Source organism: Sycon ciliatum, chromosome 1 (assembly GCF_964019385.1).
Source record: "Sycon ciliatum chromosome 1, ocSycCili1.1, whole genome shotgun sequence".
NCBI classification, from domain to species: Eukaryota; Metazoa; Porifera; class Calcarea; order Leucosolenida; family Sycettidae; genus Sycon; species Sycon ciliatum.
The window spans coordinates 46,815,757-46,957,106 of NC_088643.1; the positions used below are offsets into that span (position 1 = coordinate 46,815,757).

General features: G+C 48.0%; 8 protein-coding genes, 2 long non-coding RNA genes and 1 other non-coding gene across 13 annotated transcripts in view; 6 read left to right on the plus strand and 5 right to left on the minus strand.

Annotated features, from left to right (window-relative positions):
- The first annotated feature begins 7,269 nt into the window (after positions 1-7,269).
- On the plus strand, positions 7,270-18,819 carry LOC135829174 (uncharacterized). Its single transcript, XM_065341581.1, has 10 exons — positions 7,270-8,914; positions 9,933-10,067; positions 10,529-10,770; positions 11,233-11,285; positions 12,044-12,153; positions 12,619-12,726; positions 13,681-13,734; positions 15,901-15,962; positions 17,479-17,519; positions 18,106-18,819. The coding sequence occupies exons 1-10, from the start codon at positions 7,847-7,849 to the stop codon at positions 18,123-18,125; spliced, it is 1,893 nt and encodes a 630-aa protein (XP_065197653.1). The 5' UTR covers positions 7,270-7,846; the 3' UTR covers positions 18,126-18,819.
- Positions 18,820-20,955: 2,136 nt separating this feature from the next.
- Positions 20,956-31,781, plus strand: LOC135829182 (uncharacterized). 2 transcript variants are annotated; one of them, XM_065341592.1, is made up of 5 exons: positions 20,956-21,561; positions 25,672-25,812; positions 26,119-26,172; positions 29,362-30,488; positions 31,035-31,780. In XM_065341592.1, exons 1-5 carry the CDS (start codon positions 21,340-21,342, stop codon positions 31,096-31,098), a joined length of 1,608 nt encoding a protein of 535 aa, XP_065197664.1. In that variant the 5' UTR covers positions 20,956-21,339; the 3' UTR covers positions 31,099-31,780. The 2 variants fall into 2 exon arrangements, with proteins under 2 accessions (XP_065197664.1, XP_065197660.1); XM_065341588.1 differs by lacking the exon at positions 20,956-21,561 and adding an exon at positions 21,617-22,271 and having other exon boundaries at positions 31,035-31,781.
- Positions 31,782-34,395: 2,614 nt separating this feature from the next.
- LOC135829193 (uncharacterized) lies at positions 34,396-56,694 on the plus strand. Its single transcript, XM_065341602.1, has 24 exons — positions 34,396-35,356; positions 36,572-36,707; positions 37,501-37,558; positions 38,291-38,353; positions 38,947-39,051; positions 41,150-41,240; positions 41,547-41,651; positions 42,441-42,520; positions 43,025-43,063; positions 43,517-43,613; positions 44,295-44,376; positions 45,528-45,660; positions 46,298-46,395; positions 46,619-46,677; positions 47,769-47,878; positions 48,891-48,929; positions 49,580-49,659; positions 50,553-50,672; positions 51,283-51,329; positions 51,932-52,069; positions 52,464-52,619; positions 53,073-53,390; positions 54,186-54,545; positions 55,534-56,694. The coding sequence occupies exons 1-24, from the start codon at positions 35,194-35,196 to the stop codon at positions 55,893-55,895; spliced, it is 3,039 nt and encodes a 1,012-aa protein (XP_065197674.1). The 5' UTR covers positions 34,396-35,193; the 3' UTR covers positions 55,896-56,694.
- On the minus strand, positions 47,061-47,142 carry Trnas-gcu (transfer RNA serine (anticodon GCU)). The gene has a single exon. It is a non-coding gene; the product is annotated as a tRNA-Ser (tRNA).
- A 497-nt stretch (positions 56,695-57,191) lies between the features above and the next one.
- Positions 57,192-59,435, minus strand: LOC135829203 (uncharacterized). Its single transcript, XR_010555792.1, has 3 exons — positions 59,065-59,435; positions 58,323-58,426; positions 57,192-57,663 (listed from the first exon to the last, which is right to left on the minus strand). It is a non-coding gene; the product is annotated as an uncharacterized LOC135829203 (long non-coding RNA).
- A 2,213-nt stretch (positions 59,436-61,648) lies between these two features.
- On the plus strand, positions 61,649-70,522 carry LOC135829211 (uncharacterized). Its single transcript, XM_065341618.1, has 3 exons — positions 61,649-61,901; positions 68,761-69,159; positions 69,984-70,522. Exons 1-3 carry the CDS (start codon positions 61,848-61,850, stop codon positions 70,050-70,052), a joined length of 522 nt encoding a protein of 173 aa, XP_065197690.1. The 5' UTR covers positions 61,649-61,847; the 3' UTR covers positions 70,053-70,522.
- Positions 70,523-75,841: 5,319 nt separating this feature from the next.
- LOC135829220 (DNA-directed RNA polymerase II subunit RPB1-like) lies at positions 75,842-83,990 on the plus strand. The gene is made up of 6 exons (XM_065341627.1): positions 75,842-76,342; positions 76,904-77,574; positions 77,923-78,086; positions 79,755-79,861; positions 81,816-81,914; positions 83,173-83,990. Exons 1-6 carry the CDS (start codon positions 76,265-76,267, stop codon positions 83,290-83,292), a joined length of 1,239 nt encoding a protein of 412 aa, XP_065197699.1. The 5' UTR covers positions 75,842-76,264; the 3' UTR covers positions 83,293-83,990.
- Positions 83,991-87,522: 3,532 nt separating this feature from the next.
- Positions 87,523-91,313, minus strand: LOC135829236 (uncharacterized). Its single transcript, XR_010555793.1, has 2 exons — positions 90,350-91,313; positions 87,523-88,566 (listed from the first exon to the last, which is right to left on the minus strand). It is a non-coding gene; the product is annotated as an uncharacterized LOC135829236 (long non-coding RNA).
- A 722-nt stretch (positions 91,314-92,035) lies between these two features.
- LOC135829230 (ornithine transcarbamylase, mitochondrial-like) lies at positions 92,036-103,331 on the minus strand. Its single transcript, XM_065341636.1, has 11 exons — positions 103,176-103,331; positions 102,881-103,007; positions 98,720-98,801; positions 98,140-98,227; positions 97,550-97,645; positions 97,099-97,156; positions 96,688-96,822; positions 96,220-96,273; positions 95,168-95,317; positions 93,033-93,170; positions 92,036-92,519 (listed from the first exon to the last, which is right to left on the minus strand). The coding sequence occupies exons 1-11, from the start codon at positions 103,310-103,312 to the stop codon at positions 92,460-92,462; spliced, it is 1,125 nt and encodes a 374-aa protein (XP_065197708.1). The 5' UTR covers positions 103,313-103,331; the 3' UTR covers positions 92,036-92,459.
- A 15,175-nt stretch (positions 103,332-118,506) lies between these two features.
- LOC135829243 (mucin-2-like) lies at positions 118,507-136,107 on the plus strand. Its single transcript, XM_065341650.1, has 11 exons — positions 118,507-118,708; positions 120,512-120,649; positions 123,243-123,374; positions 124,133-124,273; positions 126,971-128,365; positions 129,650-129,775; positions 131,763-131,801; positions 132,128-132,218; positions 133,135-133,192; positions 134,452-134,520; positions 135,925-136,107. The coding sequence occupies exons 1-11, from the start codon at positions 118,630-118,632 to the stop codon at positions 136,003-136,005; spliced, it is 2,349 nt and encodes a 782-aa protein (XP_065197722.1). The 5' UTR covers positions 118,507-118,629; the 3' UTR covers positions 136,006-136,107.
- A 1,620-nt stretch (positions 136,108-137,727) lies between these two features.
- LOC135829373 (chromobox protein homolog 3-like) overlaps positions 137,728-141,350 on the minus strand; it is a 6,028-nt gene continuing 2,405 nt past the window's right edge. The window contains exons 2-3 of one of the 2 annotated variants that reach the window (XM_065341786.1): positions 140,351-140,469; positions 137,728-138,954 (exon numbers count right to left, since the gene is read on the minus strand). In XM_065341786.1, coding sequence (XP_065197858.1) covers positions 138,947-138,954; positions 140,351-140,469 — 127 coding nt within the window. In that variant the 3' untranslated portion in view covers positions 137,728-138,946. The remainder of the gene's footprint in view (positions 138,955-140,350; positions 140,470-141,350) is intronic. The other variant, XM_065341780.1, reaches the window with a different exon arrangement.

The following is a 141,350-nucleotide window of genomic DNA, read 5'->3' on the forward strand; positions in this document are numbered from 1 at the left end:
TAGAAAAAAGTATGCCCTTGTAAACTGGACCTTTTTTTTTTTCGATTGTGGAAGAGAACAAAAACCCGCATTTCTTCAAATGAAAGGGTAGAATGTGTGTGCACACGAATTGGCACACCTGGTGGATGGGAACAGCTTATCACAACAAAATTCTACATCATTGCCTACTCCTCGGAATGATATTGTTAATGCAATGAAATCCTGTGCCCTCTGATCTGGCCCGAGACAAACAATCTTCTTTTGCAAGTGCAGCCTTGCGAGAATACTTGCCTTTCAATAGCGCATACATAGCATACAATTTGGATGTACGGCTCTGAAAACGCAAACAGGTCCAGACTTCACCTATTAGAACTCTACATGGCATACAGTGCTGGCAACTGAAATCCGACCCCCTGGGCGGCGCACCAGCCAGGGGGTCGGATTTCAGTTGCCAGCTCTGTACATGTATATGATTGTACTCGTATAATGTAACCTAACACTGGTTAAAAACCAGTATTAGATAAACCTTGTTATAGTTCACGCAATTGTTAGATTGACAGCATGAAACAAGGTGGAGGACACTGTGTTCGGAAACAGTGACGTTACTACAACCTTCCGCGGTTGGTCCGCAGGGACCGGGGCTCTGCCAACCGCGGAAGGTTGTACAGGTCCTCCCTCGTTAGTAGATAATCTCTGGGCCATCGAAAAAGTTATCTTATAACGAGACTTATCTTGTAGCAGGACTTGCAGCTAAAGGTGAAATAGGCACCACTTCGTACTTACCGGGGCTACCCTCGATACAACATAAATCATCGATGCTTCAACTCCACCATAACTCTTCCTTGGATGCAAAGGATCGTCCATATTCACGAATACATAGACATCATACATTTCCTCGTTCTGCTTTATCCTACATGTTTTGGCCTTGGTCCTGCATGGTTAATATTATCTTATACTGAGGGTTTGGCACTCCAGGGACCTGGGCAAAGGGTCGTTATAACGGATTTTATGTACTAACAGATTATGTTGTAACCGGACCTGTAAACAGTTGTATAGACCACGTTTTGCCAGGGGATTTCAGATTTCTATTTACTAACGGGGTTTATGTACTAACCGGACTCGTTATAATGAGGGAGGACCTGTAGTAAGGTCACTGTTTCCGAACACAGTGTCCTCCACCTTGTTTCATGCTGTCAATCTAACAATTGTATGATTGTACTAGTACATGGGCACTACTTCAACATTACACTTCTCAGGTTCAGCATGTGTACCGCGGACTGGCAAGCTGGAGTCTGCTATTCTTGTAATATGCCCATCCAGGCATTTAAAATTATTACAGTTGCAGATCCAGGAGATGTGCACACCCCACTCGCATGCATCATGAGCACAGGCTCAACAGTCTGAGGGCATAGTACTAATCACACCAATGGCGTTATAATTTACAGCAGCAGAAAAACCATGTAGGATGCACCTGAGAAAAATCAAGTTTGTATAGCTAGTAAGAGGCCAGTGGCAACAGCAGCAGCAACATGGCATGCAGGCGGCATGGCAATCAAAATCTCTGCGCTAGTAAGGCCCATGCGCTATGAGTATGAATTCTTGCGAGAGCAGTCAGCGTTGAGGAGCTAGCTAGCAGTGGTTATGGCAATCGCAATCACCTAGAAATACTGTGTGCACTGGGGTGCTGCTGATGCAGCGCTTGCTTTCGTGCATCATGTGGCAATTCTCTCAAGGACAGTCAAGGTGTAGCACGCTCTCCATACAGTGCAGTATGGCAGGCGCAGGTACTAGGTAGGTGAAGGAGAAGGGGATCGAGAACACATTACGAGTCTCAATGTTCAATCCTTTCCTGAACAAAGTACATGGTTGTACGAGGTGGCAGTCACGCCGCCGAGGTAGGTGGCAGTTGGCCGAATACCACTACTACTACTTTTACAGTGCTGGCAACTGAAATCCGACCCGGCTGAGCGATGCGTTCACATTCTAGCGGTCTCTATTTCCTAGTTTTACTATCCCGTGTTGGGTCTTTGCAATGTGAGCGCACCGCACCGCTCAGGGGTTGGATTTCAGTTGCCAGCACTGTAGTATCGCATGTATCTGACCAGCAAGCATAACATAGCCTTAGTACAAGGCGGCGTATCCCATACACTGGCCAATCAAGTGTGAGCGCTTAGTTTTAGATGCATTGATGGAGAAGGTCGTGTGCACGCTTCTTTAGCTAGACTGATATCAGTATCTTATGCAATAGCTTAGGATAGGATCAGGGGCCATTTTCGTCCGTACAAACCCTTGCATCCAGGGTCAACCCTGGAGATGGTTCAAACTGACAATCAGACATACCATACCTGCCCCGGCAAGGCTGTACGCTTCAAGTGATAATTCAACGCAGCACACTCAGAAGTTACTAGAACTGTGCGGCATCGTACTGCAGCAGAGACGCCACCCACACAAGGGGCCACAGGTTCAGTACATCATAAAATTGTCGAACCCCTCCACAGGCGCATCCATCCAGGCATAGGGACGACCTTCGTTCGGCGGCGCTTCACTCTCCGCTCTTCCGTCTACTGAGTCATAGTCGGATGCTTGTCCTGATCCCATGGTCATAGCTAAGAATGTGTCCGACGTGGACAGGGGAATGTTCCTTGACTCAGCCAGAGAGCCCATCGGCTTCACTCCGGCTACTTTCGGCCATCTATTCTCCAACTCCTCGCGCACTGTCGGTGAAACTCCGTCCAAGCTTGACCTACTCACGCTTTTCCGCAGGCGATGTCCCAAGCTGGGGCCAGCAGGAAGCCCACCGGCGGGTGCTGTTTGAACGCTTCGCCTTGGTGGCAACCATTCGGATTGTTTCGAACCAGCAGCGGCGATAGCTTCTGCTCTCTGTTGCCTGCGCGATATCGCTCGGCGGCGTGTTGGCTGCACCCTTCCTCCGCCTCGCAGAATGAAACGCTTGAAGCGCTGCCAGATGGTATCTTGGCGCGGCGACAACACGGGAGGAGTGTGGAAGGTGGCCGTTGGCTCTCGGTAGTCCATTACTCCAGCACCGGCTGTGCTACCCACTGCCGGTCTCCCCATGGCGCTACCAGTACCTGGTTACTGCAATAGTTGACCGCGTTATTGCGCCTAGGAGCCTAGGAGGCCAACACTGACGATGGGAGAAAGACGCGCAGCCTCAACCCTTTCTGGCCTGCCTCACGACAAGGTCGCTTTCAAGGCTGACTTGCAAAAGCCTTGTTTCTTGTGAAATCCGAATAAACAGGTGTTCGTGTGCGTGAGTGCCAGTACGGACATCACGCATACATATACATGGGCATAGACTCGTGTAATAGTGTTGGTTACAAAATGGCCGAGTTGCTTGCAGTGCACGGTCTACATGACGATTGTACTGTACTGTGACTCTGCCGCGCGCCGTGAGTCAGTGACGACAATGCAGTTGCATCGGACACATACAAAGGGTCTAGGGCCAGCATGCAGTAGGCTTAGGCCAGGCTAGGGACTCCTCCTCTGCCCTCACATCACACAGATGCTAGGTAGATCTACTACTACTAGGTGCCAACTCAGTCCTAGATCCTAGGCTAGATGAGCAAGACTTGCTTCGGGTTACCAGCGTCAATGATATCGATGGACAGTATGTCTCGCCCGCGGGACACGTGAAACCTCTGCGATTCTTGAAGGCAGCGACAAGTCCTTACCCAAGACGGCACGAATCCAGACGCAGGGCTAGGGGTCTGGACTGTGCGTTGTATGCAGCATGCAGTCAACCTGGCACACGTGGGAGTAGGATTTGTCGCAGCTGGAGGCTGGCCATGGCGTATTGCTGAGGATAGAACAACCTTCAACGGTTCATAGGAGTGTCAGGATTGAATACTCTGCGAGTTGATATTATCGACATGCAGAGAGATGTTCAATGCACCGCACTCCAACTAAGGAGAGAAAGGCTCTGACAGACAGACAGGCTGTGTAGGCTAGGTGTCACCTACACAGTCCTACACTCAAACTGTCTCACTATGACTGGATCCATGGACGAAGCATGCATAGTTTCCACTCACAGGCACAAGACCACAGTGATTCTGTTGCTCTTGTTTGCATGCACTGTTGCAACTGCCACCACCGGTACGTCTCCAATCCGGAACATGCAGACAAAGCAGAGTGGTTGCTCTTACTTGTCAAACCGGTCTGGCAGCGCTAGTGTCTGCAAGGACAGAACGACAGCACCACTGGCACTAGGAGTTGACAGGTCTGGTGCAAAGGGCGTCCACCCGATGCCAACAGTGTTGACAGGTGTTGTTGTTGTTGATGATGCCTAGAATGGCAAGTCAGTGAGCCGGGTGCCTCATCTGATACTACGCTTCTCGTACAAGTCTAAACTTAGAGTCAGAGCCAGACATACAGTCGTGTAAATGGAGAAGAGTCGCTGATGTCAGTACAGCAGATCCACGACTCGTAATGCGGTTAGCTCTGCACTGCAGCTAGGTTGTATACCATTACCAGGTACAGTCCACAGCGTTGCGGTTCCAACCGTAACACAAACAAAGGATGGCGGATGGCATTGCTCGTTGGCACAGCGAAACATTGTGACTACAAACTGTCCGTGCCGCGACCCATGTCCACTGACTGTTGTACTGTGTAGTGTCTGCACCAGGATTGGGAAGTACCGATACATGTACTCCCGGATCCTCAGCACCCTGCATCTGCGTGCTTTGGTCCTTTGGAGGATAATTTTAGGACACGGGTCACCAGGGCTCAAGCTGACCCCGTCGCACACCGACATGTATGACCAGCTGCCTTCCCTTCCGTCTGGCCTACACGTGGAGGTTACGTCGCGGTTTCGCCAAGAGGCTCACGATATTTCATGGTTTTATCCGCTATCCAGGTTGCAAGAGGCCTTCTCCCTTTCTGCTTTGCTGAAGTAGTGAAGACCAGCGATGTGTCTTATCGTCAATGGTACCATAACTAGGGGAGCCATACATGTAACCGAGAGTCACTCTGCACACAGCGCGAGTTACACATGTGGTAGCTCAAGAGAGTGCTAGAAACACTCATGGTGGTTGTAGAGCCGTATAATAATATACTCGTTGCGATCGAGAGAATATTATATTATAAAATAATTGCTGTGACCCTGAGTTTCACACACAAGTGATCGTCACACAAAATTGACCACAATGCTCAAAATTCATGATCTCTAATATACAGAAGGCTGCTGCAACAGCGTAATGTGTGAGTGACTTCGAGCGAGTGAATACCGGCATGTGCAAAAATGGTGTACCGACGTGTTTGAGCTGGGTGAGATGAAATAGGATAAAACAATAACGCAAGGTAAGGTGAAACTTGAAAATGAGGGAGAAACTATGGATTGGGCCAGCACCACAAGCACCAAAACATGCACACCCGGCATGCAGGGCCAGGGATGTCAGCATCTCTTCTTCGAGTTTTATGCAGGGCCAGGGATGTCAGCATCTCTTCTTCGAGTTTTATGCAGGGCCAGGGATGTCAGCATCTCTTCTTCGAGTTTTATGCAGGGCCAGGGATGTCAGCATCTCTTCTTCGAGTTTTATGCAGGGCCAGGGGTGTCAGCATCTCTTCTTCGAGTTTTATGCAGGGCCAGGGATGTCAGCATCTCTTCTTCGAGTTTTAGTTCATGTGACGCATTATGGTGAGAATTTCGAGAGATGATTTTCGTGCCTGTACTGGGCGACAAGCTCAGGCCTCTTGCTAATGTTCACGCTCTTGCTTGCTTGCATGATCGCCAACTAATTACTTCTCTCTCAGACATCATAATCGGCACTGACAAGTGACAGCACTTTGTAGTGTTTTAGTTAGGCTGGTGCCTGGGTGACCATGGTGACCATGGACCAACGAATGCTGTGCTCGTTGTTCTTGCACTTTTTCCAGATACACTTGGAAACCTCCATGGCGTTCCCCATTTGTCCGTGTCTCGTCAACGTCAAATGGGTAGCGTGTCTATTCTTGAACAGTGGCCCCGTAAGGCCGAGGTACGTACATTCTTTCCGTTTGTCGTTGCGGGTTATTTGGATAGTTGCCTTGTAGACTGACGATACATGGGATGTGGAAGTGACCATTGGGAACTGCGTGTGTTTTGGCTGCACGGTTGCATCGTCTATCCTTGGTCTGATGGTCGTCGTTTTGACTCCTTCGTTTGACTGAATTGTGCACTGAGTCTGTACCCGTAGGACTTAGGGTTACCATTGCGGACATGTTCGGCATGCAGCTGTAGCTGACCTTGGGTGTGAGGCATCATGCTGATGAATATCTTGTGTAGTCGTGATCTGGAGGGAATTGTGTGTCGGAGACACCAAACAAGTGCCCAATGCTCCTCCCTATATAGTTTGCACCGATCTGTCGCCCCCCCCCCCCGCCCCCCCCCCCCCCCAGGCCCCCTCCGAGACAGTTATCGGCCTCTACGATTCCCTCCCTTCATGTCTCTTCACAGAATCACAGCTTGAGCTCAATTCTTCCTTACTCGCACTCGAGGTTGAGCTACTGCACTCCCGATTCTGTGATATGTACAATGACATAATTATTATGTAGGTTCCTGATCAGGAGACTCAGGACACTGCCACTACTACTAGCGACAATAACCCAATTCCCTGTGTACCAGAGGTGTCCCCTAGTGATATCGCGATGCCAGTTATAAGGGGCCTTCTTGCTGCATGTTTTCTCCTCATCAGCAGCCATGGTAGCCTGAAGATGATGAACCTCTCTGAGTTGCAACTACAGCGTAGTACTAGTAGTGGAACTACCTTGTAATTCCCAGTCGGTTCTTGTCTCAGTCTATGGCATTTACGCCCAGCGACAGGCGACGCCGCCCCGGTAACGCATTGAGCACTGTTCCAGCGCAGCTGCTGCTACGCTTTCTGAATGCTCCCGAACCGTAGACCTTGGTGGTGGTGGGAGCCTGGGATCGGGAGGCTTCGGGGCTGAGGTCAGTGAGGATGAAACCAAGCCTGAACTTCTGAAGCGCAAAATCATCAGCTCAGATCATTCTCTTGAGAGATCTGTATAGACTAGACTCCAGAGATCTATTAATTTTTTGAACCCCAAATGGGAGTTTCTGGCTCTTCTTCTGTCGGAAAAGAAGGCGAAAATAGATCGTGGTAACCATGTAACCATGCCATCCATGCATGGCACTACACTGGCTAGGGCCAGTAGGGGCACTCACAAGGCTATGTATTATGACCAGGGAGTAGTAAATACTACTCCCTGATTATGACTGACTGTGTAGATCTACGCACCTGTCATTCAAAACTACACTGCAAGTGCAACTGACTTGTTCGGAATCGTAGTCGTAAATCATGGTAAATCATACTAAATGCTGTTCTTCTGACCGCCTATCGCCGAATCTGGTCTGCTTTTGAGTTTTGTCCAACTAAGTTACTTTAGCACTAGCAGTGACCGTGTGTGAGCAGCGCAGTTTGACCCCAGCCTAATGTCCTTCTGTTGCTACTAGAGCCCGGGAAGAGATACCCAGAATAACTGTGGGCCTGGAGAACCCGGTTGAAAGAAATGCTTGGTGGTTGTCGGGAGTAGATCCATGGCCATGGCACAGAGCGCACTTATCGTGTGATCGTAAAATTTATTCTCGAAATGGATGCGAGCACCTTGGATACAGCACATGGACCGAGAACATTGGCTGATTGGAGCGCGAGAGAGCCTGCAGATATTCGTGGCCGAGCATCAGTGGCGCACACCATGATCTGACTCCCCAAGTCGCAGTAATCAGTAACGCTACAACCTTAGTCCTAGAGGCACACTGCGATCCGCTAGCAACGCGCTGTCAGAACTCGGAAGGCGATACTGTATACTTAGGTTCGTGAGTGTCCCTGGCTGTGTGCGCGAGTCGAGAAACATGTCCACACCACAAGTACGCACTGCTCGCACTCGACTAGGCAAGCTGCTCGATAGCAATGAGGACGCACACCGCGAAGAGCTAGCGCAACTGACGCACGGTCGCTACAACATCAGAGCGGCATTGGACCGCAGCAGGCATGCTGTGGACGCACAGAGCGCGACGGTGCAAGCCTGTTCGTCTGGTCCGCGCTGGACGTCTCTGGATCGGGCGCGTGAACTGAAACTGACAAGCAGTAGCGCCTTGCCACCGCTCGCACCCAACCAACAGATCACAACAACAACATCAGCTGATGAAGAGCCAGCGCTGGCCACTGGCAGTGCCTCGTTTCTGGAATACGGTTACATGCATGGTGCACTGCAGCCGGCTATGAGCACATCGATTGATGTAAACCGCATCGCAGCCGAATACGCATACCACCAGCCGGAATTACACACATGCGGGCTGGAGATTGGCCGTGAGCAGGCGGAGAGGAAGCCCCGCACTGTTTACCTCCGGGACGACGGCACGTTGACACCACGCGCTGGAGTGAGGAAAGCCACTAAACAAGGAAAGAAGAAGACGAAACGAAAAGAATTGACTGCTGGATCTGCGGCAAGCCACCCCACTACAGGACATAACAGATTAGAAGAAAGTCCACGAAAATCGACTAAGTCACCAGTGACAGCGGCAGTGACCACATTGAACTCGAAGATGATAGCTGGTGCACATAGCTCTGACTTGCGAGAAATTGAACCACATTCATATCTTCCTACACCTAGTTCAGAAACAACAACTGCAAACGAACTGGCGCAAAGAGGCTCACCCGAAAGTGCCAGGCCAACTTCGCAAAGCACTGGACAATCATATGACACAACCACACACTCACTGGATGCAATGACCCCGGCACTGCCTGCAGGCTATGCTGATGTCCTCCTGGATCTCAATTGTAAGCTAGATAAGCTGGACATTGGTGATGTGGGACGTGCTGGTGCAGGCCTTGTGCCCGTATCGCAGGTGGATCACTACAGGGCTGTGCGGGCACGGCACGAAGAACTTGCCAAAGTCAGCTGGCGGTGCGATGACAAGGTGAGAGAGATCATCAGCGTAGAGACTACCGGTATGTGAATGACACTATTGCACAGGTGTTGTTGTATGGAGTGGCAAACCGGTGTTTCTGTTGCCACTCTATTCAAAACACCTCAACTGATCACATAGTCACATACTGTAGAACCGGAACATTTCAGTGGAGATTGATTTTCGGTGACTTCGGTACAGGTAATTTTTACCTAAAATAAAACGCGACCTTAAATTCAACCATGCCATGCCACACAGTGTGCAAAATGCATTTTTCGATCTGGAAAACTAGCTTAGGAATGTACTCAGCTGGTTCTTGTTCGCATAGCTTCCCCTTTTATTGATCTTCGCATCTCTTGAGCCACACAAGTTGTGTGGAATGTTGCTTTGCGTTCTGGAATCGTGGTTTGACCGTATTGTCCAATGGTCTTGCCAGTATCGTCATCGACATGCATGAACATCCGCCAACGTCCTTCACAGCTGAGACTTTCAGCTCGTGCTTGTCTTGGTTGCGCTCGCCTTCCCCTCCTTATGTTATTTCTTTAACTTAGAACCTTCCAAGTTGGAAGGCTGTTGGAGTGCGCATTCAAGATGTGCTAGAGCTGTTAGCCAGTTAGTTGTAGAACGTCAGTGTCGTGCAATGTTATCGTATGAGCTGATTGTTTAGTAACTGGTGGTGTTAGTGGACAGTATAGCGTAACTTGTAGTTCCTTGGTCTTTCTCTTTTGTATAAAACTAGTTTACCAAACTTTTCACGGTACCGAACCGTTGATGGCGGGAAATACCGAAAATATTGCACCACCAAAAATTCCCGGTTTTACAGTGGCCTCTCTCCAACAGTGTGAGGTGTGATACCGCCAAGATACCGAGCCCTTGTTGACCTGATGCATTCACTCAATCCTTCAGACCTGGTATGCCGGACTTCACTTTGACTACAATTTTCATCCTGGGTCTTGTTCTTCTCACTCTTCTATAACATTAGTAGCAGAGAAGATTCCTGCAATTTCACTCTCTCCTATCCCACTTGCAGGATTGGAGAAGGATAGCTGAAGACAGCAAGGACGAGGATTTGTTTAAGAAGCTCCTCCAAGCACGCCAATGTTGGGATGAAATTCTAGCTGCCATGAAACTGGAGGACCTGGTTGTCACGCTAGAAATGATCAAGGTAACGGGAAAGGGTCTACTTCATGCATTTGGAATGTGTTTAAAATCAGGATCTGTTCCCTTTTTGATGTGTGATATTTCCTTCAAGACTTCCTTGATCTGCATGCACTTCCCACCAGAGATTCCCACAGACATCTTACGACAAGTTGAAAATGATAAAACAGAGGCATCCCAGCGGAGTGATGATAGGCCGCGGGCTTTGTCATTGCAATACAAACGATCATCAACATCAGAAGAAGGGTTATAACCGGCAGCAGCTACCGTCATTCTATACAATGACGGAATTCCAGTTCAACAACGTTGCTGCCAAAATGAATCGATGAGCAGCGTAGAGGCGATGGACCAGTCATTGGTAAGGGCCACGAACAATGGTAGGAATACAGTGTACACATCTTGGATGTTCGAATGGATTTAACAATACTATTCTCCTTGCCATGTGACACTTATCGAAACTGCCAATAGGAACAGTACGAGGACTATCTTGGTGATCTGTTTGAAGCAACGGTGGACGCGCCCAGACCACTGCCGTACAAGCAGCTAAAGGAACAGTACGACTCAACTCTACCAGATGATGTCGTGACCAGCGAGGAGGCAACATCGCAGCCCAAACCTGTAGATGCTGCCGATATAACCCTGGAATCAGTTGCCCGTAACATTGAGGAGCTCGAGAAGAAGGCTGGCGTTGTTGTGAAGGCACTGAAGTCGTAAGTCGGAAAGCATTGACTTAGGCCTAGCCTTCACTTTACTGTTGATTTTTTTGAGCCTAGGGTGATGCCCTTACAATTCGGCATTCCCAACCCGAACATGCTGAAGTGAACCGTCAAGAAATCTGGATGATCTGGGTGTAGGAGATCTGTAGGTGATCCGCTATTGTGATATCCACTGCCTAATGATTTCATGCCACTGCATCCGCCCTTTACACTTCAGCCCACACCTCTCTAGCTAGTGCATGTCTAGTATCCCTGCATTACCGGCACATAATAGAGCTACACTTTCCTTTTCCTGTTTGCTGTTATTGCTTCTTATTGATGCCTGAGGATTGTTGTTGCTTGCCGGGATCTCCAAGTATATGACAGCTTCACCTTCGGCTTCAGTTCGGTGTTGGTGATTTTGATGATGCCGTGTTGCTGTGCTTCGTGTGTTGTGCATGTACATGTACACTGTAGGGTGGAAGTGGAGTATCAGCAGGCCAGAGACATGCACAGTTACGTAGATGCTGGTGAGTGCATCTGTAGATCCATGCTGTCACGTATGACTAGACTATGGGTCGTACTGCGAATGCGTGAGAAAGCATGGCATTTTACTCACATGTCAAAGTGATCCGATCCGGAACGGTGAAACATTGGAACTTCAGGCGCCGCCTCACTTTCATCGAGCACCACGGAAATATGACCCATCATCTTGGTCCCACACAATGCCCCCCCCTCCCCTTTATACACACAACAGTCTCACATAGAAAATATATCAGACTAGTAGCTGAGACTGCCTTCAAAAAGAAACTGCTTACGTCAATGCATATGCTGGTCATTTTTCTGAAGTTTCATTGTACAAAAATAGTTGTTTACACACTGGTTCACAGGGCTTAGGGGTCAATCAGCCTGGTCTTACCTCTCCAGATCACCTTTTTTCTTCTTTTTTTTGTTCCAACCCGTGGAAGCCCAGAGTAAGGTAAAGGCACATTGGACTTTTGATTGCTTTTGGGAGTGATTATGTGAGTTGGTCGACACTCTGTCATGGGCACACCAGATTAGAGGCAACACGTGTGACAAAGCCAGTCACATGTCAAGGATACTCCCCCCCCCCCCCCCCCTGGTTGTTTATGCTATGGCTAGGTTCTTTGTTAGTGCTAGTCTCTGATGCAACATGTGTGTACATTTGTATCACTCTGTGTATGTGCCATCATACGAGTGATGGTCAACTGACTCAAGTCTACACCCTCACCTTTGTTCCGTGCTACATCATGTGTGTCCTTTCTAGTGGGCAAGTGGGCACAGAGGTGGCGTGGCATTGTCCAGGGCCGGAAGGCACTCCGCGATGCAACCAGCGGTGCTGAATGGGTTCTGGAAGTGGACAGTCTGCAACGAAAGGTGAGTCACTGGTCAAAAGCACGACATGCCTTTGGCTTTGGAACTACAGTCAAACCTCTTTAGGACGAACATCAAGGGACCGATGATATTTGTTTGCAATAACGGGAGTTCTTCTTATCCATGTGTTTTACCCAGTGAATACACAGGGTTTCATCTAATACAGTTACGAATACTAGTTCTTCTTAGGCAAACATTTGTCTTATCAGTGTTCTTCCTAACGAGGTTTCACTGTACTGTGCCAGTGACAGTATGCGTACCTTTGTTCATTGTGATGATCCAATGGGTGCTCTCATTCTCAATAAAAGTGTGTGTGCTCTGGCTCACAGTGATTACATGGCACCGGCTGTAAAAAAGAGAAACAAAAGAAACCTCAAACTGATTCTTTGTGAAACTGGATATGATTCGTGAGAGCCTCCTGTATCTGTTTTGCCTCTTCTTGGGGTTCTGCAATCATTGTGTCCAAAGATTCTAGATGCAATAGTGACGAAGAACGCAATCGAGCAACAGCAGCGGCGGTTGCTGATGCGAAGTGACGAGTTCTACTCACTGCAGACGCAGGTGACAGAGTCCAAGGTAAGGATTTGACATGCAGTGCTGCCGGGCGCCGAAGAACGTAGTGCCGAAGAACGACCAGGCTAGAATTTCACCAAGCACAGCATACCAATGTACACACGGTGACTCAACTGTGCATATACCATAGTACATGAACATATGAGCGGCCTAGGCTACGAGGCTGACCCCCAGTTCTTCAGTCCCTACAGTGACTGTAGCCCTCTTCTCTCAGACTTGTTATGGTCGCAGCAAATTCTTCACTTTGTTGATCTATTGTGGCTTTTCTTCCATCAGTGGCCCTGACTATTCCAGTATGGTCATAAGTTCATGGAATCCAACACAGCAGCATTGGGAAAGAAAAAGTCTGTATAGACTCGGATGGAGAGCCAAGGAGTAATTTATAATAAAGAAAGGACCAAGGAACTATCAGTTATGCTATAATGTCCACTAACACCACCAGTTACTTGACGATCAGCTCATGCGATAACATGCTCCGAGCATCTTCCCCTCCTATTTTATCCTATAACTTAGAATCTTCCAAGTTAGAAGGCTGTTTGAGTGCGCACCCAAGACGTGCTAGAGCTGATAGCCAGTTAGTTTTAGAACGTCAGTACCGTCGGTCAGTTTTGTGCACTGTTATCGCATGAGCTGATTGTCAAGTTACTGGTGGTGTTAGTGGACATTATAGCATAACTTGTAGTTCCTTTGCCCTTTTCTGTACTATTAAGTCTGTAGGTTCTGTGACACAAAGCACGTTCTAGCTCCTGACCATCTTTATACAGAGTCTCGGCCGGAGAACTACATGCATGGAGTTGTTGTGTGCTTGATACTTCGAAGTAGGTTTTTATCAGCGAAGTCCATGGTGGTGGCGGTGGGTATAATAATGCAATTATTCTCGCAAATTTTAATGGTGCTTTGCATGAACGTGGCTCTAGTACAGAGCCCAAGGATTTTTTTCTGCTGGTTGTGTTGTAGGCTGAGTGTGAGCGTGTCAGGAGGAGAATAGACATGGTGGATCGCTTGTGCAAGGTACTGTACTTCAGATTTTCTCTGGTATAATACTCAGGCCGCGGTCACACATGAAACCTTTGCACCGCTTTTGCAGAGGCGAAAAGCGTAGCTGCCGCAGCCGCTTTCGCGGAACACACGATACAGCGGTCACACATACATGTAGACTACTGTGCTCCTCAACGCTCCGCTTTGGCGGAGGGAATGCAAATGCAGCACGTCCTATACTATGAAATTAAAGATGTTATTGTCCGAGTTGAAGCGACCTTCGCTTGTACAAGTAGAGCTATCGTGGATCGCTGACAGGCTGCTGAATGTCTCCTGTCCAGTACACTCGTGGATTTGGGGCACATTCGCTGGCGGCCCAGTACGGGTGTATTTGAATATTAGTTTAGTTTACGTCAATATCAAATTCAAATAGTTGTATAACACGGGTGTCGTTGCCTCCTCCATGATCCATCATCGACCCCAGCGACTGCGTGGATGCCTGCAGTTGCAGTGAGGGTGTGGCAGAGTACTCTACTAGTACTACTCCCTGGTTGCAGTGTTGCATACTCTGGTGTGCGCATTGCTTGGAGAGAGAAGGAGAGAGTTGGAGATCGTCCGCGATCGGGGCCAATGAGTTGGGAGAGGGATTCCCTCACCAACTATCCACTCATAACGATGCAGTATCGTTTGCAATATCTCCAGAGCGTACAGTTCACTGGCAAAGAAGAACAATAATTATGAAAACTGAATACCAAACGGCAACCAAACAACACCAGAACTCAGTGCAGAAGTAGCACACCAAACTCCAAAGCCATCACCATGCAGGTTCCGCCAAAGCGAATCCACGAAAGCGGAGGTTCCGCTCGCATTTTTTGGCGTAGCGAAATCCAAACTTTCCGCCAAAGCGCAACTTACGCCTCCGCTGTTGCCGAGGCAACGGTGGAAGCGTAAGTCACGCTTTGGCGGAACCGCCAAAAATAGTGCATGTGTGACCGCGGCCTAAGCCTCTGGAATAGCTGCCGGAAAGCAAACCAGCCGTTATCTGACACTAAGTTGTTTGCAAGAATTGTCAGAGATGGCAGATATTGTTGGGTCATTCTCTGGCAATCATGAACAGATCTTTGCTTGGCCTGAGAGGGTGACAGATTAATGCACATGTAAAGCAAGTTGTCCTCAAAGCTCACTTCTGGCACAACACAGTTAAAGAAAAGGTGGGGGGGGGGGGGGTACATGGTTTGTATTGGTGAAGTTAATTAACTGAGAAGATGGATGGATTGGGAGAGAATGAATGGGAGCATTGGGAGGGGTGGATGGATGGATGGATTGGGGGGGGGGGGGGGCATGGATGGATTGGGAGGGGGTGGATGGATTGGGAGGGGGTGGATGGATTGGGAGGGGGTGGATGGATTGGGAGGGGGTGGATGGATTGGGAGGGGGTGGATGGATTGGGAGGGGGTGGATGGATGGATGGATTGGGAGGGGGTGGATGGATGGATTGGGAGGGGAGATCGATGTCTCGGATAGGGAGGGGGATGGATGGATGGATTGGGAGGGGGTGAATGGATGGATTGGGAGGGGCAGGATGAATGGATTGGGAGGGGGTGGATGGATGGATTTGGCCTCGGAGAAAGTGGATGGATGGATTTGGCCTCGGAGAAAGTGGATGAATGGATTGGGAGGGGATGGATGGATGCCGGATTTGGAGAAAGTGGATGGATGGATTGGTAAGGGGGCATTATTTCAATGTACATGAGTGGTGAGTGAGAGTTACCCCTGTCTATCTGCACCAGATAACATCCATTTCTCATGGTCTTCAATCACCAGTAACGTATCTACTGCAACTTGAATGCCATGGCCAGTGTTAATTGCATGGCAGTCGGTCGCATGTATTCTTAGAAAGTTAAAATCCCCATCACACTAGTATGTCCAATTGGGAAGGAAGCGTCAGCCGTTGAATCAAAGCAGAATAACTGTGATGCACACACACATCATATTATAATTATGATATGTGTGTGCACGTATACGTGCTCGTGTGTGTATGTGTGCTTGTGTGTGTGTGTGTGTGTGTGTGTGTGTGTGTGTGTGTGTGTGTGTGTGTGTGTGTGTGTGCACGTGCATGCATATACCGTGACGAGTGCATGGCCATCTGCACGAATGTGTCAGTCTATTCTGGTTTGGTCTGAATGCATGTGAATGCAGGGACAGGAAAATGTTCTGGCCCAGGTTCTGCACAGGTACAATCGTCCATCATCAGAGAAAGAGTAAGTTTGTAGAAGGGCTTGAAAGTGCTACATTATGTAGCTAGAGTAAGGAGAGGGAGAACTTAACCGTGAGTAAACACAAAGCCTGTGTGTCATACAGTGTGTGCCTTGCAATGGATAACATCATGAAACTGCAGCAATGTGTAGAACCACTGTATAGTGATCTGTGACTTGTTAGCATTCACTACCACTTTTTACTAAGTTCTTAGACTTATCATCTGAGCACTCCCTGAGAGGGGGCCTGTGGTCACAGGCCCGTCGCACCGACTTTGGAGGTGGGGCGGCCATGGAAGGGGGGTCGGGGGGTTCTCCCCCAGGAAAATTTCAAAAATTGAAGCCAATTGCAAGCATTTCCAGGTATTTGGTGCCATTTCAGTGTACGGTAACTACAATGAAAGTCTTTTTGATTCTGCAACAAACGAAGAAGACGCTACGATCGGGGACAAACATTACCCTCCCCGGGAAAAAATTCAAAAATTGAAGCCAATTGCAAGCATTTCCAGGCATTTGGTGCCATTTCAGTGTAACTGCAATGAAAGACTTTTTTCTGCAACAAACCACGATTGGGGACAAGGATTTGTCACGTTTGCGCTAAGCTGCGATCATGCATTGTGCTTTGTTGTAATGTGCTAAAAAAAAAAAAAAAAAAAAAAAAAACCGGCCGAAAAGTGGGGCGGCCTCAGCCGATCCAGCCGCCCCGGCTGTGACGGCCTTGGGTCAAATGCATTTTACAGTGGCTATTGTATTGCAACAGCCACGTCCCCACTATTTAGTGGCTGAATGATGACTACTCTACCATACTCGTAGTGTGTTCGCACTGTCTGCAAGTAGTGGCATGAGTAGCAGTTGATGCCCGGTTTCCCAGCCAATCTGGTGTATGACACAGTTTCTAATGTTATTCGACTCGGCAAGCTGACAAGAATTTAAACCGCGTTTCTATATTTGTTCAGAAAGTGGTGGACATCACGCAACTGCATTTGCTGCATCTAAGGAGTGAATAGCAGCTAAATAGAGCGGTTGTCCGGCAGTTGACAAACCCCCTTTTATTTCTATATTTACAGCAGAAATCCACTCACACCATCCAAGCAGCACTTCATGCATGCAGCTCATGCCTGCCTGGGTGTATTGGTTTACAACTTTACATGCTCCCCAAGAAGGTTCGATAGAGCCAAAAAAAGGGGTTCGCTACAAAGGGTCCATTTTTTATGAGTTTAAGCAGGCACATGGGCAATCATTCCTTCCCTGTAATGGCTATATCACAGACTTTGCTGCATGCACGATAGTTAGAAGTGTAGTTGACTGTAATTTACATTGAATGGAGGTTTCCCTTGCAGAGTGCACTACAGGTATTTTGATGCAGGTACACTTACCTGAGTGTTAATTGCCAATACTGGTAATGCTCAGCACAGAGGGAGTGGTAAACTGGACTATTCTGTTGTATGTGTATGTGTGCATATGTGTGTGTGTGTGTTTGTGTTTGTTGTTGATGCCTGATCTGTGTCACCCCTTTCCCCAGCTTGATCATGTCTCACATTTCAAAGATGGCTACGGTACCAGGTGAGTGATTTGCTCACTACATTAAATGCCGTGCTTCATGCGGCATGCCTGGTTATGTCCGTATGTGGAGCACTCAACGTTTTAATCATGCAGCACATGTATGTGATATGGAGTTTCAAGTTTGCACTGACACACAGGTGGAGGAGGATGAGAATGACGATAACCCACATGGACGAAGTAGTTTATCTAGTGGTTGTTGTGGGAGCTTACCATTTATGAGGCAAAAGTGGCAGTCATAGAGGTAAATTTGAGGGTTGCGGCTGGGATTCTCAAGCCCGCTCTTCATTACTCCGAAAAGGCAGGGAGGTTTTGCACAATAGCCAATCATTATTACATGTAAATGTTTGTGCCCTTCTGTATGTCTGTACATGTATGTGTGTGTGTGTGTGCCGGTGTGTGTGTGTTTGTGTGTGTGTGTGTGTGTGTGTGTGTGTGTGTGTTTGTGTGTGTGTGTGTGTGTCCGTCCTTCTGTTTGTAGTCTACCGCTTGGTTGTCTCTGTTTATTCTTTCCATCCATTCACCTAGTCATCTTTTGTTCTTCCTTCGAGCTCTCCTCAACGTTTGGTGTTTCTAAATATTCCCACAGAGAAAACGTCTGTTACCTGAATGGAAGCTGCCGGAGTGGAGTCAATCAACAAATCAAGGAAATCGGCTATCAAGACGACCAGTGAAGACATATCGCACAGTCAGACACGCCTAAGAAACCCAGTGTCACCATGCAGCTGCTAGAGGCTAGAGCTAAGACTAAGAGCGCGGGCTGAAGCACATACGACACACAATGGCCATGCAACGTTGCACGTACCAGCGAGCCAAGACACAACAAGCATGATGCATTGCGTCCGTGTCCAGCATTAACTCACACTCAAAACTGGCATCCGTGTTTTCTATCTGATGGCAGGTACCTTCAAGGATTCAGACTGGCACTTGAAATATGCTCGGAAAGACTTCATTATTGACCACATTGAATAGAGAAAACCTATCATTATTATGCAGTATTTTACGGAAAGTACAACTGGCTTCTCAAAGAATGAGCCCTGGCGTACAGTCATGCGCTACTGGGTGTTGCGTGACATAACAACATCAGTCTGTGATCAACATCACGCCAATACTAGTAGTACAGGAACACATTGGATTGCCGACTAGCACACTAGCAGCTGTCCTGTACATGTATACAAATGATTGTAGTATAGCCAGTGTAGGCCATTACTTCGTATGTGAACCAATGATTTCTTGATGCATGGCGTGTAGCAGAACTTTGATTCTTGTTCTCGTGCCATATCATAAGTGCTTCACTGACTCACACTTGCAGTGTACCTGTACATGACTTGTACATTCATGTAGTACTCATTGCTTACACCCGGCATGTACATCTACAATGCACACACAGGTCCACAGTACAGACCAGTGAGAGTATCACGGGGTGAAACTGTCTCTGCTCAGTCAGAGTTTCATGCACGTAAACCATGGTAAACGCAGGGCCTAGGGACTAGGGCTGTCCCCGGGAAAATTGCGATTCCGCGGCGGCGTTTTTTCCGCATTTTTGCGATTTTTTAAAAGACCGCGTTTTCCGTGATTTTCCCGCGTTTTTTAAACTTTTTTGTTGCACTACACGTACACACAGTGCACTGTTCGGTCAGCAACGTCTCATCGTGGCGGCTTTTTACTCAAATAATTATGACGAGTGCTTACACCAGAGACTTGTAACTGATTGATTTCACTACATACTCACTGAAAATTGCCGCACATCAATATTATTCACCGCATATTTACCGCATATTTACCGCAAATTCACCGCAAATTATGCCATATTATGCCGCGTTTTTCCCCGCGTTTTTTGCGATTTTCTCCGCAATTTTCCCCGGGGACAGGACTAGGGTATCACCATCACTTATTAGGAGACTGGATGTGGTAGCTACCGGTACATGTAACGTTATTTATTTATTTATTTCACCTTCCCGTGGCCAGAGAATATAGGCCAATATGGAGGGAGGGGGCGGTAGCCAACCATGGCAGTAAACAAAAACAAAGCAAAAATAAATAAAATATTTACGTTTAATATGCCGGAGTAGCTACAGGCGCTGTATATCACCCCCAGCCTTAGTAGCCATGGCAACACTGATAGTATGAGCCTCATGTCATGAGCTCATGTAATCCGGCTACTGCCAGTACTGGTGCACGTGGATAGCGTCACCATGGTGATCACACACCGTACTCGCGTGATTAGTGCCCCGGGCCAGGGGCACTAAATTTCTAAGTCCATCATACTTCATCGGCCTCATTTCCTCTGTGCTGCGCTGATGAGTCCACAAAGGACAAAACAGTTCTGTCCGCAGATTGAGTAAGCCCATCATCACGATCACACATGTATATGTACAAAAGTCATGTACTATTCAAGAGGGCACTATTTTTCCAATTCTCGTCATCCAGATAAAAGCAAGGGAAGGCAAAGTAAAACAGAGCCTAAGTTCACGACTCAACAGAAAAGGCAACAAGAACTGCGATTTTGATCCTGAACCCCCCAGCGCAAGGACATGAACAAGAACATTAGCGAAACAACACCAAACTTGCCTCCCGGGGGGGGCACTATTCAAGAGAGGGTTTTTTTCATTGGCTCTCAGAGACAGGGGGGGGGGGGGGGGGGCAGGACTGGTACATGACTGTACAATCATGTAGATCCACTAGTACTTGAAGTATCATAGTACAGGTTTTTTTTTATTTTTATTTTTTTATTTTATTATTTTTATTATTGGGAACACAGCCCTACAAAGAGACATGTGGAGACAAACACAAGACAAGACACAGGGGATGTAGGGACGACGTGCCGATGTACAGGGAGCAACTCGACCGACCAGGGGTCTCGGCGTTAGCGTTGCAACCTGGCATCGAAAAAAAAGGGGGGGGGTGCATGGTCAGGTAGCAAAAATAATAATTTGGTGCGAGAAAGGGGCGGTAGTACTCTTGCCACTCTTTGTAGTTTGGTCTTGGATCTTGGTGTCACCATGGTCATTGGTCACTGTAGATTCGCAGCATGTGCGCATGTGCTGTCTGCTCTCGACCTAGACCAGGGCAGAGGGCCGAAGACGGACAGTCGGTGCACCGACCACATTCATTCTCCACTTGTCCTGTCCCATTCTGTCTTTCAGATCCCGACTCGGATCGACAGCAACCTGGATTTCTCGGAGTTGCCAGCAGTTGGTCACAGCTGGCCCGCAGCCTCGACTTTCTGCTCGTTATCATGACTCAAGAATGCACCACTAGGCACTAACACGGCCAACACCGCCAGTACAGTAAAAAATAACGCGGAGTTAAAACTGTATCGACTCGAAACCGCCGTACTACCCTGCAAAGATAAGACGCAGCGCAGATAAGTTAGGAGGGTCGCAGATCTGATCGAGATGTGCAATACAACAGGTCTTTAGCTCTCCCATCGACGGCTAGGCTGTAGTGTAGATAAGATAGTCTCCTACCATGACAGTATGACTTTGAGTGCCTGCACATAAAAATGCAACAGCAGAGGAAGAACACAGTCACTTGCAGCTTTGAATGATAAGTCGGAAAAGTTCCGAGAAATTGCGCCGACATGGACACGGAATAGTTGATGTTTTCAGCTTTATTCGTAGATAGTAGTATTCCAACCAGGATTAGCAGTAGAAATTTCAAGTAAGTTCTGTAGATGCAGATGGTGTCCTTAGTTGCAAATCCGTCAGGTCACATTCGTTCTTTTAGATTGGACAGTACAGGACAACATAAGTCATAACCAGGATAACAGCCCCAGGTGCTAGAGAAATCGACACGAGTCCACACTTGACCCGCGCAGTTCATGGTGTTGCAGCGCAGAGGGTGGCATGGTCGGCAGGCAGTACAGTGGGGGCAGCACGGAACAGCTACTGCACGGAGTCTGTTCACAGCGGTGACAAGTGTAAACTTCCCGCTGGCGTGTTGTGACCTTGGTGTCCCTCTTGAATCCTGGTTTGATACCCCGGATCCGCGTGCACCCGTACTCCGCCGCTGGGCTGAGCATTGGAAATCAGCACGCGAGAAGGTGAGAAATGTCAGGGGCACGGTGTTTTATTGTGGGTGTGGGTCAGGGAGAGATTTTGAAGTTGTAGTAAGTTGTGCTTGTGGACGTCGTTAGTCCGGTGGAATAGGATAATGGCAGGGTCGGAGGGAGTGTGTGATGCGTGCTCGCGCACGGTTCCTGCTAGTGCTACTACTACTACTACTAGTCGTGCCGCTGAGGGAATGTTTTCTAGCCAGCCACCGGATCATTTGGAGATCAGTTTTCTGCGATCTCTGGTGTCCGAGCTGCTGCACATCGACGAGAAAAGTTTGAATAGCAGCCTCCGACTGCTGACAGCTGCTCACAGAAAACAAAATCAACTGGCCAGCCGTCCGTCTCCGATAACAGAGGTGCGCGATGCCGGCAGTGCTGAGAACAGTCCAACTCCAGTCTGCCATCAAAGCGATGAGATCAGTTCGGCGAAAACTAACACCATCACCACCACCTCAAAAGCACCCGGAATTGGAGATGCCAAAGGCCGTACTTCAGATGGGAGCAGCAGCAGCAGCGTCGGCGGCGACTGTCGAATCCGTGGTGTCGATTCACGTGCCGTCGTCAGTAGCGGTCATATCCCAGACGACCAGATCATAGCCGCGTCTTCTTCTTTGGATTCCGCCATCGTCTGCAATCAGATGACATTGAGTGTGTTCAGAGAGATCTGCGCGAAGTCTCAGGACGCGTATCTGCAACAGGTAAGGGGTTGTTAGTCGAGCAAAGCAGGATTGTGAAAGAAATGAGCAAACTACGTCCTGCAGACCCGCCCAATTAATTATTTTTAAAGTGTCTTTTTCTGTCATGCCCCATGGTGTTTATCCAACCCCTTCAACGTTCGATGTTGACGTCTCTTGCGCTGAACAGGGCGGCACTAGTGCATTGATAGTTGTGTACATGTATTTCGATTGATTGGTGGCTCAAGACGAGCGATGGCAGAACGACCACGTACCGATATTATGTATGTGTATTAGGTCTACCCAGTGACCACGTGTAACCACTGGTAACTGTGTGCTGCCACTGACCGTCTCACTCAGTCTCACCCACTCTGACAGTCTGAGTGTGTACATGTATCATTGTATGGGCTTTCTGTAGACTGTAGTGTAGGAACAACCATGATGACTGATGTAGCCAAAGTAATTAGTTGTATGACTATGTCTATGATGACATTGCACTGCATGCAGTCTAGTACAATCATGTCCACAGAGTTTATTGAATATTGTAGTACTTGTAGTTTGTACACAAGGACACTGGACTCTTGAAGCGAGTTACACTTACAGAACAAGGAGTGGTACCAACATACATGCACTTCAAAAATTCAGACTCCAGCAGAAGAGCTTGACAGAGGATCTGTACTGTAGCCTAGGAGTATCTGGGAATTGTTGAGGACACTTGAAGTTGAAGCTGACAGTGGGAACTCGGAAGTAGCAAATTATCACAATATGAGGATTGACCCCCCCCCCCCCCCCCCCCCGCATACAGAGGTGTTGCGAGCATGTTCTTTTCAGACCAATAAGCCTCTCACTTGCCAGTGCAGTGCAAAGGAGGAGTTGCACGCCATTTGTGAAAGCTGCAAGTCTGAGAAATCTTTGGCTACATATGGGGGGGGGGGGGGGGGGGTAATCAAAAAGAGGTGCAGTACACTGGTTGACGGAGCATTTGTAATTCACGTGTCTCTGGCTATATCTATTTCAACAGTAGAGACGTCAAGTCACAATTAAATGTAATCATGTGTGAGAGCAAACTATTAAAAAGGAGTTTTTTCTTGTCTTGTCTTTGAGACTTTCAAGTCCCAAGAGGATTAGTCGGTCGCCCTTGGTTCTTCGCCACATCTCTTGGAAGGACACGTGCGGTGTGTGACTATGGTTTGACACACCGCACAGTACTCTGTAGACGAACAGCACAGACCATGTTGTTTCAATCAAGCTAGCCAAGCATACCTGGTTTGCATAACCAAAAGCATTAAAGATACACGTATGTGACACCCCCAGATCTGTTGCATAACTCTGTTCCTCACTGGTCAAAGTGTTACCAGATGATAGTAAATCTCCCCAATCTGTTGTGTGAATACTTTAGCCTAGGCTCGGATGACCTGAACCTTAACTCCCAATCAGGACGTATTCTTTCCATCGAGCATGTTGGGCAATAGTATCAGCTATTGCAATTCAATGAGTTTGTCGTGAATGGTGTTACAGTCAAACCCGTGTTAGGACGAATACCCAGAAACCGGTTGCAATTCTTCACCACAACAGCAGGTCCTCTTATCCGCCAAGGGCTATGCACAGCGAATACTGTAATTTCATAAATTGTTGGTGTACGTTTATTTTCGGTACTTTCGGTGCATCTGTTTCGTACCTAAAATTTCAATAAACCAGACAAACACTAACACACATAATCCAATGGGGAACTGCTTCTCTGTACCGAAAATTTCTGTCCACCTAACCTGGCCTTTTCCCCTCATACCGAAAATATTGAGCACCTAATATTTCTGAAATTAGAGTGCTCAAGAGAACTGTCCATAAGAGTTATGAGTCTTGACTACAATGTACATGTGTGTGTTCTCCATTAGCGAAAGTTCGTTATCAGTAGAAAAGTTCTTCCTAAAGGGATTGTAATATCACTCTGTATTATCTCAAATTGGAGACACTGGTGTAAGGAGGATTGTGTGGATGGTTGGATATCCTACTGATGACAATATTGCAAAGGATGGATCAAGAGAAGAAATCTCCACCTGAAGTAAATCCCTGGCTGTTTCCATCTTTTTATTTTATTTTACTACAAAGCACTGGCCAGCAACATAAAAGGGGAGGTAGACAAAATTGGACAAGCGAACATTGACAACACAGAGGAGCCTGGCATGCGTGCCGATGAGGTAGGTCAACCTCCCCCGACCTAGTGGTCTCGGGTTCAACAGTTGGTCTACGCATCAGGAAGGAGAAATGGACAGAGAAAGGGAGAATGAGCATGAGGAGCTTCCCAGGAGAGGAAGAGTGAGAGAGAGAGAGAGAGAAACAGAAAATGATAATAATAGAGACAACCGGTTATTTTCAGTGCTGGTGGACGTCAGTGGCCCATAGCCAATTGGTCTGGCGGAGGTGATGGTAGGCCTTGGTCTTGAATGTCGGCAATTTCTTGAGAGTTGGGCGTTCGGCGAGGATTGGGGCAGGCAGTGTGTTCCAGCTCTCCAGGACAAAGTATGGGAAGGAGCGGCGGATGAACTCTGGACTGGAGGCTGGCAGAGGAGTTGCGAGTTGGAAAGAGTGGCCACCGAGGGACTGGCGTTGCCGGCGCGTCCGGGGTGTAGCGTTAACTCTTGCTGCGGGAGATACCATGTTGGTAAGCAGAGCTGGACCTGGTATGCATTGCAGCTTATACAGGTAGCACAGCCCGTAAACATGCCTTCGGATTGGCAGGCTGGGGAGCAATGAGGGGCCAATAACCTTCATGGCTCGACGCTGGACCAGGTCCAGCTGATGGAGGTGACAATGTGCCGCACTTGCCCAGACGAGAGGGGCGTACTCCATTATAGGCCGTACAAATCCTTTGTACACAGTTAGGCGCCCTGCACTGTCCAGGATCCGAGATGCCTTTCGGAGCAGGCCGAGTCGCTGGTTGGCTCTAACGGCAAGGGAACGGATGTGGGCCCGGAAGGAGAGAGTACTGTCAAATAACACTCCTAGAAGCTTGAGCTGGGGGCTCTCAGGCACCTGCATGCCATCAAATGTGAGCTGTGGGACATCCAGGGATGGTCTGTGGCGGTCAAGGAGTATTGCCTGAGATTTTGATGGCTCGAACTTTATCTTCCATTGGGCACCCCAAGTCTGCAGGCGGTCAATAGATGCTTGGAGGCTATTGCAAGCAGCAGCGATGGTATCTGGGTTTCTGATTAGGGCATAGAGTGTTGTATCGTCTGCATAGACAGCTAGACTGGAGCCTGGGGCCAAACACTGTTCTGCATCGTTTACATATAACAGGAAAAGAGGATATAACTACTTGCTTGCCAAAGCACACTGGCAGCTGACAAACAATATCGTCTATGTATGATTCCAATATGCTGCGTTGCATGTGTTTTGTCCGCTATATTAATTATGTGTTTGCTAGCGCTCACCTCTACCTGTCGACGGCCTCGACTTTTCCATCTGGACTGATCACGACCCGCTCATACTACCAGCGGTCACAGTGAACAGCAGTAGAACTCCAAGCCCTGGTGTTTTCCCACGTCCGCTGCCTTCTTTGCAACGAGTAAGTTCTGTCATGATTTGTTAGAAACTTAGAATCCGAAAGTGTTTGATAGGTTTTAGGCGAACTTTGCTTAGGAGAATGAGTGACATTCACACTCATGGAAGATATTCCGAATCTGGTGGTACTTCACAACTCGTCCACTGTGGGGATTTTTGAAAGATGAATTTCTAGACATCAAAGAGAACTGATTTTCTCTATACACTGTGGTGCAATTTTTCTTCAAGTTCTGATACAGCGTAAGTACATTATTTTCTTGTTTGTTGACTCGTGCATACACTTTTGTTTCTTCTTTGCTTGCGTATCCAGCAACATCGCGTTGGCTCGCCTCGAAAAGACATGGAGGTTGTCTCTTCTTTGAAGGTAAGACATTAATTTTGCGGAGGAATCTAGTGTGTTTGGAAATGCTGTGGATGGTGGCAGTGTTCCCGGTGCATGTACTCGTGTATATGCTACACATTGCTGTGGCCGGGGAAGGAGAGGGGGGGGGGGGGGGGCAATGTTTTGAGTGCTGTGTTTGCCTCTGTTCACAGTGTGTTACACAACAACTTACACGTTTTTGGTTCCATGTTTGCAGGGGAAGCAGGTAATTAACATAGGCAGCTGCACACTACTTACTCAGAGCCTTTCTACGATGATCACACTCTGACATATTTCCAGTGTATCTCCTTGACTGGGTTTCTACTCTAGGTAAGCTAGTTGATAAAAAATAACATTATAATTATTGTAACCAAACCTTCTGCACTAGCAGACAGGACTGGTACATCAGCCCCCCTGCACATGACATCACAAGATGTTTGGATGGTGCATTGAGGCAGTGCAGGTGTCACATGTCGGTGTACACTGTTCTTATGATTATCATTGCAAGACATCCATACACTGTCAGTATTGCGAGTAAAATCTGAAAGTATGCCTACGTTGCATAGCAGCAAGTCCGGCTTCAGGTGCCCCCCCCCCCCCCCCCCCACCCCAGCCCCGTACTATTGTTATACATGTACATGTATTCACGGGGCAAGTTTTCACTACTCAGTACTTGAACCAGCACCTTACTCCTGAGCCAAATGCTTGGAGGCCTAGTGGCAGTGCTGCTTGTACTCACTAGTGTGGAGCCAGTTGTTGGGGAAAACCAGCCCTGAGAGGGCATGCGTATACAGCTTATCAGCGTATTTCCGATCATACATGTACATGTACATGACGAGTGTACAGGGCGCAAACCTGGCTCACTTGATTGGATTTCATTGAGCAGCAGCAGCAGTGTGCACGTGTCACACATACAGTACTGTCGGTTGCGGGAGAACTGCCCCCTCCCCCCCCCCCCCCCCCCGGGCAGCCTCCTATGGCCTAGCCTAGACCGTTCTTATTTTCATGTATTAATGCAGTCCACCGTATTATCTCTATTACAAGCGCAGTCTCTTGTAGAAGCCCAGTCTCTATTTTAAGTGTACCAACAAGCACAAAACTGCAAGTCCTGGTACCTGCTGGGAAACTTTGTGCTACTGATATACATGTAATGAATAATAAGCAATGTGCATGTACCAGGTGGTTGAAAGATTATAAGCCCAGTCTCTTGTAGAAGCCCGGGGTCCGGACTGGTTGAAAAAATATAAGCGCTGGGCTTAAAATGGAGATAATACGGTATGCGCATTTGAGTCACCGTGTATACATTGGTATGCTCTGCTTGATGAAATTCTAGCCTGGTCGTTCTTCGGCGCTCCGTTCCTCCGCGCTCCGTTCTTCCGCGCTCCGTTCTTCCGCGCTCGACAGTACTGTACTTTTACAACTAGGGGTCAAGCGGATGTACCTTTAGCTAACGAACGGGTAATTTTCTTAACGGGCGGATTAACGGGTTCCCTTTAGCAGCCATGTTTTATTTTTGCGCCAGTTTCACATAAATCATGATAGTAATTAATCTGTTCTCAGGTTGCATTTTGACATCACCAAGAGTACATACCAGCGGCACTGGTTATGTACTCTTGATATCACATTATGATTCGCAAATTGATTTGTGTCTCATAGTTGTAGAGGTACTAGTAGATATACTGGGTGCGAAAATGCAACACCAATGCAGACATCCAGCGTGGAGTTGTAAATAATTGACTGCCGCCTGGAATGCTCAGCCCCAGCAGTGTTGTTTCGTACTGATTAGATCATCGAAATCCCAACGGGTACCCTTTGACTAACGGTACCGGAGATTAACGGGCGGGTACCAGGGTACCTGGAACACCCCTTTGACCCCTATTTACAACCCTGAATATGTTAGGCATTGGTCCAAAATGTAGATGACGTCAACAGTAGATTATAATCAGGATGTGGAGGAGGATTGAGGTGTTACACTCTGTACGTTGTTGTGAGTGATGGTATGTCAAAGTGAAGCTGGAAGAAGATGACTGCTATTTCAGACGGTGGCTGGTGTAATGGGATCTGGGGTGTGATGTATGATCAAGCTGCGCCTCCTGTCTGAAACCGGACCACTAGCATGCACTATGACCTTCTACATTTAGCTCCATTTATGGACCATGATATTGACACTGATACAGTGATAGCCTGTGTTCAGTGTTCACTCACACCATGTAGATCTACCAGCACACTGAGCACACTCACCTGCCCACGGTCAGTAGACTACGACAAAATCAGGTCGCGCCTTGCCCTGCCGGAACTAACTTGCGGAAGCATGTGACGGCGTGGCACTGACTGCATGCGCGCGATCGAATGTTTCGACCACCGGTCAAAGTCAAAGTATCGCAAACCAACTAGGGTGTTCAGCGATGCCTGCTTCTTGACACCGTGGAATAGAAGGGATGGAAACATCACTATCCGCCAAACCAGAAGGGGAAAAAAATGATGGGACAGCTTGGGACTGGTTGGTTACTTCAACGTTCAACGCAGTGAACACAACGAAGTGTGTCTCAGCTCCGACCGTAGTAACGTCCGTTGACCTTGTGGACAGAGCCAGAGCCCCTTTTTTATTTTTATAGTTTTGCTGTCGGCCTAACCTGAGCTTTCCGCAGCGGAGTTTTTCGCGGGCTGCGAGCATGGACGCACATGGACAGCTGAACGTTCTGTTCACCGCTACTACTGTGAGTGAGAAAGCTAGCGACCTGTGGCCCAGTGTGGGCCAGTGTGGTTCTTGAGACGTAACCAGTTACTTGTTCGTTGTACATATCGAGTCTTGGAGATTGAAGGAGATGTCACGTTGCTTGGCGGGCTGTCCTCTCTTGAGTAGTAGCAACCGCTTCGCGTGGGTGTGCAGTGTACTAACGTTAGTACTGTGTCCACATGTCATTACACAAATCCTGTTTTCATCCTTGCTGTCTATCAATCGAGTGTCATGAAACCGTGATGAATCGATTCGCTAATTCCCCCCAGCACTAGGTAGTGGAGCTTGGGGTTTTTTTGTCGCCCCAACTTGCCCAACCAATGCACTATGTAAAATCGAGAGTTCGTTTTGCAGAATTTAATGCATGGGAGTTCGTTCAATCTCTAGGCTAACGTTTTCATAATAATATATTATTGTTTGCATGGGCTTGCGGATATCTGTTCTGGATGCTGCAGTGGTCGGAATACCCGCACCTGCCAGTGGACAAGGACAGTGTTGCGGGGGTGTGCCATGCTGTGCAAATCAAGGACCGGCTGGTCGTTGCCACGACGGTCAAGTGCGAGCAGCTGGAGAAGGTTGCTGGAGGCAGCAGTTCTGCAGACACGGACAGCGGCAGCGCAGAGGCATCACGTCGCAATGGCAGTAGTAGTGGCGGTGGCGACAGCCAGCTGTACACACGGCGCACCGTGTACCGTGCCGCCCTGTTCGTAACGGACCCGTCGCTGCGTCGCTGGCACCCGGTGGCTGCCCCGCAGGTCAACACGTCGCACACCGTGGATGGACTGTGCGTGGAGCGCATGCAGTCCAAGCTGCTGCTGGTGGTGAGACCGTGTGTGAAATCAGATGGTCCGACGTGTGTTTGGTCAATAGACAATGAAGGAGCGGAGATGACGTTGCGCTCCACCTGGACACCATTCTGCGTGGTACCTGCTGGCCATCGGTGCGGTACATTCGCGCTGATCGGCAACTTCCTTGTGGCCGCTGGAGGGAAGCTTGGTGGCGGCGACTCTGCAACCCAGCGTAGCGTATCTGCTTACGATTTCTCACGGAATGACTGGGTGCACTGGCCCAGTTTGCCCGTACCCATGTACGCTGCAGCACCGGTGGTGTTCAACGAGAATCAGTTAGTACTGTGTGGCGGTGTGCAGGGCTATGGATCAGATCGGCCCACGGACAATGAGAGCGACCACCCGGAGATGGGCCGTCACGAGGCGCTGTCCCTGAGCGTGACTGGCGACACGCCAGGCAAGGAGTGGACAATGTTCTGCTACATGAAGACGCCATGCCTGGCGCCGTCGGCAGCCAACATCTACGGAATGCTGGTGGCACACAACGGCGGTGATCCGCGCAACAGCGACGTGTCCTGGTGGGATGGCGTCAACGGAGAATGGCGCCGCGTCTCAACCCTGCCGGAAGCCTGCGTCGACTCGGCCATCATTGAGTTCTATGGCAACCTGGTCATTATTGGTGGCGAGCAGCAGGTGACAGCTACGCATGCCGCCAGCAGCAATGGCAAGAACGGTGTGGCTGACGGTCAGGAACGGATTTTCTCCACCAAAGTCTCGGCTGTGAAGATCATACGGTACGGATCATGGAACTGTGTTTGCAACTTGTGTGTTGATTCGATATAGACTGTAGGAAGAAGTGTCAACCACCACCGATCTGCTCCTGACAATTGTTGTCAGGATTCGTTTTGCGCCGTTTGCGAGGAATTGCCTCTTGCTGTTCACTTTCGAATACATGTACTACCAATGAGGAAGAGATAGTAAGGGTGCATGCACCTGAATGATATGTTTAAATTTGGGGAAACACCAACATTGCTATTCAAGCAGGATGATCTCTTTCTACCATAGGTCGCACTGTGTTGATTTCTAAGGCTAAATCATAATAGGTGACTGGAGGAGTGGGGTGGGTGGCATAGGAATCATGCCAGCAGCAATGGACATTGCAAAGTGCAGTCGTCGTGTGTACTCTGAGTAGAGTGCATTTGAAGAAAAGTAACTATTGATCTGTCCTCATACTAGTGCAGTACAATTGCCACCTACCAACTAAATTGATGTGGGCAATGCACAACAGGATGTAAATGTATATAACGTTATGTGATTTTTACCTGCCCTTCATGTAACAGGCGAAACACCGATGCGCTCTGCAGCCAACGCAAGCGAAGCGTTCAACATCTTGTGGAGGCATAAGCGCTGCATCTCGGCAAGTGACCCATTGGCTAAATTGCACGCGTGTGTGTATATGTGTATGTGTGTGTGTGTGTGTGTGTGTGTGTGTGTGTGTATGTGCGTACCATCGTGTGCATTCCTGTCCTAGTGCTTTGCAGCCACACATATTACTTGGAAAGTTTGTGACATGACGCCACATGTTTGACATTAGTAAAGTAGGGTCATAGCGTCATGCACTATCCAAGGTTAGTGCACACATGTTCTATCAATAGTAGCGAATGCATGCTCATTTTGCATTGCATGCTCTCCAAGTAACCTGTTCAGTATTTATACTATACGCCCAAAGCAGCCCTACCACATGAAGACTTTATTGTTTCCTTTTTTTTAGGTCAGCCATTCGCCTGAGTGTTTTATCAGTGCGGCCTATGAGCCCTGTTTGAGTTTCGGTTCAGTTAGAGTGCATTTAGGCAGTGATCAAATGTCACTTAGGCAAACAAACAGTATCATTATCCCAGTACTCACCACTGCATTGTTTAGGCTTCAATCCTTTTCCCATTGCCTATATTACCAGGGCTATAAGGTAGTCATGGAATAGGAAAATGAACTGAAATGTACATGTTTGCCACGTGTCCTTTTTTTCTTTCAACTGCCTTGAGCCAGAGCTTTTAAAAAAAAATATCCCTTCTTGAGAAGAATTCTTGTAGATGGTGCAGTGCATGAACTGTGTGTGTGTTGGAGAGGAAGGGGGGGGGGGGGGAGTAGATATGCTCGCATCCCTTGTGTGTACATGTATGTATCTGTGTATAATCGCGTGCGCTTGGCGCGGGTTTTGGCAGTACATTGCAAAGCCGTTACCGTCAATTGGGAGCTATTTTACATGTACATCAGTAACATGTAATTCCATTTTTCTAAAGTCCTAGCATGCTCTGCAATGTTTTGTGACTTGAGAAACTGTGTGCCATGAAGCCCTGCAATCAGGGGATGGTTTGGAAATTGCCAAAGATCCCCCCCCCCCCCGCCCACCCCCACAATCATGAGTTGTCGTGCACATATACATAGAGTAACTTACTAAGTTAGTTACTATACCGTACAACAACATACAATGTAGACATAGACATACGTGTAACGCGTTACGTCACATGACTAGTATAGTAAAGACACATTACAGTGAACCCTGTCTCAGACGACCGCTCAAGAGGCCTTCAACATCATGGTCTCTTCATCCAGGGTCATTTGGCTGGAAGTGCATGTAACACCTCTTTCAGTATCCTGCTTGCAGTGGTCTTCTTGGACCTTATCTGAGTGGTATCTGAGTGGTGGCCGCCTTGACAGGTTTTACTCTACATGTAGTGCTTGGAGTTGTAGAATTCTAGTAACATGATGTAGCACATGCATGTACGCCTGCCATGCCTGTACTGTACTGTGTCATCTGTGTGTCACTCAGCTCACTGAGTCATGTCATCCGACTGTCAGTGGTGTAGTTTGGCATCCATCATTGGCATCAATGCGACTGATTGACAACCACTAATGACTGGTGAAACTGTCCCAGAAATTCCAACAGCCTGGGCGCTGCCTAGATCTCTGGCCTTGCATATTCTAACGTATCATGGGTTGAAGTACTTCCTACACAAGTCATGTGGTTGTATTATTTTTGACGAAGACACTGACACTGGCATTGCACTTTTGATATGTGTACATGATTGTGCTTGTTGTACATGTATGAGTTTTATTTACCACTATTGATTGCTGGAAGAGTTGAAAGAATGGCCGGCTTGCAATGTATTCCTTTTCCTGGGCATAAATTAAAGGGGAAGTATACCCTAAAATCAAATTTTCACCAGTTGTAGTCTTCTGGGTGCTGAGTCGAATGGTCTTGGTCCGAGGAAGCTGCGACGCTCCCTTCCTACTTGAATCCCAATCGAACTCGCGCACTTCCACCGAAACTGGGTGACTGCGCCCTACTAGATGGGGATTTGTATGCAAAATGTCACTAAAAGCGCCATTTCGTTCTTATAAAAGCACGGATGACCGCGATTGGCCCATATGTTGTAGTCTTTTGGACGCTGAGTCGACTGGTTTTGGTCCGAAAAGGCTGCGATGCAGCGTTCCTCCTTTATTCCCAATCGAACATGGTTGAACAAGCGGTCACGTGCTCCTGGGTGCCCAAATCACCTGGTCACCGCGCCAGCAGGTGACAACTTTCACACCAAGGTTCAACTCGAGTTCAACTCGAGTGACAGGACTGCACCCAAAAAAGGTCAAACAGGCTAGTAAGTTGTACCCTGCAGGCACGGTGACCAGCTGACTGGTGTACGCAGGAGCACGTGACCGCTTGTTCAACCATGTTCGATTGGGAATAAAGGAGGAACGGTGCATCGCAGCCTTTTCGGACCAAAACCAGTCGACTCAGCGTCCAAAAGACTACAACATATGGGCCAATCGCGGTCATCCGTGCTTTTATAAGAACGAAATGGCGCTTTTAGTGACATTTTGCATACAAATCCCCATCTAGTAGGGCGCAGTCACCCAGTTTCGGTGGAAGTGCGCGAGTTCGATTGGGATTCAAGTAGGAAGGGAGCGTCGCAGCTTCCTCGGACCAAGACCATTCGACTCAGCACCCAGAAGACTACAACTGGTGAAAATTTGATTTTAGGGTATACTTCCCCTTTAACGCCCTGCGACCCTAGGCCCTGCCATGCCTGCATGCCTGTATAACCATGACAACCAGCCTGGCCTACTTCCTGTCCACATGTTCTACACCACTCCACTGAGTCTGTCACATGGCCTTTTTCTGATCTAGCAGTTTCTACTACATAATCGTTGTAGTAGAAGGACAAAAAAAGTTAGTTTAGCTTTAGGTGATGTAGATCTACACGTATTACCGGTCTACATAACCCCCTGGGGGGTTATGTACTCTTGGTATGACTGATTTCACTTCTCGCCAGTTCTCGGCATACTCGGGTCGGATCGGCAAACCGCTGACCGACAGTACAGAAAAAGTCAAGTGATAAACCATTGTAAACTGGTGACAGAGTGACTGCATGCGAGTAGCACTGTAAAGCGAACTTTCCGACTACTAAATTTAGTTCCTTGCCAGAGAAGGGTTGGAGTAACACGTACTAACACCAGTAACGTATCTGGGCGTAGACTTGTCGCTCGATTCACACCTAATCACACGAGCTTTTCGCGTTGAGCATGAGTAGATCTATGTACGAGTAGCGAGTCCAAGGGTGAGAGCGATCAATCGAGAAGGCGGTTGGCATAAGAATGCGTGGTTTACTTTTTCCATTGTCCCCCCTGACAATCTACGAACCGGACAGCGGACGCTCTAGACGCATCATCATCATGCATCATGGACCTGACGCAAGAGATGGCAGGATAGCCAAGCCTAGCCAAGCATACGCGTGTGGCCTGTGGATATGTCGAGAGATTGGAGAGTTGGAACGCAAAGCGCTGTCGACTGTCCAAAAGCTGGTTACACCCGTCAGCGTATTTGAACTATTTCTCCCCGTGCAGTCCTTGATCCAGCCATTCCAGGGGGTAGATCGTCCACTGCCAGTAGATCTACCCAGTAGATGTGTGTTTGACGACGTGCGGTGTTTTCCGTCAAGTAGGTCTACGTGTAATGCGGGTGGACAGTGTAGCCTACCGCGGATGGACCGCTGAGGGAGCTCTCCGACTAGTTTTAGTTTAGCATCGGACAGGAAAGCTACCACAATCCACGCTAAACTTGTATTAACCTACAACCCTGGTGCAGCGTGTGCCTGCCAACTACTGACAGGTTGTTGTAATCACCTAAACGTCTTTGAGTGTGGGAACAAGGACGGACATTATCAGTGTCCGCTGTGCGCTCATCGACAAGCATTCTACGGAACTGGCTTTCCGAATTCCTGGAGAGTCCGAGACCGCTGTAAGTAGGAGAGGGACAGCCAGTGACGATAAGAAGGCTGGCCTGGGAGCTTGCAAGTCAGTGTATTTGGACACCTCGAAACATCTCTCCTGAAGAAATTTCTGTGTTGGCAAATAATTCTGTGACATTGTTTCTGAGGGAAAATCTACCACAAAGAAGTGAATCTCGTCTCTCAGCCTTGCGCCGTAATTCGGCATCGCAGCGCAATGGACTGGACCCTGTTGCTGGGCGGTCGCCTGTCGCGCTCCACGTGCACGACAGTCCTGTTCACAGCGGTGGTAGTAGCAGCATCCTTGCTTTGTGTCTCAGCGAAAGGACCCGTCCTGGAATGGGCTAAGGAGCGAGAGGAATGCACCGCCAGCCAGACTGGTAAGACCCCAATCAATGACTGCTGTAGTGCTGACGATGCTGCATGCTACATGCTGCGTGTAACTATTGTTCCCCAGCGCGTTCCCCAGCGCAGCCTTCATGCGTTGCCCTACTTACAAGTACATTTGGGTACATGTACTACTATTGTGATGGCTTACTACAGTAACAGCTAGCGGGCACCAAAGAACATCCATTTCATGCAGGCTAGATGGTCACCAAAACGTGCCACGGCGGGAAGGAAAGATTTAGGGGACGAAGGTACTGCAAATCTTGAAAAGAAGAACAACACTAGCCTGCAACAGCGCCGGGTCTTCAGCGCCGGGTCTTCAGCGCCGGGTTACTATCTGAAGCTCTGGTTCCCTTGAATGAATCAAATCAAAGATTCCTGCACAAGGATCATACATGTACAGTGTTGCTCAATGGAATCCAATCGCATCACTCAAGTTTGCGCCTTGCATCATTTTGCAGCCCGGTGTTCGCAGGTCTAGGGCTGCGCAAAGCCCGGCGCGTACTTGAGCGACGTGACTGGATTTCATTGAGCAACACTGTAGTTACAGGCGGAGGGTCACGATATTCAGGAATCCTACTTATCATCGGCGAGTGCTATTTTTGTTGCCAACATGATTTGCAGGGAGCTGCCTGGAAGGTGCCCCGCGGACCCGATGGCTTGCAGGGATTGTGCCGTGAACAGTACAATGTCATGTATAAGTACAGTGGAGGCCTGTGCTGGGCGACGGCGACCACTGCAATAGGAGGCCACCTGTGTTTTGAGACCCAGTTATTTCAGGCACCGCACCATGACTCATGAGTTCTAACACACATGCCGATCTGTACATGCTGACAATCAGACATGTACAGAAAGATCACCTGTGTTTTGTAAAAGACCGTCTGTCATTTTGTGCACTGGACCCGCCATGACTTGTTCTTGACACACATGCTGACCTGTGCAGAAAGGCCACCTGTTTTTGAGACCAGTCATTTTGGGCATTGGGCCATACATGTATGTTCTATATGCTGACATCCTGTGACGAAAGACCATCTGTCTAGAAGGGCCAGTTTTGCTCTGCACTGCAGGGGGTGGCCGCTTGCACAGGTTTACCTTGACTGCATAGTGCATATAGCATGTAGAACTCTCTGAGTTGCGAATCGGCTGACGGCGTGTGTGTACATGAATTACATTTGTTTCCTTTTAACCGCTCTCTGTGACCTGGACAGATGGTGTTGGGTCGGTGAGAGTATGGTCTTTCAAGAAGATGACGAAGAATGCTGAGCAGTTCAGGGTGCTGAGGAATGCAGAATTGAACTTCTCAAATATCATCTTCAGCGACGACAGCATCATTGTTGGAGCAAGGTATACTCACACTCACTAGACAAACATAGTACAGTTCTGCTCAATGAAATCCAGTCACAGCCTCACTCAAGTAAGTGCCGGGTGTTGCACAGCCATAGACCTGCAAACCCTAGGCTGCGAAATGGTGCAAGGCGCAAACTTGAGTGACGTGACTGGATTTCATTGAGCAGCACTGTAGAGGAATGCTGTCAGTGTGTGCCATTATGCAAGTATGGAAAAGAGAGCTAAAGGGTGCAGCTCTGTCTGGGAATGTGAAGAGAGTCTGCTACATGCATCCATGTGTGGCCATCACGTGTGCCTATGCTCCGAGCATTTGTCCATCATTCACTTTGTGTCGGCAATGATGCCAGTGAAGCGGCTTCTATCCCGTCCACTCGGATAGAGTAACCCACACTAGCATCTAGTTTATCACTGGTTTATCTTCCGTAACCGGAGACAGGGAGTACGTATCAATCATCATAGGATGTATACCCTGCTGCCGTCAATCTTTGCTACCCTGTATCATCACTAATTCACTGCATGGCAGTGAGTCCGCAGTCACCCGGGTCGGCTGGGGGAGGGGGGGGGGGGGGGGGTGGTACGTGTGTACATGTGCATGCGGTGTGCGTGCATGTATGTGTTTGTATGTGTATATGTGTGTGTGTGTGTGTGTGTGTGTATGTGTGTGTGTGTGTGTGTGTGTGTGTGTGTGTGTGTGTGTGTGTGTGTGTGTGTGTGTGTGTGTGTGTGTGTGTGTGTGTGTGTGTGGTACATGGTGTGTCACGGTTGCTATTCTCTGCATCTTTCACTGCAGTGACTTCATTCTTCACATTGACGTGAACTACCCGTTGTTTTTCCGAATACGACAAGCTGTAAGTTCATGGTGTACGAGTATACTTCTGGTCAGTGCACAGCGTCAGTTTGAAACAGGATAGAATTTCCCTGACTCTATGCTATCTGTGCACGTCCCAAGGACCTTTGATTTGTAAATGCGAGGCCCGCTGCGTTGCATGTTAAATTGTTAATGCCGGTTAGCTGGGCTGAGTGGATACCCTAGAACACTGCTGATACCATCAACAAAGAACATGTGCAATGAAACTCATTTTTCCCCGTATGCAGAACATACTGGCTTTTGAAGCAGGTAGCTGTTTCTCCAACTGACTTCTTGTAGGATAAAGCAGAGCCAATCTGAGGACTGCGTTGACCTGATCTCTACCCGTACAAGTCTTACCCAGCACATTGCTCACATTGCTCACGTGACATCCACATACATGCAGAGTAAAACTCGGTTAAGACAAACTTTCTTTCAGGTCCTGAGCGGGAGAATGAGGTCCTGACTCGAGCGGACGGGTAATATCTTTCACGTACGAGTATACATGTATATCGATGTACCACGCAGCTACCGGCAAGAATCTTCGTGTGCAGTGTATCTCTGGACACACAGATTCTTGCCGGTAGCTGCATGGTACATCAATATATACTCGTAGATGTACTCAACTGCTCTAATGCTCTAATGCTCTGCTGCTCTGTTTGCAATGCTAGCTATAGCATCATGTGGTGACTCGCATTTTCGCATCCTTTCTATGTCTTCGTGTGACTGCCAGATCCATATACCTCCTTCGCAGCACCAGCGACAAGTATGCCTGAGGAATGGTATGAGTGAGACGGTGAGTGACCGCTGTGCTAGCGCGACGCAATGTAACTTTAATACTTCGAAGTACTCGTTGTCTATGCTGCCAGTCTGCAGTTGGCTTAACACAGAATTGGTGGGCAGACATGCATACAGTGGAGGAAGTGCAACCTGACAAGTCTCCGTGTGTATACTGGATGCAGATTGAAGCAGAGCTGCATGTGCTGTGTGTGCTGCTCAACTGAAACATTTCCCAACTCTCTTTTTTACGGTTTTACTGACATTGTCACGAAGAGGAGAGATTTGCCAGCCGGATTTATGAGAGGTACATTTTTCAAAAACAGAACATACTCATTTGCCGTCTGTTCTGCACTGGTTAAGGCTGGTGCGAAACTAGTTCAAAAGACACCGGACTAGGTGGACAAGGGTGTAGCACTTCTATTATCACACATGATCTGATGACTTGTTCGGTCATCATACTCATTCAACACTGTGGGTGCGTCATTATGTGTGTGTGTGTGTGTGTGTGTGTGTGTGTGTGTGTGTGTGTGTGTGCGTGTGCGTGTGTGTGTGTGCGTGTGTGTGTGTATGTGTGTTTCTGGGTTTCTTTTTCTGCTGTAATGCGGTTAGGAGTGTCGCAATCACAACCAAGTGTTGGGCTTCTCGCCTGTGAACAACACCCGCTATCTGGAGTGTGGTACTGGTGCAGTCAAGCCCTACTGCAACTGGAGAAAAGTAAGATGTTACTTATTGAAAATAGGTGCCTCCCTGTGGTCAGCCCCGGGTTGAGAGGTGGCTGATACTCTCTTCAGCCTTGCCCGAAAGTATTTCCTGCGGGGGGCCAATTGACACCTACTTATCATCTACTTATCATTAGTGGGGTGGTCAGTCTGTCAACTCAAAATTGCTTGCCGTACGTTGGATGTGGCTTGGAAGGCGAAAAAAACCTCTAATAGCTGCTAATGGTAATGCCAGCAAACATGGCGTCTTGATAACACAAAGAGGTAACTGTTATCTTCTTCCAAGACGGAAGTGTTTGCTAGGTGTTATTATGGAGCTGAAAATGTTAATAAGCCCCTTGTCTGTAATACGCCCTACAACTTGAAAAGTCTGAAAAGGTTTGACCGCACAGTTTGGCCTATTTAGCTCGGAGCTGTACTGATGAGGCATTTATGGCTGAAACAGCTCGCTGTCTACAGCATTGGGTATTACGCCCCTCGGCGTTCGTCTTGTTGAGCACTCCCAATAGGCTGCTCTAGTGCTGCTGCATCACGCAATGACCGCTACCTTTTGTAGCTAGAGCACTCTGGCGCTAGAGCGAAGAGCTATCTTAATGTCTGTGGTGCCTCCTTTGCACCATGGCTGGTAGCTCGGCCTATTTAGCTCGTAGCTGTACTGATGAGGCCTTTATGGCCGAAACAACTTGCTGTCTACAGCATTGGGCAGTTTATTCCCGTAGCTATGCAGAAGACGTTACTTCAGTAACGTCTGGCGCTAGCCAGGGTCCACACAGCTTTAATTTGGTGTTTGTTTGTTTGTTTGTTTGTTTGTTTGTGTCACGCCTGGCGTTATCCCGTATCTGTCCCGTACCGTTTCGCACAGCTGGCCATTTGCTGGCTCCCGTATCTGTCCCGTACCGTACCGTACCATCAAACACAGCTGGCTACAAACAGCTGGCCACAATATTATGTACATGTATACGACTCCCTGTGTGTTGCAACTGTGCTTGAAGGGGACGGTTGCACTTTTTGTAGCTCCGCTTTATCTGAGTTTTCAGTCGTTCCTCTTACTAGTCTTGCGAAGGGGGTGGCTCTGGGTCCACCAGAGTTGCCCCTGGCGTATTTCTGAATTTGCTGGGGCGAGGATTCCGCGACGCGGTCGCCAAGGCAGTGTCTTTTCAGTCACGACCGTTGTCGTCCTCGTCTCTCCATTCGCGGTGGTGTAGCTGACCCCCGAATGGTTTCAAACTGCGAAGCTCGGAGGAGTACAGTGGTGGCAGAGGCATGAGCTGTGAGTGGAGACGGTTACTGGAGATGGATGGTGATGCAGGGAGAAGAGTTACGCTGCCTGACGCCGCGTGGGAAATTGTTTGAACCTGCAATTTCAGTTCGAGCGCGGTGGACTTCTAGACGATGTGTCCTCATGGCTGTTTTTCAACGCTTGGCCTATCGCTGATATCCCTGCGTGGGATGTTCTTCCAGGGGAGTCCAGGTGGGACTTCGGGTGCCCACTCTCCATCACCTGGTTGATTGTTTCGGAACTGCAAAAATAATTATTGTTTCCTATTTTGTGCGCATCTCTTGTCATCTCTCTTTTCTATACGTCGCACACCAGATGTACTACTATCGCCGTCTTTCTCTTGCTTTCTCTTCCTGCTTGCTGTTTTTTTGTTTCTGGTGCCACTGTCCCTCATCATACCCATGCTTGGGTGGTGGGCGGCGTGACCCGTTAGGGTAGCTGCCAATACAGTACGACTCCCTGATGTATAGAGAGACTTTCTGGAAAGAAATAGGGAGACTAGGAGGAAATGGAATTAGAATGGATGTTAGTTGCCGAATAGGTGATAGGATGCGTCAGCAAAAACATAGTTTGGAAGAGAGATCCCGTCGTCTCCAAAATAGGCGTGAACGGGCGAGTCAGCGCCGGTCACAGGAAATGTCGGCAGAGTGATCCCGTCGACTCCAGAACGCGCGTGCTCGGCAGAGTCAGCGCCTTCCCAGGAAACATTTCCATCAGTTCCCACAACGATGAGCTTAGTAACAAAGCATAGCGTAGGGCCCTGAGGTTCCAAGCTCTCTCGTATATTATGTGTTTGTGTTTGTGCATGATGCAGGTTAGCAATGGTGACATCATCAACTACCCTACGCCAGCAGCAGAGAAGGTGTGCCCGTACTTGCCGCGTGTCAGCAGTGCCATGCTCATTGGTAAGCATCTGCTTCAACTATATGTACACTGCCGGGCTGGGATGGATGGCTATGGGAAATACAGTGATTCTTCATAAATGTCCAAAATTGGTCTCAACCAAACCATGCCTACAGTACTGCATTACATAGGCAGTGACTGGTGTGTTTTGTTATGAGCTGTTAGGCTTGGAGCTGTGAACTGGTCTGGCTGCTCATTTCTAAACTGCTCCACCATTGCTGTTTTGTAGTGTTTGGGCTCGCCTACTACTCTGCTTGGGTTGCCATGTGTCTGCATGTGTGATGGCCTGTGATGTTGTGGTGTTTCAGGCAACGACACCGTGTTTGCTGGAACGTTCAGTGTCCTGGAAGAGGCTATGATCACGAGATCCTTCCCATCACTATCTACACTACAGGATACACTGTGGCTAGATGGTGAGTTGTGTGTTCGGTAGCTCTTTCTCTCCATGTGTGTTGGGGGGGGGGGGGGGGCGTGTGTGTGTGTGTGTGTGTGTGTGTGTGTGTGTGTGTGTGTGTGTGTGTGTGTGTGTGTGTGTGTGTGTGTGTGTGTGTGTGTGTGTGAGTATGTGTGATCCTTTTTCTGCACCTTATCTTCACTCACTTACTGTGGTGTGGTGAGCCCATAAGCGGGATCATTTCCAAGTCCACACCAAGTTTGGGGATTTAAGGGGGTGTTAGCCGTTGGGCGGTTCTATAGCCAATTGAGTCAGCTTTCCAAGATTCCTTTTGAGTCTCTTTCTCCTCTCCTGGGAGACCCACGTGACCAGTTTTGGCAATGAGCAAGTAGAAGTACAAGTGTGTGTGTGTGTGTGTGTGTGTGTGTGTGCGTGTGCGTGTGCGTGTGCGTGTGTGTCTATGTGTGTATGTCGGTACGCGTGAGTGCTTCTGAATGTATATGAACGTGTGAGTGTGGTCGTGCACTGTACCGCTGCGTAGCTAGCTGATGACTGGTGGCCTCTGACCGTGATACTGAGCAACAAGAAACACTATGCATGTTTGAGTGTTTTCAGTATGCTACAACCCAGCCTAAAACCCTGATGGTGTTCCAAGAAAATAATGTCACATACTGTGCCCACATATATGTTTTATGGGTTGTCGAGTCCTTCCCTGGGTGCACGCTTGAGCATGATTCCACGCGTTGTCTATGTGTGACATAGCTTGCTGGTGTACCTGTGTTATGCTCTGCTCCTGTTCTCTATGTAGATCCACAGTTTATCGACTCATTTGAACATGGTGACTTTGTCTACATGGTACTGCGTGAGGTTGCACATGAAGTGACATCAGTAAGTGTTTGTGCAGTATGATATTCAGCTGCTTCATACTATGTAGGACCCGACTGAGCAGTGAATACAATTTACGAATCGGAAGCTGTGTAGACTTACTCTATCCTGAACTCAATCTCCGAACATTTCGCCGTTTCAACCGTCTTAGATCCCGTCGGCACAGCTCAGTCTGGCTAGACTGCATAAGCTGATTGCAATGAGGTCTACATTATAATGGGCAAGAACGCATAATTAGAGTGCTCTAACTGCGAGAAATTTACCAAGCTGATTAAAAGGCGGATAACTTTGACGCTAACCATAAAGAATGCTCGCCTAGTCATGTATGTTGGCAGTGCCAGCTTCTGGCCTTTGTAGACCTGTTGTAATCATCTTTGGTGGTTTGGAGAGCTTCAATGTACATGTATGTTTACTTCCGAGGAGGTTCTGGAACTTGTCTATCTCCATGACGATAAAGTTGATTTGATTTGAGTATTACTGTTTTGATGGTCTTCATGTGCGGTGCAGGAGTCCAAGGTGGTATCACGTATTGTACGCTTTTGCAAGGTGAGGTTGACTGACTCTTTTAGGTGACATTTGGCCAATAATATTCCTACCTGCCTGCCTGCCTGCCTGCCTGCCTGCCTGCCTGCCTGCCTGCCTGCCTGCCTGCCTGCCTGCCTGCCTGCCTGCCTGCCTGCCTGCCTGCTTACCTACCTACCTTTGACTTTCTTGCTCCATGTCTGATAGACCGTGGTGATAGTTGTGTGATAACATTACAGTAAGAGTATGGCGCATTGCATAGTGTAGCCGCTGAGACGTGCATACCGTGCTGAAATGACACACTGCACATGCATTACTATATGTGCGTGCATGTTGTCACATAATGTTGCGTGATGCATGTTTCACCGTGTGCAATCCACATAACAGTGATGCATTACTGATCGACTCAATGTTTGTATTGGTGTGTATGCCGGCGGATGTGCATGCTTGTTTCCCTGTGATCGGTCTCCAATGCAGAGAGATCCAGGAGTTGGCGAAGTGTTCCGTTCATTCCTCAAGCTGCGAATGGTGTGCAGAAACGGTGACCCGGACACATTCACGTTTGACCTTGTCAGTGAGTTACTAAAACAGTCATATCTAACTGCAAAATATCATGAGATCTTACATGCACAAGTACATGCAACGTGAACTTGCAAAGGACGACATGTGCTACTGTACAACTCTATGGCATAGTCAACGTACCGGAACAGTGGTCCTGCTTGTAACTCTTATGCCATTATAGTCACTGTACAGGCTAAAGAGCCAGTACTTGAATCCTAATTCCTGTTACCAGGGTACGTGTACATTCCTTTGCAATAAATAAAGCGGCCAGGATTCAGTTTTCTTACCCGATCCCCATCAAGTACAGAATACTGTTGCGACAGTCGATCAACACCAGGTCTTGTCTACTCTGAAGTGCATGCTTGCATGGTTTCCAAAGCAGCCGATGGGCGACGGTAGTCCAGCTCAGGTAGTAGTGTATCGTGACCTGGCCCCTTGCTATCTTCTCCCTTGATTGCTTTGGTATTCAATGCGATGGCGACACACTGTGGAGTGTCTGAAATTTGATTTTCCTTGTAAAAATACTATAAATATTTTGTGTGTGTGTGTGTGTGTGTGTGTGTGTGTGTGTGTGTGTGTCTCTCTCTCTCTCTCTCTCTCTCTCTCTCTCTCTCTCTCTCTCTTCTCTTCTCTCTCTCTCTCTCTCTCTCTCTCTCTCTTCTCTTCTCTTCACTTCTTTCTTCTCCATCTGTAGCAAAGGTTGTTCTCGCCATGGGTAGTATCAACAATCCTGACGAACGTGAGATGCTACTGTATGCAACATTCCACCTTCCACCGTAAGATACCAACACACAAACACTTGAAATGTGATGAAGCACGTACCTACTGCCTGATGCTGCATAATTGTTTTAATGGTTTGCCTACTTCACAAGCATACTGCAAGATACCATTGACCCTCCTTCCCCACTATAATCTCTCCTTCTCCTCCTCTTCGTCCTCCTCTTCCCCTTCCCTCTCCTCCTCCTCCTGCTCCTCCTCTTCCTTCTCCTGCTCCTCCTACTCCTGCTCCTCCTCATCCTCCTCTTCCTTCTCATCATCCTCCCCCTCCTCTTCCTCTTCCTCCTCCTTCTTCTCCTCTTCCTCCTCCTCCTTCTCCTCCTCCTCTTCCTCCTCCTCCTCCTCTTCCTCCTCCTCCTCCTCCTCCTCCCCTCCCCTGCCCATTGACCTACTATACTTGTATCCACATGACAGTACAGGTGCTGCACTGTGCATGCAGTGGTAGGTACACTGACTGTGCATGCAGTGGTAGCTGCACTGTACATGCAGTGGTAGCTGCACTGTACATGCAGTGGTAGCTGCACTGTGCATGCAGTGGTAGCTGCACTGTACATGCAGTGGTAGGTACACTGTGCATACAGGTGCACTGTGCATGCACTGGTAGATGAAAAACACACTGGGGTTCTATTTTTTATCTTTTCTTCTAGCCTGGACTGTGACATTCCTAAATTTTGGTGGCTTTCCAGCCTGGATGTTCTTCGGTTGCCCGTTCTTGGGCACCCAATGGGGTTACTGTACGCTGCTACACCATGGTGTTGAACTGATACATGCACTATCTGTGTAAGCTGTACTGCACACAGTTGAGCGCAACACATGCCAGTGCAGGCCGGTAATCCACTACATGCACCATCCAGCATTGTGTAGTACTAGTAGTAGAGCTTTTGTACTTGAGTGAGCATGAGACTGACTCTGAATGTCCATGCATACCATGCAGCCATCCATGCATACCATGCATACCATGCTGTGGTGCGGTACATTGTACTGGACCTCACAGCCCTGATCTAGTTCTCGCGTCCTCCTACAATACAAAACCGACTGAGGGGGGGGGGGGGGGGGCAGCAAAAGGTGGGAGAGGATCAATCATAGCTTGCAGCATCTCTCTTTGTAACTGCATTGCCATGATCTCTGTGTTGTTGTTGCTTGCATCTAGGGGAGCTCCCCAGGGATCCGCAGTCTGCGCGTATCCATTGAGAGATATCGTGGAGAAGTTCAACACATCACCGTTCATCTACAACCAAGGAAACAACATCTGGCTGGAGAGGGAAAGAGAGCCGGATATTGAGGTATGACTGCCAACTGAGTGCACCAAGAAGGGATTCTTTTCTGGATATGCCATATCACTTTGAAGTTGTTGAAAACATACAGTCATGTAGATGCAATGTTTTTTTTTAATAATGTGAAACATTTCTTAGGGTGCATAAGCTCCACTGCAGCCACTTCGTAACAAGGAAAACCCTACGCCATCACCAAAGCTACTGGTCTCTTTGCTGCAAATTTCTTCATCTCAATCGTAAGATATAGAAGTGTGCAGCAAAGAGACAGTTTGCTTTGGTCACGGACTGATGGTGTACTGTAAGGTATCCCATGTTTTTGTTGTTTTTGTTGGAGTGGGCATATCAATCCGTCCTAGCCAATTCCCTAGCGTCTATCTACTCATGCCTCGTCTATTCGGTCGGTCAGGGACCAGGCTCCGCTCATAACTCTGAATCACATTCTCTTGATGGGTGAATATAGCAGCATTATGCTATCCTATCAGCCGCCAGATGTATAGAAGAGGTGCCCATTACATGGAAATGCACGTGCCACTCTGGTCCGGTATATGCATCGTGCTAAAAATCTTATGAGAGGCCACGATTAGCAATGATCACTATTGTGTCGGTGTGTCTCTGATTTCGCTGATTATATTCTTTTCACTGTTAGCAATGCCGCAAGACATCGATGACACCCGACAGCCAGACATACTTGTATCTTAAGGAGCAGCTCAGTGGCAATGCTATCATCATGCTGGAAAGAATTGGGTGAGATACGACAGTCAGTCAGGTTGTATGTAGTTCATGCCGGAGAGTTCCCATCTTTTTGACTTTTGTATCCTCAATGATTAATGCAAGTGCTCTTTATTTCGTTTTATTGCTACAAATGCTAGCGCATGCCGGATAGAGCAATCCTGTGTGGAACTGTTTTGAAGTGTTTTCCATTATTCTTTCTTTCCTTTCCTTTGGTTTTGTTTTTCTTTGTTTGTAGCCTAACCAGTCTGGCCATTCTTGACGCCGATCCCTATGACGTGCTCTTCTTGGGCACAGGTAGGTACTCAGTGACAGTGGTATTCGGTGCATGTTCAAACATGTCCTGTGTATGCTGTCACCCTGTCTGATCAAGACGGCATGAAACCAGGAGGGGGTGTGAAGCTCGAACGTGCAGCTGTTCTCGCAAGAATCCTGGACTACATCTTTTTGAGTGGTGCAGGTTTAGTAGGCTCCTGCTACACACTAAACCACTTTCAATTCCCACCACGTATCTGCACCAACTATGATGTAATCCAGCAATTTCGTCGTGACAGACACCCATGCAGAAAAAACCAGAAGCTGCACACCACACGTCCCCACACAGTCTTTGTTTCGTGTGGTGTGACATGTTCGTCCAAGGGTTGCCAAGCTGATCAAAAGTGAATCAAAAAAGTTGCAAACGACGAAGATGGGATTCGAACCCACGCGGGCAGAGCCCAATGGATTAGCAGTCCATCGCCTTAACCACTCGGCCACCTCGTCCTACATGTTGTTGCATGATAGCTTTGACAAGTTCTGGCATGTCAACTCCAAATTTGGTACACACATGCTTCTACACTGACCTACATGTTATTATTATCATTATTATTATTTTCACTAGTTTGAGGGAAAGACACAAACGGGAAAAGTCTGAAGTAAAAATTGACTGTCACCACCAGGACTCGAACCAGGGACCCTCGCTTGTAGCTAGCGATGCTCTAACCACTGCGCTATGGTGTAGTCGTCATCCCAGCATTATGCAACTGTTGATAGTGTTGCTGTGTGTTGCTGTGTGTTGCTGTGCTGCCGCTTTTACTTATACTGTAGTGTTTTAAAACTAGTCACGCGATTTTGCCTTCTTGCATGATAACTTGCATCGTGATCAGTGTGTGTGTGTGTGTGTGTGTGTGTGTGTGTGTGTGTGTGTGTGTGTATGTGTGTATGTGTATGTGTCTGTCTGTCTGTCTGTCTGTCTGTCTGTCGGTCTGTCTGTCTGTCTGTCTGTCTGTCTGTCTGTCTGTCTGTCTGTCTGTCTGTCTGTGCATGCGTGGTGGTTGTGGATGTGCTTGTGTGTGTGTGTGTGTGTGTGTGTGTGTCTGTCTGTTTGTGATCTTGTTCAACTCCATAAGATTCTGGAGAGGTACTTAAGGCCACCCGTGTGCTCTCTACTGACAAGGCTGCTAAGTACCGGTATCAGGCACCACGTTACCGCACATTGGTCATTGACCGAATCAAAGTGGTACGTAACTTCAAGCTATATGTACATGTACCATCTACGTGTACATGTACACCAAACATGCATGCTTGTTGTGATCACATGCAGTTGTGTGTGTGCGTGCATGTGTATGTATGTGTGTGTGTGTGTGTGTGTGTGTGTGTGTGTGTGTGTGTGTGTGTGTGTGTGTGTGTGTGTGTGTGTATGTGTATGTGCGCTCGCGCATTCATGCATGTGTGTGGACACACGTGTACACGTATTAGCACGAGTACATGCGCTTTGGCACCTTTGTGTGTGCATGTGAGTAACAGTTAGTAACGTTATATGATAATGAGTACAGTTGTACTAAGCAGAGAACAAACACTGCCTGGTAACCATGCATATGCACTTGTGACCTATTTTAGTATTCAGAGAGGCCTGCTGCTGGGAATAGAATGTTCAGCAACTCTGCTCTCGGTAGGTGTATCCATTCTTATCACACAGCACTCCTCACTACAACCCATCTAACTGGACACATACACTGAGTAGCGTACTCAATCTCTCAATCTCTGCACACTACAACACACACACACACACACACACACACACACACACACACACACACACACACACACACACACACACACACACACACACACACACACACACACACACGTATAGTATCAACTACTACAGTACTGTCGGGCGCCGAAGAACGGACCACCGAAGAACAAACAGGCTAGAATTTCATCAAGCACAGCATACCAATGTATACACAGTGACTCAGCTGCGGATTGACTTTAGTACATGGAAATAAGAACGGTCTAGGCTAGAAGGCTGACCTCCGTCCCAGTTCTTCGGTCACCCACAGTACTGTAGGGCAGTTCTGCACCTTGTATTCCACTCCATCGTATTTCACTCCATCGTGCATGGTTTATCTCATGGTAAGATTTGGAGATTTGCTCTGCAACATTGCGCAGCGCGAGTGACGGTAGACCGGTTAACATTAGAATGTGCTGATTCCAGCCACTGTGTGCTACTCTTCTGTACTGTGCAGGCCAATTCCAGCGTTAACAAGCTTTTGACTTCAGCAAAGGTAAGAGTGACATCGAGTACGTTGCACTGCGGATGTTGGAGTCCTGGATGGATTGCATGGTGAACACTGAACAGCCATGACTGGCTCATTTTCTCCCTTTCTTCAGCGGCTTACCCGTTACTGATAACTTTACACTTGAACACAAATTGTCGTGATGCAGTGCCTGAGCTTGCGTTACTTATATTAGTTGTTATACTAGGTGACCACCTACACAGTCCTATTACGGTGCAGCCATATGATGAATAAGTTATTTTTAAAGTCTGCACAGCAAGGGTACCACCAGTCACATCCACACAATTTTAAATTTGTGTTGGAAATCAAAAGTTAAAACCAGTTTGGGAAGCTTTGCTTGCAAAGTTCCGATACTTTATTCCATGCCACCTTCAGTCGGAGTCTTACAACGTGTTGACCAAATGTGGAAACATGTGCTGGCCTGGATGGGAAATGGGCAAATAGCAGTAAGTCCCTGAACAGTTTGTTAGCCAAGCAATGACAAGAAAGAGGGCGTGTCACAATTATGGGTGAGGCGCAACGACAAGATCTTAAACCAGGTGTGTTCGTGTGTGTGTGTGTGTGTGTGTGTGTGTGCGTGTGTGTACTTGCACTGTGCTGCTTTCTATCCGTCATGCCGCCAATCGGTCGATGTGCAGTTGACCCTGATTGCGATGACCAACGACGACTTTGTCCGTTTGCCCATCGTAGGCTGCTATTGGCACGCGACCTCGTGTTTGTAAGTGATCATTAGTGCAGGACATGAGTACTTCACCCGCAACCATGCTACTACACCTTCGTCTAGGGGCATGGCGCCAGTTTCCCAGCTCCAACCTTACCTCTCTCATGTTCTTGTACCGCCTAGCTCTGGATTCAGTTACCGTATTTTTCGGAATATAAGCCGCACTGGAGTATAAGCCGCACCCAGATGTCTTGTCACAAAATACAGACAGCTACCCTGTATATCACTGTTCATTTGACCATCGCAGTATAAGCAGCGCCGACTTTTTTTGGTGAATTACTGGTGTTTAAAGTGCGGCTTGCACTCGGGAAAATACGTTGCTCGTACACGTTAGCGCCATAATATAAATTGTCCTTCTCTTCAGAATCATAGAAGTCAAAGAAGTGGCGCTGCGAGTGAGCCTGCTATGTCCGGTGCATTGTGACACGCACAGTTCTCAAGTGTCAAAATGACCGCTTGCGTACATGCAGAAACACTAGCGACTGCTGTATGTCGAAAACAGCACTAGCGACTGCTGTTTGTCGAAAAAAAGTTGAAAAAACCCAGTCTTCTGACCGTGGCGTATCAGGCATCACAAGGGCATGTGGTCTTCCTCAGCTTTCCATGACGGTGGAGCGCAAAGGTCCAGGCTGCATCTTCAAACACGTTGCAAAAGCTGTATCGCATCCACCAAAAAGAATCATATGCAGTGCCCGAATCAGTGAGACGGTGTGCAGTGCAGCACTCAGGGAAGATGAGACTTGTTGGTTATGTGTGTGTGTGTGTGTGTGTGTGTGTGTGTGTGTGTGTGTGTGTGTGTGTGTGTGTGTGTGTGTGTGCGTGTGTGTGTGTGTGCGTGTGTATGTGTATGTGTTGCATGCGTGTGTGTATAATCTGGATATGTTGTATAGCTCCTGTGTGCAGACCAGAGACCCGTACTGCGGTTGGTGTCCTGACCCTTTTCATGACAGCGGCGGTACATGCATTCCAAGGCTAACCTGCAATGCTCGCAAGTCTAACGGGTCGATCGGGTCAGTTAGACTAGTCCATGTGCAGTTTATGCTGACCATCAGTATGCAGTGTGCTGTCCATGAAGTACATTAGTGTTGTACATTTTTGTTTTTTGTTTTTTTTGTTCTTTTTTACTATTGACACATGTACTTAGAAACCACACCAACCTTGTACCCAGTTACATGTTCTGTGTGCATGCAATGCAGAGATGAATGCAGAGATGAATGCAGATCCTGGAAAGTACGGTACTGGTTTTCACAGCCTTTTCCTGTATGACTTCATCATGCCGCTTCAATCAAAAGACAATCGGGTCAACTGAACTATGAAAACTGTGAAGAGACGTTACGGATGTACAAGTGTGGTTCTAACAAGCCATCCTGCCCAAACCATTAATGTGCACCGTGAAGCAGTGATACTGGCATTCCTTGAAGCTGGTCCCTACGAGCCGTGCAGACATAGTATACGCATTATAATACATCCCCTTCATTCTTTTTTACCATGTATGTGTGCGTGTGTGTGTGTGTGTGTGTGTGTGTGTGTGTGTGTGTGTGTGTGTGTTTGTGTGAGTAGTAAGCCTTGCTGATGTTCACCATCGTGTTGTGTTCTCTATTTGTTTGCTTTTGTGTCTAGGTACTTTCAGGACGTTGAACATGGAAACACAGATATCTGCGGTCCAGGTCAGTCTTAGTCCGGCCGGTCCAGGTCAGTCTTAGTCCGGCCGGTCCAGGTCAGTCTTAGTCCGGCCGGTCCAGGTCAGTCTTAGTCCGGCCGGTCCAGGTCAGTCTTAGTCCGGCCGGTCCAGGTCAGTCTTAGTCCGGCCGGTCCAGGTCAGTCTTAGTCCGGCCGGTCCAGGTCAGTCTTAGTCCGGCCGGTCCAGGTCAGTCTTAGTCCGGCTGGTCCAGGTCAGTCTTAGTCCGGCCGGTCCAAGTCAGTCTTAGTCCGGCCGGTCCAGGTCAGTCTTAGTCCGGCCGGTCCAGGTCAGTCTTAGTCCGGCCGGTCCAGGTCAGTCTTAGTCCGGCCGTTCGACCTAGCTGCATGCTACTTGGGTATACACTGTGTTCTTGTCCAAGCATGTGTTCTTGTCCAAGCATGTTTTCTTGTCCAAGCATGTGTTCTTGTGACTGCTTACTATCAGAGAAAAATTACCTTTCAACAGCTCACTGCATTGTGTGCATTAATACACAATCTACAACTCCAGCAACATATCCTTTCTCCATGTAATCGGATATCTGGGTATGTACTTGTTCTGTGTGTTTCTTCTTTCGTTCATCATGTGCAGTTGTTACCATCAAAAACGAAAACAAAGAGTCGATATTTTTTGTCAACGTAAACGAAGAGATCAACATCACCCTGCACGTCCGACATGCCAGCTCTGTCATTTGGCGGAGAGGTGTACTGGACGATCTACACACCCTGTGTAAGCTCCACAGTTTTCTCTGTGCAAATCCTAGAAACACTGGGGAGGTTCTTCTTTACATGATAAGCACGCAACCGTGATCATGATGACGATTTTGCTACCTGCACTCTTGGGCTTCATGTATCGCAAAGAAAAAAGCGTTTCTGTCTTTGGAAACTTCCCGTTCCAAATGATGACCCCTGTTCCTACATTCAGCGGCCACCAGTGGTGTACGGATGGACCCTGATCATGTGCTTTGTTGACTAGCATTAGACAACAAACATTAAATGTACTCTATGTTTGTTCCAGGTGGGTGTGGGACGGGGGGGGGGGGGGGGTAATTTTGCCCCAGACCTTAGCATCATACATTGTTGTATGTACGTGTTCCCTGTCAATTCCTGTGTCTTTTTACCAGCCAACAAGAGGCGCTTTACTCGCACCCACAAGCCGAGCGAGAATATAGCAACATTGACGATTTCACCAGCTGTTCTGAAAGATAAGGGTCCGTACACAGTCGTGGCCAAGAACAACATATCTCAAGCCACGGAGACTATCGAACTAGCTGTGGTCTGTAAGTTAGCTAAGTCCGCCGAGGTTTAGACCCATGCCAATACTAAGTGTATAGGATATTCACCATGAGCTAGCTGATATTCACTAGTTAGCAATGTTGTTATTAATCAATCCGCTCCCCCATCGTCTGCTGTTGATGTTCAGGCCGTACTGGATCACGGCAGACCGCAGTACACGCATGTCTGTCATGATGTAGCCTTGGGGTGATGCGTTACGCAAGGTCATGCTTTAGAGCAAGACGGATACTTATGGGTAACAAGTACGTCGAAAACATGCGTTTGTGAGCATGTGCACACTTCAAGCCAGTCACTCATGTGCCAGTTCTCATCAGTGGATACTGTTCACATTTTAGTTTTGTGTACATGTGTGCACATGTGCGTTCTGATAGAAAATGACATGACTTGTAATAACGTTATGTACATTTGTATCCTGTGTGTTTGATACATCACTCCAGCTAAGGCGCAGATCATCAGCCATCCGAAGGACCTTCTCGTCGCTCCCGGCAGTCCGGCCATGTTTGAGTGTCGCCTGAAGAAGCGCACCGGCACCGATAGTATAATCTTGCACTGGCTGTACTGCCGCGACGTCGGCTCCAAGCCGTGTCGGCCGGACAGCATGACCAGGGTGAACGCCGGCTCCAACATCATCATCACCAACGCTAACTCGCTGGTCATACTCAACGCTCAGTCGGCCAATGTCGGCCAGTACCGCTGCGAGGTCAGAAAGGACAACACAAATGTTCTCTCCGACATTGCCAGACTGGATATTAAAAGTACGTGGAATGATAATTGTGTCTTCGACTTGATGGTGCTGAGACTGATTTCAAGACTATTTTAACTAGGGCTGAAACGATTATACCAATTACTCGGTAAGCGATCGATAATTCCTTAACAATCAACTAATCGTTATGTTATAGATTACTCGTTAGGGGCTTTGAGTCCAAAAAGTACTGAAATCCCCGCTTTTTGTGAAATTTGCATCAGTTTCTGCTGTGAATATGCAGTTGCCAGGGGTATGGTTCATGTTCTGAGGTTCAATTGACTTCAAAACTGCTGTGCTTTGAAGGTACCCTTTCAGAAATGCAGATATTTGGGTACTACGAAGACATAGCTTGTGGAAACAGAGTAATTTTGCACAAAATGTTGACACTTTTTGCTAACGATTATAATCGATTAATCGATCGGTAACCTAAAGAGTAATCGATAGGTGAAAATCCGCGATCGTTTCAGCCCTAATTTTAACTGATTCAATTGATTCTAAACTATATGTATGACCAGCTGAAGTAATGTGAAGCAAAGCCTTAGTGACAGGACAGTGTTGAAACACTGCTGTGAAAAAACTGCTGCTTATGGCATGTTTGCAACCTTCAGTGCGGATCAAAGAGTTGCACTTACCGTACGTGTCGTTTTCACATGCAAGACATTGGAGTCATTAAATTGTCGTGCCGAAAGTCAAATCAAAGCCGGTTCACACATCCAGAAAACATGTACATGTAATTATGTACTTCGAAGTAATCATTATTTTAAAACAAACTTTGATGTTGATTGGCTTGCCTGGTTTTTGGCAGAGTATCACAAAATGGTGGAAGGCTCAATGGAGATTTTCGTGCCAATGATTCAGGAAGCTTGTAATGCTTCTCTTAAGCTGCACTGCGCCAACACAGGCTGCAGCCCGGCTGACGACAGCAACAGCAGCAGCAGCAGCAGCGAGGCACGCAAGCGGCGCGTCTGGAAGTACAACAACCGTGAGATGGAGAGCGAGAGCAGCAGCGTGCGCACGTCCCGATCGCGGTGCCGCTCGGCCATTCACCTCAGCACGCCCATCATGGCAGGAACGTACACATGTCAACTGGATGCGGCCACCACCACTACTTGTCAGACACAGGCACCACCGTCCAGCACCGCCGTCACCTCGTTCTATGTTATGCGTAAGTAGTGTAAATTTATAGTAAAGAAAAAAGGACCGAGAAACTACAAGTTACGCTTGTAGTTTCTTGGTCCTTTTTCTTTACTATAAATTTATCCTTGGCTCTCCATGCAAGTCCATTCTTGTAAGTAGTGTAGGTAGAAATTTCGAGGAAACCCTTCATTACTGAAGTAAGCTTTCACTACAAAATGAGACCAGCTACTTTTGAAGTCAGGTGGCCATCGCAGGTCTCCAGCCCTCGCTTGAACACACAGTTGTAGAGTTCAACCAGTGCGTGCCTTGGAAAAAAATATATAGTACTGGATACCACTGGCTATTCAGAAATCCGAGTTTGTATGTTGTGCGAGCAGTACGTTCCAACTTCGATCCGATCTCAAAACCAGAGGGTTGCAGAGAAGACATGGCTTCCACACAGTAGTTTGTCATATGGCCGTATTCGTACAATGGAGCCCACAGAATCTTGCTAGACCTATATCTGATCTAGGTCTAGCAAGATTCTGTGTTTCCAGGTGTTTGATATGAATCCCCGGGAGTAGGAACAAGTACACTAGATATTCTACATGCACAGTGTATATGTACTAGCATTTAGCAGGGAGGGGAACATTGCTGTGTAAGTTGTATCTAAGTGGATCATGTGACATCATACTAGACTGCATGATTGAGGGAGCAATATCAAGGTAAACAAGTCATGGCAAATGCATGTGCTGTCAGTCATATCATTACAGTGACAACTCTAATATTTTGGTTCCAATATTGTGTAGGTCCTCACACTCTAAAATCAAGTTGGGCTGGCGGTTTATTTTAGCAGAAAGGTGGCACATGCGCCGGTACTGAGCGGGCAGGGTTACTGCTGCAAGTCACACCAACATGCAACATGATGGACCTACCCACCAGATCCAATTATTCATCTCCCCTCGTACATGTGCTGTCAAAGTAGATTTTTAAATCGACCTCCAAACTGATTTGAGCCATCTTATTTCCTGATACAGATGATGCAAGCCTTTCCGCGAGACAGCTGAGACTCGTAATCCATTGTGAGCCTCAAGAGGAAAGCTACCGCCACACCATCTCATGTCCTGCAAAGAAGACTGCCGACAAAGCATCCAAGGCGAAATGGGCAGAGGCCTTGCCACCACCACCGCCAATGACACCCAACAGTACGGAGTCAACACCGACACAGGATGAAGCGAGTCCTGCCGCGTCGGTGATGAGCTCTGCGTACACCGTGACCAAGTCCGGTGACCTCCGCATTACGCAGTGTGCTACAATGCCAGACAGAACGGAACTCCTGTGCTGGATGAACGAAGAGGAGAAGTACTCGATCACACTGGAGACGACCATGATCGACTAGCGATGCCGGTACTCATTTTGACTTGTGACGAAAAAGAACTGGAAATGAGACACCCATGAAATCTACATCCTTTTAATCAGAGAAAATTTAATTATTCTTCTGCTCTATAGCTCTATATAGTAATGCAGGGCGCCGGGGAATGAACATGGTATATAGTAATGCAGGGCGCCGGGGAATGAACATGGTAGGGTTTCACCTACTAGTGTGTACCCAGTCACTCAACTACACATAGACCATGGTGCATTGGGGAATATGAACGGCTTAGGCGGCGGGGATTTTGATGATGGCCCGGCCCCATAGTTATCGCCTACGATCCTGCCCCCCCCCCCCCCCCTCCACTCCGGCTGTTCTTTGGCCATGACTCTGTTCTCCGGCACCCGGCAGCACTGTGATCCACCGCAAGCACACAAACTGTTCTAATTATTTTTTATCTGAAACGACATACATGTACTGTATAACTATGCCTCGTGCACTGTGCAGTTATTTGCTGCGTCATCTGCCGCGTAGTGGAACATTGACTAGGGCTGTCTGCATGGCACCTCACTCTTTCTCTCTCTAGCATGCCAGTCTTTTCTCGTGCAGCTTTAGTTGGTACAACAATTGATGGCTATTTCTGCTTTAGGGAGTTTAGATCATCGGGAAAACATGTCACATGTGTAGTACTTCGTAATAATAATCTATGTTACCACTGTGCACTGTGCACTGTGTGGCATGCATTACACATAACTATTGCTACTTGTACTTGTATAATTATCAATACAAGGAGTACCGTGATCATGCTTACAATCATGTACATGTATGTACTCGTGCCACTACTGACATGGCGTGCATGCTTCCATTTTCATGGAGCTCTAGTCGAGCAGCAGCAGCAGCTTTGATTTTAAATAGTAATCATGGATACTCTGCACATGAGTCATGTTCGTGCCTTGGCCCTTGATCTTACCTTCACTGACTTTGAGGTACCGGTACGGCGGTAGTACTGTACAGACAGTCAAAGACCATCAACATTAAATAATTATTTGTTCTCTCCATGGTGGTTGTGTGGCTTCCCACATTCACCATGTTCACTCTGCTCGTTAACCTGATAATGTATCGGATGTCACAATCATGATTGTCTAATGATAAACAAGAAGTAGAAAGGATGAATACGTAGCAACTCCGAGTTTCACGCATGAGACGATCATCAGGCAACAGTCTGGATGCTGGTTTATAGGCACACATCGTATTACGTATTACGCAATTTACGGTAAAAGGTGTGAAACACAGCAGTGCATGCACTACATCCTACAAGTAGCGTGATTGATACTTCAACTTTTCAAGTGATAAGCATACTACGGTAGTAGCAGCTTGTTGCCTGCCACTTGATCACGGGATGCTTGTTGGATGTTCGAAGTAAATAATTGCGAAGGTACGACTCGCACCGGTATCTATTTTCGTAGCGGCACTTTGAGGCAAGTAATTTGCTTCTTTTGTCGAGGGATACTAACGTTAGTAGTAACTAGTAATAGGTCGCCACAACGAGCTTCGGGACCTCCTGGCCGGCGTACTGCAGGAGGTACTGCCCGATGTGGAGATTGAGCCAGGTTTGCTCCCCATACACGGTGAGGACATCTCTGCCGCCTCGGCTAAGCGTCAGCCAGAAGCACGCCTGGACATACGGGCTAGGGCCCAGTAGGGTTTCTGGTCGCGGCAGCAGGACGCCTTTTTTGATTAAAGGGTCACTGATCTTGGGCCGACCTTGCTGTCTCGTCCGGAAATCCTTAGCCACCTGAGAACACACGAGAGAATGAAGAAGGCGGCGTATGGTGCCAGAGTCAACCAGGTGGAGAGAGCATCATTCACCCCACTGCCACTGGTGTTTTCGACCTCGGGTGTGGCGGGCAAGGAAACCAATGTACTTGAAATTAAAATGTCTGAAGTCGCTAGCTGCAATGGTTTCAGACAATAACAAAGATTTGGTATATTCTGCCGTGATGGGTGAGTTACGCACCCGGGTTTCGTTTTGCCTGCTGCGATAGGCAGTCAAATTTTTCCGCGAGGCGTAGAATAGATGTACAGATTCAAACATACCGGATACATCAACAAGCAAACGCCAATCACCATGTCCCGAGCTAGAGCGTGCGGAGCTGAAACTGAGCACGCGGGCATGAAGGTACAACACTTAAATAATTAAAAGCAAGACACCTATAGGGGTGGCGGTCGGGGACGTGGTGGATTCAGAACGAAACTTCAGCCATGCGCTCGAGGGCTTGCCCGAGAGCGCACGGAGCTGAAACTTATCACAATACGTCTTATCTGGGCGAAGTAGGATGACGGGATCCGGGAGGGCATGCAGTATCCAATGGGTGGTTGGTCTACAGCGCAAAGCAGCTGCCTACAACTACAAGGCTATAGCAAAAAATCAAAAGGTGCATTCAAACATATCACCTGCTTGTTGCCATCCGACGGCCAATCAGCATCGACTTGTAGATCTACATGATACATTGTGTAGTGTCGGTCAAGACTCGGAAGTGACCACAGAGAATAGAAAACTGCAGACACAAGAGAAGGCCAGAATGACGCTGCATGTACATGTATGTGAACATGTACCCAGTACATGTACCGGTACATGTATGTCAATGTCTCCATCACTGGCATCCATGTTTTCCCTCAGCAAATGAGAGGCGATCATGGCCGTGGAGGTGTGCACAGCGGTAAGACGTCCAGACCAGAATTATCCTGATTCTTTCTTCACACACATCATACATGTATTGTACATGATTGTACATGCAATTGTTAGATTGACACTGACAGCAAGGTTCAGCTAATACTGGTTTTTAACCAGTGTTTATAGGTTATAATTGTACATGTACATGATTGTATGTAGTGATGTACACATTGCACACATTGTACACATTTTTGTACATGTATGTCACTGGGTCACATACCCCACAAACAGTAACACTGACTGTGCCCCAGGCAAGCCCCCCCCCCCCCCCCCCCCAATGACCTGCATACCATGCATACTCCTGCATGCACTCCTCCTTGTCCTACAAAATATGCAGAGAGTACAGGCAGTAGTCGATCAGTAGGCATATGCCTCATAGTCATACAGTACATGTACATGCATACCGGTAGTCCGGGAAAGTTTTGATTGTTTTTACTGGTAGTTTTACGAGAAACCACGAACCTCGAAAACAGAACGCTGCATGATTAGAGGTGGCTGCAGCCGCAACTGTGGTGGTGAAACTGGAGCAACGAGGCAACTACAGTAGACTACACCTAAACGCCACTAGAGTATGCACTGCATGGGAAGGGAATGCTGGTGGCCATAGCCTAGGGTCCTGGCTGCAAAATTAATAGCGCTCTATGACAGACTATGTCCAAGCAAGGGCAGAGCGTTGCTTTGCCTCTGTATCTGCCAGGACTGGCCCTAGATAAGCTAAGCATCACACATAATGCGTAGACTCAAGTAGAAGTGTCTGTGAATGTACATGTGTGTGGATGACTCTCGCGCTTGAAGAGATCTAGTACTACTTGAGAAACGGCCTGTGCAGGTGGAATGGCATTGATCAGAGCTAGAGCCTACTAGTAGTAGAGGGCTCGGCATTTTTATACCACCCGTGGCCCAGTACTAGATCTACCAGTACCAGTGCAGTAATGCAGTAATGCAGTAATGCAGTAATGCCAGTATGCTATTTTAAAATTGGTAGCATACATGATACACTGATCCGCGCGCTAGCGCTGTGTAATGAAGGACGACCCTCAGCTCACGTACGTCGAGGCGTCGACCGAGTCAGGTCCGTGTGCTGGTGTCCAACACAGGCAACAGCTGTACAGGGAGCCTTACAACGATAGATCTACGACTCCCGGCCTGGTGAACAAGACTTAGTACATGTACAAGACTAGTAGTAGTATAACAGCAAGCGTTGGTAACAGCAGTTGAGTCATAACGTAGATCTACGTGTTACCCAGCAGGCCAGGCTAGTTTCGGGGGATAACCACTGATAACGGTACAGTACAGTAGATCTACAGTGTAGTGGGTTTGAACTTTGAACCGAGCGTACAGTCCACTCCTCCACACGCAACACAACGAAACAGCTAGCCTGCGCCTCGCGCTCGATCTCAATGATTGTAAAGAAGTGATACTACAAATCAGCCGAATCGAAGCGGCCGGCCTCAACCCTCTCATTCTCAACAGCTACGCCACCGCGCTGCGCACAGACCAGCTGTAAGGGGTAGGGTGTCCTTGAAGTTGAACCCCACTATGGGCACTTCAAGTTCACTGGCCTTCAGCTATGCGCACTTCACTGGCCTTCAGCCCTCATTCTTGAACTTCGCTCTTCACTCAAAACTGTCCTTCTTCGATCTCGGACCTCGTTTCACTGCACGCGAGGAATGTTCAGAAAACGCAGCTACTGCGCGCTAGTCTCGTGTTGCACTGCACTGCAGTCTAGCACAAACCGCCTAGCTTCAAGGTCTGTTGAGCTCTTCACTAAGTACTAGTAGACCTACTATAGCCTCCTTCGAAAATCGACGAAACCATCCCAGAACACATCACACTCTATGCCACATCACATCCACGTGACCCGACTTTGCCCTGGACTCAACCCACTCCGTAGATCTACCGCACCCGTAAGGGCCGTATGTACTTCTTCCTTCAAGAATGATCAAACTGTTACTTCGAAGCCTCCCCTACTTCTGACCAAGGGTTGGCCTCGAGCAGCGTTTGTCCGCAGCATCATCTCTCAACCTGCCCTCCGTTCACACGATGCACCCTGCACTGGGCATGGGGAGGGGGGTTATTATGCGTTATGCCATGTACTAGTAATGCCCCCTATACTAGCCCTATTCACCATGTTCACCGGTGACCATGGTGACGTAGATCTACATGTAAGTGCATGTAGGGCTAGGAGGGGGGGGGGGGGGGCACTTCTGAGTTCTGGGCAACAATAGGCTACAATAGGCTGTATCAATATTATTGTAGGATGGCTGTAGATCATGGTAGATCATGTCTGGGCTAGCCAGGCCAGGCACAGCACATGCACCATGGTGTACTGCGGTGTAGCCCTTTTTACTCAACTAATCATTATTTTATATTACTTCTCATTGTTCTCAAGTGAGTCTGCATAGCTGAGTGCAGTTGGATTATGTTATGACTTACGTCATTACGAGATCATTATCGGGCCATAGTACTATCTGTGGACAGCAACTGTTTCACTCTGTTAGTGTTACTGTTACTAAGTGTTAGAGCTCCTCAGCACAGCCTATATAGTAATAGTACTAATAGTAATACAGTCGTCCCTCTCTAATCCGGCACTTTATAATCCAGCACCCTCGATAAACCGGCACAATTTTCAGTAGCCAAATGTCCTCTTCATGCACATTGCAGCAGTAGATCAGATTTGTTAATCCAGCACCCTCCCTAATCCAGCAGATTTTCGTGGCACAAATGGTGCCGGATTATAGAGGGACCACTGTACCTTCCACCAGCATCTCGAGTAAAACAATGTAAAACGTGTGGTAGATCTACAGTACGTACAATAATATTGTATAATCTGGGGACCGCCGGTAGGTCTACATGGTCTACGCGGTATGGTCGAAATAGCGCGAGTTCGAACATCTCGAGTCGAGGGCCGGCTGGAATATCGATATAGCCTAGGGCCCGTAGTAGGGGACGTGTGGCGGCGCTACGGCTAGAAATCGTGCAAGTGCTGTGGCTAGTAGTATACGTAGTAAACATGGTAAAAAGGCGGCGAAGTAGATGCTGCAGTATGCTCAGAAATAGAAGGAGAAGTGGGCCAGTTCTGCACTCGAGCCGCTGTACTTGGTAGAAAGAGTTTACTTGCTTCGTACTTGCAGTTGAAAGTGCATAGTGTTCCGTCCTCCTCTTCCCATTCTCTAACAACTATCTTCCGATCTTATCGGGCTTGACTTTTACTTTGGTGAACGCTCGCTCTTCCTCCCGCAATCATGGTGGACAAGAAGTTCGAAGGAATCCAGCTGGTGGCTCGCATCCTGGCCATAGTAAGTGAAACACGTGTTGCCTGCTACACGTGGATACTCCTCGCGTGGTCGCTGCCGCTTGTTTGTTTTCTCGCTTTCCGCTGTGACGAGAAGTGGCCCTGCTATGCTCCATGTGTCACTTGGTTGTGAGTGATTTTGTATTGTGTGGTGAAGACTCCCCGCCTGAAAATGCGTTACTATACTAGAACGTAACAGTCATGTAACGACTGTGTCGACTGTGTCGTTACACTGGTCATGTAGTTGTTTGCTTGGCGGTTGTGTACGCAACGTGTCGACGGTTGATTATTATTAATTTCGTTATTGCTTTCATTAGCTTCGGCGTGGGTCGAGATCGTCAAAGACAGGAGGAGGAAGTTCAAACTAGAAGTGCCAGTGGGCTTTTTTCCCGCTTCAACTGTTGAAGTCAAGAACGTAGTTGGCCAAAGGCTCTGTTATTGTGACTGGTCAGAATTTGTTTGTTGGATGACGAGGATTTTAAAATGTGGGAGAAGGCACTGCTAAGTTACATTTGGTTGGACGACTGGGGGAGTGCCCCAGCAAGGAAACGTTGGGTTTTTGTTTTCCTGTCTTCGATCAGGTTTGGCAACCATCAACTGCCCTGGATTGGGCTCACGATGAGTGTTGGAAGAGTTATCATATCAATAATGATTGTTGTTTTGGGCAAAACAAGATCATTCTATTGAAGTGGCATAGAGGATCCGTGTACGTAGCGGAACAAGCAGTGAACTAACTAGTCGTCCACTCCAGTTCAGTGCTCTGTTGTCGTAGGATACCGCTACCCATAATCAATGTAGGCAAATGTTTCATGGCATGGGTGTGCACGTTGGCGCGCGTGTTTTTGCCGTCGCTTACTACAGTGTGCTGCACATTTATCTAGCCTTCTGAAAGTGAAAGCTTCGTAGTAGACCTACAAGACTTAGTACAGCACTTGCCTTGGTTGAGAGCAAGGGTGGAAAGGTTGGAGGTGCTCTACGTGCGAGAGCAAACTGGGGCAGGTGGTATGCACAGGTCATTCAAGGCGGAACCACTGCGAAGTGCAAACGGTTCCATAGCCGCATACTCGGCATAGGCATAGAACTGCTCTCATGTATGGGTGTATCATCAGCCTGTACTATGCAGTATGCGTGCATCTTCGCTCTTGTTCACGGGTGTGTGATAATGGATGCAAGTACTTTACTAAAATAGTAGCTACTGTAGATGAGTTCATGAGGGTGTAGTCAACGAGCAGTTTTGCTGCACTGCAGGTCATAGTAACAATGTTATTGTTTGTGTCCAGCAGGAATAGGGACCGACTGGAGCACATGACGGTTTGGTATTTTGTTTTGTTTTGTGTATGTCCAATGCCCAATGGTGTAGAAACTAACGGAGTTCATCCAATCACATTCTCAGGTGCATGATCCTAGTAACAAATTCTTGGAATGCACCATCTTCAACCACTGCCATGTAGGAAGGATGTATAGCACTGAAAGAACTAGTCTCAGAGTATACTACGAGTACAGTACCTAAGTTACTTTTATGCACTGTGCAGCCACAGCGCTTGACTAGTGCTCTACAAAGTGAAGTGCAGTGCTGTGCAGTTGAAGTAGGACAGTAATTGCCCATCAATCCTCTTTCTAAAGGGTGATTGTCCACGTGTAGGGCCATCTTGTCCAAAATTGATGGGACCAACAGCTAATTCAGGTTCAAGGGGTACATTAAGGGTTAGTGCACTAGTACTATGCTGGTCTGCAAGGGTACAGTTGCACATGCATTGGGGTCAGTGGACTGCATCAGTGGGTGACTAGTACTAGTAGTACATGACTGTATGTGTACTACATGCTCTAGTCTAGTCTAGTCTAGGGCAGTAATGCATTAATGTTGTACTGCATGTAACTGTTGAGTGTTATTACAGCCCTTCCTCTCTAATCCCGTACGTAACGTTGTGAAATGGCATTTTCTGCTGGATAAACAAGGGCGCTGGATTATCAAATCCCGCCAGCCAACGCGATCCACCTATCTAACATGTGTATCTGTGTCATACGTCAAAACCCAGCCTGTGTTTCTGTCAGTACAAGTACAAGTACTTTGTGGGAATACATGCCTGTACAGCCCATACTCCATAGGTATGATAACTATTCTCAACTGTGTGTTACATGCGTAGGATGCTTCCTGCTACAAGTACTGGAAGTAGTTAGTTAGTTCATGCATGTCATATACTGACCAAACTGGCATAGCTGTGCGGTATGCGATGTAGGACTGCTGGAATATAAAATCGAATTATGTACAGTTTGAGCAATTTGTTCTAGAAAATTGGTGTTGGAGCTGGAATTCAAGTGCTGGATTAAAACGTAGAAAATGAACTGAAAAAATCCGTTTGGAGAGGGACGACTGTACGTGGTGTAGCACTGTGATACTGGGTCATACTGTAGTCATAGAACTGGGTGTAGGCGATTTACCAGGTGATGTTAGATTTGTGTGTGTGTGTGTGTGTGTGTGTATGTGTGTGTGTGTGTGTGTGTGTGCGTGCGTGCGCGCGTGTATGTGTGTGTGCACGTGTATGTGTGTGTGTATGCCTGTGCATGTGCACATGGGTTGGTGTAATACTGCTGTCATGTCACATTGCACAAGCTCTATACAAAGGGCCCACCAATGCCACGGTCCATGCACATGGGTGTGTGCATGCTGGTCTAATAAAGCTAAGTGCATGGGTGCTGGCCTTTCTTTTGTTATGCATGCTGCAACATTCCAAAAGCACTGATGTTGTGGTGCTGCTGCTAAACTGTACTGCACTGTTCATGTATTACACTACATTCCAGGGTGTACTGTGCCCTATGAAGTCACGTGCGTTAGACACACTATTAGCTTGCCCCAATGAGGCTATATCAGACTGATTGAGTGGATGAGGGTGACCTGGTCACCTGGACATGAAAATGGAAAAACACAGTTCAATGGTGATGTCATAAAAATGACATCACCAATTCTATGTGAAGCATCTTCAGAAGGAGAATACTTTTGTGAGTACAAGAAATCTCTGCTGCCTCTGCTGATGTGAATGTAGATACTTCGAAGTAAAAATATTCGGGGGAATCTTAGGAAATACACAAATTTAGGTACTGAATGTGGGCCAAAAGACCATTACTTCTCAGGCTAGCTGACATCTTGGATAGAGAAGTACACCAATTATTTTCTCTTAGCCGGACCTCAACGTTACGGGCACCTCGGTCTACGGGGCACCCTTGGGTGTGGAAATATTTCTACTCTTTGCCAAGTTATGTTCGAACAGCGACGTCGCATGCCAGATCTCTGGCCCTTCCCCATCAAAATTGTATGAGATTCAGAGCTAGGGGCACTTCCAAGTTATGGCCAGTGCCCGGTCCCAGACTGCCCGGATACGAGAGATAGGAGTGTAGTCGCCTTTTCCGGGAACCTGTGTATCAGTGTTTCTGTGTATGTTGCGCAACGGGTTAGTTACTGTGCAAGACTTTTCATGGCTTCTTTCTGTTGCGAGTGTGGTTCTTTAGTTTTATTTTGTAGTGTTTTAGTCTCGACTTTGTTGCATTGTTTTGGGTTGCACGTGCAGTCTTCTCTGCACCATGGAGCGCTTACATCATTGTCACGTGCACAGCATTGTTTTGCGTGCATGCTCATATGCTGCCATGATGTTTGTCTTTTTATTTAGTTATCAGTTTTGCCTCGTCGTGTCCGGTCTTCTTATCTGTCCGCCTCCGTCTTGTCAAGGAATTATGTAGAACTTTAAAGTCTTTTAGTTCAGTTGCGTTGGTGTGTGCGGCGAGTCGGATTGGTGGGGAGGCTGGGGCCCTGACGCCTGGAGAACATGTGCTGGTGCACAAAAGTATATGTTGAAATTCAAGGAATGAAAGAGAAACCATTGAAGCACTGAAATAAAGCTCGCAGTTCGAAATTTGCTTTTACAATGCATGACTTTGTATAATAATTTCTGCGGACAGCAGCTGCCCCCCCCCCTCCCCCCCCCCCCCCCCCTCCCCGCTATTGTGGCTCCATTGCTGTTGGAACGAGAGAGCTTGGAAGCTCAGGGCCCTACGCTATGCTTTTTTGCCTTGATGACCTAGACAAAAAAAAGCATAGGGATGTTATAAATTCTTTAAAAAAATCCTTTTTTAAAGACATAACCTGGGATTCGAACCCGCACTATCGCGCGCCCTGCATGCATCCCCCGATACACTTCGCATACATACTAATTCTTCCAAGTTGTTTCTCATTGTGATCTTGCATTTTAAAGCCGTATTTGAATATGCATTGTGGCCAGCCATCTTTGATGGCACGGTACGGTAGGGGATAGGAACGGGACAGGTACTATCGAGGGTAATACGACACCGTCTCCCGTACCGTACAGTACCATCAAACACAGCTGGCCACATACAGGTGCCCGCAATATTCAAATAGGGCTTTCAAACGCAAGATAATAACATGAAGCAACTTGGAAGAATGGGTATGAATGCGAAGTGTATGGGGGAATGCATGTAGGGCGATAGTGCGGGTTCGAATCCCAGGATATGCCAGAAAAAAAATAGGAGAATTCAAAAAATTATAACATCCTATGCTTTTTTTGCCGTCAGATACGGATAGCGCCAGGCGTGACACAAACAAACACACAAACAAACACCAAATTAAAGCTGTGTGGACCCTGGCTAGCGCCAGACGTTACTGAAGTAACGTCTTCTGCATAGCTACGGGAATTAAAGTACTACTTCTAAGTACATTGTAGTGAAGAATGTGTCTGCTTCAAACGTTGGAGCTCGTGCTTCCTGCCAACTGATTGACACTTTCTTCATTAATTACCGCCGATATTGCAACATCTTAGTACATTGTAGTATTTTGACAATTATACAGGTAAACGTTGTGGTGGTGGCCTTACAACACAGGGACATCCGTTCACTAGCACGCCGGTACAAATGTATTGTTGGGTGATAGTGATGGTTGCTGCTTTTAGCCCTTTCAATGGTGGCTGTCTCTACCCTCTTGCACTGGGTCAGAAATGGAGATCTCTGCTAAGTCGCCAATCTAGAACCATTTCCTAATCTACAAGTATGTGTACTTGCTCGCGACATATACCTGCTGAGACTGTCCGTATATAGAGTAAACTGAAATAAAGTAAAATTTTGTAATAATGTCATTGTTACCCTCCCCTCCACCTCCACCTAACGAGCACACATGCATGCTGAATTGTGCATTAACCTCCCCAGAGTAGATCCAAATTCTTCAAGTCGATGATAACTGACAGCGCAAGAACCATGTGAACCCTTCTCTAATTATGAATTTTCACGTCGAGAATGTATTGTTATTTTCAGACAACATTTACACAGCAGCTACAAGCCACAACTAGCACATGACATGCAATTAAAAGGTCCATAGTGAGAATGACCTACTGCAGCAGAGTACTGAGCTTCCACTTTGTTTAATTAAAGGGGAAGTGCATCGATTTTTCGAGTATGGTCCAGAAGAAAGACAATTTGATATCGGTTCGAATGGCATACCTCTCGCTTCCATACGATAAGCCAAACTTGCCAAATCGCCAATTGTATACTCACGTTGCCATAGCGACCAGCGCAGTGATGACGTACGAAAGGCTTAGCTCCACCACAGAGGTCGATCACTGCAGAATTTGGTCATTTTCAATTGGTTTATTGTATTCACGAAGTGAAAGAAGGGCTGTGTTCAATGCTGTTAGTGCAGTGAACTGTTTGTTAGTAGTCCTCTCGGTTGTGTACTGGGACGTGACACCGACAGGAGAAAGCTGGAGTGCGGACACACCAGCAGACAAGCGAGAATAGTGTCGAACCAAATGCTGAAATCTTGGTTGGGACAAATCAGACGTTCAGCATTTCCCCCAACCAAGGACCATGCCGTTTGCTCTTTCCACTTCCTGAAGATGAATGTGATTCTTCCTGGCGACTCTCCTATCTCTCGTAACATCTTCTGAAGCCAGGTGAGACGACGGGTGGTGGAGATTGACGAATGAAATAATGTCGTAGGTTTGAAAATTTGCTGAAAATGTCTCAGGAGAGATGGCGAATTCCAAGCATCTTGTCCTGGAGGAAACCATTTCCTAGGCACAGTCAGCCTAGGGAAATGCATGAGAAGGGTGATAAATAGTTCACGGCACTAACAGCATTGAACACAGCACTTCTTTCACATCGTGAATACAATAAGACAATTGAAAATGACCAATTTCTGCAGTGATCAACCTTCTCTGTGGAGGAGCTTAGCCTTTCATACGTCATCACTGCTCTGGTCGCTATGGCAATGTGAGCATACAATTGGCGATTTGGCAAATTTGGCGTATCGTATGGAAGCGAGAGATATGCCATTCGAACCGATATCAAATTGTCTTTCTTCTGGACCCTACTCGAAAAATCGATGCACTTCCCCTTTAATATGAGTCACTTTTCACACCGCGCTTTTATGCATGCTCGGTATATCGTCGTATGCGGCATTATGCGCAGAGGTTGCATGATACCATTTATTGCATGGATGGAAATTCGCATACCTGGACTGGTGTAGATTCTAAACTAACTTGTGTGATTTGGCCTGCAGGGCCTGCAGTGTGCATCATAAGGTTTTCTGTTCTACTTGAACTTCTGTCTTGCCGGCTTGTCCATCATGTCCATGCGAAAGACTGAGTACAGTCTTGCCTTGTCCATGCGAAAGACTGAGTACAGACTTATTCGGAGTAGACGGAACCAAGCTTATGCTGAGCGAAAGACTTCGTACTTGAAGTATCATCTACATGTTATGTAGAGTCCTGGCTGATTATGCAAGGTAGCTGTGGATGCGTGCGGCATACTAGTACCTGGTAAATATTCTCGTTTGCTTGCTGCTTGTTTCTGTTTACTTGCAGGTCAGTGGAATCATTGTTCTGGCCATTATTGTGGACAAACTTAAAGTGACAGTCCCCACCATATCTGGTGTCTCAGCTGATGTATGTTTCTATCAGGCATCTGGTACTGAAACGTGCGACTTTGGCATTGGCATGGGTGCCGTATCCTTGGTCGTCGGCCTGATCCTTTCCGTCGTCAACGTCCTGGCCCTAGTGCTTCCCGGCCCTCTGGCTCTGATTGTGCTGCCAGGTGGACGTCGCCGCACCTTGGCCCTCATTGATCTTGGCTTGTCACTGGTCATTGCTGCAGTCTGGTTTGCATGCGCCATCTATACCACCGTCGAGTATGCCGACTTGTCCGTCACAGCAGATGAGCCAAATGCTGGTGTGTTCTTTACGTGGCTATCGTTTGCCCTCTGGGTAAGAGCATACATAGTACAGACCAACCGTATTTGTAGCATAGTACAGACCATACAGCATTGGTAGCATAGTACGGACAGTACCAGCATTGGTATGGGAGATAGATTGAGACATTGAAAGTCATCCTGCTAGACAGCTTTATTTCTATTCTAGGTATTCAGCTGTGGACAGTGGGGGCAGTGGGTGGTTGAGGATTGCTTTGCTCAGTCTTGGCACTACTGACATACACTATGCAAGTGCTCTGGCAGTATTACGAGTCGTACACTCCAGCAGGTATGCAAACACAGCCAAACAATGTCCTAATATTACCAACATGAGAACGGGGACGGGGAAGGGTTCTTTGGAGTGGCGGTACCGGTTACTTTGTTAGTAGAGTTGACCTTAGGAGCCCTTAACATGCGGTTGGCAGAATATCCACCATTTCAAGCGGCAAAATCACTCCTTCAGTGTGATTCTCATGCCTACATGCCGGCAGGGCCGGCTAGGAGTAGAGTCCATGACCGCTTGACTCACACTTCATGTACTACATGCAGTAACTTTGCGTGACTGTGCGTATTTCTTTCTGCACGTGTTTGTGCGCACGCGCGCGTGTGTGCGTGTATGTGGTGTGTGTGCGTATGTGTGTGTGTGTGTGTGTGTGTGTGTGTGTGTGTGTGTGTGTGTGTGTGTGTGTGTGTGTGTGTGTGTGTGTGTGTGTGTGTGTGTGTGTGTGTGGTGTGGTATGTGTGTGTGTGTGTGGTGTGGTGTGGTATGTGTGTGTGGTGTGGTGTGTGCGTACATATGCGTGCATGTTCTGTCTCCTTGGAACCTGGATACTACTCTAGCTCGTGGCTGGACTGTTGGCAATCGCTGTTTACAAGAAGTCGGACACGATTCTTCCTGGTGACAACTAGTGCACACGAAGAGTGCGTGAATCGGTACTCTTCATTGCCTTCCGATTGTCTTTATTGTTCCTTTCTCTCTATTCTAGCCTCTTCTTTACTTGTTCCAATTGTATAGCCTGTAACTTTGCTCAGTGGGTGACTGACCAGACAGCTCTGCTCATACATGTATATCTAGGTTGTGTGCAGCTGTGCTTTTCTACTTTTTCAATGAGTTCTCTCACACCTCCCCCCCCCCCCCCCCCCCTCACACCCTTGGCTAGCTTTGTGGATATGCCGCAGCATCTACAAATGTCCTCATTCCAGCAGCTCAGACCGCTTCTGTCCATCACAAGAGGTGCATGTTCTTTTTCTAATCAACTGCTGCAGTAGGTAAAGCTAACTAGGATCTGTGATTTTTTTTTGAAGTGTTAGAGTTTGATGAATCCTTGGAGGATCATTGGGAGTTTTTATTCCTCATAACAATGATGTGTCAGGCGAAATCTCTGTGATTTGTGTTAGCCCAGTGAGGATCACCAGTCGTGTCCATCATACATGGCAAGACTGTGGAGTGTGGTCACGGCTGTATATAACAGTTACATGTACCAGATACTGGCCTTCATGGACCCGAAATACCGTAAACTGTCTTGTTTAAAAGCCGCCCTTGAATAGAAGCCGCCCTCGAATAGAAGCCGCAATTTTGGGCCCATCAAATCACACATAAGCCTGGTTTTAGTGTTGACATGCATAGAAATACCTGTCTTGTATAGAAGCCTGTCCCATATAGAACTAGAAGCCTGCAAAATTTCACCAAGAAAGTCATAGAAGCCGCGGCTTTTATGCACGACTTTACGGTATGTGTAGGGTGCCGCGTGACTAGCAGCAGTGTATGCCCTGCTCGGCCATAATAGAGGTGGCAAAACTATCAGCAGCCCCCAGCTTTTGGTTGTTTCAACTTGTTTCCACTGGTATGGAAATGAATGTATGTAGCTGCAAACTGGATTGAAAGCCGAAACGGTCATTCTGGCCAAACTAGCTTATTTTATGGTGAGAAATGTGCCCCTGTTGTAGCATTTACACCTTTGACCCCAGTGAAAATGACTACACGTTCTTCAAAATATGGCAGTCTGGGGGCATCTATACAACCCTGGCGTAATTATTTTTAGCCGTGATCGTGGTGATGGTTGTGTGCTCTGGTAGCAGGATCCGTTGTGTGTGTGTGTGGGGGGGGGGGGGGGGGGTGCGTGTGTGTGGTGTGCGTATGCGTGTTCATGTGGCAGTGGCATTGAAAGATGGGCAAAATTGATGGCTAGTGCCAGAAGACAAGCCACTAATGTACATGTACAATGTCATGTAAGTCTCGACGATTTGGATTGAGGTTGTCCTCTCTCCGGTGAGAAGTGAGAAGGCAGTATTGCCTGTGCCCTGAGCGAATTGAAATAAAAGAATAGAACAGGTGGTCAGGTGGTCAGGTGACCTCCAGGTAAACTTCACTGTGCGAGTACTGTATCTAGTGTATGGTCTACTCTAAAAGCCCGTCATAAGGCCCCCAGGTGCGGGAAACGTTAGTGAAGGTCAAGAGCATGGGCGCCCGGGCGTCAATTTGGGCCCGGACGTTACTGTAAAACGGGTAACGTTTGCTACAATAAATGTTTGCGTTTTACAAATTGAGACTGGTTTGCGCTGTTTTTCTGCCGGCAGAATCCACCGGACCCTAGTCCCTACACTACAGCGGCAGCAACACGACAACGTGAACAACAACTGCGGCGGCAACACGACGACATCTACAACACAACAAAAAAAGAAGAAAAACCTACATCCTACCAACCCCTAGAGTAAAGAGCCTGGGTTTTCCCAATACGGTTCAAAATTAATGGTCGCAAGACCGGGACTCTGCCAACCGGGTTATGGTTGTAATCAGGAGCACTATGCGTCCTCGCCTTGTACAGCATGCTGTCAAAATCAAAAAACATGTCTACTCCCTGGTTAAAACTACCAAGCAAGGCTTCTTTATAATTATTATAGTACAAGTCATGTACATGTACTTAGTAACTAGTACGTATCTAATATTGACTGAGTACGAGGTCAATATAGGAAATAAAAGCCGAGTAAAAGACCGAGGCGAAGCTGAGGTCTTTTACGAGGTCTTTTATTTCCTATACTGACCAAGTACGAAGTCAATATTAGATGTATCACGACTAACCAAAGCATGTGTTCAATCGCAAAAAAGGTGTCAAAATTAATATAAGCGGTCAATATAGCCCTACAACTTACAAGGAGTGAAATATGCAGGAATATTTGATTGCTTAGGTATGGCAAAAATCTATGGGAGTCAATAGTCAGGGAGTGATAATGCATTAACGTACATGTAGTAGACTAACATGTTTTTCGATTTTGACAGCATGTTACAAGGCGAGGACGCGTAGTGCTCCTGACTACAACCATAAACCGGTTGGCAGAGTAACATGCTGTCAAAATCGAAAAACATGTTAAAGGGGAAGTTAAGGCAAAAATTAAAATTTCACCAGTTGTAGTCTTCGGGGTGCTGAGTCGAATGGTCTTGGTCCGAGGAAGCTGAGACGCTCCCTTCCTACTTGAATCCCAATCGAACTCGCGCACTTCCACCGAAACTGGGTGACTGCGCCCTACAAGATGGAGATTTGTATGCAAAATGTCACTAAAAGCGCCATTTCGTTCTTATAAAAGCACGGATGACCGCGATTGGCCCATATGTTGTAGTCTTTTTGACGCTGAGTCGACTGGTTTTGGTCCGAAAAGGCTGCGATGTAGCGTTCCTCCTTTATTCCCAATCGAACATGGTTGAACAAGCGGTCACGTGCTCCTGCGTACACCAGTCACCTGGTCACCGTGCCTGCAGGGTACAACTTACTAGCCTGTTTGACCTTTTTTGGATGCACTCCTGTCACTCGAGTTGAACCTTGGTGTGAAATTTGTCGCCTGCTGGCGTGGTGACCAGGTGATTTGGGCACCCAGGAGCACGTGACCGCTTGTTCAGCCATGTTCGATTGGGAATAAAGGAGGAACGCTGCATCGCAGCCTTTTCGGACCAAAACCAGTCGACTCAGCGTCCAAAAGACTACAACATATGGGCCAATCGCGGTCATCCGTGCTTTTATAAGAACGAAATGGCGCTTTTAGTGACATTTTGCATACAAATCCCCATCTCGTAGGGCGCAGTCACCCAGTTTCGGTGGAAGTGCGCGAGTTCGATTGGGATTCAAGTAGGAAGGGAGCGTCTCAGCTTCCTCGGACCAAGACCATTCGACTCAGCACCCCGAAGACTACAACTGGTGAAATTTTAATTTTTGCCTTAACTTCCCCTTTAAGGGGGGACACCACCATTCGCGGCCCAAATCAGACCGCATACAATTGAAATAGGCATATCATGAAAATGGATTGGCAGATTGCCTTCAAATTTTCTATGTTCAATCACTATATACTGCTCCACAATGTAGGCACCGAAAAGAGAATTTACAGTTCATCCCAGTAATGCTTGATGGGCTACACAAATTCTTCACGGGTGCGCACAAACAGCAATTTTTTTGGACAACTTTGCAGCAAGATGTATCAACATAGACAGTTCCAAAATGCAGCAAAACCCAGTCCATATGCCTATGCAGGGAATGAACTACAATGAACTCTATCTGACAGGTATTACTACCCCAAATGCAGAGACAAAACAGGACGAGCCGCAAAACGCGTAAAATAGAAGGCACTGTGGGAGCTCAAAATCCAATGTAAAAGGTCCTATGATCACCATTGTAGTTCAATCCCTGCGCAACAAGTCACTGATTCCAAAAATGTATGGGTTGATAGGTCTAAAATAAACACACTAGCCGCAATCATGTCCAAGAAGGCAGAAAAAGGCCAAAAAGCACAAACATTTAGGTGTCCTTTTCATAGATTCTAAGACTATTGTTCCAACTAAAACCCACCAGCGTCATATGTGACACCCTCAGCTTCCACAATCTGCTCCTCAATTCCCTTCCTGCACCTCCTCCTTTGTTTCCTTTGCTGTTTTTCCTCCTGCTTCATCTTCTTCTCAGCCTTGGCCACTCTAATACTATCCAACATGAGCTGGCGTTCTGCAAAAACGCCAGGTGCGGTTGCAGAGAGGGATATGGCCCGACTTCCACTTCTCATACTTGTCAGCTGTGACTTCACTATGCGCCTGGCGAGCTTTCCACAAGCTGAAGCCATGGCAGTACTTGGAAGCTAGATGCACATCAAGGACCTTCCCGACTTGCCAGTCAATTGCAGTAAACGCACCGGGTAGGGAGGAAAACCCGCGCTTCATTCACGTACCATCATAGGTGACAGCAGTTATATGCTTAGGCCTGTCCATTGTCTTGTTCATCTGCTGCTTCGTTCATGCTGATTTGCGCAACTGACCTTGCCGCCTTGCACAATGCTCGCTGGTGCCGCTGGAATGCAGATAGCTGAACAGGTGGGGCAAATTCATGAGGCCGCAAAAAATTTGCCAGCCAACATGGCCAATTCCCAGCGTGCGCAATGCCAGAACACTGCGGCGATTGCACTCATAAAACTGTCCTGACTTCTCCACCACTGGCAGGCTGGTGCCTGCTGAACACTGGCTCTTCATTGCAGCATGTGATTCTGACAGTGGATGCAAGGCCAGAACGTGCAGTTTCAGCAATGGTCAGCTCACCTCCACAGTATTTTGCACGAGCAAGCAGAGAAAATCAAATTTCGTAAACAATTCAAGTCCAGTGGCGTCTGAATCACAACTTTCAGCGATTGGGCCATGACAGTCTTCAGAGAACGAGGAATCACTTGAGGGAGCAACTGTCTGAGTTCGAGGCCAGCGCACATCCATCAAAGCTCTCCTCCGAATCCGACTCACTATCGCTCAGTTGAATCCATTAATTTTTTATTATGATCACTGTATTCTTATTTTTGGAACGCCATCGTACAACTTGCGCTTCGAGGCGGACTCTGGCACTGCTTCAGCTTCATAAACTCCCTCAGCAGCTTCCTGGACAGGTGCTGCGTGCAGTGAGAATCTTCTCTTTGCAGGACGCTTGCACGACCTGCTCTTCTTGTTCTCCATTGACATTGTGCATCGCGCTCGAAACTGCAACAGCGAAGAAGTCCTTTGGGAAAGAATTTTTTGCACTTTTTTTGCACGTGGCACGGGTCACTGCTGCCATGGCAAGAAAATTTGGAAGTAAAAGCGCTTCAAAACTCCCAAACTCCACGGCCACAATCTTGACAGCTCGTTTAGTGCACGAGCATCGCGATGTGTACAATTTTTTTCAACTTTTTAGTGTACGAACATCGATGTGTACAAATTTTTCAAATATTTTCAAATTTCAAACGGTCATATGACTGCAACGGTTGGTCCGAATCGCTTCAAATTTGGAATACTGACACCTCAGGGCATATGCTTTGATTTCCAATAGCAAAAAGGTGACAAATCGAAAGTTGATTTTTTGACCCCTGGAAGGTGGTGTCCCACCTTAACTACCAAGCAAGGCTTCTGTACATGTATATACCATGTAGTAGACTAGTAGTCTAGTACTAGTACCGTACTACAACAATTACTAGTAGTAGTATTGGATTTTGGACCAATGAACTCTATACTATAGATAGTATAGTATAGGGGGCGAACCTCATAATAATACGGGGCTGCACTTGTGCACTTTACAGTCACCATGGTTACGTCAGGCCGATCCGTCCTGCCTTGGGCCCTTTGGGGTTTCCCCTTCCCACTTCGTTTCGTACATTCTTTTTGTTTGTGACAGTTCAAAATCGAATAGTCATCATCAGTCAAAATCATCCATATGCGTCGCGTTTTCTAGTTTGCATTCAATAGACTTGGCAATTGGCCAGTTGGCTTGTTGGAGCTGTGTTCATTCATTTTCTTGACATCCCTTACCCAGAGAGATCTACCCGTAATTGTTCGGAATTCGAGTTATGAGCTCACTTGCTTGCGCTCCACTTCACGTCTTCAGGTCACAAGCAATGCCCAAAGATTCACTGTTGCACTTATGCTTTCCTCGGTATGTCATGGTATGTAGTCCTACCTTGTAGAGGAGCGTTTTGAGCAGCAATAGCTGTAGCTCTGTATTTGCCCCTTGTTTGAGCTAGGCACTTTGTCATTCTCAGCGACAACGCCGTTTGTGTATAGTGGCCTAAATCCCCCGCTGCTTGGATCAACGAAGACGATAGTTTGTGAAAAGTAAAAGCGACTCTACTTCGTCATGTCTTACAAGCCCTTCACTGGATCCTCGTGGTCTACTCTTTCGTCAGACTACGATAGTGCACCTCAGCCTGAGTGGGTAAGATATTGTGAACATTACATTCTACAATCAGTCACACCATGTGCACTACACTACAGAGTACAGTGAAAATGATTGTACAGTCATGTCATACGGTCGTCCAGGACTTTGGAACTAAGTATTAGTTACTTGGTTCATCACACAGAACGACAACGGGCAAGGCTAGTTTGCTTCTGCTCTGAGTTTCATGCTTATTCAATTATCGGGCAACATGATGATGCTATTGGCCATGCCGGTATTTATGCCAGGCAGTGAGCAGGTATTGAGCAGGTAGTGAGCACGTGTTGAGCACTCTCAGCACACTGGGTGCATCATCCGGTGAACTTGGTTCACCTCTAACTGTGAGCACGTGTGGTGATAAGGCATTACTAATGGGGTCACTGGCGGTTCGGGGAGGGTGCGAGTATCACTGTCAGGAGGTAGCAATCACAAAGATGGGCCCTGGCATTATACATGCTCGGGGCCTGGTAAAATTCTGTCTTCCTATGGCTATGCTGCTGTGTGATGGCGCTCCATTTCTCCTGTGTGCCTTCTGTTATTTGTTGTATGATATATGCATAGTCAACCAGTCAACCCGGTAGGTCACAGCCATCTGACGCATCGGCATCGGGTGCAGCAACATCATCGTCATTCTCGTTCTCGTACTCGGCGAATTCAAACCAGTATCAATCTCAGTCAAGAGACTACCCTGCAAATTCCCAGCACCATAACCAGCCTCTATCTAGCTATGGTGCACCATCATACCCATCATATCCATCATCATCCACTGCACACCGCTCTTCACCCTTATCATCATCCTCACCCACCGGGCCTGCTGGTGTGGAGCGGTCGTATTCTGATGTGCCAGCGTACGCTCCGCCAGTTCATCGTCGGCGCTCCGAGTCACCGGTAGAACAGCGCTACGAAGCAGACTACTCGTACTCGGCCATGTCCTCATCCCGTAGCTCGTCTACTGCTGCCTCGGCAACCTCTGGCTACTCGCGGTCAGCTCCGACTTATCAGCCTGCATCACCGAGCTCTCCCATGCCTCGCTACGATGCAGCAGCAGCAGCACATGCATCTGGTGGGCAAACTGGCGCTGGATCCTCTCTGTCCTACACTCCTGCACAGCCACCACCCACCTCTCCTACCCCGAAAACACCAGCTGCCGCAACAACATCCTCTGCGGACATGGCTGCAACGTTGAAAATTCAGCAGCGATTGCAGGCAATTTCGGATAAAACACCGCGAGGGTAAGCTTAGTAGTGTACAGCGGAAAGAAGTGCCAGTGTATGAATGCATTTTAAACGTATGTTGAAAGACGACCAGGGTATCCCTGCAGATATCTGTAACACAGCCAGCTTTGTGTAGTACCAGTGAGTTGTGTAGATATCGTCGTGAAAAAGAATCATTCTTGTCGTAAATCCAAGTCATGACAGCTACACACTGCCAGTCTGCACACTCTGCAGAGGTGTTTGCGTTTGACGTCATGCCCTGGGCCGTGTCAAAGTGAAATAGCAGCGTTGGCCCAATCCCGCTGCCGTGTTGGGTTTCATTATGAGTGTGTTTCTTCTTGTTGTCCATCTGTTCGTGCCGATCAGATCATCTGGCCTGCCATCTGTAACTCAAGAGGTGATTGCACAACTGGCATCATGCCTGGCTGATGAGACTGTGTTCGAGATTTTCCGTGAAATCGAAGAAATCCAACTGATCACGGAGCGCAACCTCTTGAATGAGCGCATGCGTGTACTAAACCAGCACAAAAGTGAGTGACTCAATGTACCTGAGTATCCATGTACGTGACTGTATTGATTGATGATGACATACCATAAAAGCCCGTAATAAGGCCCTGGGCGGAAGCGTTAGTGAAGGTCCGGAACATGGGCGTCAATTTGGACCTGGGCGCAAATGTGGGCCCGGGCGTTATTTCGGATAAGTGAAACCACACTTATTTTCACATCATGCCGTACTACTGCATGTACGTATACGGTTAGCACAGTGCACTGTACACTAAGTTATACTACAGTACCGTGCATATACATGTACATGGAGCTGTGCACGTACTGCACTACTGTGTAATGGACCTGAGCTTTCGCCCATGGACGTTTACACGGAGGTGGGCTAGAAAACGGGACAAGACTGTTGACACCGGGCACCTGGGCGTGTACATGGGTAGTGGGCGTTATACTGGGTGGGCGCTAATTACGGGCTTTTACGGTACTCCAGCGGTGCTGCTGCTGCTGCTGGACTAGCGGTGGTGGTGGTGATGAGTTGGAATTGTGATGTTTGAAAATGTAATAGTGTGAGGATCCATGTTAGCCGTGGAAATTCCCCTGGTATTTGTCATTTGCACATTGCAAACTTTTTTATCCCGTAGAATGTCGTCAGTAACATGTGCTCCTGACCTAGGCATGCACAATAGCTGACACTGATAGACACTGCGGAGTACTACTTCTCTGAACTACTAGTATTCAGCAATGCGAGTTACTCTGCTTTGTCTCCTCACATTCTTCTCAAGTAATTCTTGCTAAGCAGCCTGGGTAACTTTCCTTTCTTTGTCTCACCCAAGATCTGGACTAGAGTAGATGGATGGGAGGATGGAGTGATACCGGTAACTGTTATTAGTAGCGTGTGTATGTGTGTGTGCGTGAGTGTGTACATGTATGTACATGTGAGCTGAATTTCTCTCCCCTCTCCTGGGACGGCCACGCGACCGATTTCTGACACTAGGGAGGTTTCGCTCTACGTAATTACGCATGAAAATCTGTATATCGTACGCGCCGGGGAGCGAGGGCAACTTTCATACGTACATCTCTCTACGGATTTCCGTAGGAAAGCCCTTTCCTACGTTGTGTCCTCCGTAGGACTTTTTGAAATATTTTTCGCATTTTCCGGATTTATCCATGGCAACATTCAAGCCGCGCGAAACACAAGGTACACACACCGTACACCATGTGCAAAATATAAATGGAAAACGCTGTTTCGGCCCGTGGTGCATGCGGTGGGCGCATGCAGCCAACGCATCTCCAAAGCAACAAGGCATATTTAGCAGTCGTGGAGAAATCACGTAGAGCGAAACCCAACAGCTCTGGTTTTTACGTATGAAAATTACGTGCAGTTCCTACGTTATTTTCATGCGCAATTCCGTAGAACAAAACCTCCTACTATGAGTACAGTGCTGGGAATTGAAATCCGATCCCTGATCGGTGCACTCACATCGCAAAGACCCAACACAGGATGGTAAAACTACGAAACAGAGACCGCTAGAATGTGGACGCACCGTTAAGGGGTCGGATTTCAGTTGCCAGAACTGTGCTCGTACACGTGTGTGTGTATGCGCGTGCATGCTACTGGTCCTGTTCTTTGGCGTCATCTTTAGTCTAGATCTGGCCGAGCAGGATTGCTGACTATTGTATCTTTCTGTGGCGCACAGCTCGACGTATTGATCTGGCCAAAGAGCACAAGGCGGCTCTGCAAAAGTACGAGACCATGGCACACCGCCTTCCTCAGATCAAGTCGAATTTTCAGCAGAAGAAAACTGTAAGTGACTAGTATGACTGCCTGTGCCATTCAGGTCTCGACTGGCGTGGATAGTTTCTAGACTGGTCTCTAGACCAGCTTCTAGATAATTATGCAGTTACATTGCCGGTACTGTACATTGTATAGCCTTGCAGTAGCACTACACTGCTAGCCTGCTACGGAATGTACAATCATGTGTCCGCTGCCAAGCGGAGCTAGCTCATAGCTACCCAACAGCCATTACCGGTGCATGCATCTTGTGGACTCTGGGGAATGATTCGGTCGGATTGCACTGAGTAATGCACAAGGTGAATGAAGCTGAGCAAACAGAGGTCTCTATTCTATCTTGCCCTGTCAGTCAGATGTGTCTATTGGCCATATGGGCTACCTTGCAAGCCGAGGAGAGATTTGATTGAACAATAACCTCTTCCAGTGATGGGTGTATGAATTTCTGCTAAATAAGTACCTGCCCGAAATAAATACCCCCTTCATCCTTTTGACTCGGTTAGTTGAAGTCAAGTTCAGCCCGATAAACATACTGCCCGAAATATGTACCGGTATGGTGCGCACATGCAGCACATAGCATGTACATCTACAGGTCAGACCTCGCTATAACGACCCCCGTTATAACATAAACCTCACTATAACGTACAAATGTGGATGTCCCTGCCGAAACCGCATCACTTCTGTACAAAATTTCCTCGCTATAACATAATCCGCTATAGCGTAATGTTCGCTATAACGCACTGTTTGCTGGGTCCCGGGCGCACGGAGACCTCAGCATAACGTAAAAACTCGTATAAAAATGACTATGTACACGGCATGCATGCCTTCTCGCGACGAATTCGAGACTGAGCCGTCCACCTCGGAAGCATGGAGTAGTAAAATACCGGTATTTTACTACTCCCATTACTTTTTATAGGCTCTAATCTTGTCACATCACGACTCACATGTACAAGTACACGCACTGCATGGCTCTTGTCGCCCCTTTGCTGACAAGCCTGAACACATGTGCACATCTTTGCTAGTCATCATCATCCTTGTATGTAAAACAGTACAGTTGTAATCAGTAAGTGAAGAGCGGCATTTTGACATACATATTGCATAATAAGGTGCCCAACTCACTATAACATAAACCTCGCTATAACCTAATTTCTCCCATCCCCCAGAGATTACGTTATAGCGAGGTCTGACCTGTACATGGAAAATGAGTTCTCCGCTACACACAAGTCAGGTCCGAAAGTTAGTTCGTGCTCGAAAGTTAGTACAGGTGTGACCACCAAGTTCGAAGTGAGTACATTGTACCGTGATGATGTACGTACTCATTTACGGACGTTTACAGTAGTATCACTGTCTCGTGTCACCAGAACTGCTTCTTAGAAATTATTGTGTCTCCTGACAACACCTGGTCAAATGGTGGTAAACGCACGCTTGCCCACACAAGCTAAGCTGCTAAGTTACACCCTGGCACAGAGGTGTCCTTCTCACTACCACCACCAGCTCACGCATGGCACCTGGTCGATGCATGCATGGCTGTCGGTATCCGACATAGCGGGCTGACACATCAGGTAGCGCTTGGCGCGTAGAAGATACTGCTACGACTTGGACTTGACTGTCAGTTTCAAGTCCAACTTAATGCTATGGTACCGTGTGGAAATGTTAGCTGTTTGTTTGATTTTTGTCCTTATTTCACACCGGTATTTGTAGCGCTAACTCGTTCACAGTGGTGCTAGTGAGCACACCTGCCTTTTTGTCTCCTCGCCTATACCCACTGTCAGCTTAAAACCCAGTGCGCCTCCTATATTGCATTCTTTCCAGTCGAGTTTCCTGGTGATTGATTACACGTAGCAGTATAGGCTAGGATGCTCTTCTTTGTCGAATGGTGTACTGGTGGTGTCTGCTGACAGTGTCCGTGGGTTGTTGATGTGTTGTGTTCCTGATTGCTCAATGTTTTCTTGGTACTGTATCCAACCAGGCATTGGAGAAGACTCTGGAAGAAGAGCTACGCCAACTGGACCAGAAGATAATACTACAACTCGACCAGCAGGTCCTGGAGCAGCAGTCTACTCTACAGGTAAAGTGTTTTTGTACTTAGCTACTGAGAACTTTGCCTTTATTTGAAAACAAACTGGGTGTCGGAATGAAGAATTCGAAAAGCGCAAGCAAAGAAGGCAATGGGGACAAATCCAGTCAAGTAAATAGGAAAAATCAAATAAATACTTCGAGTAGGAACTTGTACTTGGCTACTACTACTCTTCTAGTTGTTGTTTCAAATCTTTATTCTCACGATAGCCAGTGGCCAATAAGAGATTGTTGTGGTTGTTGTTGTTCTTCTTATGCCAAGCTGGTTCTTGTGAGTTGATGATTTTAATTAGAATCAGCAGTGTACTCTCTGACTGAGGCTGGTCGCTCCAGGCATTACAGTCACATTACAGTCATCTTGATAGACCTGATAATGTGGTACAACCTGATTGTGATCTTTCTGATGCAGTGTGTGTGTGTGTGTGTGTGTGTGTGTGTGTGTGTGTGTGTGTGTGTGTGTGTGTGTGTGTGTGTGTGTGTGTGTGTGTGTGTGTGTGTGTGTGTGTGTGTGTGTGTGTGTGTGTGTGTGTGTGTGTGTGTGTGTGTGTGTGTGTGTGTGTGTGTGTGTGTGTGTGTGTGTGTGTGTGTGTGTGTGTGTGTGTGTGTGTGTGTGTGTGTGTGTGTGTGTGTGTGTGTGTGTGTGTGTGTGTGTGTGTGTGTGTGTGTGTGTGTGTGTGTGTGTGTGTGTGTGTGTGTGTGTGTGTGTGTGTGTGTGTGTGTGTGTGTGTGTGTGGGTGTGTGGGTGTGTGGGTGTGTGTGGGTGTGTGGGTGTGTGGGGGTGTGTGGGTGTGTGGGTGTGTGGGTGTGTGGGTGTGTGGGTGTGTGGGTGTGTGGGTGTGTGGGTGTGTGGGTGTGTGGGTGTGTGGGTGTGTGGGTGTGTGGGTGTGTGGGTGTGTGGGTGTGTGGGTGTGTGGGTGTGTGTGGGTGGGTGTGGGTGGGTGTGTTATGCCAGATCATGTTGGGTCTGTTGCCAACAGGCTCAGCTGCTTGAAGGTCTATTGTTGTACCTGCCACCTTCGTTGGTTTCAGAGTTCATATACTTTCTATTTGAAGTATACCTACCTGTTAACCATGGGCTGCTTTTAACTCTTGTGTAATCAATGGTGCTAGTGAAGCTTATATCAGATCATCTCTGATTTAGCCACCCACACTAGTAGCAAGTATTACCTTCACTGGGGGTAAGGGTAACTGCAGCTGGATCCCGGGACGGATGCCCTGATGTCGTCAATCCTTTTTCTCTCTGTCTCCAGCAAGTCGGTGTGCCATGCTTCTACATAACCAACAACAAGGAAGAGCTACGCTTGCAAATGGCCATCATGCGTTTGATTCGCAGTGTACGGGACAAGCCCCCTCCGGCTGCGTCCAGGTGATGCATGTCGCAACTACGGCTTGCTTGTCTCATCCCTGTAAGTTCCCCTGTAACCAAGTCATAGTGCCAGTACAATGCTACAGCTGGTGACCATAGAGCGTAGCATGCCTTGCTATGACCTTATAAACACGCTGCTGGTACGACACGTGTGCCTAGGGCCAGTGCTGTGCGTCTACATCTACACTGGTCCTGTAGAAGGACCGTGTGCAAACTTTGCCATGTCTGAAATTGCACTGCTAGTGCTTGTCGTGAACCAGGGCGATATAAAATTCCACGACAGCCTATAATAATATAGCCCACCAGCTGTTTACTCTATCGCAGACCCACCAGGATTGACTGTGTTGGTGATTGCCTTTGGTCTGATGTTGAGGTGTAAAGTTGAAAATCACACGGTAACTAATTTCTTGGACATCATCAGTACACCCAAGTAGTACACCATGAGCTGTACCTAACACACCATAAGCTACAGAACCTAACCACCATAACGCATAAGCTGTACTTAACCACCATAAGCTGTACCTAACAGCATGGCCCTGACCTGCTGGTACAGGTAAGGCATGGTTTTACTCGTATTTCTCTCTCTCTTGTTGAACATAAGACTTAGTATGTTTTGTTTTGGGTTGGTTTTTATTTTTATTTAGGAAACTGGAATAGAAAACGGTGAAATAGCAACCCAGGCGTATATATTTCCCACCTGAACAGCGTGCCTGGATGTGATCGTTTTCTAGTGTTGGGGTGTTTTTTTTTAATCCGTTCCCGGTTAGTGTGAGAGCTGTGTCCATATCTGTCTGCATGTTGGCATGCATAAACCAGCATGTTCATGTAGTACTGGAGTACATAAGCTCTCAAAAGTGTGCAACTTACTTTCTGAGTATGGGGTCTGCCGACGGCAACAACTCACAACGTTGTCGTATGTTCCCCATCCCGGTCTTAGCTAACCGCGGAGTAATACAATAGCACTCCCTGATAGAAACCCACGCAGCTTTATGCGAGTCATCAGCATGATCACGGCAGAGTGTTTCCCCGCTCTGCAGAAAATTGTTTAAATTATGGGTACGGCCCTCAGGCTAACCTGAAGGGCACAAACAAGCCATAAGGCCCTCCCTGCCATGCACTAACTATTTTAGAACGAGGTTACATGCATTATCTCACTTGCATTATGCTTGTGTACCTTTTATATTAGGTAGTTTTGTGGTTTGTGTGCAGAGAGACTTGGTGTGGTGTGGTGTGATAGAATATTTTCTTCTGGTAAGTTATGGTAACTCAGCACCACTGAGGACTACTAAAAGTAGAATAGAAGCAAATGAAATGCTGGGCTCTTATTGCAAGCTTCATTCTTATTCATAGCTTGTTAGAGCTATTTAGGGGCTTTGAGAGCCCCTTGTCGATACCTATAATGACTTTGATCTTCGGTTTTTATAGGGTTCCGCCAGCTGTTGACAAAGGAAAATTGTACAGATGCAAGATGAAAGAGTGCGGGAGGCAAAAACCGTACACACTTCTGAAATGCGTAGCTTTTAGTAGTGCACCGTACATTTTATGCAGAGTTCATTATCTGCACCATACTATATGCATACAGGGAGTTGTACACACTAGTTTAGAGTATATTCAGCGGGCTTTACGCCTAGTTCACATTCAACGGAACGCTGACGGTACGGGATTCGACGGAACGCTGACGGTACGGGACGTAGAGGCCTGTCGGGAAGGCTGGGGTGAGATGTAAAATCATGTACGATTCGTACGACACGACATGCTACAGCCGTTGCGTCGTTCAACAGCGAATGGAAAGGGAAACGTCCGAAAAGCAGCCAAAATGTCGGAGATCATTACTTCTCTATGCAGAAGTCCTGCACTTTCACTTTTCAGCGCAACTGAAGGCACTTTTGCTTCTAAAAAGGCTAGCGCTCGGCTGTGGAAGTGCAAAGTAACATGTAACATGCCTGGATCAGGCTGGATGGCATGTATACTGTCTACGGTATGAAAAGTTGAATCGATCCAACTCTTCCCGTCGCTTCCCGATCCGTACGGTAGTACAGTTGCGTTCCCGTTCCTGGTGTTCACATTGGACGCCGTCAGACTGTCCCGTTGCTTCCCGTCGACCCTTACGTCACGTCCTATCGCACCCTGTCGAATGTGAACTAGGCTTTAAAGCTGAAAGCGCCATTTCGTTCTTATAAAAGCACGGATGACCGCAATTGGCCCATATGTTGTAGTCTTTTGGATGCTGAGTCAACTGGTTTTGGTCCTTTATTCCCAATCGAACATGGTTGAACAAGCAGTCACGTGCTCCTGCGTGCCCAAGTCACCTGGTCACAGCGCCAGCAGGCGACAACTTTCACACCAAGGTTCAACTCGAGTTCAACTCGAGTGACAGGACTGCACCCAAAAAAGGTCAACAGGCTGTAAGTTGTACCCTGCAGGCACGGTGACCAGGTGACTGGTGTACACAGGAGCACGTGACCGCTTGTTCAACCATGTTCGATTGGGAATAAGGGCCGAACGCTGCATCGCAGCCTTTTCGGACCAAAACCAGTCGACTCAGCGTCCAAAAGACTACAACATATGGGCCAATCGCGGTCATCCGTGCTTTTATAAGAACGAAATGGCGCTTTTAGTGACATTTTGCATACAAATCCCCATCTAGTAGGGCGCAGTCACCCAGTTTCGGTGGAAGTGCGCGAGTTCGATTGGGATTAAAGTAGGAAGGGAGCGTCTCAGCTTCCTCGGACCAAGACTAGCACCCCGAAGACTGCAAATGGTGAAATTTTGATTTTAGGCTTAACTTCCCCTCATCAAGAGTAGTAAAATTACGATTGAGCGGGCTTTAAACTCTGATAAGGCCCTTGGCGGGAATGTCGCTGATTGGTCGTTTCCTGGACAACAAGAGAGACCTCGTTCTAAAGTTGTATAGAAATTAATACAATGCCAAAATATTATAAATTAAAATTGAGTATAAATGCTAGTACCAGACTATCCAGAAAAATTCTGAGAGAGAGAGAGAGAAGAGAGCGAGAGAGAATTCTACTGGAGAAGAAAATCTAAAATTTCTAGCCATCCCAAACCCCGACCACCATCCTCGTTGTGAACTTCGCACCTGAAATGATTGGTCAACCGCCCTCAGCCAATCAGAGTTCAGCAAGTGTTTTGCTCTTGGCTTGCTGATGGCTGAACTCTTGTTGCTTGAGGAAGGAGAAACCAACCGGAAAATGCTACCAGAGAAGAAAATCTTCTATTCAAAAAAAGTCTAAAAATTCATACTCAAACACTTCACACTCACTTGATGAGGATGTCTGAAATAGGAAGATCCAAAGCTCCACACAAATTTGTCCCACTTCAGAATCCTAAGTACTGGTATTCCGAGTCCTAAACGTATTGTTACCATCCCTACCATTCCAGTGTTCCTACCATTCCAGTGTTCCTACCATTCCAGTGTTCCTACCATTCTTACCAAGTCTACTCTACTGATGGAAAGTGCAATCAATGGAAGAAATAATTATAATCACCTGTACTGTAACACAAGTACAAGTCAGCAAATATTCGGCGCATATTTATTTTTGGCTATTTTTGGCCTGGGTATTTTTGGCCGAAAATTTGTTGCGGATTAGATAGACTAGATTAGATTGACTTGACAGCAAGGATGTGGCCGGATGCCTTGACGTCTCACGTATCAATATTTTTCAAAACGAAACTCCCCTTGACCCACCCACCCATATCCGAAACTTTTTCTCTTCATGTAAAAGATCGATAATTATGGACGGCCCCTAAGTAAGCACAGGTTTATTCGTACGCATAGATTCAGACTAGTGCAATTGCGGTATGTACCGCGATAAGAGGCAATTCAGCTGTTTTGCACACGGGCAACAAGAGGTAGTTAGTAATCCTTTGGCACGAAAAACCCTCTAGAAACACCATGACATTTTTTCTAGTTTATGTTGATATACGAGTTCTCGGGTTGCATTTTGATATCACATTGTGATTTGCAAATGGATTGGTGTCTGATAGTCGCAGGAGTAGATCTACTACAAGTGTAGGTGCGAAAATGCAACAGCAATGCAGGTATCCAACATGGAGTTGTAAATAATTGACTCCCGCCTGGAATACACGATCCCAGCAGTGTTGCTCCGTACTGACTGGTTCATCAAAATCCAAACGGGTACCCTTTTACTAACGGTACCTGAGATTAACGGTCGGGTACCCGGTACACCCCTTTGACCCCTACAGGTGTCAACTCTGCGGTAATACACATTGTCTCGAATGTTTACAGCAGAATACCCCAAAATCGGTAATTGACCCTGGGTACATTTTTACTCTTCGACTGATGGTCACACTATTCAAATATAGCAACGGCATCATGAAATGTCTTCATGGCCTGGTGTTCGAGGTACATGGAGTACAGCCGGCAAGAATCGGTAAAACCAATCTATTGATTGGTACTGGTATCGCCGGGTGATCGTTAGGAGTTATTGAATGATTCGTTTCAGTCCAATTGTTAGGTATACCTGTAAACAGCTAGGCAATAACATGATGAAAATCACCTGTGTGCTTCCTATACCTAGACACCTGTGGCTGGGGTGGACAACTCCAAGCATGCCCTCACTACGTAAGCGTAACTGCCGCAAGCATAGCCCAGCAGTGCAGTGCTATGTAGCTACATGTAGATAGTCTAGCAGGGTAACGGTAGTTGTGTAGCTACATGTAGATGGATGGTATGATGACTGTAAGCCTTGTTTGATAGTTTTAACATGTTGGACGGTTGACAGCATGTTGAAAACCAAATGATTAGCGACTAGGGAGGACATTGCACAAGACTGACATCCAACAACGAACAACCAAAGTACTCAACTGACACCCGAGTTCTCCAGATTGAGCATGTGAGCAATACGGCCGAGATCTTCCGGCGATGGTCTTGGCTGCATTCTGAAGCTCTCCTCCAAAAAATTCTTTTGTCTTGATCCAGCACGAGACGACGCTTTCTTTTGCGAAGAGCTGGTATCATCAGCATGCTATTTGCCGGTGTCCTGATATCCTCTTTGGGCATGAGAGCCGAATGCCCATAAGCCATCAGCACGCCTTGTCCAGAGCCATACGTGAGGATTGCCAGACCTGGGCTGTGCATGATGGGAATGAGGGTTCTGCGGGTGATGATAGGCCTTTGTGTTCTCTGTGCTGTATCCTGAAGATGCCATGTGCGTGATTTCCATTGCAACCAGTTGCAATTTCTCCTTCCGACGTCAATTGCAGAACCACACTCGGACCTCCTTCTTTACAGGGAACCCTATGAATGATAGACACAAATGAATTGAACAAACTCTGAGCGGTTAAAGAATCCCTAGAATAATGATCCGAACCGGGGCCAGACCCCATGCGGTTCAAATGGTTGTAAGACCAGGGGCTCCACCAGCCGATGATGGTTGTAGTCAGGAGCACTGTTTTCGACACCGTGCGCCCTCCGCCTTCTAACATGCTGCCAACCAGGCAACAGGGGCGTAGGAAGCCGATTTCCAATGGTCCGGCGGATGGCGGATAGCGCGACGTCATACATCACAAACTACTACAGTATTCACTTTGTCTAGAGGGTTAGACATGGGGGAGTTGCCATACAGGGATGGTGAGCCCGCCTTTCGACACCGGGAATACAGCTCGCTCAACTGCGACTCTACTGAGTGAAGAGGGCGATTTTAACAACACACAACAAATACTGTGGTATCTCGTGGAAGACTTGAGGTTATACCACTACTACACTAGTATACTCCTGAAGTGCATGCAGATTGCAGAAGCAAGCATTTGAATTGACAAAAGTCCGCTTAAACTGTCCGAAATGAGAGAGCCGATGCTCACTTCCACATACAAATTCCCATGCGGTACTCTTCAGGCACAAGCCGTCCAGCAGATTCTTGTGGACATTCAGGAACATCAGGTGATTGGGCCTTCCTGGTGGGTTGTACTGCGTAAGTGGGACTTGACCCTCCGCATGGTTGAAAACGAGCTTGCTGCCTCTTTTTTTTTCGGGCGAAACATTGGTCCGGCGGCCGCCGGACCTGCCAAACTCGCTCCTACGCCCCTGGCCCGCCGGACCTGCCGGCCTTGCTCCTACGCCCCTGGCCCGCCGGACCTGCCTGACTTTCTCCTACGCCCCTGGCCCGCCGGACTTGCTCCTACGCCCCTGGTCCTGGCCCACATGTGCAAGGTAGATCTACCTGTGAAGACGACTGACTCAGAGTCTGGTGCAAGACATCCCGGGCCCGGGCAAGTGACTCGCAAGTGATTCGCGACTCGGTTGTACTGCCACAGTGCCAGACATTTCAAACCACAGGCATCTACAGTGTACATGTATTACTATTAGTACCACAGGCATCTACAGTGTACATGTATTACTATTAGTACGGTCAGTCGACTCACTGGAGTCGTGACTCAACTGTGCTTTCTTCTTCTTCTTTTTTCTTCTTTTTTCCCCTTTCTCTTTTTCTTTTTTGAGTATTTGCAGTCTGTGTTGTCTGTGTTTTTCTCTCTTTCGTGGAGGCTTGCTTGTTGTATCCTTGGCTCTCGGCCGTTACTTTATCGCCATCATAATATTGGGCACCATTGCCCGTTTGGCCTGCGATACAAAATAAAATTTCAACAACAACAACTACTTACATGATTGTACATAATAGTGTTAGATTGACAGCATGAAACAGGGTGGAGGATACTGTGTTCGGAAACAGTGACCTTACTACAACCTTCCGCGGTTGGCAGAGCCCCGGTCCCTTCGGACCATTTGAACCATAATATGCATATGGGTACCAGGGCTCTGCCAACCGCGGAAGGTTGTAGTAAGGTCACTGTTTCCGAACACAGTGTCCTCCACCCTGTTTCATGCTGTCAATCTAACAATATGTGTGAACTATAACAAGGTTTATCTAATGCCAGTTTTGAACTAGTATTGGGTTATATAATACCATGATTGTATATGTACATGTGTAACGAACTCTCATGAAGCGAATTTCGTAATTGTCCGTTTAGTACATGACTGCCACGGTATTGTAAATCGGTAAATGCACATATTCTACGCAACTCACCGAGAACACCGATACGAGCAAAGCCAGAGTCCAGAACAGAGGAGACTTCAAATACTCAGTGTCGCCTTGAACGAATTGTTATCATAACAGTATCACCCGCGCTCCAAAGTCCAAAGCCTTCGCTTACCCTCCTCTCCACCCGAACAGCGGCAGTGCAGGCCTCCTCCCGCTCTCCAGAGTCCTTCCGGGACTTGAAGTAAGCTGTAGTTCTGCTCCTCGGTACAACGCGCTGATTGGCAGCTTGAAGACGAAACTGCTGTCGACTGTCGCCCAGCCGAGCCCACTTGTCCTTCCTTGCTAAATTTCGAGAGAGCCTTCCGGTCTCTATGTTCACGGACTGTTGCTGGCAGAATAATACTTCTACTGTAGGAAAGGTTTCTACATACTAGCATAGTAGTATATGCACCGAGACGGGAGGACTCCCGTGCACGATACTGACGATAGACGGTCCAGTTGGCTGGCCTGGAGAGTAGGATAGTAATACGATATTGTCATGGAACGACAGAGAAGTGGCGAAAGCGCTGCTGGGCGCCTCTTATACCCACGACGCGTCATTCACACGTTTCTTTCGTGCCGAACTAACCACCGGTCACCCTCCCTTGTCGCCTCTTGGCGCGGCACATACTGCTTGCACTAGCCAAGGCCTTGATTCGCTTGAAGGTGAGGACTGCCAAGCCGCTTGAAGCGGTGTGAAATCCAGGGATATTAATTTTGGAGTTCTACAGGGATGTAGATCTACACTACCGCAAACGCGGGGTTTGTACAACTCCCTCTCTCTCTCTCGCTCTCGATCTCATTCTCTTCCTCGTTTGACCTTTCTGGCTATTTTTCCATCCATGAATGATCGTAGACTGTCCCCGAGTCAACATGAGTCGTCACGACTCGACTGTACCCCGAGTTCACACATGTACTTCAAAGTAGTAACTAGTAGATCATCCGGAGCCTGATTGAGGTCCTCCATAGATCTAGATATACCGATCACTGGCCCGTGCAACAACGACCGGCCCTAGTGATACATGCAATCTCCGCATCACCACTACCGGCAAGAGTCCATGCATAACCATAATAACATGGACTCTTGCTACCGGTAATACTACTGACATGACACAAGACAAGGTCAACATCTGATCACATTGTATGGGACCTGGGGGGCGAGCTACCACTACCAGGAATGGGAAAAGTTCAGTAGTGAATCTTGGCATGCTGTTTTCTTTCTCAGTCCGAAAAAGAAGCAATCAACAGGTTGGTTCATCAGCAGGCATGGTTAGTTTTGCGTTAACACAATTTTAGAACGCTACTCCCGGCCATTCAAGTTGGCAACATAACGTTTGGACAATCAAAAGGGCAGAATAATGCGCACCGGCGCTTGTAAAGTTTTTGACTTGCGAGGATTCCATCAGGTCCTGCACAATAACTCTCATGGTGGATTGATCTCCAACATGGTGCACTGTAGTTCGAGTATGCACAGAGCCAACTTGCCCACCAGCTAAGCCCTCGCCCTCATCCTGCTCACAGCACGCTGCATGATCATTCATAGCAGAGCTTCGGAGAACACGCACACGCACGCACGCACGCACGCACACACACACACGCACACGCACACATGCACGCACACACACACACACACACGCACACACACACACACACACACACACACACACACACTTGTAACAGTTACACCTTGCCTTTCGCAGCACCGTGGACAATTAACACCAGTCAATAAGTTAGGCTGTGAAATGCACGGCTGTATGCACGGCTTTCAGAAGAGTACCTAACTATGACTGTTCTGCGTGCAGGCTTTCTAAGAGAATTAGTTTTTATGAACAGGATTATGAACCTCCCTAGCAGTGAATGGTAAAACACAATTATAGAAGTGCACAGTAAGATGGTAGCAGATCTCTGTAACAAACATAAATACTAGTGCTGAGTGCAATACGTGTGGTTGTGTATAGTCCGACCATGCTCAACACGGTCCATTACCATGCAGGGCTGAACAGAATAATGTGCATGTGTGGATTGTGTGCTGGTACACATGGGCTGGTGTACTCGTAAATAACATAGGCTGCTGGAAGTTTCAGCAGCGATGGCGTCGGGCTGGATGGACCATGATTCAAAACCTTGGCTGCTCCGTTGTGGGTGTATGCTGACCAAGCAGGGACAGCATAACCGCCTAGAGGGAGAATAGTGAGATAGCAACAGCAATGGTGACAGTGACAGTGGAGCAGCAGCAACACGAACAACACGAACAACAACATCAACATCGTGAGGATATTATGTTACACATTTTATGTGTAATGGGCTATGTCAGGGTCATACAGGTCATGGGATGTCAGGGTCATACAGTCCATGGGGTGTCAGGGTCATACAGTCCATGGGGTGTCAGGGTCATACTCTTCTTGCAGGAGATCCCCTCGACACAAATACAGGTCGTGGTATGTCAGGGTCATACAGTCCATGGGATGTCAGGGTCATACAGTCCATGGGATGTCAGGGTCATACAGTCCATGGGGTGTCAGGGTCATACAGGCCATGGGGTGTCAGGGTCATACAGGCCATGGGGTGTCAGGGTCATACAGGCCATGGGATGCCAGTGTCATACAGCCCATGGGATGTCAGGGTCATACAGCCCATGGGATGTCAGGGTCAGACAGGCCATGGGATGTCAGGAATGCTTTGTACTTACCATCACTGTCCATTTCCTGTTCTCCGCTTCTTGGTAGACCAGAGACCTAGGCGAGAAAAACACTTCATCGGCGACCTCCTCTTGTTTCCTCGGCAGACAGTGTAGAAAGACCCAGTCAGATGCTGCTTCTTCACACATCTAGTACAGAATAGAGAAAAAGAAAAGTTCATACATCCGCATTACCACTGGCTATATGTATTGAGAAACGCAACCAACTTAGGAAGACATGAGCAAAACATGTAGATCAGGCATAGGCAAACAGACGGGATTCTACATGGGCTGGAAGGATAAAAAGAAATTGAATACGGTACTTACTGAAATGATCCCGGCAACAAAAATATAAAAGAGCACCACCTTGTAATTGGCCCTGGGGTTGAGATTTTTAAAAGAGGTATTCAATATATCGGCCCCAACCTGAAAATAACTCCCATTGTGCTATTTTGACAACTAATCATTGGTGCGATGGTCAGCATAATAATTAGCTGCAATCATACACTAATTTTTGCACATTGGTCAGGGGGCGGGAAACATTTATGATACCTAATGACGATGCCAGCTAACATGGCACTATCATATTTTTTGTCTAAACCCGGGTTTCGTCCAAAACTGAAGTGTGTGTGTCTGAGATAATGTTTCGGACCTGCACATGTTTGCACCTATTAAAATATCTGTACCCTCTTCCTTGAAGACTCTGGTAACCCCCCCCCCCCCCCCCCCCATCCCACCCCACTCCAAACTTACTCCAGGAAATGAGGTTACACCGCATTAGAAGAGTTGATCGTCTAAGTGATCGGATATTGTCAGCGCACGCTTTCTCTATTTTTGCATGCTGAAGATCTGTCTGAAAGCCGGTACTTCGCCAGGTTGCTCGGCGGTTTCTGCCCTATTTTTGGCACACTCGCAGTGCTACCCACCACCCTACTTCTCCAAACGATACGACAATAAGTCAATAACTTATGAATGCACGGGCTTGGTGTGGCACAGGTGCAGGCTGGCGTGACGTGGCCATCAGTATCATTAATTTTCACTCGCTTTCGAGCTCCAGCCATGATTGAGACAAGGCAATTCATTTTCACTATAGTACAGCAAGCTTGGGTTGTTTTAGTTGAAGTACATGATTGTATGATTGTATTATACCTCCTTTTGGAGGGCTGGTGAGGTGTTGAGAAAGATATACAGTGTGCCTGGATGCAGTGAATGGGATTTTCGGTCTTTGACCACTTTGGTGGTGGGTCTGGTCTACTCACCTCCCACCGCGCTAGGAGCTGCATCCGCGCGTTGGTCCTTTAGGGTGGTGGCATTGCCACGGATGCGGAATACTTGGTCTCTAGCCGAATCTCACGCGAACCGTGGATCTTTTGTGGCCTTTGCGATCCACTGAGAGAGAACATTGGGAGGTGTGAAAGACTTAACCGGCATAGGCGCCAGCATTTTTTCAGAAGGGCATTCTGTTTTCGGACATCCCCGCGACTGTTTTAACCTTTTGGAGTCCATGGTTCGATTTCGAACCATGGGCATTTTGTATGCATGTGGGCGCAGTTAAACTTTCGGTTCTCGGCCAAATCTTGACCGAATTCAACAATCGAAGGGTCTATATGGTAGAGAAAACACTCCGCTATCGCCTCGAACAGCTCCAAAGTCTCTCCGATGAAATTTGAGTGAGCGATCGAACATTTTGAAATTTCAGCGCTGCGTGCTGCCAGTCAGCAGTGCGTAGAAAAAGGGATTTTCCCAGCTTCACGACAGGCAGCATGTGCCAGGACCGGCGCGGCGCGAAGCCACGGCAAGGCAAGCTTCTACTCGAAAAAAAATTGAACAGTTCCGAGCTAGATTCAGTGAAATGGCTGCAGGAGACCTATTTCGTCTCAGATCTGGAGCTGGACTCGCGTTTGGAGCACGTTGTGGCGGACAATGAGTAGTGCTCTTGGCGAGTTTGGGCTCATTGTATTTCCCTCATCAAGAGCTTTCCAACGAGCCCAAGATCTTCAAAATCGGTGAAGTAGAACCAAAGTTATGTTGGAAATCGAGTGCGCATTTTCGTGACTGCTACAAATCCTGCGGAAGCAAAAAAGTTATGGACTCCAAAGGGTTAATGCTCTTTGCAGATGCAGACACACTGAACTGACTGAAGGTACCTTAGACGTGACTTGGTATCCTTCAAAGGCTTTGAGACGTGCAGCCTTCTCTTCTTCCTGTCCCATGCTAATCCAGGTGTCCGTCACGATGACGTTTGCACCACGCACTGCCTCGAGTGGATCATTGGTAACTAGGAACTCAGTAGAGTGCTGCAGTGACACATGCATACACACACACACACATGTGCACGCGCACACACATAAACAAACACACACACACTGCACATATCATCTACCCAATTCCAGTGGGAATGGGAACAATTTATGTTCCGCCCATTGCTGAGGTTTGTTGAGACCCATCGTCACTAGCACCACAGCTCCCACTGCATCATAACAGACTTTGTGACGCAAAAAAAGACCAGTCACTGTCCAGTGCACATAATGTATTCTAGTGGTGACAGGCTAGTCCTATTATAGACAATGTGTGAATGACAAAAGAGCTTGGCTGGACAGCTCACTGGAAACATCCATTCCCACAGCACTGCAAATCTGAACGAGCGCCATTGACGTACAGTGTTTCGGCACTTGGCCATCGTCAGATAAAAGAAACAGTATGTGAATGGTATCATTAGTGAGGTTCTGCCACACGGTAAAACGTGCCAAAGTACGTATGGAAACTTCGCCGCGGTACGGGATCAAGTTTCATACGGATTTTTTTCATACTGTTTTCCGTGTGAAGCGCGCTTCACACGGACTGGACTCCGTGTGAAAACTGAGCGTACAGAGTACATGTGGCGGGGTGTTCGTGCATGCTACGAGCATGCTCCGTACAGCAGAACCGGTGCAACGGACGAAAAATCCGTGTCAAACTTCACTGCAGTTGACACGGAGTTTGGTACGTAGGTCCGTGTAGCAGAACCTCTTTATTGTATATGCTTTGTATGGCGTGACAAAGTGGTTCTTGTGTCTTGTTGTGGTGCCCGCACTCCACACAGAACACCTCAACTGATGGCATGGTCTGATGTCAGAACTCCCTGCAAAAACACCCCAGTTGATGGCATGATTACGTAACCTCTGCACGCGTGCAAATACTCTGTAAGCGCTGCACTCACCTTGTTAGCTAGCAAGTCGGCATACGCGGCAACATTGGGAAACAGCTCATAGCCCTACAGAGAAAGGAACACAACCACAGTGTGCATGTGCTGGCCATAGCCATTTCAATATTCAACTCTTAGACGACCCATGCACAGCTGTGCAACACTCTCAGTCTATCGCATCGTATTAAAATGAATTCAAAAAATTGACTGTCACCACCTGGACTTGAACCAGGGACCCTCGCATATGGCCAGCAACGCTCTACCACTAAGCTATGGTGTAGTCCTATTTCTTTCTTTATGCATTCGAACAGTCTTATTAGAAGAAAAAACCAGTTTGAAGACTCCACAGGTAGCTCTTTATAATCATAGTCTGTCAAGTCAAACACACACCGAACATCAAACGCTCTATCTAGAGGCAAACAGTTCAGAATTGTCTAACTGCAACAAAAACATTCGGCAAGATCAAATTCCACAAAAGCGTACCTTAGGTGTTGCAACTCTCATATTGATACCGAGCGGCAAACATCCCATGAGCAACGAGTGGATGATGTTGTTGCCGTCTCCCACCCAGGCAACATTCAGGCCGTCCAGACTGGCGTACCGTGAAGCAAAGTGTTCCTGTGAACAGAAATGACACATAACAGCACACATGGCAGATTGCAGGAGCTGATGCCAAGCTGCACGCACGGCGTAGTATCGAGGAACACTGAGCTTTGCCGTACTGTTGCTAATCCAAACTATGTGTATTGTACCTATTGTCCTTTATCTGAGCAACGGGATGACAAACATGCAAGTGCAGAGTAGCAATCATGGCATAGATGGTATACACGTACACACACACATTTTAGGAGCACTGCTAAAAACAGAGACGTTTGCAACACATTGCCGGCTCACCTTCATGGTTAAGATGTCAGCCAACGTCTGCAGTGGATGGAATGTCTCGGAAAGGCCACTGGAATAACAGAGACATATAGCCAAAGACTCTGTGAGTCTACTAGCGTATGGCATTCGGCTAGGGGTACAGGGGTCTTACGTCCAGAGGTCATGTGGAAAATGAGATGATACATTTCTATGCTCTTTACTCTGCTTACCATTGAGCCTATGTTGCAGATAGCCAACAAAAAGCGATAGCGTGGAAGTGAGCATATGGTTTGACAGCTTCACTGAGAAAGATAACATTGCTCACAACGTATAATTACACTCTAAATTGGAGCGTAGCCCAGCTCGGAAAGTAGCATGGCTGACGAACAACATGCATGCACTCATTCGGACAGTTTTATAATGGCACACATGCACACGCACGCTTACACACACAGACACATACACATACTTCAAGTGCACTCACTTTACAACAGGTACAGAGGCATGTTTGGCTAGCTCTTCCACTTCTTCATGTTTGTCGCAGCGCAGCAGAATCAGATCCACAAGTCCTGACAGTACCCTGATGGGCACCACCCGCGCACCAACAGATGCACACCCGGACATGAATACACACACAAGAACACGCACACACACACACACACACACACACACACACACACACACACACACACGCACACACGCGAGTCTGTCTGTGCATATTGCATAATGGGTATGGGCATGCCGTTACAACACACACACACACTGATGGACTACTCAGACCCAGCTAAGCAAAGGCAGGCGGCTCAATCAACACTCCTGCCCGGGGTAGCAACAACCACTGCTTGTACATGCCGACACTAGCGACAACAACAGTAACATTGAGTAAAATAGCATTTCCCGTGAACCCTTGGTTCAATTGCAGCCAAACTTTCAGTCCAAAAGAGTCCCATCTTACACACCCCATCTCTAGCCCTCTCCCTACACAATGAACTCCACACCAGACTGTTTTTCAGCAGGGTATTATTAGCAGTTAGATACACGTAGATACATGTACTCAAGTACATAGCAACCTACTTGGCTGTGTCATGAATGGTCTCACTGACACCCAGATGCACATCGCTAGCACTGAGAAAGGCGGGATGGCCACCAAGCAAAGCAAAGCCTGCAGAAACCAAAGGGACAATGGCAACGAGGACAACAATGACGACAACAGCCACAGCAGAAGCAGTAACACGGGCGATAACGAGAACAATAAAAATGAAAACAACAACAACAGCAGCACCAGCACCAGCAGCAGCAGCAATAACAACAAGAACAAGAAGAACAACAACAGCCGAGCAAAGCCAAGTCCAGATCAACCGACTAGAAAAACAGCACGGCATCTGGATCCCGAGGAAACTGTGCCAAGCATCACATTGCTCCGGCCAATAGGAAGTGCTGTAGGGATTACCATGATTACTTACAAGACTTACAAATATCAACGATGCTAGACAACGGCCATCCCACCGGGCCCAACGGATTCAGCGCCGCGCAATCTAAATGTTAACAGTAGAATTTCACTTGCAAGTGCACATGAAAGTCAGGAGGGTCAGCAGCAGCTTTCGGCCTGTTCATCATAATGTAGTCCTCATCTACTCTAGCATATCCCCAGTACCTGTCTCAGACGAGGTCCGCGTACGAGTACTTCTCTTCTGGAAGATCAGTGCAGCTGATTTGCCGGACAAAGGAGTTATCCGCTAGAATGAATATGCACACGTACACACACATACACACACACACACACATGCATGTGCACACACGCACGCACACACACACACACACACATACACACCACCACAACCACCATATAGGCATGCACGCATGCACGCACTGTTGTAGGGTTCACCTTTCGGGTATGAAATCCTTGATAGGGCGGGTCTCTAGCTAGTCTCTACACCTACAAGGCTCACTAAACTGTGGGCTAGGCCAAATGGACCAGGCCACTGGATGCTGATGCAAAGTGCATTTCAAATTCCGTGACGCATAACATACGTTGGCTGGTACAGTTATTTGCAGTAACACCGGGCGCCGAAGAACGGGGACCACTTCAGGCTAGTTGTGTTCTTCCCAACACTATGCAGCAAGAGACGTTACGCAGTAGGGTCTCTTGCTGCATAGCCAGGGTCCACAGTGCATTATTTCGTACCTGTGCATAGCCAGGGTCCACAGTGCATTATTTCATACCTGTGCATAGCCAGGGTCCACAGTGTTTTATTTCGTACCTGTGCATAGCCAGGGTCCACAGCGTTTTATTTCGTACCTGTGCATGTTTGCAAGTCATGTGACTGATGTGTCAGTGACCAAGAGTTTTATTTCATGTACGAGCAGCACAGAAAATGAATACTACGCCATATTTGCAGTACAATAATAATTATGTACCCGATATACAGCCGTGGCAGAAAAAAGACGATATCCTCCATAGGTCCCGCGCCATGAAAGATATCCTGAGCTTCGAGTTGAATGTTTTGAGGGGGATTCTATGAGGATGCACGGGGGAATTTAGTTTCGTAATTTAAAGTTGACTGAGCAATACGTATTGTCCTCTAGGACATAGTGTCCTTGAAGAATACAAGCCATTTATAGCCAAAAGGTATCCGATGAACGAGAGAGCGCTGCCAGTTCAGGGAACTGGCTATGCTTGGTCTTCACCTAGGTCATCCTGTAGATAAACTGATGGAAACGTCTTGCCATGGAGGCCAGAAGCTCTACTACATGGCCAATGCCGAGGGGAGTCCAGGTTTCAATAGCACTCAGGTCCAAGACACATGCCGGGAGAGGGTGCTACAGATGCCAGGTTCACATTCAAAGGATGGAAATGTCTTGCCACGGAGGCCAAAAGCTCTACTACGTGGCCAATGCTGAGGGGAGTGCAGGTTGCTTCAGGACTCAGGTTCAAAACGTACGCCAGGGGAGGGTGCTGCAGGTGCCAGGTTCTCGTTCAAAGGGCTGCATGTTTGAGATGAGCAAAGCACTTCACCTTGCTTGCGGAACCTCATGTATGAGGACGAAAGATCCTGCACAGGTCTGGACCGCTTTTAAAATAAGTCTGATTGGCAGTGATAGCATCATTGCTTGGAGAAGTTACCTGAACTGGATTCCCTGCAAGTGTGCCACAGTCATGTACTCCATTGCTACCAATGGATACCCATTGAACACTTTGCTTCCTATAACCATCTGTACACTGATATGAATGGAAGCCAGTCACCCTTACGGATCAGTTTAGGAGTCATGATTGCACATGGATGTGTGGGACGAGTGCCCAGGGATCTCAGTCATTTGAAGTGCTGCTCCTTTGTACTCTTAAGCCACCGTTGCTCCCACCAAGAGTACATCACCTTGTGTACTCCTGCTACCGATCGTATAGTGCACCAACTGGGGTGTCGCACCACAATCGTCCATGCCAAACTGCATCATGGTTCTTTGTCCGACTACTGAGCATTTCCCACACCCCATATCGTAGAGAGTTACTGAGAACTTTCTTGGGGGGGGGGGGATTGCACCGATACTGTGCGTGTTCCTGCGTGCATTCAGATCAAGTCAGTGTGGTGCTCGCAAGGCTGTCATACCTTTACAAGGTGGTCAAATGCAATGGCCCGCCTCGGCCTGCACCCTCCTCTCAAGCACCGGACAGCAGCATCTGGCCCAGAGCCAGTATTGGCAACAGCTCCTGGATACCACTCCTAACTCCAGACCAGAGTATCTTCGCTGCTCCCGGCTCCCCTTCTGCTTCACCGAATGGTGGAACAAGCTTCCTGCTCAAGTCTTTCCCCGGCCAAACTGTCGTTCGCCATTCGATGCATTCAAGCAGGGTATCAACAAGCATGTCTTGGATCAGTCATGCTCTTGGGACGTGCTGTGAAAAACATGCATACAAGTACTTTTTATCTTTCCTTCTATCCACATGTAGCCTTCCCTTCGTCCTCTTCACCTCTGCTATTCGTCCATTTCACCTCTGCTATTCGTCCATTTCACCTCTGCTATTCGTCCACTTCCCCTCTCGCTATTTGTCCACTTCCCCTCTCGCTATTTGTCCACTTCCCCTCTCACTATTTGTCCACTTCCCCTCTGCTATTCGTCCACTTCACCTCTGCTATTCGTCCACTTCACCTCTGCTATTCGTCCACTTCGCCTCTGCTATTCGTCCACTTCGCCTCTGCTATTCGTCCACTTCACCTCTGCTATTCGTCCACTTCACCTCTGCTATTCGTCCACTTCACCTCTGCTATTCGTCCACTTCACCTCTGCTATTCGTCCACTTCACCTCTGCTATTCGTCCACTTCACCTCTGCTATTTTGTCCACTTCACCTCTCCCTGTTAGCCCGTGCAGTTGCTGTGTTTTTTCTCTATGTTCTGCTTTTTTTTGTGCCATACTGTGACCTCTTGGTCAGCGATGACTGTCCTTGTAGCGACCACCTTTCATGCCTATTATTTCCTTTTTGATTCCAGCTGTCCTCGTATCTCATTTCCTATCTTCTCCTTGCTTCCAGCCAGTCATGTTCTTAAATTTTGGTGACCTTCTAACCTAGATACTGCAGTACAAATTTGTGCTTGGGCTTACCCCTGGCCAACTGACCATGAACACCGTTCAGGAAACACATGTTTTCAGTAGAGCACATAATGACTTTGACGCTGTGTGATGTCTCCGTTTTAACTCTTGGTAACTTTCCTTAGGACTTCATCCAACACACCAGCAACTACGGCGGCACACGGGCAAGTGCACTCTACATAATTTATCCTCCGAGTTATAATAATACTAGCAGCACCCCCGGCCAGCGTTGCCTGGCCGAATGTGGCATGCGGGTGAAGCAAGTACATGAACAGCACACGTGCTCAGCACGTGGTGGTGGCCAGACCGCTGAAGTCCTGGTGAGGGAGGTTCTTCATCGTTGGAAGGAGAAGGAGGGACGTCTGTTACGCCTTCGGGAGGCTGGTCAGGGTTGTCCATCACCTGGTGGCGGATGAAGCGGCTCAAAAAATTCATAAACTTACGAACAAAAGTGCGACGCGCTCTTCACTGCAGATCAGATGCAGAGTGCAGTCAGTGCAGATCTTTTGTATCCTTTTGTTGCAGATGTTTCTATTTGCAGAGAACGGTTCACGTGGTCCGCAGCGCTTGTGCGGCTGCTAGTGCTACCTATGGCCTAGGCTAGGTGGCTACATGATTCGCACGCTTCGCGTGCTCAGTGCTTCTGCGCGCGGCTGCTACTGCTACTCGTACTGATCGTGTCTGCTACCACCTACACTGTTCGCACGCTTCGCGTGCTCAGCACGTGGTGGTGGCTACACGATTCGCACCCTTCGCGTGCTCAGTGCTTCTGTGGCTGCTTCCGCTAGCTACACGATTCGCACGCTTCGCGTGCTCAGTGCTTCTGCGGCCGCTAGCGCTAGCTACACTGTGCTACACTGTTCGCACGCTTCGCGTGCTCAGGGCAGCGTGACACACACACACACACACGTCACAGGTGCCTCTTCTTTATAAGGAGCGTGACACACACACACACACAGACACACGTCACAGGTGCCTCTTCTTTATAAGTAAAGATGAACATGTATTACGGTCACGAGACCTCTATTACTTTCGAATTTTAATTGATAGGGTTTTAGGGTTTTTTAAATCAATTAAAATCAATTAATGTACATCCAGCCAACCATTTCCCTGGACTAAGAACATGTGACAGGTTGACTAATGTGCTTAGGCAGATTTCCCACTGTTTGTCTCTAGACAAGCAGCAGGTGGATGCCACGGCTTGTGCACCAATCTTTCACAAAATTTACCTCTTTCTGGATTTTAATTCTGGTTTTCAAGTCCTGAGCAACCCACAACAGGTGGCGAATATCTGTGGCGCTGAAGTCTCGCAGCGTCAAGAAATCTTTCCCAACGAATCCATCTCCAGGATTCACCCTGCATACGCACGGGCAACATAATACACACACACACACACACACACACACACACACACACACACAGTGAGGGGGAATTGCATTCACTCAGTGTTCTTCTCCGTAAATTCCCTCCGGACAGGGCTGGGTTTGTCGGAGTGTTTTCAAACGTTTCATAGCAGCTACTCACGGGCGTTCAGTACTATGGCAGCGAGAGGCGGTCGACAAAAGGCTTTGCCGTAACAAAGAAGGTGAGGTACGAGTGAACTGCTTCCAAACAAAGGCCATGTTGCACAGAAAAATATTATCAAACTTTTGACAATACATGTATTATTGTGACTACAAACCCATTCCAAAAATAGCGCCAGAGGCAACAGCCCAAGCCAGCTCAGGCCAGGGTGCACGACTGCACGGACCGTCGCCTCGGGGCGTAGTGACATGTGTGCTGTCAAGTGTCCGGGCCGTGCCGTGTTGGCACTTGGCAGCGTGGGCCATACTACTACATCATACATGTACTAGCCTGTACTGTCCCGGGCCCGGCCCCGGGGAAAATTGCGGAAAAAATGGCAAAAAACGCGGCAAAAAACGCGGCATAATAATTATGGCATAATTTGCGGTGAATTTGCGGTAAATATGCGGTAAATATGCGGTGAATATTATTGATATCATCTCGCGGCGGCAAGTTTATGTCACCCTCACCCTACGAATTCTCATAATCAGCTCAACTCTCTCGTAGCTCCAGCTCTCCTTCCATCGTTACCGAACATCAACTATACCTCAATTTGTTTAGTTATTAGAGCAATACCCATAGCCTGCACAGTCATACTGTAGCTGCTAAGATCCAGACGTCATGACTTCGTAACAAGCATAGTGTACATGTACGCGCAGTTTTGCGGACTACCCATCACTATCTCGTCCGCCCCGGGATACCTGATAAAGGCTGATTCACTCGCATCTTCTGCCACATGTACTGTATCAGGGTGAGAAAGAACTTTGAGAAGACGAGTTGGAGCACACAAAATGTATTCCATGATTTCTCCCCTGCTTTTCATTGAAAACACTATCTGCATGACCCCCGAACCCTTTACCATGCAGACCACCAGCACTGATCAGGTGCATTGTACACAATTGTGTAGCCTACATACTACTATGATACTAGAACTGTCACGGATACAATCATGCAGTTATGCTCCTACCTCCGAAAGGATGCCAAATTATGCTCCACATTTTCAGCCACCAAATTATGGCAATAATTATGCCGGCATAATCCGCCGGTGCCTAGTCCGGGCCGGTAGTTTCAGTGCCGTTCATACTGGGTGTATGAAATGGCAGGTACATAATTATGACCTCCATAGTAAGTAGTGAACATGACTGTGTTGTTGTTGTAGAAGTTTATTTAACGTCGCACCACAAACAGGCGATTTCGCCTCCTTTGATACATGTGGACGACAGAAGGAATGAAAGAGAGGGGGGGGGGCAGAAGTACGGAGAGAGGAATTAGGAAGGGTAGAAATAAATAAGCAAATCAACCTCAGGGCTACACCAAAGCAAAAACGGAATGGGAACATAGTATATACAAAATAGCTTCATACATACATGTATATTGCAAAACACGTTTACTATTCTTCAGTCCCCTATACCACAGAAACACACTAGCCGAAAAGCATTTAAACGGAGCCATGATGCGCTTTTAGCAGGGCACAGAATTGAAGGTGGTTGGGCTCGGAACGGAGATCAGGCGGGAGCTGGTTCCACAGGACTGCGCCGATGAACTGCATGGTCACTCGACCCGCAGGACCGGGCCAAAATGGTACTCGAACGAGGTGATGTGCTGCTCCCCGAGTGCGGTCACCAGTAACTCTCACGAAGAAGCTGGTGAAGGGGGAGCTAGCTCGGGGGAACAGACAACGACGGACAAAGATGAGGAGCTTAATGTTAAACATGTCCTCCAGGGTGGTGAGGCGGAGCTGTTCAAAGATCGAGCTCGTGCGCGACCACGGTGGCAGACCGAAGAAGCCGCGGATAGCGCACTTCGTTAGACGTGTGAGGGGCTCCATGTTGCCAATTTGAAGTGACGGATAAAAGGCGTTGGAAGTGTACGACAACCTACCCTGGATCATCGACCTGTAAAACAGGATCTTTGACGCCAGGGTGAGGCTTCGGCGGCTCCGCCACAGCGCACCTACTGACTTCCGCACCTGCTGGATTGACGTGAGGCTCTGTGCTGGTGGCTAAAATGTTATTGTTGGTCTGGTGATAACCTTACCAACCGGACTGGTTCTGGTGGCCCTGGTACATACACATCGGCCAAATAATTCTGCAAAAGCAAAGCCGGGCTTCCTACGAAAGGCAGCCTACATAGCCCTCAGGCCCCTCAAAGGCCTCATTCTAGACGACCGTGATCAGATTAGAGAGAAAGAGAGAGAGAGAGAGAGAGAGAGAGAGAGAGAGAGAGAGAGAGAGAGAGAGAGAGAGAGAGAGAGAGAGAGAGAGATAGAGAGAGAGAGAGAGAGAGAGAGAGAGAGAGAGGGAGGGAGGGAGGGAGGGAGGGAGGGAGGGAGGGAGGGAGGGAGGGAGGGAGGGAGGGAGGGAGGGAGGGAGAGAGAGAGAGAGAGAGAGAGAGAGAGAGAGAGAGAGAGAGAGAGAGAAAGAGAGAGAATGAGCCTTCTTCTAGGACCATGCTGAGTCTGTGTGATAACATGCCGTTCGTGGCATGCATCATTTACGGTGACATGACGATGATTGTCACATACTGGATATGTGTGGTGGAGGAGAGTGAAAGACTTCTGCAACATTTCATCCAGTAAACCATTGATACCAGATTTACAAGATGGCGATCGTCAAATTAACACGCAATTAGAAAAGGTGGACCTCCTTGCACAGCATTTCGCCAACCAGTGTACGTTCCCACAAGAAGCAAATCAATTCCCTTGTTCACCTTCCTCCATAGATAAAGACGCTAGCGCTACTCAGTTCCATTTGCCTACATTTTCACCAGGTCAAGTCCACTATGACCTCACACACCTTTCGTCTCGAAAATCCAATTCAAGTAATCAAATTGTTCCGACTCTTCGTTCCATGGCCGATCTATTATGTGAGTCCTTGTCTTACTTGTTCAACTTTAGTCTATCCAAATCACAATTTCCCACAGCACGGAAATCAGCGACGGTCATTCCTCTCTTCAAGGGCAAAGGCAGTGCCTCTCTGCTCACGAACAATAGACCAATTTCACTGCTTCATCCCATCAGCCGCCTCTTCGAATCCCGCATAGCCCATCATCTGAACAGCTATCTTCATCAGCACTGCATAATCTCGCCTAGTCAATTCGCCTACGTTCCTCAAAGATCAGCTACGGATCAACTCATTCTTTTGACCCATCACAATGCCCGTCTCTCTGATAGAGGGCAGAAATTTGACTGTGCATTTCTCGACTTCCAGAAAGCTTTTGATAAAGTCCATCATCCCACGCTCCTGAGCCACATGAATACCTTCATGGCGCCAGAGGCACACGCCTGGTTTAGATCATATTTGCTTGACCGTAGTCTAAGTGTGAAGCTCGATGCAACTCATTCATCCCAGTATATGCTAAACTGTGGTGTCTCCCAAGGTTCACACCTTGCACCTCCACTTTTTCTTTTGTATATCAATTCCCTTCCTGACATAGTTAACCATATAGCTCACCCTTCCTTTTTGCTGATGATGTCACTCTTCTAAATGCTCATGATGTATCCCTCTCCTTAGATGAGAACCTATCCCACCTCCAGCAGGATCTCGCCAGCTGCCAGCATTGGGCACAGAAAATACATGGCAAATTCTCTCCTGAGAAAACCTTCATCTTGTCCAATTACAGCATTCCTGAATCCTCCTCTGTGTCCATGGACAACGTTTTAAATTAATCGGATCTGGGCGCTCCGCTAAGCGTCTCGGTGTAGAGCTAAGTGATGGTTTGAAGTTCCACAACCACTTCCACAGCATCTTCAGGAAGTTCCAGCAACGTGTTAATCTGTTATGCTTTATGGGCCGCCATTTACCATCATCATACATTGCTCTCCTGTATAAGTCTTACGTACGTCCGGCAATTGTGTATGCCATTCCTGTCTGGTCCCGTAGGATCACATCCGCTCAGTTAGAGGCCCTTGATGTACTCCAGGCTAAGGTTTGCCGGCGACTCCTGAGGTCTGCGAAAATAGACTTTGACATCTTTGAATCAAAATCTAATTTGAATAGATTGTGTCACTTGGAATACCTGCAATTTCGCCGTATCTTCATTTCTCTGGTTGTTTTATTTAAGTACATCAATTTCCACCCAGACTATCTCTCTCGCTTTGCGATTACCATCTCACGTAGTGCCCGTAGGCCCAAAAAGCTCATTTTTAACTCACATGGCCGAATTTTCTCATGTCTCTTCCTACAGAAAACTGGTGCACTTTGGAATTGTCTCCCACCCCGATTGACAACTTTACATTCCCTAACAGAATTCAAGCGTCATTTAAGTATTTACATTGCAAAGTATCAGTTCGACTGCAATGGTATGTACACTGCTTGTTCTTTCACTGTATCTTTTGTACAGCATCTCTCTGTTTCCGAACTCATTTTGCACATTTTCTCTTTTTTCCCAACTCCAATGTTCACTGTATATACACAAATAGGAGACCCCCCCGATAGGCGTTAGCCTTTGGGTAATCCTGAAATAAAGATTATTTAACTCGGATGGTGAGCCAATTACATAATTGGGAAAAGAAGAAGGACAACATGTTTTTTTGTATTGTATTTTATTATTATTTTACTTGGGCATTCCCAACAGACCCTAAGGTCTTCTTACAGGGTGCCCAAGATGAATGAAATTGCTAAGTTCCTGGCGAAATGAATTGGGGATATGATTTGTGCGAAGGGATTCGGGAAGCGCATTAAAGCGGTCAGCACCAAGGAATGAAATAGATCTGTATCCAGCTTGAGCTTGCACAATGGGTAAGGAAAGGGAATAATTCACTTGGCCGCGGGTTACTCTATCTGTGTGAGCGCAGTCACGGCGAAGGGACAACATGTCAGAGAGGAGTTAACTGCAGATATTGTGGATGCAACGGAACACGAAGAATATTGACTTAGTATTATCTTTTGTCTAAGCTAATTATGTGGTATCGCTCAAGCAAGTATGATGTCCGCGTGAATGTGTCATGCTCAAATATGCATCTAAGTGCTCTCTTACTTATGCGTAGCAGCTGATCTCTCACATTGTCAGCGAGGCAGTGGACGTAGGCAGTGCTGGCGTACTCGAGCTTGCTCTGGACTACTGACAAGTAGAACTGCCTTCTGGCCTGGACAGCAAGGTTTCTCCTTCCACGTCGAAAAGCACCTAGTTTCTTTCCGATGTCTGCCCTGAGGGAGTTAACGTGGGCACTGAAACTTAAAGTTGAATCGAGAGTCAGTCCTGGATACTTAACTTCGTCAGACGGGGCAATAACAGTCGAACCACAGACAATGCTCAGGTTAGGTGGAGGATGTGAGCGTCTGCTGTGGATCAGTAGTACTTGGCTCTTGCTGGAGTTCAGGAGCAGGCCGCGATCTGTGAGATGCTGCTTCACCACTGAAAAATCGTCTTCTAAGTAAGACATGAGAATTCGTGGACACTTTCCAGAGGCATACAGGGTGGTGTCGTCTGCATAAAGAAGGCATTGGGAACGCAATGGCAGAGTGGGAACAAGTTCTGACTAAACAGCAACAGCAACAACAGCAGCCGGGTTCAACGTCCTCCTCCTCCCCGCCACCACCACCACCGCCGCCACCACCACCGGCAGACTTCATCTCCACTCCACTACACAGTGGCCAAAAACGGAGAAACTCCCACCTTTCCCCACCAGAGGCTGGAGACCTGAAGAGATCAAACGGATCTGCGCCACAACATGACCAGCATGATGCGCAGCCACCCCAGCAGGATGCCCAGTCCTCCCATGCCCAATGATGGATTCCAGACCTCTGCGACTGCTAGTGACTAATGCATTCAGCCTGAGCAACAAGATAGGTGCCCTGCAGCATGCAATCCTGCAGTATAATGTAGACGTGGCAATAGTAACAGAAACGAAGCTCTGCTCAGATAATTCCTCCCATGAGTTGACCATACCAGGATACTCACCCCCTATAAGGAAGGATCGAGATGCCCATGGTGGCGGTGTGGCAGTGTGGGCTAGGAGTGAACTATCCATTACCCACCACGACGATATAGATTGCCGTGATCACGAGCTCTTATGGATTTCCCTGACAATGCACTCCGGAACAAAGATTGTTCTGGGTGCGCTCTACCGGCCTGGCTCTTGTGCAGAGACAGACACCAGCCTGATGGACTACCTAGACAACACTTTGGATGATGTCCGCCGTCTTGGCAGCAATGTGATAATTGCAGGGGACTTCAACGTGCATAATTCAGCCTGGCTACAGAGTAGCAAGACTACCCGAGCCGGTGAATGCCTGGAGGAAGTCTGCGCAGCACATCATCTTGTCCAGCATGTCACCCAGCCAACCCGCGGCAACAATACTCTCGATCTTATCATCTCCGATTTCTCACACCCCGTATGCACCACAGCCTATGCACCACTTGGACGATCTGATCATGCCGTTATCATTGCCGAGTTTCTCCAACAGCATCCACGACGCGAAGATCCTGCTGTTCGACAGGTTTGGAAATACGCCCTTGCTGACTGCCACCGCCTGAGAGCCTACCTCCGCAACATAGACTGGCCCGCCAAGATCCATGGGTGTGCGGAGCAGTCCTGTCAGCGCGTAACTGATGTCATCATGCATGGAATGAAACAGTTCATACCATCCAAAGAGCTTGTGGTGCACCAATCCAACCCTGTATGGTGGACACCGGACTGCTCTAATGCCAATCATGCCAAGGAGCGGGCATGGAAGCTGTGGCGACGCAATCCCCGCAACGATAACCACAAGGTCCAGTACATCACAACTGTTAACCACGAAGTGGAAGCGTGTCATGCAGCGCGATTAGCACATCAACGTAGAATTCGCAACAAGCTTACTGCAGGTTCCCTCCGGGACAAAGAGTGGTGGTCAACCATCAAGAGCGCAGCAGGCAAGGGACGTTGCTCTGACATCCCCCTGCTGACCAACCCTGCAGGACAAGAGTTCCACTCTTCTCGTGAGAAAGCCGAGTGCTTTGCAGCGCATTTTGCGAACAAGTGTAGCCTTGGCAATAACGACCTCTGTGCTGCTGACCTGCCTGACCTGCAACGACCTGCCTATGCCACGCTAAAGCACATTCACTTCCGCGCAGCAACGGTCAAACGGCACTTGGCGAACTTGGCTGTATCAAAAGCAACTGGACCGGATGGCATCTCTGCTCGTGTGCTCAAGATGTGCTCATCTGAACTTGCAGACCCACTGGCAAAGCTCTTCGCCCTCTGCTTCTTAGCCGGTGTGCAACCCGGGGCATGGAAACTCGCCCATGTAGTCCCAGTTCACAAACGGTCCTCCAGATCTTTGGCATCTAACTACCGACCAATATCACTGCTAACGATCATGTCGAAAGTCATGGAGGGCATTGTAAACACGCAACTGGTTAACTACCTAGAGAAGCATGAGGTGTTGCCAAACAGCCAGTTTGGATTCCGACGTGGTAGAGGAACCGCAGATATCTTAACGGCTCTCCAACATGAATGGGTCCACACCATAAGTACTGGCGGTTGTGTCCAGGTCCTCGCCGTGGATATTGCCGGTGCGTTTGACCGGGTATCGCACACAGGAGTGCTGTACAAAGCAAAGCAGGCCGGCGTCGACGGACGCCTGCTTGTATGGCTACAGGACTACCTCACCAACCGAAACATCCGCGTTGTGGTTGGAGGCCAGACGTCAGATGCTCAACCCATCCAGGCTGGTGTCCCCCAAGGCAGCATCCTAGGACCCAGCCTCTTCCTTCTATACACCTGTGACATTGAACAATGTTTAACTCCAGGAACGCAGCTGAGCAGCTTTGCAGACGACACCACACTCTACAGCTTAGTACAGCCAACTGACGATCTCCAACAGTCCACCGCCTCCCTCCAAGGGTCCCTCAACAGTCTTGAGGAGTGGGGCCGCAAGTGGCGTATCTGTTTTGAGCCAGCCAAGACACAGCGCATGACTCTACATCGCAAGCACGTTCCCCCCTGCACTCCACCAGTCACCTTTGGAGGTGAAGCACTCCAGGAGACAGATACCCTGAAGCTGCTGGGAGTCATGCTCGACCCCACTCTCTCCTACAGAGCGCACACTCGCAGTGTTGCACTGCGCGCCTCCCAAAGGCTGGGTTTCCTACGAAAGGCAGCACCCATCCTGGACGACCATGGTCGAGTGACGGTCTACAAGGGATTCGTGCGACCCCTACTTGAATATGCCCCACTGGCCTGGTCGAGCGCAGCCGCAACTAACATGGCCCAGCTGGACAAGGTTCAGCAACGTGCCCTGCATTTCCTGGGACCTGGAACCATCCTCCAAAGTCTTCAGCTTCGTCGGATGGTGGCAGCCCTGTCATACTTGTTCAAGCTGCACTACATTCCAGGGCCTCCCCAGGTAAAGGCCATGCTGCCACCAACCAAGCCCCCTGCCGTAGCTAGCATGTGCACACGGCAAACACGTCAGACGCACCATGCCTTTCAGCTGAAGTGGACACCCCCTCGCACAGCCCCTGACTACCTCCTGCGATCCTTCCCCTTCTTCGCCATCACACCCTGGAACAACCTGCCTGCGGACCTCCTGCTTCACGAGCCTCATTCAAGACGCCTCCAAACCTTCAAGGTCAACGTATGTAAGGATCTAATCCGAAAGAGATGGCTGTGGTCCACACAGTACCTGTGACGATGATATTGAGATTTGAGACCCATTTAGTATTTACCTCTCTACTACTACTTGCTTGTTATGATTATTGTCCTCTTTCTTCATTTTCCCTTCTGGTTTAGTCATTACACGTATTAATTTATATTATTTGGTGCAATACTAGCGCCCCTTTCTCGCACCAAATTATTATTTTTGCTACCTGACCATGCAACCCCCCCCCCTTTTTTTCGATGCCAGGTTGCAACGCTAACGCCGAGACCCCTGGTCGGTCGAGTTGCTCCCTGTACATCGGCACGTCGTCCCTACATCCCCTGTGTCTTGTCTTGTGTTTGTCTCCACATGTCTCTTTGTAGGGCTGTGTTCCCAATAAAAAAATAAAATAAAAAAAAAAGTCGAGTGTAGATGCTGAAGAGGGTAGGGCCTAGGACGGAACTCTGGGGAACGCCCCTAGTGCAGGTTCTACAGTCACTTGTGGTTCCGTTCACTTCTACGCGCTGCTGTCGGTGAGACAGATACGACTTGAACCACTCAAGAGCACTTCCACGGATCTTCAGATTGTGAAGGTCATCTATTACTTATTAGCGTTTGGTGGTGGACACGGTCAAAGGCTTAGCTCATATCGAGCAGCAGTACGGCCATAGTCTCCGGTATCCATGCTTCTCTGCCAGTTTTGATGGCAAGTGTTACTTAAAAGGTCCTCAGTACTGTGGTTCCGCCTGTATGCAAACTGTTCATTTGGAATTGCTCCGGGTGTGATGTCCAGATGGTCGTGAAGCTGCTGGAGCACTAGTGATTCCAAGACTTTGGAGATAATGGGCAGTAGCGAGACTGGGCGATAGTTGGAACTGTCGTAGGGGTCGCCTTTCTTAAACACTGGACACACAGACGCTAGTTTGTAGACTGACGGTACCTTTCCGCTAGACAATGACCGGTTGAAGATGGAAGTTAAGGAATTGGCCAGCTCGGCGGCATGGTGTTTCAAGATGTAAGCTGGTATGCCGTCTGATCCAGATGCTTTCATGGTATTCAATCGTTCGAGAATCTTCGTTACTGCTGCTGTTGTAATGGGTTGGAACTCGAGAAGGCAGTTGTCTAAACTGTCGTCCGCCGGAGTGTCTGGGGTCATAAGAGCAGCGCGGTGTTCATCATGGACGATATTGCCTAGGGTATCTGACAAAGATGAGAGGGAGGCTTTTGGTGTGGGGTGGGATTTTCTCCTTCCAGTTAGTTGATTCAGCACTGCCCATTGGAGTCTAGGATTTCCTGTAGCGGCACTGAACTTATCTTTGTTGTACACACTTTTCAGTTTGCGGTTTAGTAAAGTTCCTTGACGACGTATTGCACGATACTGCTGTCGGAGGTGGTCATCCATGGGGTGCTTTATTAATTTAAGGCGCGGTGGGCTGAGCTTCGTCGATGAAACATCTGTTTCAGCTCTGGGGTGACCCAGGGCTGGGGGCGGAGTTTGGAGTAAGCTGCGCGCTTCCGGGTAACGAATGGTGCAAGATCATCTAGTACTGTCATGACACTTTGTTGCCAGTGGCTTGCCGCTGCATTTAGAGTATAACCGCCGAATACATCTGAGGGGTCAAGGATGTGTTTAAGAGCTGCAGACGTTACACTACGGTCAAGGTGAGCCAGGCTAGGTTGGCGTCTTCGAGAGAATTGCTCGTGTGGCTGTTCAAGGTTGGCTCTACTAACACGGACAGAGAGGCCAATAAGATAGTGATCGGACAGGCCATCGACGCTGTGAACAAATGTACTATGAAGAGACATGGGAGAGGGAGACGGAGCAGCCGTTGTCATTGTTGTCGGTATGAGTGCAAGGTCTAGGCATGACTGACTAGGAACTCTGGTGGGCTGTAGTATGACGTTTTGTAAGCTGTGGTCAGCGCAGAGGCCTTGTACATAGCGGGCGTTTGGGTGAGGTGGGGCAGAGAGCATGTTGACATTGTAATCACCGAGGAGGAGGATGTCCAGACATGTTGCGGAGGCCATCTGCACGCTATTATCGAGGTGCTCCCAGAAATCCACATGGCTGTCGGGAGCGCGGTATACGCAGCCGATGGATAGAAATGGATTCGTTCGGCTATGGGTGTGCAACCCAACGAATATGGTCTCTAGCCTGTCGTTTACTTGAAGTTGCCTGGATCTCAGTTGTTCCTGCACATACATGGCAACGCCGCCACCCTTTCTGCGATCAGCTCGGTCCCGGCGATAGAGAGTGTAGGCTGGTATAGCAAGATCGCAATTCATCACAGTAGAGTCCAAGCATGTTTCACTGATTGCTAGCACATCAATTCTGTACTTGTACATTATGCAATGGATTTCATGAGTTTTATTTCTTAGGCTACAGATGTTGATGTGGGCGATGGTTAAGCTCTTGATGGGTTACGAGTTATGACTAACTGTCCACCAACGTAACCAGATCTTATACAGTCAGCGAGTGCGACAAAATGGCACAAAACTGACAAGGAGTACTGAGACATTCGGCGACCTGACACATTATTATTATTATTATTATTATACATGTACATGCCCCCAAGGTCATGACTCATGGTCGGAGAGTTACTGGTCCGTGTGCACAAAGTGTTCTATTTCTAATCAGTTTGCACGTCCACTATCGATGTACATGTACATGTATTGCCACGTCCACTATCGATGTACATGTACTGCCACGTCCACTATCGATGTACATGTACATGTAGGCTGGTTGACCGTGCTTCCTCTCAAGCAGGAAGGTTATGACATGTCGGCGGTCCAGTTCCGCGATCAGTTGGCCATTCGCTATGGCCAGGAGCCGAACGCTCTCCCGTCGCATTGCGATGGCTGTGGAGCTGCTTTCTCTCTACAGCATGGTCTGGATTGCATGAAGGGTGGGCTCATCAAGCGCGGGCACAACGATGTCCGCGACTTCGATGCCCGGCTGGCAGACGTTGCATGGGGAGGTGTGGCTGTCGAGCCGGTGATGGTACCTGTGCAGGATGGCAACAACCGCCCCACACTGCAGGCGGATTGGCTGGTCCGGGGAGTTTGGGAAGGAGACAGGGTGGCGTACTTTGACAACCGCATCGTGGATGCCGACGCACCCAGCTATGTCCGCTCGAACCTCTCTTGGAACGCCGTATCCAACAGTGCTGCCTCTTCCAAGAAGAGAAAGTACAAGGCGGCCGCAGAGGAGCTGCGAGCATCCTTCACCCCGCTGGTCTGCTCAACTGATGGTGCACTGCACACAGAGTACCGTGCGTATCAACGGCGACTTGCTATGCGCCTTGCCTCCAGGTGGGACAAGTCCTACAGCAACGTCATGTCCTGGGTGCGGATCCACCATCAGTTTGCTGTTTTCCGGGCTGTCGACCTTCGTCTCCGCGGTTCACGTCGTCGTCTCGGTGGGCTGGCAATTTGCGATGGTGTCGGCCTTGGCGTTGGCCGTTAACATTCATGCGTATGGCACTTGTTGTTGTTGTTGTGTGTGTGTGTGTGTGTGTGTGTGTGTGTGTGTGTGTGTGTGTGTGTGTGTGTGTGTGTGTGTGTGTGTGTGTGTGTGTGTGTGTGTGTGTGTGTGTGTGTGTGTGTGTGTGTGTGTGTGTGTGTGCGTGTATGTGTGTGTTTGTTTGCTTTCCTTTTCTTTTCAGCTGTCATTTGCCCTGATCATGCCGCATGCGTGTTTCACAGCATAGTACGTTTCCGCTCATTTTCTTCTTCAACACACGCTAGCTGTATTACTTTGTTCTTGCCCGTACAAGAGGTTTTTCATCTGTTCAAAAAAAAAACAAAAAAAAACATGTACATGTATTGCCACGTCCACTATCGATGTACATGTATTGCCACGTCCACTATCGATGTACATGTATTGTCACGTCCACTATCGATGTACATGTACATGTATTGCCGAAATATCGGTGTTTACTGTATACATGTAGCCTAGAGACAAGCAGCTGAGGCAGTACATGTACCCGGGCTGCATTGAGCTGATCTAGCTGAGGCAGTACATGTACCCGGGCTGCATTGAGCTGATCTAGCTGAGGCAGTACATGTACCCGGGCTGCATTGAGCTGATCTAGCTGAGGCAGTACATGTACCCGGGCTGCATTGAGCTGATCTAGCTGAGACAGTACATGTACCCTGCTGCATTGAGCTGATCTAGCTGAGGCAGTACATGTACCCGGGCTGCATTGAGCTGATCTAGCTGAGGCAGTACATGTACCCGGGCTGCATTGAGCTGATCTAGCTGAGGCAGTACATGTACCCGGGCTGCATTGAGCTGATCTAGCTGAGGCCGTACATGTACCCGGGCTGCATTGAGCTGATCTAGCTGAGGCAGTACATGTACCCGGGCTGCATTGAGCTGAGGCAGTACATGTACCCGGGCTGCATGGAGCTGATCTAGCTGAGGCAGTACATGTACCCGGGCTGCATTGAGCTGATCTAGCTGAGGCAGTACATGTACCCGGGCTGCATTGAGCTGAGGCAGTACATGTACCCGGGCTGCATTGAGCTGATCTAGCTGAGGCAGTACATGACACATGTACCCGGGCTGCATTGAGCTGATCTAGCTGAGGCAGTACATGTACCTGTCCTGGGCTGCATTGAGCTGAGGCAGTACATGTACCGGGCTGCATTGAGCTGATCTAGCTGAGGCAGTACACATGGTACATGTACCCGGGCTGCATTGAGCTGATCTAGCTGAGGCAGTACATGTACCCGGGCTGCATTGAGCTGATCTAGCTGAGGCAGTACATGTACCTGGGCTGCATTGAGCTGAGGCAGTACATGTACCCGGGCTGCATTGAGCTGATCTAGCTGAGGCAGTACATGTACCCGGGCTGCATTGAGCTGATCTAGCTGAGGCAGTACATGTACCCGGGCTGCATTGAGCTGAGGCAGTACATGTACCCGGGCTGCATTGAGCTGATCTAGCTGAGGCAGTACATGTACCGGGCTGCATTGAGCTGATCTAGCTGAGGCAGTACATGTACCCGGGCTGCATTGAGCTGATCTAGCTGAGTGTCGCTCGTGCCGAGCAGGACATCGCCATTACATGCATCCATCACTGCATCAGTTCCATGATCATTGTGATTCAGCGGCAGACTCCGGCTTTCATTGGTTGTGTGCCAGACGAAGCCAAACAACTGCATGACTTGAAGTTCTTGTAGTTGGAGAAGAAAATAGGCCGATTACCCCTGGCCGGTTTTCACCCTTAAAACGCTATGGGCTTCCTGCTGGCAGCAGAAAGTCAACGCGTTTCGCTTTGTGACGTTTGTGATCAAGATAGAAACACACGGTCCAGTCTATGTCTGGCTGCAATCACCACAACGCCCTGATGTCTTATCCAGGTACTGCCGTGTTTCCTCGACTAACGTTAGTCGATAGCCTACATTCTACTTACCGGTATGGTGGTCTATGACTTAGGCTAGCTACTGGCTTTTAAGACGTAACCATGGTAAAATGCCCTGGTCTGCAAAGCAAAAACAACGTGTGGCTATCACATGTAGTGTAAGTGTGTGTGTTGCTGTTGTTGTCTGGTGTCAGTGGTGATCGCTTTTGGTGTGAAACTGGGTAAAGGGAGTAACATCGGAAAGTTACTTGTGTTGTTAATAATTGTTTTGTATTGTATTTTATTATTTTACTTGGGCATTCCCAACAGACCCTAAGGTCTTCTTACAGGGTGCCCTTGTACATCATTCTGTCTAACAGTTACATAGGGATCCCTCATTCTGTGAACAGCTCTGTGTGTGCAGTATACCTAGTTAAAAAGTAAAATGCTTGGAAAAAATTAGTGCCATTGGCATAATGGCCACGAGACATGCCCGTGCTTGCGGCTGTCCACGAACGTGCGTGTGCGCTTGCCGGAGAATTGCCGTGCTTCCGGATATTATGTTGTGACAAGAGAATGGCTTTCCTATCCCATCCTCTGGCCTCTCTGGCTTCTCTCCTCGACGGTGGTCACCTCACATCCTGGCACACTGGCTAGGCGTGCACAATCATGTAGCTTGGTGCCCGCCCGTAGGGACTAGGGAGGGAACTGGTGTCACTGCAACAAAGCACATACTGCTTATACTTAGTAAAGTTATAGTTGCAAGCTTGCCTGCCACCACAGTTTGTAGTCTATTCTCAGTCATAGACGAACTCGCCAGGCCTTTTTTTCATTAGCTCTGACATCGTCAGAGGCTGTAGCCCACATGTAGTGTAAGTCCTCGGCTGATACTGAAGGCTCTGAAAGTTTAAGCGGCGGCCGTGTATGACTCTTTATGAGTAAGGGAACGGGGTCCTGTGCTATCCATATGCTGGCACTGGGCCACCGAGTCAGTGCGGATGCTGCCAACCATACACCAAGCCAGGATGCTTACCGATTCGAAATGAGCTCAGCCCAGTGCTAGTGGCAGAGCATCCATCTCATAAGGTGCCGCTTCCCAAAACGGTCCCTTCGAACCCGGCTGGGATGACCTGGATCTGTCTCGCCAGAGCTGCACGTAGCTTCTCGCTTCAGACCTGAAGACTTTCATCTTTACTTCAGTTCAGAGCAGTCCGACACTGCAGTGCAGTGTGATAGGTGACGATTGGAATAGCAGCGAGACATAGCATGCGAGCGCCATGCATGCACCACCACGCCCTGCATGCCGCGGGTACAAAACACAAAACAAAGCAGAAGGCCTGACGTGTGTAGTTAGCAGTCGGATTTCCCTTGTCTGTGCATTGCTGGTACATGGTGTAGTCAGTTACTTGGACTATGAGTTAGATCGTTTGAAGCTTTGAAGACAGTCGCGTTTGCCTTGTCGTGAAAGCACAACCGCAAATCATACCTTTCCCTTCACTCCAGCATGCGATCGGAAAAGAGACAACGACTGAGATGCAGTCTAGCGCTGATTGGAGTGATTATTTCTGGTTGCTTGGTGAAAGGTGAGAGCTAGGCGAACCTTTTGAAACGTCCTTCTGCCCAGTGTCGATATCGTTATCAAATCCGAATAGAAATCGTCCGTGCTTTGTTTGCTTCAATGTGCGTGCGCTCATTTCTAAAGAGAATAGAAGTCTTGTGTACGCATGCCAGTTAGGCCCGAAGGGGTCAATTACTTTTGAAGAGTCTGACCGTAGTTGAGTCACATTCTGAATTGAGTGGACCGACCCCTGTCACTTTGTGCGTGTCCCAAGTGTACTGCTCTGAAAACAATAAGGTCATCGCACTTTGTACTTTCACTGTTTCAGCTGGTCGGGAGATTGAGTGTTCGTATGGGACGCTGTGTGGTGAAGCGAGGAAATTTCCTCAAAAGCCCAGATGACCCTGGATCGAGAGACAAGCGCATCTCGGTCCGCACTGGTCCGATTCCCGCGTGGAAAGGGGGGGGGGGGGGGATACCCACACAGTGATTTACCTACTTTGCAGTAATCGCTAATCAGCCGCACATTCTTTCTCAGTGAACTGGGAATGTGGTGTCTTTTTGCATTGTGCCGAGAGTGCCATATACAGTACTACAGATTGCTCACTGTCGTGGCATCAGCTACTGTAGCAGTGTAGGCCTAGGCTAGGGCCAGGCTACCTGGCTGTAGGGTCCTAGTGCGTCATGGTGTCATGCCGGACGGGTAGTAGACTACTTAGGCTATAGGGCACGTTCGAATTGTCCTCACCACCTTTTGGAGAAAAAAACTTAGAAGAGATTAGTTGAAGTGTCCCGAACGGTTTCTATCATTTTAGAGTTTTTTCAGTGGAATTGTCATGGCGATAATGACATCCGATCCGACTTCCGCGAGAAATGCGTAGAAAATGACATTTCCGCGGAAATATTCCAAATTCTTCGGAACTACATGTACATGTACCTCTCCCATCGGATGAGGTTATGGAGTTTGGAGGAGACTTTCGTTTTCTGAAGAGACTAATAAGCCACCTCTTCAGAAAAACGAAACTCCTCGAAAAGTCAAAGAGTGACGCCCCCTGCCAGGCTGATAAAATACCTGGTTTTCTTGGAGCATGCAGCAGGCCAGGCCACGCGTTCTTCCAGTTCCATTCACTCACGGCTCGGGCATCATGACTAGTTACTTAGGAAGTTAGGGCGCGTTCGAATTGTCTTCATCAACTGTTCAAACAAATTTTATAAAGAGATTAGTTGAAGTGTCCCATTAGAACGGTTTCTATCATTTTAGAATTAGAGTTTTTTCAGTGGAATTGTCATGGCGATGATGACGTCCGATCAGATTCACCATCTCCACGTACTACGTGACGTAGCTACATGTATTCCAAACTCTTCGAAACTAATCCACCTTCCCATCGGATGAGTTTCGAGGGGTTTCGAGGAGCTTCGTTTTTCTGAAGAGGCCAAAAAGGCCACCTTTTCAGAAAAACGAAACTCCTTGAAAAGTCAGGAGTGACCTTAAAAGGTCTTCGTAAACTGGCAAACCCAGGGCTAGTGTGTGTGTGTGGGGGGGGGGGGGGGGGGGAGACGGCCACATCGCCTACTCCAGCTACAGACTAGTACAGTACAGTTCCTTATTGAGTATCGTAACTACACAAATGAATACACTTGCAGGATTGTACTGTATCTTCTTCCACGTGCTATGGCCGCACAGCGGCGATGCGTCTTAGCAGTTAGGCCAATACTCTACTCAGCTCGAATTCACTTGGAATGTGCAGGATTGGTGGAGTCCCTATTCGTCTTTCTCCGGACCCCCGTGCTGAGTGCCAGTTGTCGATGTGATTCTGAGTGTGTGCAGGCTCGCTGGGTAGCTGTTTCAGCAGGTTCTTTGCTTGCAGTGATGGACAGCAGTGTGTGCCAGCGTCCTATAAGTGCGACGGTCAACCAGATTGTCGAGATAGCAGCGATGAAGCCAATTGCACCTCCATCACACCGGGTAAGCACCATCACTGCATCAGGCATTGTCACTCCACTGCGGCACTGGCATTGCCAGTCTTGCAAAAAAGTGACTGATTAGTGATTGATGTACAATCATCATGACTGTAGATCTACACTGTACATGTCAGGTACTTCCCGGCAGCGTCAGAATAATGATGTAGAACTGAGTGGCAGAATGCTTATTAAAATACACTAATATAAAACTATCCGTCCTGTCTATCGATGTACAGCTGAATGCTATACGAATCTGTTGTAGAACTGAATGCTGTACGTACCTGTCGATGTAGAACCGAATGCTATCTACACGTGTGTAGAGTGTAGTATAACTATAAGTATAACGACCACTTTCAGTTACGAGTTCTGTAGTTATGTGCTCTCACTGTGGTGGTGTGTCTGACACGATGCCGATGATATTGTATGCCAATGTGAGACATGCCGCAGTTTACTGTCTTGACATCAGCCTCAGCTGTGGGCTTGGCACTATCATCGGGTATACTATGAGTAGTATGTATGACCTATGGGTCCTTCACTGATTGATCTCCATTAATTGTCACTGTTATCGACAGCTCGCAAGTAACTAACTTTAGTTTTGTCCGGTGGACGACTTGTACAGCTTCCAGTCTAGCACAGTAGCAGGCCGATCAACGTCAAACAGTGGGGTTTCCGGCACAAGAAAGCATGCAACCTAAAAAGCCGTCTCCATAGACCATGGAGACTACAAGCCGTAGGAAGGTCTCTGCACCGCGAAGAAGCAAATAAATTTTTCTCCAATCTGGAAGAGCTGACAAGAACTGGTGGGTGCTGCTTCCTGAGCTAGCGAGCGCTCACGGGATTCGCGTCAAATAGCAGCAGTGGCCCTATAAAGTAAGTAACTTCGTCTCGGCTGACAGTCAACAGACTTGTGAGCACAGCACTGTGATCGCCTGTGGAGTTTCCGAGTTGATCACATCCAAGTAATTATTATTTGTTAGTTGCTGCGGTCCCAACCTGCGGGGATTCGTCCTCCACTATTAGTCGAGCGGGCGGATCTGGAGCCGAATGGAAGACTTCCGATCGTGTCTCCGGTCCATGCGCGCGCGCAACATGCATGATCGTCCCTTCAGCCTTTCAGGGCCTTCTTTCCGGCCGGCCTGCGACGCTTGAAGTAAGTTAGTTGAGCTCATCGTGCATTGTCATCGCCATCGGAGTCTGCACCCAACTGCAGTTGCCAAAAATACAATGGTAAGTTCTTTTCAAAGAACTTCGGCTATAAAGAACTAATTCTAAAAAACCGAAATGCACTCACACCATACAAGCAACATGTCATGACTGGCAAGAGGACCATGACAGCATGATTGCACTAAGTCTTACACTTAGTTTACATGCGGCCCTACACAATAATGGTTCGTTACAAACGAAAACTGCTCGCTACTTAAAAGGGTCAATGGTGTGTGGGTTCAAAAAACAAAAAACAAAAAAAAACAGGGACATGAAACTGGTTCGCTATATCCGTGACTAAATTCGCTATAATGCTAGTTCGTTATACGTGGAGTTGACGGTAGTAGCTGGGGCAAGATGACGTGTGAATGAAATATTCATTTGTATGCTACCAGCACTGGTGGTAGTGCTGCACGACCGTCCTTGACCGTTGTATCCCTCACTGATGCGTGATGGTGATATAAAAAGTACTTGAAGCCGGTCAGTCACACTAAGATCACTCCATCACAGAATGGTGTAGGTCTACCTGTACTGTACTAGACACTCATATCTCTCTTCTAGTCTTATCCCCAGGCGGTCTGGGGCAGTGGGCACTGGCCATAACTTAGAAATGTCAGCGGCACCTGTGAATTACATACGTTTTCCTGGGGCAGGGCCAGAGGTCTGGCGTGTGGTGTCACACTTTCCACACAAACTAGCAAAAGAGCAGTGATACTAATATTTCCACTAAAACGGCTTACCCACCGGGCGCTCGGTACTTAGCGGTAGACCCAGGTGAGGTGTCCGCATAAGAGGCATCTGAGTGGAGTGATACGTAGCAAAAAGCCAGTTTCCCCAGGGCTCCCTGTTTCTAGACCGTCTACAGCCCTGGGTGAAAATTGCCTTGGTGAATACAGACAAGTACATTGTAGCATCATGTGTTCCGGTGCACAGTTCAGCACTGACCTGGCTGTGCAATGCTTGATTGGACTGTTCCTGTGGTGCATTCAACGTATGTAACGTTGATGCGTAGTCGCGGTCACAAGACCACCCTGACTTCAAGGGTCATAACGCATGCAGGGGCATGTAAGTTACATACTCATTGAGCATTGTGTGTGTGTGTGAAATGCACTGTTGCTTGGATATCCAGTGGCATGGCGGTGCGATGCACTAGACTCTTTTTATTGTGATTTGCAGCATCTGTGCAGGCAGTACCCCATTGGCGTGTGCTGTGGCGGGTAAATTGTGCTGAGTTTGATTTTGCTGGCATACAGGTGGTCTCATCTGGAAGCCCTGTTCCCAAGTGGCCTTAGTTAGTGCAACACCGTGTGTATGTGTATGTGTGTGGGGGGGGGGGGGTCTAAGACTGGGTTTTGCATGAATTGTGCTGTTTCTGTGCATGTATCCATTTGTAGGAGGTGCTGTCAACTGCTCCAGCGGTCAGTTCAAGTGCGGGGGTAACGGCAGTGACATTTGCCTTGCCGCAAGTCTGTGGTGTGACAGAGGACCACAACACTGCCCAAATGGACAGGATCAGAGCATATGCCGTACGTACATAGGCCATGAGTTACCATGTTGAATATGGGAAGGAGGGAGGGAGGGAGGGAGGAAGGAGTGTGTGCGGGAGGGAGGGAAGGTGATCCAGAGATACTTTCGTATACTATGAGTGAAGTGTACGTGGCTGCATTGAAGTCTGTGAAAGTCCAAAAAATCTGCCATGCTTGCATTTCTTTTCTTTTTTAACAGTCAGCGGCTATGCACATTTCACATAGAAGAAAAGAATCCATTCGAGATTAGTTGAAACGCCGACTTGCAACAAGTGGTTTAATGTGTGAAATGCTGTGCACCCAGTGAGCACTTCTCCAGGCGCTGTTGCTACTTTTCTGTGTTGAATTTTAACACCATATGGATGGAGGGGTTAAAATGAATTTCTTCAGTGTGAGTTCATGTGGGGATGGTACATGTAAATGACTACCGTCAGCATACTGCAACAGGCAACCACCACCACCGCTCCCTCGCCCCCCCCCCCCTCGCCCCCCCCCCCCCTCCCCCCCTCCCCCCCCCCCCCCCCAGGCCTAGCTGCGCTCAAGTTGCCCAGTGTTGAACACGATTCTAAGACAGATCAATTTCAAGTCTCATTTCTCAAGCTCCGTGCTTCAGCTTTTGTCTGTGGGCAGACGTCTAGTGTCCGATCTGTACTGCGGGCAAACATCGTTTGTCCATTTGAGCAAACAAAGGAGGTGAATACTTTAGAATATAGCGATATGTTTGCTTACACGTGGTTTGCTTTTCTTTTGCCTTGTAGTTCGCAACACGCTTGTTTGTGAACCGTTCGTTCACAACTACAAATGCAAAACTTCAACTCGCTGCTACCCCCTCTCCGCTGTGTGCGATGGCCGTGAGGACTGCGATGGCGGCGATGATGAAAAGAAGGAGGTCTGCCACCGTAAGTCCCAACACAGCCCGGGGTGGGGGTGGGGGGAGGGTAGAAGCATAGCCAGGAATGCCGACACAGCCCGGGAGGGTAGAGCATAGCCAGGAATGCCAACAACTCGCCCTGCTGTGAATTCCGTCTTTGCCTCATGTAAGAATAATAGCCTTGTGGAAAGGGAAGGCATGCGGATCACTTACCAGCCATGGATTGTGGGTGCACACCAGTGACCTGCATGTAGTAAAATACTTTGAGACAGCACGACAACCATTCCCCTGATTTAGGCTTGCCTTGGAGACGATCGCAAGCCAAAAAACGTGCAGTTGCTGTCCAATGCATCATGGGTAACTTTACTAATATCGCAGTGCTCCATGGCGTTTTCCGACAAAAAGAAAAGTCTGGAACAGTCAAAGTGGTTGTTATTTTTCATGGCAAGCAAGTCGCTTGACTGCCTGTAAGTTTTGTCTCATTGCATTATACTGAAAACCGCAGGCTGCCTACTAGCAGTGGCGTACCCAGGGGGGGGGGGGGGGGGGTGCTTTGGGTGCTGAAGCACCCCCTAATTTCCCCTAAATTTTTTGACATACATGTACATGTACATGTACATGTAGGCCAACTTGATGTACCCATGCCGCTAAAAGTACCATAACTTTGCAACCGATTTTCCGATTCACGCAAATGACGGCCCATTGGAAAGGTCTTGTGTGAGGCTATACATTGAGATGTGATTGAATTTGATATTTAGTAAGCTTCATTGTGGAATGGGGATGTTCATAAATCAGACTTTTGAACGCGATTTTTCGTGGCACAGTTATCAGATTTTTCAAACGGATGTTTTGCTTTCCACTCACTGCATGTTGTCACTAGTTGATCATAGCTCAACGTGTTACATGTACTTTCATGTGGCAGGACCGTGAGAGGGTTATCCATATTGTCAGGGGCCTCGACTTATTCTATTCCGATTTTCCGGGAACACTCCGATCAGTTGTTCCGACAAACCGACTGAAAACGATTGCTCACGAAAGTGTACTAATCTGTGGTTTCGGGCCCTTGAAATCCTAAAAATGCTATGGCTTCTAAAGGGGTAGCTGCCCCCCTTGCCATCCTGACATTGAACACCTCAGACACTGCAGTGCTTCTGATTTCTACCAACAGAAATGTGGCAGCCCTCTGCTAGTATCCTGTTTGTGAAGCTACCACCATCCATTGCACTTGCTTCCTCTATTACCTGATTCTATTTCTCCATACCAGAAGCAAGTGTATAAAAACTCCTGGGAGCTTTTTCTGTGACTCCTGCCAGAAGTTGTTATGGTACTTTTGCCTTCTCGCCCCATTCAATGTGTGAAGTGTTGTAAGTTGTTCTAGTACTTCAAAGTACATTAGTCAAATTGAAAATGGTTTCGTGATAATTATGATCTAGCAAGAGTAGTGTACTCTTGGACCTACATGTAGCTTACCGAGGAAGTACATTTTTGTCCTCCGAATGGAGGGGTATATTCGGGATTGGGTGCTTCAAGGCCTCATGGTTGCTCCATCCTACAGAAAAGTTCCTACATTTTCCCTGGACTTGGTAAATCATGGTAAATGCTTGAATCACGGTTAACTGGCGCACTAAAAGTAAACATCTACATATCAACCATCCATATATCAACCATCCATGTATCAACCATCCATGTATCAACCATCCATGTATCAACCATCCAAGTATCAACCATCCATGTATCAACCATCCATGTATCAAACGCACAGAAATAATGCATTATTCGGTTCTTTGGGGAAATGTTGGAGCACCCCCCCCCCCCCCCCCCCTCCCCCCTCATTCCGGATCCTGCGTACGCCCCTGCCTAGGGTGTGTTCACTTTGACGTACTCTGTATTCGGACAAATGCATGTGTCTTGGAAGATATCCTGTGTTGGAGATTGAAAGTCCAATCTGTTTCATGGGTCTGACTGTATGGGTCAACATACGCTTTACGCCATGTTTCCGAGACCTGTCATCCATTACAGGTGGAATCCTGATAATTCAAACTCTTCTATGTAACTGTGGATTTTGCAAGACTTCTACTTAGGTGACTTGTCCGGTTTGAGGTTCGAATTGAATTATCAGGTATTATTAGGTATTATTAGATTGTTGATAATATGGCGGTAAAGACACAACTTTGCAGCCTAGAGAGCGTGTGTGGGCAGGCGTGTGTTTACCGCCATATTGCCAGGTGTGTCTTTACCGCCATATTTATCAACCATAAGTACAGCTGCAGTGGTGTCTTCAATTTCATTATTAGATTGAGTACTATTATGTGGAAATCACATTGACGGAAACCAGTCCCGGAAGAAAGTTTTATAAAGCGGTATGCCATACTAGGATTCGAATGATCAGGATTCCACCTATTGCGAGTTCCAGTTTTTTTCCTGCCGATATTAGCTCTCCCAAGATTAAGCTCGGTCGTTGTGTTTATTCTACTCCAACTCACCTCGCTTCCAAGTTCTGTACCAGTCCTTGTAATAATCGCGTTAACTACATTGTTAGATTCCGCTGTGCCTTGTGAGCGCTGTGTACGGAGTAGTCGCGGATACGTTAGTGTTACTGTTAGTGTTAGTGTTAGTGTTAGTGTTAGTGTGTCGTTACACAACAGTCATGAACTCTATGATAATGCCATTACCACTGTCTCCGCTGCTTCTGCTACTGCTGATGCTGTTGCTGTTTCTTGTGTAGTGAATCCAGCAAATACTGTTGCACCAACAACAACACCAACAGCCCCAGCACCCACAACAACCTCCGCACCGACAACAACCCCAGCACCAACAACAACCCCAGCACCCACAACAACCCCAGCACCCACAACAACCCCAGCACCCACAACAACCCCAGCACCCACAACAACCCCAGCACCCACAACAACCCCAGCACCAACAACCACAACCCCAGCATCAACAACAACACCAATGCCAACAACAACCCCAGCACCAACAACAACCCCAGCACCAACAACCACAACCCCAGCATCCACCACAACCCCAGCATCAACCACAACCCCAGCATCAACAACAACACCAATGCCAACAACAACCCCACCGCTAACAACATCCTCAGCACCCACAACGACACCAGCACCAACAACCACAACCCCAGCACCAAAAACCACAACCCCAGCATCAACCACAACCCCAGCACCCACAACAACACCAATGCCAACAACCCCACCGCTAACAACATCCTCAGCACCCACAACGACCGCAGCACCCACAACGACCGCAGCACCCACAACGACCGCAGCACCCACAACGACCGCAGCACCCACAACGACCGCAGCACCCACAACGACCGCAGCACCCACAACGACCGCAGCACCCACAACGACCGCAGCACCCACAACGACCGCAGCACCCACAACGACCGCAGCACCCACAACGACCGCAGCACCCACAACGACCGCAGCACCCACAACGACCGCAGCACCCACAACGACCGCAGCACCCACAACGACCGCAGCACCCACAACGACCGCAGCACCCACAACGACCGCAGCACCCACAACGACCGCAGCACCCACAACGACACCAGCAACAACCCCAACAGCAACACCGATGGTGACAACAGCCCCGACGCCATCAATGCCTTCAACTCCGGCGGCACCAACGACAAGACCAATGCTTATAACCACCCCAGCGACGGCGGCATCAACAACACCGCCGGCAGCAAGCACGATCTCCTCTGCAGCATCCACAACAGTTGACCGGAATACGGCCGGAGTGACATCCACAACAGTTGACCGGAATACGGCCGGGGTGGCATCCACAACAGTTGACCGGAATACGGCCGGGGTGGCATCCACAACAGTTGACCGGAATACGGCCAGGGTGGCATCCACAACAGTTGACCGGAATACGGCCGGGGTAGCAGCTACAACAGTTGACCGGAATACGGCCGGGGTAGCAGTCACAACACAGCTTGCACCAAGCCCGGCAGCCGTCCATATCACAAGTGCCGCTGGCTCTGCTTGCTCACACCCCGAGCAGCGGCAATGCTCCAATGGTACCTGTATTAGTCCAGTGTTAGTGTGTGATGGAGTGGCTGATTGCAATGACCATTCTGATGAGACCGGATGCAGTAAGTACAGTCGACTCCACGTATAACGAACTCGCATACAGCAAATTTCGCGATAGAGCGAACCATTGCCCATGTCCCTGCTTGAACCCATACAAAATTGACCCTTTATAGCGAACAGTTTTCGTTTATAACGAACCAAATCCTGTGGGGCTGCATGTACATGTACAGCAAGTGCAGTACAGCACCCATACACTGTCATGGGCCACATATCAGTCAATCCCACTCATGATTTGCGGCTTGTGTAGTGTCAGTGCATTTCTGTTATAACGAACTTCAGCTATAAAGAACTATTTCTCCTGCACAATGGTGTTCGTTATATCAGGAGTCGACTGTAGTATGCTAGTACATGTACACTGGATTAGTAAACAACATCTCAAGAAGTCAACTTGATTAGTACACCTACATGGGTCGTCCTCAAATTCCGAAAAAATAAAAAATAAAAATAAACGGATGGTGGCTGATGCTGGGTGGTGACCACTTGAATAAAACGACCCTCCCAAACTATGTCCTCTGTTCCATGACTAAACTTGACCCAGTGCAGTAGAGATGAGTACATGTGTATAGCAAAGATGTTGAACGGCTTGTGTGTCTAACGTGATGAAAGCCAAGTTTCACTCTGCCATGCACACAACGTTTACAACTCTCTGGGAGTTAGGCACCGAAAAATCGTTATTTTTAGAAGATGATTTTTTTTAATACCCGCACAGCAATAAACATTTTCCAACGAATAACGTTATAATGCACCATGTGCATTTTTACCCCCCCCCCCCCCCCTTGGCGGATTCTTGGAAAATTATTTTGAATATCGCCGACGGCCCCTACCAATCATGTCTCCGGGGTTTCTTTTCTTCCTTTTCCTAGTGGACACATCCAGGTGGCATGGGTGGGGAGGGAGCGTCCTGTTTAGACCTCTGGATTTCCTTGTGATGCAATGCCATGCACATGTGTGTGTACTGAAAACACCACAGTTGTGCAGCGTAATATCCAGCACTTGTCCTAGAAGGGTGCAGCCCACGTGTAGCCTGCTAGAGCATGTGTTTTGTACAGGCAGTCAGTGATTTGTAGAGGTGTTATTTACAACCAGATTTACCGATGATGATTTTCTATTACGCGTCAAGTCTGGCTGTTTGATTCACGACTGCTACTTTCTTGCCTGACCCATTGCGGCTTGTGCTCTGTGTCACGGTGTGTGGGGGAAGGGCACCCTTGGGTGTGTGCATGCATTTACGTGTGTGTGTGTGTGCGTGTGTTTGTGCGTGCTTGCGTGGTGTTGATACTACCTAGACTACTCGTCTGAATGTCCACATCATCAGACGTTATGCCCTATCGTTGGCAAGAAATGCATCAATGTCACCTTGCTATGCAATGGTGTAGCAGAGTGTCGCAATGCCACCGACGAACTCAGCTGCAGTGAGTAACTCCATACGTTTTATACTCCGCTGCAGCGAGTAACAATATTGTACGTATTAAACTCCGCTGCAGTGAGTAACTACATACATGTATGTACAGTGCACCTATCAAGGTGACCACTCTGATAGAGCGACCACCTGTCCAAGAACCGGCGATGCAGGCAGGCATGGTGGGTGGTCTAACGTCATGATTGAGACTCTACAGGGTTGATCCACCAGGTTCAAGTCCTGCTTGGAAGCGGAAGGGGTTTTGCAGCCATGCTGCGACACCTCCCATCGCTTGGAGCTGCGTCTGCACCTTGATCCTAGAGGGTGGTGGCATTCCTGCGGATGCGGAAAACTCGGTCTAACTGAGTCTGACGCGAACCGTGATTTTTTTGTAGTGGAGGACCGCTTCAACCAGGACCACTGGATGTTATGCCAGTCAAATGACCCTGGCTGGATCAGGTGACCAGCTGTACACGGTGGCCACATTTGGAAGGTTCCTTGAACGGTCGTCGGCTTAGACAGGTTTCAATGTACTCGTAGTATGTATGCTGAAGTGATCCATCACAGGTTAACATGTGCTAGGATAGTCTGCTGTCACCATCACAATGATATCTCTACTGCTACCGATTACCATGGCAACGTATTGTAGCAGCATGCACTCTGTGTGCAATGTAGTACTGTACCAAGTTTCAACATTCTTTGGGGACAGGCCATAAAACTCTGGGGGGGGGGGGGGTTCTTGAGCGACTTCTTGTTGATGCATCTATAAATTTTCCTCGTGCCCCCCCCCCCCCCCTGCCTAACAAATATATGCGTGTTATTACTGGAGCTCGCTCTATTCCGCCGACTTTACTTGACACTTGACTGACTCACGACTGCCATCCAGAGCACACGAGAAGTCCATCGAACCTTCGACTCGGCAAACCTGCAAGAAAGCACCACTCCCTGCTCAATACACAGTGTTTCGGGGAATTCACCCCTCATCAGTTGAGCTTGCGTAGGCTGAGGAAGATTGTGCCTGAAGAGCACCACTTATATAGTGCTCTCCAGGCACAAACATCACCAGGGATACAAACTTACAGAGACGCTCCGTTTCCAGCGCGACAAACACCTCGTGAACACCAGATAGCAGCGTGAGTCAGTGTCGCTCCTGGACGGTGAGAACAGACGTCGAGGACCCTCGGTCATTCGCAACGCTGTCACCTCCAAACCAACTAGTCGCAAGCCCGCGCTGGGCACAACAGGGGAGCAAACCCTTTCTTACTAATCATCGCCGAAGTCGCAACCACTACTTATTATTATTATTATGCTTGTTCGCGTTGACATCACCAAGCAAGCTTGGCTAGCCTTCGCATAAGCCAAATGAACAAAAGAAAAGAGGAACGAGCGGAGCCAATGAGGAGCACACATGCATTCAACTACAGAATAGGCAAAAAAGAATAAATAAGGACCATCCTAAAAACATACGAAATGTCATGCGTGTGCTTTTATTTATTTATTTAGACGACATCTGGCACGTCACGAGACTGCCAATTAGGCGGAATGGAATATCATTTGTTTCAGTCTTTTGTGCAGTGATACTTTTCTACTCTGATGAAGCAGACAGCACTTGACCACCCGCCCGTCCCAAAAAATAAATCACCCCACATTAGAGGGCCGCTTTAGCATTTCTTATTTATCTGTGTGCCTGCATGCATGCCCGTGTGTGTGTGTGTGTGTGTGTGTGCGTGCGTGTGTGTGTGTGTGTACATGCGTATGCATGTACATGTTTGTGTGCGCTCACATTATTATACAAGTATGTGTGCGTACTTGCGCGCGATCGTTTAGTGTGTGTGTGACGTATGTGTGTGTGTGTGTGTGTGTGTGTGTGTGCACGTGTGTGTGTGTGTATGCGTGTGTGTGTGTGTGTGTGTGTGTGTGTGTGTGTGTGTGTGTGTGTGTGTGTGATCTGTCTGTGTGTGTGTGTGTGTGTATTGCTCCTGTAACATGTGGGGCAACAGGCTTTACCAAGCATCCGTTCGAGCAGGCCAAATCCAAGGGTAAGTTGGCGGCGATTACACGCACCCTATATTCCAGTGTGGTTTCAGAACATTGTCATTGTATTACCACGGCTTCATCTCACAAATATGCATTACCCCACCAATGACCTCTTTCTGGCTATAGCTGCTGTCTTGTCTTCTTCCTCAACCATGGCAGCTAACTATCAGCTTGCCATCTTCCTGGCTATGGCTGCTGGCATTTTACGAGTCTCTGTGGGGCACTGAACGATTTTGAAGCTGTGTGGCATGTAGATCTACTCATACCATGGCGCACAGCTACCCTACTGACACAACGGTATACGGTATGCCTTTTGCTGTGTGCACAGACTCCGTGGCCATTGGTGTGGGAGTGGTAGTCGGCGCCAGCCTACTCATTGCCTGTGCGTTCGCACTGGCGTACAGGATGAAGCGCAAGAGGTGAGTGCAACCAGCATAGCACGGATAGCAGCGGGCGTACGGATCAGCAAATTACTTGCAACAACAGTCGTGTCTGCTTTTGCCAACTACATTACCACTACTATCCTACCCAATCTCTGGATAGCTACAAGCTGTTCCAACCTTGTTAGGTCTCTTCAGCTGAGCTCAGAGTCACTCGCCGAACTGATCACCATGAAGACCAGTGAATAACAAAGCATTTTTAGACCGGTTCACAGCAGCAAAGTCACGGTCAACTACTAGTATCCTAATTGCACTTGGATGCTATTTGTAGTACAGCACATGTAACGGTTAGAGCATAGATCTTTAGAGCCCTTCGGCACAGACACCACCCAGAAGGATCCCAACTATGCAGGATAATCGATCGTTTTGATAGTCAATGTCTGGATAGTCAATGTCTGGATAGTCAATGTCTGGATAGTCAATGTCTGGATAGTCGATGCTCTACTGAACCTGCTAAGTTAACTCATACATGTACGTACTGTCCAAACTTTCAGCAATTAAAAAAACAAACCTCATCGCATGAATGCTTCGTGTGGAAGACTCGAAAGAATGCTCCCTGTCGTCTGTCATAATTTGGAGTGAAGAGGATGCAGGTGTGTGGAAGGGCTCCAATGATTTCTATAAAGGCAATAACTAGTATTAGTAAACCTCGGACGTATGGCTCCGTTGATTGCTGCATCTGTTTGCACTGGCTCTTGCTTCTGCGTGTGCTCCATGTACATGTGTTCGTGTGTGTGTGTGTGTCTGTGTATATGTGTGTATGTATGTATGTGTGTGTGTATGTGTATGTATGTATGTATGTGTGTATGTATGTATGTATGTATGTATGTATGTATGTCTGTGTATGTGTGTGTTATGTATGGACATGTATGTGTGTATGCGTTCGTACGTGCAGAGCAGCATGGAAGCGCCAACACAATACCGTGAAAGGCTTCTACCGCAACGACAGTGAAGTTAGTATCAGGCGTCATGATTGCTACTACAAGTACATGTATCACACTGCACAATGTATCACACTGCACAATGTACCACACTGCACAATGTATCACACTACACAATGTATCACACTACACAATGTATCACACTGCACAATGTATCACACTGCACAATGTATCACACTACACAATGTATCACACTGCACAATGTATCACACTGCACAATGTATCACACTGCACAATGTATCACACTGCACAATGTATCACACTACACAATGTATCACACTGCACAATGTATCACACTGCACAATGTACCTGTTACCAAAAGTACAATTTATCAAGAGCTTGCAACTCCTTTCTTGAGCCGTGATGGGCCATCCACTGCAGAATTATTCACGCATCATTTTGGGTTAGAAGTGTGATCAAGGGCGTATGCTTTTCTGTACCAGTCTAGTAGATACAGTGTCAGTTCATCAGGTTCAGAGTGCATAGACGTGATACCGTCCGCTCTTCTGCTTGACTGACGTAGCAGCAAAGTGCAAGTCCGTTATACTTTGAGCTCTGGCTACGCATGTTTGGGATCAGCGAGTCAAATGGCCTCGAAAGACTGATGCCACAAACACATCCGCCATGGCCTAGGGCATCATAGGGTTGCAAGCTCTTGGTTTAATATGTACTCTTGCTATTACCAAGAGTACATAGCCCCAAGGGTGTGCAACTGCCTGCACAACCTCTATCCTGTGCTGCGACGGCAGAACCCCACATCACGTGACATGGCTTATTAGGCCACGAGGGCAAATTGTGCAAGGTGACCACAAGAGAGTTGAACCCGGAGCAGGATTGCGTACAACCCCGTATCTATCATGCACAAGGTGCAAATGATGTGTGCAAGTTCGTCACGTGATGTAAAGTTCTGCCGTCGCAGACCCCATAGTTGGAGTTGAACACTCATGGGGGCTATGTACTCTTGCTATTACCCATGTCTGGAGACTCACAACACAACAAATTACAATGCATGACAAACTGCCGAGCTCTCGATGCTTGTGGCCAAGCTAGTCAGCCCTACAGTTGGAGTGAATGAGTGAATCTAGTATTAGGCACAGCGTTCGGAAAATAGTGTCGTTTACAATAGAGGCCGGAGGCTTCATTTAATCTGATGTGGAGAGGGAGGGGTAGAAAGGGAATGGTTTCAAAGCCTAGCGCTGCTTCCTAAGTGCACTGGCTCTAAGCCAAGGAGGTGTGTGGTGTGCTTTCCTGACTTGTGCTTCAACAAACAGATGAGTGAGCTTACGACTAACTCGCAAGTGCCAGGCACTGGTGTGGCGGTAGCGAATCCTGCAGAACCGGTAAGACGTCCTTGTGTACTAGAACATGAACATAGAACATGAGCGCTCATGACTGATCAGTGCACAGCTAGCTACCACAGGAAACTACAGTGCACAGTGCAGTCTTTGTGGAGCGATTTTTTTTTTACTGAATACCACAGTACCATCAGATGCTGCACAGCGGGGGCGGTGGCATATTATTGGATGGAAGTGGGGGCGGGGCAAATGTAACTCCTCCGACCAAAGGTCTCGGAATCATCGTTACTCCTGTGCGCCGATACATAGGAGAAAAGAAACATGTGCATCCAAGAGGGGAGCACCGGCTTTGATAAGCTGTATATTGCCATTGTATTATGGTACGCACGAGGCGAAACCAGTAGCGGGCATGGGTACTTCATTGGCAACATACACTTCGCTTAGTGCTCTCAAAGAGTGCACACACAACCTTGTTTTTAGGACAGAGCCTATTAATGTTATTGTTCCCAGACACAAGACAATGCTGGGTCAATCCAGCTGTGTCGTCCCAGGTTGAAAACCCACCATCGGCTGTTCCTCGATTGCGCCCGATGTTACTCATACTGCGAAGTACATTTTGCAGTTTCCTGCCATGCAAGAGAGTTTGGACGTGCGCCTACGGTGAGGTCACATGTAACAGCCCAAGTGTGTGCAATTGACTCTGTGTGTGGGTTTCCATGGGGGACGGCGGCGGTCAGAACTCACATCAAGTGGTGTGGTGTTCACGACCAGACACACATTATACACATTCACAGGCTGGCCTTCCTTGTACGTGGTAAGAAATCTACTCCGATCGAAGGGTTAGGCATAACACACACACTGTATGCACGTATCTGTGCAGAGTAAGAGTGCAGTGATACCAGTCTAAGCAGATCACTGCTCCAGGGAGCACTATTGTCATCACTGTGTATGTGTGGTTACCTTACTGGCTCTGACATATCCGCTTTGCCTCTGTCTGACTGTCCCTGTCTGTATGTGTGGCTGTCTGACTGACTGTGACCATCTCTCTCTGTCTGTCTGTGACTCTCTCTCTCTCTCTCTCTCTCTCTCTCTCTCTCTCTCTCTCTCTCTCTCTCTCTCTCTCTCTCTCTCTCTCTCTCTCTCTCTCTCTCTCTCTCTCTCTCTCTCTCTCTCTCTGTGTGTGTGTGTGTGTGTGTGTGTGTGTGTGTGTGTGTGTGTGTGTGTGTGTGTGTGTGTGTGTGTCTCTCTCTCTCTCTGTCTGTCTGTCTGTCTGTCTCTGTCTGTGTGTCTCTCTGTCTGTCTGTCTGTCTGTCTGTCTGTCTCTCTCTGCTTGCCCGTCTGTTTACTCTCTCTGTTTCCCTCCCTGCCTGCCCCCCCCCCTCCCTCTCTCTGTCTGTTTTTTGTCTCTCTCTGCCTGTATGTCTGTCCGTCTGTCTGTGTCTCCCTCAGGGTAATGCTAGTGGCATGCGCTCAAGTGAAGTTTGTGATAATCAAATCAATCTGCAGGAGAGTTGTTCAATTGCATTCTGAAATGCATGAACATCACGTGGCAACAGTACCAGGGATGGCGCAACAGAAAGAACTGTCTTTAATCTGTATTACAATCATGTAAATATGAACTATTCTTACACAAGAGAGAGATTGGATATGAACTGTGATGTTGCGACTTGGGTGGTAAAAGTGAAGAAGGAAGTTCGGAGCAGCCACCTTATTTACATATGAATTGAACTCCCAATGATGAACTCTCCATATATTTTTAACGTATTTTTCAGCAACTGAACCAGTATGAATAAACTGTACAAGTGGCAGACATTTGTACCAAATACAAAATTATTGTTTCCTACTGTTGTGGATATTCAAGAAAGGACGAAAATAAATATTCTCTGTTGCACATCGCTTCCACTGATGAAAAACCTCGTCAATAAATTTAATGCCGATTGATTCACAGCTCCCAGTCTCATGTCAAGACACACACCCAGTGGAACATCTGCTTCTCTCGAAACCCTTTTCTCAGCTTGCATGTTGTGCATGGCTCACACTGTTTCCCCTCGCCTGGGCGCAGCTGCGGACGGTTTCTGCATACACTGTAGTTACTTCAGTACATGATTGTACTATCTATGAAATGCTCATACAGTGTACAGGCAACTGACATGTTGTCATCCTAAGGCAATACACAAGTGTACTTCAGTCAGACTGTCGCGCTCTCAACACTGCATTCTAATCGACACGAGATGACACTACCGTACTACTAGTAATCGGTGCCCACAGGATAACACGATGCAGCGGACGCAACGCGTTTTCGAGAATTTTGCATAGATGCGTAATCCATGGGAATGTACAAGAAAATAGTAATGATGGTAAGGATGTACTGGAACGTTGCATGTACGTATACATGTGCCCACGAGTGTGTACGACAAAGTTGTATAGATGCATGAGAATGTACGACATTAAAAGTAATACCAATGACAGATAACCCTGGCACGATGTCCCCAGTATACCTTGTAATCCCACACAATTGCCGCATAATGCCCCTGGTTTTGCCCGCTAAATTTTGCGCATCTATCCAGAAAATTGTCCGCATTATTTTGCAGGGATAGCATTACCACTGTACAAGAGAAATATTACAAAACTGGTGTACCCCTGTGTTTTGAATCCTCAAGTCCGGGAGATGAGAACTTCTTCCGAGTTCATGCATAAAGGAACAAAAGGGGAAAGAACGATTTTAGCACTCCCAGCTTCAACGCTCTTGGTCCTGGCGGCCTCTGTGCTGTTTTAGACTAATTTCAGGGCATTGCTCGCTAGCGCGCTGTCCGACACAATACTTCCAACACGTGTGCTGCTCGGTGAAATCTGGACCAACCTGCACTGTCACACTGTACACGTATTTGGCACCCTGAACTTGCACGGCCCTTGACACACTGAAAGCAGTATGGATGCCGCTGGACGTACTCAGCTCAGGGCGCCAGTTTCGTACTTTGGGTTGGATCTCACCTAGCACAACTGCACTACGATTCTCGTCCAGTACTAGCAGTATAACACATACCAGGACATGTACTGTCGTGGACACGGAAATCCGGCCGATGGTCTAGCGGCCCAGGGCGCTGGCCATGCAGCCGTGAGTACGGATACGATCAACACGTGCACTGCATGCACCGTTCTGTACGCACTGAGGGCGCCGGGCCTGCATCATTCGACCGGACTTCCATGTCCACGACAGTAGTTGATCACTCCACAGAACACAGCAACGCATGCTCCAGCTCAACGCTCAATAGCAAACTGTTGTAAACATCTAAGCTTGTTTAATAGCCTGTCCAGCAAATGGGACCATTAAAAGCATCAAAGATATGTTCAAGACTACGCTAAATGTGCAAGAGGGGGTGGGGTGGCATGCATATCAAGCCAGGCAGCAGCACCTGACCCGCAAAGCCAGCTGTGCACTGCTGTACTACTACTACTGCTGCTAATTAAAGTTATTGAACTAGGAGCCAAGATCAGAGGAAAAGACAAAATGCTATCATACAAATACACTTCGCAGGTGCGGAAATTTGACAAAAACCTTCCAACTTGAGCAGAAAAAGGACTCGCTTGCTCACAGACTCACACAGTGTTTCCTAATGAAAAGTACTAAAAAACAGTAAGTAAAAAGAGGGAGTAACGAATATAGCATGCCGTCAGCATGATCACAACGCACAAAGAGAGGTACAAAGAAGAACGAGGAAGACAAACACACACATGGTACAGTACAGTACAGTACAGTACAGTACAGTACAGTAGAGTAGAGCACACACCACAGCACACATAGGACATGGCGACACGCACAGCAGTACAAAACACATGATGTGTGCACGCCAGTGCATCCGTGCATTGGCGAGCACACACACACACCCACACACACCCACACACACACACACACACACATGCGCGCACGCACACACGCACGCACACCCACACACGCACGCACACACCTAGCCAGAAGACCACTGACACCGCCGGGGCCATGGTAACAGGATGTAAAGTCAAACTACTCAAAATTCGGCAGCACTGAGAGGCTCTCAGATAGGGCGTAGCCACGGCAACGATGACAAGAGATGTAACATAGGTATAGCCAGCAGACAGCCCGGGAGCTTCGCCATCCGTACAACTGTGTGCTGCTGTTGCTACTTGCTCCAGTTCCAGCGGGGTGATCACCGCCAGCATACAAATGGTGATGTAGATCTTCACTGGCAACAGCACAGGGCATCAGCAGGAGTCGACCATGACTGAAGGAGAGACAGGACGGCGACAGCAAGAAGGCATGAAGAAAAGCATCACTGCCACGGCTGCCGCTGCTGCTGGACTGTACAAAGTGACAAAGTCTCAACGCAGGGCCCGACCCGGGCTCATGCAGGTTCAGGAATTAGCGGTAAATTGAAAAGCAGCCACCCCTTCAAGGGGGCCTATTATTCCACAACAATGCTGCACCTTCCTTCCCTCAAGCCTCTGCACAATGAAAAGTGAAAAAAAAGTAAAGGGAAGCGCTACATGAGCACTTGAAGCTACGGCAAATACGAGGTAAAGCCAGGTACAGAGTGCTATGCATAGGAATACACGGAATGCATGTGGGGAGGGAGAAGGCAAGGTACTGCTGCGACTACTAGCATGCAAGGATATGACAAGCTTTCGGCAAATCACATCAACGCTCACAGAAACAGCTAGGGATATCAGCAGCAGCCCAGGTCAAGCGAGGTGATATGTCTGAGGATGAATCGAGTGAAATATCACCGGAGTAAAACAGTAAACTGGCTTCAGTGTATCTCTCTCTGCCTCTCGTTCGTGAGAGTCAGTTCGGTCATGGACAATACTGACTGTGCAAAGTACTTCATGAAGCACAGAAAAGAACGTTTTTGGCTGTTAGAGGCTTTGAACAAACTCAACAAGTGTACTGACTACTGAACAGCACACCAGGCGCTCCTTGCTTTGCTGTGACGACGAAGATACACGTGAAGGGCAAGTCAAGTATGGCGTCACGCTGTACTTCGTGGCACATTTGGACAGCTTTGCTTGGAGTTTCGACCGACTTGCAGTCTCCTCAGAAGAAAAGCGAAGTTTACCACTGCGATCGCCAGCCTCCAAACTACAAAAAGCAATAATAGTTTCGTGACACCTCCCCAGGCAGACCATGCTGGTATACCACTAGCCTTCTCCAGCAAAGCAGCCATGACATGCGCCATCAGCAGCTGCAAAGCTTTGTACTGCATGCACGCGTGGCATAATTCTCCCACAGCAGGCTCAACTAGCTCCTTCTATTCGGTACGCACAGATCGCCCAGGACAGCTGCAGCACGTCCAATTCCACACTGCCTTTAACCAAAGGCTCTGAAACCTTTTTTAACTGGAAGATACCGTTGGAGTGCACACTGCCTCGCGCTACTCGTGTATGAGGTATGTGCAGCGCTGTGCAAGGCTATGGGTCAGTCAGTGGCTGCCTGGGTGAAATCTGCACCCACGCAGCACAGCCAACACTAGGTGTACCGGGCTCTGTCAACTTGAAAACAAAGCTAAATTCACGAGCGAGTCCGCAGCTGAACTCACTGAGCCACGCTGCACAGAGCCTGCAAAGTCACTGAGCCACACTGCACAAGCAGTGTAGAAACCTCATAAGTACTGGGACTCACACAGATCTCATGGGCAAACATTTCATCTGCTGGGCCTACACACAGCTACTCCGATGCACAAACATCTATGCATGTAGAAGGATACTACTAGAACCCCCCTCCGCACACACGCACATGTCAATGGACAAACAACAGCAGCAGCATCCACAACACATACAACAACACAAAGGCCTGGCGCATAAAGCAGACAAGACAGATAGGAACATGAACTTTCAAACTCACCTCCCACATCTTCGCTGTCATGCCAGGAGAGCTTAGATTCATAAAATCTAATAACATCCTGCGGAGCTCTGACATTGGCTATCTTCGCCGGTACAAGGTCAGGTTCTTTGCGGCCTTCCCTGTATAATAACAGCGGCAATAGTAGAACGGTGACAGAGTCTGAGTACTCTAATTCAGAAATTCTAGGTGCTCAATATTTTAGGTATGAGGGCAAAAGGCCAGGTTAGGTGAACAGAAATTTTAGGTACAGAGAAGCAGTTCCCTATTGGATACGTTAGTGTTTGTTCGATGTATTGGAATTTTAGGTATGAAACAAACACACCAAAAGTACCGAAAATAAAAGTACACTGAAAATTTGTGAAACAGGGATCATACTCATACATGTCAATTCGACATGCTTCCGTGAGACACGAGCTTAACGTTTCAGCCCTTTAGCCGCAGCCAAATCATGTTCATTTTCACCGTGCATCAAAGCTGAAGCACTGGGGGGGGGGGGGGGGGGGGAGGGGCTATGTAAAAGCCGTCCACTGCAATTGTATGTATTGGGGAGGGGGCTGAGAAGGAAGAGTTCAATGATGCAGGAGGATTTACGAACCCCATTGTTAGCGATGTCAGGGTAAATTTCTGTTTTGAGAATCGGGCAAATATTGTAATACCATCCGATTCCTGAAGACAAGTAGAGTATACTGGCAAAGTTTGAAGTAAATCGGAGCAAATATAGTGGACTTATTCCAGTTTAGAGTGCGCGGGGTAAGCGCCGCCATTGTCGAAAAGCACCATGCCGCACTGTACACAAACCAGATCTCACCACGGCACAAAATCGGTCTTGACAACAGGGATCGCGGCTCATGAATAATCTTGCGCACTGTACAAAATGTACATACCGTAGCTGTACTGTTTTTTTGTTGTTGCTGCAAACTGTTGGAGAAATTCAAGAAGACTGTTGAAGAGTAGCCGAAGTATGAGTTGTGATTTGGCCATTCTCCAAGACAAGAAGAGT

What these genes read in the sequence shown, in the direction of transcription:
- LOC135829174 (XM_065341581.1), top strand. Translation starts at nt 7,847, where the DNA reads ATGTCCACACCACAAGTACGCACTGCTCGCACTCGACTAGGCAAGCTG. An exon ending in GTTGTGAAGGCACTGAAGTC is followed by an intron (nt 10,771 to 11,232) that starts GTAAGTCGGAAA and finishes TGTACACTGTAG; the next exon opens with GGTGGAAGTGGAGTATCAGC. An exon ending in CGCAGGTGACAGAGTCCAAG is followed by an intron (nt 12,727 to 13,680) that starts GTAAGGATTTGA and finishes GTTGTGTTGTAG; the next exon opens with GCTGAGTGTGAGCGTGTCAG.
- LOC135829193 (XM_065341602.1), top strand. Translation starts at nt 35,194, where the DNA reads ATGGACTGGACCCTGTTGCTGGGCGGTCGCCTGTCGCGCTCCACGTGC. An exon ending in CCTACTGCAACTGGAGAAAA is followed by an intron (nt 39,052 to 41,149) that starts GTAAGATGTTAC and finishes TGCATGATGCAG; the next exon opens with GTTAGCAATGGTGACATCAT. An exon ending in AAAGAGAGCCGGATATTGAG is followed by an intron (nt 45,661 to 46,297) that starts GTATGACTGCCA and finishes TTTCACTGTTAG; the next exon opens with CAATGCCGCAAGACATCGAT.
- LOC135829211 (XM_065341618.1), top strand. Translation starts at nt 61,848, where the DNA reads ATGGTGGACAAGAAGTTCGAAGGAATCCAGCTGGTGGCTCGCATCCTG. An exon ending in TGGCTCGCATCCTGGCCATA is followed by an intron (nt 61,902 to 68,760) that starts GTAAGTGAAACA and finishes GTTTACTTGCAG; the next exon opens with GTCAGTGGAATCATTGTTCT. An exon ending in GGCTATCGTTTGCCCTCTGG is followed by an intron (nt 69,160 to 69,983) that starts GTAAGAGCATAC and finishes ATACTACTCTAG; the next exon opens with CTCGTGGCTGGACTGTTGGC.
- LOC135829220 (XM_065341627.1), top strand. Translation starts at nt 76,265, where the DNA reads ATGTCTTACAAGCCCTTCACTGGATCCTCGTGGTCTACTCTTTCGTCA. An exon ending in GTGCACCTCAGCCTGAGTGG is followed by an intron (nt 76,343 to 76,903) that starts GTAAGATATTGT and finishes ATATATGCATAG; the next exon opens with TCAACCAGTCAACCCGGTAG. An exon ending in ATTTTCAGCAGAAGAAAACT is followed by an intron (nt 79,862 to 81,815) that starts GTAAGTGACTAG and finishes GTATCCAACCAG; the next exon opens with GCATTGGAGAAGACTCTGGA.
- LOC135829230 (XM_065341636.1), bottom strand. Translation starts at nt 103,312, where the DNA reads ATGTATTGTCAAAAGTTTGATAATATTTTTCTGTGCAACATGGCCTTT. An exon ending in TGCCATAGTACTGAACGCCC is followed by an intron (nt 103,008 to 103,175) that starts GTGAGTAGCTGC and finishes GTGCGTATGCAG; the next exon opens with GGTGAATCCTGGAGATGGAT. An exon ending in GATACCAAGTCACGTCTAAG is followed by an intron (nt 93,171 to 95,167) that starts GTACCTTCAGTC and finishes ATTCTGTACTAG; the next exon opens with ATGTGTGAAGAAGCAGCATC.
- LOC135829182 (XM_065341588.1), top strand. Translation starts at nt 21,672, where the DNA reads ATGGCAGGGTCGGAGGGAGTGTGTGATGCGTGCTCGCGCACGGTTCCT. An exon ending in CGCTGCCTTCTTTGCAACGA is followed by an intron (nt 25,813 to 26,118) that starts GTAAGTTCTGTC and finishes TTGCGTATCCAG; the next exon opens with CAACATCGCGTTGGCTCGCC. An exon ending in AGGTTGTCTCTTCTTTGAAG is followed by an intron (nt 26,173 to 29,361) that starts GTAAGACATTAA and finishes TGGATGCTGCAG; the next exon opens with TGGTCGGAATACCCGCACCT.
- LOC135829243 (XM_065341650.1), top strand. Translation starts at nt 118,630, where the DNA reads ATGCGATCGGAAAAGAGACAACGACTGAGATGCAGTCTAGCGCTGATT. An exon ending in AAAGAAGGAGGTCTGCCACC is followed by an intron (nt 124,274 to 126,970) that starts GTAAGTCCCAAC and finishes TTTCTTGTGTAG; the next exon opens with TGAATCCAGCAAATACTGTT. An exon ending in TACAGGATGAAGCGCAAGAG is followed by an intron (nt 132,219 to 133,134) that starts GTGAGTGCAACC and finishes TCGTACGTGCAG; the next exon opens with AGCAGCATGGAAGCGCCAAC.